The 137,751-nt window shown below is 56.8% G+C and overlaps 4 protein-coding genes and 2 long non-coding RNA genes across 11 annotated transcripts; 4 read left to right on the top strand and 2 right to left on the bottom strand.

Annotated features, from left to right (window-relative positions):
* The first annotated feature begins 8,970 nt into the window (after window positions 1–8,970).
* Window positions 8,971–21,094, top strand: LOC110350152 (uncharacterized). Of its 2 annotated transcripts, XR_002396529.2 has the most exons (3): window positions 8,971–11,383; window positions 12,586–12,989; window positions 18,023–21,094. It is a non-coding gene; the product is annotated as an uncharacterized LOC110350152 (long non-coding RNA). The 2 variants fall into 2 exon arrangements; XR_015439824.1 differs by having other exon boundaries at window positions 12,586–21,094.
* A 36,165-nt stretch (window positions 21,095–57,259) lies between these two features.
* Window positions 57,260–64,342, top strand: LOC101705025 (uncharacterized). Its single transcript, XR_002396528.2, has 2 exons — window positions 57,260–58,034; window positions 58,554–64,342. It is a non-coding gene; the product is annotated as an uncharacterized LOC101705025 (long non-coding RNA).
* Window positions 64,343–68,862: 4,520 nt separating this feature from the next.
* Window positions 68,863–88,976, top strand: Ntmt1 (N-terminal Xaa-Pro-Lys N-methyltransferase 1). 4 transcript variants are annotated; one of them, XM_087183067.1, is made up of 4 exons: window positions 68,863–68,887; window positions 86,431–86,624; window positions 87,187–87,439; window positions 88,290–88,976. In XM_087183067.1, exons 2-4 carry the CDS (start codon window positions 86,475–86,477, stop codon window positions 88,544–88,546), a joined length of 660 nt encoding a protein of 219 aa, XP_087039193.1. In that variant the 5' UTR covers window positions 68,863–68,887; window positions 86,431–86,474; the 3' UTR covers window positions 88,547–88,976. The 4 variants fall into 4 exon arrangements, with proteins under 4 accessions (XP_087039193.1, XP_087039194.1, XP_004849195.1 ...); XM_087183068.1 differs by lacking the exon at window positions 68,863–68,887 and adding an exon at window positions 75,963–75,987; XM_004849138.3 differs by lacking the exon at window positions 68,863–68,887 and adding an exon at window positions 80,256–80,790.
* Window positions 71,329–77,496, bottom strand: CUNH9orf50 (chromosome unknown C9orf50 homolog). Its single transcript, XM_087183380.1, is given in 7 exon segments — window positions 71,329–72,136; window positions 72,430–72,637; window positions 72,722–73,098; window positions 74,302–74,692; window positions 76,340–76,456; window positions 76,550–77,255; window positions 77,436–77,496. Coding segments are annotated over 7 exon segments (1,992 nt in total). The 3' UTR covers window positions 71,329–72,004.
* Window positions 88,977–89,143: 167 nt separating the features above from the next.
* On the bottom strand, window positions 89,144–93,790 carry Asb6 (ankyrin repeat and SOCS box containing 6). 2 transcript variants are annotated; one of them, XM_004849134.3, is made up of 6 exons: window positions 93,527–93,787; window positions 91,877–92,058; window positions 91,046–91,152; window positions 90,854–90,962; window positions 90,418–90,504; window positions 89,144–90,305 (listed from the first exon to the last, which is right to left on the bottom strand). In XM_004849134.3, the coding sequence occupies exons 1-6, from the start codon at window positions 93,637–93,639 to the stop codon at window positions 89,638–89,640; spliced, it is 1,266 nt and encodes a 421-aa protein (XP_004849191.1). In that variant the 5' UTR covers window positions 93,640–93,787; the 3' UTR covers window positions 89,144–89,637. The 2 variants fall into 2 exon arrangements, with proteins under 2 accessions (XP_004849191.1, XP_004849194.1); XM_004849137.4 differs by lacking the exon at window positions 90,854–90,962 and having other exon boundaries at window positions 93,527–93,790.
* A 15,119-nt stretch (window positions 93,791–108,909) lies between these two features.
* Window positions 108,910–136,864, top strand: Prrx2 (paired related homeobox 2). Its single transcript, XM_021261548.2, has 4 exons — window positions 108,910–109,167; window positions 134,525–134,709; window positions 135,267–135,445; window positions 136,440–136,864. Exons 1-4 carry the CDS (start codon window positions 108,960–108,962, stop codon window positions 136,573–136,575), a joined length of 708 nt encoding a protein of 235 aa, XP_021117207.1. The 5' UTR covers window positions 108,910–108,959; the 3' UTR covers window positions 136,576–136,864.
* Window positions 136,865–137,751: the final 887 nt, after the last annotated feature.

The following is a 137,751-nucleotide window of genomic DNA, read 5'->3' as shown; positions in this document are numbered from 1 at the left end:
GCAGACTCTGCGTGGGAAGAAAGGGAAACCAGAGAGGTTGGTCTCTCTGACTGAAGTCACACAGCCAAGCAGGAGGGAGGGGTGGAGCCCCCAGCACCTCGGAGGAAGTGGACTTTCATTCATTCATTGAACAATTCCTCACGGGGCCTGTTGTGGGCCAGGCTGAGCAGAACACGGCTGTCCTTGAGCTCTGGGGAGACAGAAGCCCAGGGCACAGAAGGGTGAATTCATCTTGTGTCGAGGAACCAGACCCCTGAGGTCCCTGTGGCTCAATGTACCCTTTTTCCGGGGTGGGGGGCACAGAAAGGCTCCCCGGGGCTGGGGAGGGTGTCGTGCGCTTGTCACGAAGGACAGGAAAAAATCCCGGGCGCAAGAAGCAAAGGCTCGTGTCCTCGGTGACGCACACACGTGCTGGTTTCCATGGGAGCAGCGCAGCGTAGGCTGGGACGGGTTGCTGGCTGGCGGGAGAGTCGGCTTGTGTCTCACGGCGGCCAGGCCTCCCTGCAGGCTGTGCGGCCGGACATACTTCCGGCCCACGAGGTCTAGCACGCAGGCCTGCTGCAGCCTGGCCCCCAGAACCTGTTTATTGTCTGTAAATGGCCCAGTGTCCTTCACAGCCGCCGAAAGTTGACCCCGAAGAGGCTGAGGGCCACCCAAGCAGGGTGTCCAGGGCTCTATGTAGGAGTCCGCCCGGAGAACCAAGAACCCGGAGAAAGGTCAGGCTGCCGCATCCTCTAGCTTGCTTGGAAAGCACTGGGCGGCTCCAGGGCCTGGGCCCCCCTCAAAGCAGGTGGGAAAGATTAGGGAGGGAAGCTAGGTGTGGTGGTGCACATCTGTAATCCCGGCCCTCAGGGAGGCTGAGGCAGGAGGATTGCAAGTTTGAGCGCAGCCTTGGTAACAGCGATTCAGTGAGACCCTGTTTCAAAATAAAAAATTTAAAAAGCGTTGGGGATGTAGCTCAGTTTGAAGGCCCTGAGTTCAGTTGCCAGTACTGCAAAAACCAGATCAAACCAAACAAACAAGCAGAAGAAAGAGCAGGGAGGGGAGGTGTGCCATCTCTGACCTTGTGGCAGAGGGCACCCTTGTTACCCCATCTCACAGGTAGGGAGCAACCGCAGGACATGCAGCAGGTCTTCTCATTTCTTTTCTTTTGTTTTTTTGGTACCAGGGATCAAACTCGGGACCTTGCACTTTCGAGGCAGGCGCTGGAACCACTGAGCTCAATCCCCGGCCCTCATTTCTTTAATAATGTTTTCACTGGCTGCAGCCCTGTCGTCTCTGCACTCAGGAGGCTGAGGCAGGAGGATCACCATGAGTTCAAGGCCAGCCTGGACTACATAGTGAGACCCAGTCTCAAATAAACAAACAAATTCATTGGAGAGGGATGTGGGGGTTTGGGAGAAGCCCGAGGTGGGACTTGGGTGAGCTGGGGCTGGACTCGGCTGTCACATTCCTTCCCTGACACCCCCTCTGTCCCCTCCCTGAGTCTTGTTGCTCTGAAGTCCTGGGGCCAGGAGAGGCTGGGGACAGGCAGCCCCGGTGACAGCTCACAGATCTCCTTCTGAGATGAGGCAGGAGGCCTCTGGCCAATTCTCGGCGCTCTCCCTGAGGCGGGGCTCTGCCCTCCACCCCGGCCTGTCCCGCTGCACGGGGTGCTTGCTACTTTAGAGGCTGCAGTAACGTTGGTGGTTCCCCCACTCTGCCTCCAGGGTCCCTGCAGAACAAGCCACACCCCAGCCCCAGGCAGCTTTTCCCGGCCTAGGAGCACAGCCTGAGAGTCAGTTTCTCCAGGATCAGAAACGTCCTGCTCCTTCACCAGACCCGAAGGCAGAGGAGAGGTAGAGATTTGCTTGTGGCAAACACACGGAATCCTTGGGCAAACACACTTTCCCCGTGGGACTGCAGCGTTGGGGAGGGGCGACGTGCGAGGAGGCTTCCTGTGGCCTGGCCCCGGGTGGCTCTGAAGCTGGCGCCCCAGTTCCCAAGGATGCCCTTCCAGGGCCCTTGCCAGCTTCACGCCCAGGGTCTGTGGCCCAGGCCTGCTGCCCGGCATGGGCCGTGGAAGGGGTAGAGAGTGTGTGTTCCATGCCCGTCTCCTCCTCCCTGGCGCTGTGTCCCTCTGAGTCTTTTTCTTTATTTACTTATCAACTGTTTTGCTGGTTTTTTGGTTGGGGGGAACAAGCTCTTGCTATGTAGCTCAGGCTGGGCTCCAACTTGACACCCTCCTGCCTCAGCCTCCTGAGAGGGGATCACAGGTGTGCACCACCACAGCGGGCCTAGTGGGTCTTTCATAACTGAACAGTTCCCTCTCAGCAGGATGAGCTTGGGGCACTGGTGAGATGGGTCAAGGTTGGGGTTGAGGATTCTGGCCGTGTGAGCCAGGCTGCGTCTAGGAACAGCGCTGGGCCCAGGTCAGGGTGTCTCAAGCCTTATTGTACTGTTGTAAAACCCAGGTCCGGTGGGCCAGGGATTTAGCTCAGTGGTTCCGGCGCCCGCCTTGCAAGTGCAAGGTCCCGAGTTCGATCCCTAGTACCACCACCCCCCAACCCCGGTCCAGGCCCCGGGGGGTTCAGTAGTTGGGGAGGCCCAGGGATCCGCAGTTTAACAAGCCCTTGAGCCCGGAAATTGGGAGCAGGTGTCCTTGGGGAAAGCACTCTTGTGCCTGAAGGCCCTGGAGCTCACAGCCTGGCGGGGACTGGAACTGGAACTGGGGCTGGGGCTGGGACTGGGGCTGCCCCTGCCCCTGTCGGGTGAGGAGCTCCTGCCTGCACTGTGAGAACTAGAAGGCTAGGAAGACCCACCCTGGACCCCGTCACCGCTGCCACACACCTGGGGCGTGGAGGAAGCAAAGGCTGTCCCCACCCACCGGGAAGGTGAGATGAGTTTCGAGCTAGGCAGGTGACCAGGAAGGTGGAAGGTGTGTGTGAGGCAGAACAGTGGGTTTGAGTCCTGGCTTCCTCCTTCCCGCCTAAATGACCTTGGGCCAGGGACCTCTGTTCCTAGCTCTGTTTCCATCTGCAGAAGTACAGCTGTGTCAGCTACAGAGGTCATTCACCAGGAAGCTGATGACACTGGAGCTCCGGGGACCTCATCTCCTCCTTCTTCACTGTACTGGGGATCGAACCCAGGGTCTTCACAGAGTTCCATCCCCAGCCCTTTTTGTTTTGAGACAGGGTTTCGCTAAGTCTCTAAATCCTCCTGCCTCAGCCTCCCAGCGTGCTGGGATTACAGCCATGCACCACTACACCCGGCAGGCATTCTTCTCCAAGTGGGTCCCCAAGACTGTAAAAGCTTCAGGCCCCACAAAATCTGGCTCTGTTTCCAGTTACCTAACAGTGTCGCTCCAAGATTTTTTATCGAGACAAGCAACCGAGGGGCCTGCTCAGGCAGCTTGGTCAGTGTCCAGGGCCAGCTGAGAACCCTGTCCTGACTGCCTGTCACCCCCAGACCTCAGGGCCCCAAACATCTCTAGCCAGACAGGAAGCAGGGAGGAGGATGGAGGAGGTGGGGATGGGCAAAGAAGATGAGTGGGGTAAGGGAAGGAGGAAAGGAGGAGCCAGAGGGTGAGGGGTCCCCGCGGAGCCCCTGGCTGCCTCATGCACAGCCAGGGCGTTAAGGAGCCAGCTGGAGGTGTGGTGCTGAGCCCCACAGGTAGGGTGGCTGTGCCCAAGCGCCCGACCCCCACCTCCTGATATTCGCAAAACCACACAGCAGGGGAAAACAGGATCCAAACACGATCTGGACGCAGTTCGCCTCTAATCGCTGCTCCCAAAGCCTCCCTCCTACGCCCTCTGCCCTGGGCACGTAGTGGGCTTGCAGGAGGAGCCAGAGAGGCCGGGCAAGGCCGTTCCCGCGCCCCGCCGCCTCCATTACCCCTCCCGAGGCCTTGGGAAGTCTCAGCCCCGGGTCCTCCTGCAGCTTCCCCCGCGCTGCTCCCGGAACGCACCCCAAGGCAGCTTTCTCGAAACAGGACGGGCGTGGGCGCCCGCGCGGGGGTGGGGTGGGGTCTGCGCTGCCCCCCTCCCCTCCCCGCTCGTCCGCGCTGAACCCCAATGCGCCTTGGATAAAGGGTCGGGGGCGGTTCCCGCCGGGCTATGGGCTGTGCGTGCGGGGCCCCTCGTTTCGCTGCCTCGCTCGCCTGCGCCTGCTTTTCCCTTTTTCTCATTCCTTTTTTTTTTTTTCTTTCCTGGAGCGGAGCCCGGCGCCAGGAGTCTGGAACCGGCCTGACAAGCTTCTGAGTTATGGAGGGGGGAGGGGAAGGGAGGGGCGGGGCAGCTCGGGCCGGGGGCGGGGCGGAGCGCCCCCACTTCGGGCCGGGAGAGGCTCTGATCCCGGGCTCGATCGCCTGCAAGACCGCAGCTCCGGACTCGCGGGGGCGGAGGGTGTGCGCTGCCTCGGCCTCCCCCCGAGCGCCGCATTCCTTTCCGCTGAACCGGGCGCCGCGCCCTGCCCTGCGGAGGGGGACTGGCTTGGTCCCCTCGGCCCCCAGGCTTCTTAACCGGGTGCTCCCCGAGCTCCCACGCCCCAGCCGGGAAGGGATCGCTAGATCCATTTCCAGGGAGGGCCTCGCCCGCCCGGGCCTGGGGTCCCGTCGCTCCTCTTTGCGTTTGGCCCTGGGTGCATAATGGGGCGCTTAGTCCTGGCTGAATCTGGCCGGGCGCCCCCAGCCCCGGGGTCAGGGAGAGGTCGGGGAGAGGGTCCTACCCCAGTCCTTGGGGTCCCCGGTATCCCGGGAGGGCCGCCTCCCCCTCTGCTGCCCAAAGTGCTGGCCAAGCCGCCCAGGGCTGAACCTCTGTTTTCTTTGGGCCCCCACCCCAGCGCTGCCTCCCTTCCAGCCCAGCCTGCTCCCCAACACATAGCTGGATCTGTGGGTGTCATGCACACTGTGGCCTGGTGATAGGGCTGAGTTCCCTGGACACTGGAAGGTTCTTCAGGCTGTTTTGTTACCATGTTTGGTTTTGCCATACTGAAGACTGAACCCAGAGCCTCTTTAAAAATTATTAGTTTTTATTTTGAGACAGGGTCTTGCTAAGTGGCTGAATTGACTGTGCTGGGGCAGAACTTGCAACCCTCCTGCCTCAGCCTCCCAGGGTGCCTGGGGGACCACTGTGGGGGCTTTGTTACTGTTATTTCTGAGGGACTCACATAGGCCTAGTGAAGACCCCTCCCAGTGCCCGGAATCGGAGCCTCAGGAATGCAGAGCCTGTCTGGCGGCCCACCCGCTCCCCCATCCCCCGCTGAGTGGTGTCGAAATCCACCCCAACCGGGCTGCTGAGCAGAAATTTCCAGTCTCCCTGGCAGAGCCGGGAGGCCTCTGGGTGTGGCTCAGAGGCGCAGCTGGGCAGGCTCTGCGGGCCAGGACTGGGGGGCCCAGATGTTCCACGAGACCGCAGAGCACTCGGAGCCTATCAGGCGGGCGGTCGGGGTGACGTCCTGCAGCTGTGGCCCTGGGAGTGGGGTCACTGTGAGGAGGGAGGTGGGCTCAGGGCCAGGAGCAGCCTTCCACTCAGTGCTGGTCAACCCTGGCCAAGCAGCTCGGCCTCTCTGGGCTGTGGGCCGTGACTCCTTCAGCAGGGAGCACTGCGGTGGGAAGAGACAGCAGCCGGGTCTCAGCACTGTGCTCAGACAGGTGGCCTTGGACAAGTTTGAAGGAGCCTGAATGACACTCAGGATTCCAGCCTCCTGCCTACACTGCTGCCGACGTGGTCACGCTGAGGCCGGGGGAGATTTGTCATTAACTGTTTTCCTAATGAAATAACCGAGGCTCCGAGAGGTGGGTGGATCTTTCCAAGAACACACAGCCAGGAGATGATAGGTTAGAACTGAAATATCCTTGTTTAGCACCTGAGTCTCTAAAGAAAAATCAGTTTATGGCCAGGGATTTGGCTCAGTGGTTCTGCCATCTGCCTCACAAGCACAAGGTCCCGAGTTGGATCCCTGGTACCAAAAAATAAAGGGGGGGGGGATGCCCAGAACTGAAAATAGGGAGCATTCAAGGCCTTTGGGCAGACATGGACATTGTTCTAAGGTGAGTGTACATGCCTGTAATCCCAGCCCTCAGGAGGCTGAGGCAGGAGGATCACTAAAAGTCTGAGGCCAGCCTGGGCTACATAATGAGACCCTGTCTCAAGAAACAAGCAAAAGGGGGCAAATAAAGGAAAAGGGAAGCCAGGAAAAAGAGGGGCAAAGGAGGCTGAGGCAGGAGGGTGCTGCAGGTGAAGGTACCAGGCTGCGTCTGCTCTGGGGGTCTGGCTGTCCCAGTGATGGGCCACCTGGCTACACCACCTCCTCCATTTACACCAGCTGGGCAGGCGGGCTGCGGGGGCTTCAAGACCCCCTTACCTGGCAGCCTGCCATACTGGAGCCTGTCCCAGCACCTCCTCCCATCCTCCCCAGCATGGGCCCCGTCAGATCCACCGGGCTGAGTGGGGAGAGCGGCTGCAGGCCCTGCCCACCCTTGAGGACAGGCTGTCCCAGGAGAATCGTCAGGCTGGCGCTGGAGGCTTCAGGGGCTGTGTCTCAATCCCAGTCTCACCCGGCAGCACCAATGCCACCGCCGTCCCCATTGTGCAGCTCAGGGAAAGGGGGTCCTGGGTCCCTCGGGCCTCCCAGCCCTTGTCCTTGGTCTCCTCAGGTTCCTGAGATGGAGGCTGCGGTCGCCGCTCTGCCTAGGATGCCTCAACTCTTCTCGGAAGAACACTCTGTCAAACCCTTATTCACCCTGCGAAGCCCAACGTGACTATCACTTCCTCTGCAGGCAAGCCCTAACTTCACCCTGCCCTCTACCCCTGTTCCCCAAGGAGGTCTCCAAGGGAGGGACCAGAGGCTTGGGGGACATGGCTGGGACATGAGGACGCACCTGACCCTGCATGCTGGAGAGATGGGAACACCGTTACCTGGACACTCAGAGGCCAGGGTGGCCATGAGAGGGGGGACCCTGGCACCCCAGGAAAGATGGGCTGAGCAGCCCCTAGGATTATTACTGGGTTGGAGGCTGGAGGACAGGTTCCAGGAGTGAGCGAGAACTGGAGATTGAGCAGCAGGCGGTGTGGCCGCCTTCCTGCCTGCCCAACTGTGACCACAGCCCCTCTCTGATCCCCAGACCTCTCAGGCAAGCGCTGGAAGGAGCCAGGCACTGGCACTCGTGCCCAGGACCCCCACCCAGGGAACACCCCTCCAGTGGAGGTGATCAACACCTGGAGCGGAGAATCTGGATGCTGGGCTCCTGGGAGGCACGGAGGAGTGATGGGGGAGAGGTGGAGGGAGGGGGGAGGGTTGGGGGGAGGGGGGAGGGGCGAGGGGAGGGATGGGTGGGTGGAGGGAAGGACAGGCACATGGACGGACAAATTCTTGACTCAAGGCCCAGGAAAGGTGCCTGGAAATCTGGACACCTGCTCCCTACACTGTGTGGCCCCTGTGACAGAGGGGTCATCACGGCGGGGTATAAAGCCAGGGGCTCTGGACTCGGACACTTCTGGGCTCCAGCTCTTCTCCTCACTAGCTGGACCAGCTGCCTCAGTTTCCCCAACTGCTACAGCCACAGACGGTCGCGGCTGCTGCCCGGGTTGCGGCGGTTGCACAGCACAGGCTCCGCCACTTGACAAACAGCTCAGAAGGGTGGGCGGCGGAGCTTTGCGCCGGGCCCCGGTCCCACGGGACAGACACGTCTCAGGCCTCAGTTTCCCCACCTGGACAGTCAAGACCTGCTGGCCCGGCCCACACTCGGCCCCGCCCCACACGTCGGCACACCCAGGCCTGGGCCGGCGGCGGCGGCGCGCGGTGCACGGAGCCCCCAGATCTGCCGGGCGCCGCCTGTCGGCGCGGGCGCGCGGGCGCGCGTGCGGGGGTGGGAGCGGGAGGGAAAAAGCCCACGACTCAGCCGGGAAGAGGGGTGCGGGGGGTGCGGGCGAGGGAAATGACAGCTCGCGGTCCCCGAGTCCCGGCTCATGAATATTAATGCCGCAGTAATTAAAATGCAGGGGCGCAGCGGGATGGATGCGGCGGCCTCCGAGCGCGGCTGCGGCGGGGTGGGGGCTTCCCGGTGCTTCCAAACCCCGCCCCGCGCCTCCAGGCCCCGCCTCCGCTGACGTCACCCGCAGAACTTTCCGCTTCCCGCCCGCGGTCTCGGGGCGCTGAGTCACCGCCGCCCCCGCTTGGCCCTGGCCCGGTGGCGTCTGTCTCTGCAGCGCGAGGCCTCTGGTCGCCCCGTCCGGCACTTAGCAGATGTTCAGTAAAGCTGCACATGCACCGGGCGCCTTGTACAGCCGGGTAAAGGAGGCCCGGAGACGGAGGCCCACCCCGGGGTCGCCACAGAGCTGGATTTCTGCCCCTGGAGTTACAGTTCTTTTGCGGGGTTACTTACCAGACCCCTCCAGGGTGGGCGCTCAGAACTGCACCCCTAAGCAGGTCGTGGCGGCCCCAGCCAATCATCCAGCTACTTGTTAGGCTGAGGCTGGAGGGTTGCAAGCGCGAGCTCAGCCTGGGCAATTTATGGTACCGGGGATCGAACTCGGGACTTTGTGCTTGTGAGGCAGGCTGCAGAACCACTGAGCTACATCCCCGGCCCTAGCCCTTGCAATTTAGCAAGCCCCTGTCTCAAAAAAAGAGGGGCGAGGGCTGAGGATTTAGCTCAGTGGTTCTGCAGCCTGCCTCGCAAGCGCAAGTTCCTGAGTTTGATCCCCGGTACCAAAAAGGGGGGGGGGGTGCTGGCGATGGAGCCTAGGGTGAAGGCCTGGGTTCGACCCCCAGTACCACAAGGGAAAAAATAAGTGCCCGTGTCCCACGAGGTGACAGGGACTGGGGAGGAACAAGGCAGGCAGGGAGAGTCCTGCCGGGCCCTGATCGTTAAAAGTGGGCCGAGCAGAGCACAGCAACAGAGGCATCTGCGGGGTGGAGGCCAGTGAGAAAGGTCCCCTTTGGGCCCACCAGGCCTGCTGCAGGGGATGGGGGGGAGGGGGGCGAGGGGGTTGGGGTCCCTGCTGGACTCATCACCTGGGCTCAAGTCCTAAACACGCACACAGTGTTCTCCTGGCTCCCTGAATTTGCTAGCAGCTCTCAGTGTCTTTCTGTTTTTGTTTATTTGACACAGAATCTCACTATGTAGTTCAGGCTGGCCTTGAACTGTTACCCAGGCTGGCTTTGAACTCATGGCGATCCTCCTGCCTCAGCCTCCCAAGGGCTGGGACTGCAGGCTTCAGGTTCTTTCTGGGCCCTTTGGCACATGATCTTGGACTGGATTTTCAGATGAAAACTAAGACCATTTTGGTTGCACGACAGGCTGAGCAGGGATGAGGATCTCAGCCAGGCGGCCTTCCCCACTCTATCCAGCCTGTTGCCTGGCCGACTGACCCTACCTGGGCAGAGGCTGGGCCTGCCCAGGCCCCACTGTCCCAGCCAAGTCCACCTCCATCTCTCCGGAGCTCTTCCCCTGGGGAGTGTCCCAGTTAGGGCTGTACGCGCATACACACACACACCAAGACGCAGGTCACAGAACCACGTGAACGCACACGGGCACACACAGGCTCGAGCCATGTGCTCTGACTCCCGAGTCACAGACCACACATGCGCACCTTGGACGGGAGTGGGGGCGTCCCCTCCTCTGGCCCCTAGTGTTGCCCCCTGTGGGTGGCATGGGTCCCCAGTGAAGGCAGGGACCCCACCCCCCTCAGATCACCCACCCAGGCCTCCTCAAGCCCACCCACTCAGCTGTACAGTGACCCCCGTCCCACTGAAGCCCTCACCAGGGCTTCGATGGGCCCCACCGCCACCCCAGCTTGGGCAGTGCCAGCCCCTGGAGGTCACTTCCGTCAAGGCCTCAACTTCTCATCTGGAAAATGGGCGAACTCTGCAAAGGACATGGCGGGAACTCTGAGATGTCCTGGTAGAAACGATTAAGGTGGCCTGTGGGTCCCTTCAGGGCTGGGGCTGCTGGGGAACTGGCCCCTGGGTCCCAGAGGTGAGGGTTCCAGCCCCACTCTAGTGTCGGGGTCCCACACTTCCTGTGACCCTGTGGGAGGTGCTTCCTGCCAGCTCCAGGGGAGGGGCAGGGCTCAAGAGCAGGCAGAGCTGCTGGAGTCCAGGGTGGTACTCTTTTTCTGTTGTGTGGTACTGGAGATTGAATCCAGGGCCCGAGCCCTTTTGTTACTGTTTATTTTGAGACAGGATCTCACTAAATCCCTGGAGTCTGGGCTGGCATTCGGGATCCTCCTGCCTCAGCCTCCCAGAGGGCTGGAATCACAGGCGCACACATGGCACCTGACCCTCGAAGGTTTTCTTCAAATTCCAAAAGTCTCTCATGGTTCCTTCTCCCAGTGATGAAGGTGTGGAAGGAACACTTTTGCCAGAGACAGGTGGCAGCAGAGGGGCTAAGGGCAAAATCTTGGCTCCTCCTTCTTGCTGTGTGGCCTCAGCTGAGTCTCAGTCCCCTTCTGAGCCCCCACGTCCTGCCCTCCTCTGGGAAGTGTTCCTCGTCCCACAGGGCGGTGGCAGGGCCCTTAATGTGTGTGGAGCTCTTGTCGGGGGGACCCCGGCTTGACTACCACCGTGTTCCCATCACTCCACCCACAAGGGCCAGGCTCGGGGAGTGTGGCAGATGGGGAAACGGAGGCTGGTGGTGCAGGTGGGGTCCCAGACCACACAGCTGCTCCATGTGGGAGGCCCCAGCTCCTCCCCTCAGGCTCCCCCTGCCTTTGTCTCCCCAGCAGGGAAGCGAGGGGCCTGCCCTGCCTGCAGGAGCTCAGCTGGCTGTGCCCACCCCAGGCTGGTCAGCTGTGCGCCTGCCCTGAGCTGGTGCCTGAAGCTGTAGGGTCTCAGTGTCCTGAGACCACAAATGGAGATGATGGGTCCCTTTCCAAAGGTGGCTGCGAACTGGGCGTGGTGGTGCTCGCCTGTCATCCCAGCACTCTGCAAGGCTGTGGCAGGGAGATCACGAGTTTGAGCCCAGCCTGGGCAGCTTACCAAGACCCTGTCTCAAAATAAAAAACAAAAAATGGCAGGGGGTGTAGCTCAGTGTGAAGGCCCCAGGTTCAGTTCCCGGTAGAAGAACAAAAGGAAAAATTGGTGTGAAGAATATGTGAGTTCAAACATAGGACACACTTAGCAGTAAGGCCTGGCCCTGGGGTAAGCTTGCAGCAGGCACGGGCTGCCATTCTGTCCCCTGATTTCTGGTCCAGCGCAGGCTCAACCCCCCATCAGCATTTAGTGACCCCTTGGGGACGCCTCCCCTGCGGATGCCTGGGGTATGAGTGGCCTCCGACTGCTCACGCCTGTCCTGGCTCAGATACCCGAGGTCCACTGCGGATTGCACGGATAATCAGGTCATTACCACGTGGTTTCTGCCAGACTGGGGGTCAGGAAGGCTCCCCGGAGGCGACCGAGAGCCGAGGTAGGCAAGGTGAAGAAGATGCCCCGGGTTCCAGGCAGCGGGAGTAGCAGACAGGAAGGACAGGGCTGTCCGGGCTGGAGACGAGGTCCACACAGCTAAGCTCCGCTGCGGAGAGCCAGCCATCAGGGCTGGGATGACGCACGCCCCAGGGGCCTGGAGCCAGGCCTGGCGGGGAGGGGAGGAAGTGGTCGGCCGTGTTCTGGAAAGGTCTATCTGGCTGACGTAGGGGCAGGCTGGGTACCGGAGTGGCTAGGGAATGGGGCTGGGACCCCGGGGAGGGGAGGGAGAGGAGCAGGCGGGGCAGCAGGGAGCGTGGGGAGAGAGCCCGGCCCACCTGGGCTGGGGGCAGGAGGGAGGGGGAGGGCTCTTGGGATCCGGCCAGGGTGGTCTCTGAGGCTGGTTGAGGGTCAGGAACACGACCAGGAAGGAAGGAGGCCCCTATGTCCAGCGTGGGTCACCCCAAGGACTCGGCAGGAGGGGCCACCATGCGAATCCCATGGGATCACGCAGCACCTGCAACCCTGAGGCCCTTAAACTAGGACCCTGGAGTCCCCGCCGCTTCCGAGCCTGTCCTCCCAAGGCCCATGTGAGATGCTCGTGGGGCCACCCAAGGCTTAGGGTGGCGGCTAGGGGGTGTCTGTACCCAGGCACACGCAGCCCTGCCCCGGAGCAGAAAGGGAAGAGGGGCTGGGTGGGAACTCTGGCTGAGACTTCTAAATTCGAACCCAGGCTCCCAGGTCTCGGTGTCCTTATGGCGACAGCGTATTTGTCAAGGAAGGAGGACAGAGCGTGTTTTATTCAGCAGTTTGTTAGCTGAGCCCCAGCCAGAAGGTGAATCACAGGGGGCCCTGCTGCTTCCCGCCCCATTTTGCACCCCCAGGGCGCCACCGTCCCCGCCTTTGTCTGAGGGACCTCTGCCTCCCTCAAAGCCGGACCGAAGCCTCTCTGGAGGCCCTGGGTGGCTCTCAGCTTGGCACTGGTTTTATGTGATTACAGCAGCCTGTGCCGTGGTCTGGCCGGCCAGGCATCGATCGTGTCCCTGCAGCAGGAAGTGGGCCCCTCCGTGGGCGCTGTGGGCTTGCTCGGGCTCGGGGTCCCAGCTCTGGGACTCTCGCTGTGCGTCCTTGGGAAGCCGCTCTGCAGCTCTGAGCTGGTTTTCTCCCCCCCCCGCAATCTCATAATAATAACCGCACCTCTTGCAGCGCGGAGGCAAAATGTGCAGCGCGGAGCCCACGTGCACCCGACGCTTGGCAGGCGCCGAGGAATCAGGGAGGCCACGAGTGACATCATCCGCTGCTGTTTACAGCTGAGCAAACACGCCGGGCTCAGCGAGGTGGCACGGTTGCCCAAGGTCACACAGCCCGGAGGAGCAGGGGGCCCACACCGGGGCGATGCGACCTAGGGGCTAACCGGTGGAGGCTCCGACCGCCTGCCTGCCCCGCCCCGCGCACCCCGCCCACCCCCGTGGGCCTCGGGCGCCCGAAGCCACGTGAAGGCAGCCGAGGCTGCAGGAGCAGCGCAGGGCTCGTCACGGAAGGGGTTAACGCTCCCGCCGCATTGGGCCGGCCTCCGTGGGAAGCAGCCAATGGGCGCGTGGGGCGAAGAGGTAAGCAGCCAATGGGCGCGCGCAGCGATGAGGTAATGTCGGGGCGCGCCGAGTGAGCGGGGCCGCTGCGCCAGCCGAGTTCAGCCGTTCACCTTTGACTTCGGCGCTCCCCGCTCCGCCCCCATTGCGGCCGGGCCGAACCCCCAACCCGAGCCGAGGATGCCCCGCGTGTCTGTGGCGGGAGCCCGGAGCCGTCCTGGCCTGAATCACCTCACCCAGCCCTCAGTTTCCCTCCGCGGACATACGGACGGCCCTACCTGCGGGGAGGGAGGCGTCCGGGGACCCCAGGGCCTTGTGCAGCCCTCCCTGCCCGGACCGCCTCTTAGCCCCAGTCGGGGTTCTGCCCCTCCGGGTGGTACCCGGACCCAGGACCAGAAGTCCTCCGGGCCACATGGCCCCCACGTGTCCCTGGGACGTCCGCACTGCCCCTGTCCCGTGTCCCCTCGCTGCCACCCGGCCAGATGTAGCCTCGGCAGACAGAGGTCAAAGTGCATCCTGCCGCCAGCCCCGCCGCGTCTTGTCCGCCGTCCCCGGGCATGAAGCGGTTAAGGTGCCGGCCCAGGCTGATTAGTCAGCGCGCAGGGAGGAGGAAGAAGGGGGCGCCGAGCTATTCTCAGGGGCGCCCGGGCGCGGGAGGGCTGCTCGGCGGGAGCTGCTGCTTCCCAGAAAGTTGATTATTTTTAACCCTGGAAGAAGAAAGGAAGGAGGCGAGGGAGAAGGGCTCAGAGGAAAGAGAAGAAAAAGAGAGGAGCGGGGGTTGGGGGGCACAGGACGGGCAGAGTGGGGGTGGGGAGGGGCAGTGGGGGCAGAGGCAGCCCGGCTGGAGTGGGAGACCCAGCTACAGGGCTCTGGGCAGGGGTATGGTGAGGGCACCTCCACCCTCCTGCACCCCACCCCACGCCCCAGCGGAGAGCAGCCCAGGCCAGACCTGAGCAGAGGCTTGGGGGTCACCAGACAGCCCCCATCCCATCCTGGGGTGCCCCCCACCAGCATGTCCTGCGCTCGCCCTTGGGCACTGGAGCCCTGGGGAAGGGGACAGGAGGGCTGCCCACGAGTCTTAGTCGGGGAGGCCCAGGACACTGGGGCTCTGGGCTCCTTTCCCCACCTCTGCATCCCAGGAGGGCGGCCGAGAGGGTGCTGGGGAAACAGGAACGGGTTAGAGGACACAGCAGCCTGCAGGCTGTCGTGAATAAAGAGCCGCTCGGAGGACTCGTCTGTAGCAGGGTCACAGGAGTCTGTCTGGGGACGGCAACCAGGGACCAGGGCGGCTCGGTAGCTGGTTGGTGGGGGCAGGAGCCCCCCGGCCTCACAGCTGACAGTCCTGGGGGTTGGTGTGGCCAGAAGCCTTGCAGGGGGTTTGAGAGGGATGGTGGCTGGAGAGAGTGGTGCCAGGGTCCAGGCGAATGGGAAGGGCAGAGGACAGGACTGGGGGTGACAGGTATGGGGGTGAGGGAGGCCACCAAGCTGTCAGGGTTCACCAGGGCCCCAGCTTGTGCCGTGATGGAGGCTGTCGCTGTCCCTTGATGGGGTGCAAGGGACAGCTAAGGGAGCAGGTTCCCGGGAGGCCGGCGTCAGCTCAAGGACCCAGTGGCGCGGCTGGAAGGGCATGCTGGTGGAGAGACAGCCGGGGCTGCAGGAGCCGGCATGGGGTCCTGCCATGTGTGGGATCAGGGGCTGAGTCTGTGCCCTACAAGCAGGCAGAGCGGGGCCGGTGAGGGGCTCTGGCCACAGGGCAGAGGCTGGGAAGATCTGCTCATATGAGATGGACAAGGTGGGACCCAGACCACCCGCCAGGGTCACTGGAACCCCGCCCCCGCAGCAGTGCTGGGATGGTGGCCCCGGCAGGGTCTCCCCATGGGCAGTCACCCGCCATCCTTCACACTAGGCAGAGTCTGATCCTGGATGGAGGCTGGCACTGCAGCCTGTCCCAGCTCAGCCATCAGTGGGGGACAGTCTAGATGTCACCAAGGTCCAGAGAGCAGCAGCCATGGGGGAACCCAGAACCTCAGAAGCTCCAAAGCCAGCCCTGAGCCCTGGGACCTCGTGCCTCAGTTTCTCCATCTGGGCTCTGCTGAGCTTGGCCAAGGGAGTCAGCTAAGTTTGCAGCCACCAAAACCCAGTGCCTTGGGGACCTGTCCCCCTCTCCCCATGGCGACTGTCCCTGGAGCGGCCACAGAGCAGGGGCAGGTCCTGTCCACACAGTGGGGAAGGTGTTCTCAGCCCCTACAGCTCTGACCCTGCCCACCACCCCTCGGGCCACATACAGTGACCTCGTTCCCCCCGGCCCTGCCACCCACCACCAGCCCCTGGCCCAGCCGCCTGTACAAAGTCACAGTGAGCATGAGGGGACAAACCCGAGTTCCAGCCCATCCCTTCGGAGCTCTGGCAAGAGAGCTCATTCCGCCTCTGCCTTCCTGTTTCTTCGAAATATTTCTCAAAAAAAGCAATCAGGGCCCGGGGTTTAGCTCAGTGGTTCCGCCGCCTGCCTCCCAACCGCAAGGTCCAGAGTTCGATTCCTGGTACCAAAAAAAAAAAAAAAAGCAACCACAGTGCTGAGTGTGGTAGCGCACACACTTGTAATCCCAGTTGTTCAGGAGGCTGAGGCAGGAGGATTGCAAGCTCAAGGCCAGCCTTGTACCCGCAAAATAGGGATCCTAATGGCCTCTCTATGCTTGGGGTCAGGGAGAGGACATAGCTGAGGGCCTCCAATTCCCCCCAGTTTGCAGATGAGAAGACTGAGGCACAGCGTTGTGGCTCAGAGCTGCACAGGGGAATGGCGCTTGGTTGTCACTGTCCCTGAACTCCAAGCGAGGGAATGTGTGTGCGAGCTGCCTCCCTGGACAGGACCCCCTCTGCTCGCTCTCCCCAGCCACACGCAGCGGCCAGGCTGGCCCTTGGGGCCCAGGCTTTCACATGGGGTCCCCAGGGCTGCAGGCACAAAGCGGGAGGCCGAGGCAGAGAAAGAGCCGCCGGCGGCACACATGCTTTGCTGGCCTCTTTCTTCCTCCCTCGCCCTTTGTTAAGCTCCCTTTCAGCTGAACCGGCAGAGCCTGGGTGTTCGCTCACATAATTGCCGCGTCTAGACAGTGTCTGGTACCAGGCCCCACTCCGCCCGCCTGAGCTGCTGCCAGCTCCCGGCTCCCAGGCCCGGCCGCAGCCCTGCCTGCCCTGTGTTCCCACACCCCAACCTCCCCAGCCGCCAGCCCAGGGGCCCGGCCCGGCCTCCCACCGACCTCAGCTCACGCTCACCCCTCTCCTTCCCCTGCTCCATGGCCTGAGATTTGGGGAACAAAGGGGTTCGCACTGGCACAGGCTGCAGCTTGTGGAGAAGGGATCCATCAGACCCACACCCTGCGCTTGCGGCAGTCTGGCTGAGCGTGGAGGTTCTGCGCTCCATCCTTTCGTTGTTTATTTTTCAAGACAGGGTCTTGCTATGTAGTCCACACTGGCCTCAAACTCACTTTGTAGCCAAGCTGGCCTGGAGCCACAGTAATCGTCCTGCCTCAGCCTCCCAAGTGCTGGGATTAGAGCCATGTGCCACCAAGGCCAGCTCTGCACTCGGTCCTTGAAACAACCCTCTAGCCCTCCCAGCACCCTCCCACCCTGGCCCTGACAGGACCCCAGAGGAGCAAGCGGAAGGAGACCCGGGAGGGAGAATTTCCAGTGGCTCTGTGGACAGGTGGACTGGATGGGGCGGTTTCAACAAGTGTGGGGGTAATAAATAAATAACCCAAATCAGAGAGCCATGGGGATGGGAAGCCACTGTCCCCTCCTGTTCTCCTGGCCCGGCCCAGTGAGTGATGGCAGAGCGGGAATCAGGAACGATGGGACCATGACGTTACCCACCGATAGCTGCTCTGACATTCAGAGTTCACAGCCCAGTAAAGGAGAGACACAGTAAAGACAGGCACATGACAGGAGGTGGCTGTGAGGTCTCAGACACAGGCCCATGTCCTGCCCCAGGGCCTTTGCACTTGCTGCTCCTGCAGCTGGATGATTCTTCCCAGATGTCTGTTGGGACAGCTCCCTCTCTTCCTTCAGGGATCTGCTCAAATGTGACCTCTTTTTTTTTTTTTTTTGTACCTGGGATCGAACTCAGTTCCTTGCACTTGCAAGGCAGGCGGCAGAACCACTGAGCTAAATCCCCGGCCCAAATGTGACCTCTTCTGAGAGGCATTGCCTGGTCCTCCGGGCTCAGCTTTCCCTAGTGTCTTTCATAGGACAGATTGTTGTTTCTTGGGGGTTTTGATTGTTTGGAGACAGCATGTAGTTCAGGCTGGCCATGAACTCGAAGCAATGCTCCTTCCTCAGCCTCCCAAGTACTGGGATTAGAGGCGCGCTCGCTCTGCTGGTAAGACTCCTTATTTAACCAGTTGCCTCTGTGGGATCAGAACCTCAGGAGGTTGGGCGCTGGGCCCAGCACGGCACCTTCGGGGCAGGCACGAAGTCAGGCTGGAGGAAGGGGTCTTTGTTACCCGAGTCTGGCAGGTGGAGGAGGCTCAAGGTGCCCAGCTGGTGCCCCAGGAAGTGGGCGTCGTGGGCCCGAGGCCCCGCGGCCAGGAGCTGGTGGGGACCTGGGGCCGAGACAAAGAGCCGCCGCCCCCAGCCCACGCCCCTCAGCGGCGACAGCAGCCCGCCCAGCCCCGCCGCCAGAAGGCCATACATAATTCATCGCCGGATGGGCCGCGGGCGCCTCGCTCTGGGCTCCGCGCCTGCCGCTGCGCTCCATGCTCCGGTGTCGCCTCGCTGCTCCCCCGAACCCGCAGGGCGCGAGCCCCACCCGCGTGCGCCCAGGGGAGCCTGCGCCCGCTCAGGAGGGGACTCTGGCCGCCGCTTTGCCCCACCAGCGCTGGGAAGCCAGTAGCCTGGAGGGCTGGGCGGGACTCAGGAGGCCTCGAGGGAGGGGCCCTAGGTCTCCGGCCTGGGCCTTCCCTCTCCCCACAGTGGCCACCGAGAGCTCTGACGTGGTGTTTAAGTCTGGCCTCGCTTTGCTGGGAGGTAAAATGACTTTATTTGTTTGTTTGTTGAGGCAGGGTCTCGCACTGGAGCCTGGGTTGGCCTTGAACTTGTGGCGATCCTCCTGCCTCAGCCCCCCCAAGTGCAGGATGACTGGCATGTGCCACCTCGCCTGGCTTCAAGCTCAGCTGTTAAATGGGAAGAACAGAAGCTGCCCCTGGGCTGCGACATCAGGCCGACCAGGTGCTTTTGGGGAGAGTGCCATCTGGGGCACCCCAGGGAACAGCGGGTGCCACAAGGCACCTGCCCAGGGCTCCATTTAGTGTTTTGGAGACGGATTCCAGGTGTCCCGTTTGGGTGGGGGTGGGGATGGAGCGCCTCGGGTATAACACGCACAGGAGGGACCCTCCTGGTGACAGAAGTGGTCTGGACTTTGGCTGGGGTGAGGGTTGCCCTGGCCAGGATCCCCTACAGGAAGCCACATCCAGGCAGAAGTAAAGCAGAGGAGTCAGAGAGGTGGGGGTGGGTCAGTGCCACATCCTGGAGTTGAGGGTGGCACTGCACTGCCATGCACTGCATCATTTCTGACAGCCACATGTGCATCTACAGTGGTCTCCGGAAAACTTTCAGGCCAGGTGTGCTGATGCACACTTGTAATCCAAGCACTCAGGAGGCTGAGGCAGGAGGATCATTGTGAGTTCCAGCTGGAGCTACATAGCAAGACCCTGTCTACAAAAATAACAAAAATATGTACAAACATAAGGTATGACATAAACTCCACATAGCTCTTTTTTTTTTTTTCTGGAACCAGGGCTCGAACTCAGGTCCTTGTGGTTGCAAGGCAGGCGGCGGAACCACTGAACTAAATCCCTGGCCCCACATAGCTCTTACACAACCATAAACCAAGGCAAATTGATCAGTCAAATGCAAAATCAAGCTGGGGATGTAGCTCAGTGGTGCCGTGCCTGCCTGGCAAGCACACAGTTCTGAGTTCGATCCCTAGTACCGAAAAAAAAAGCGAACTCAATTCAAATCAGAGTAATCACATGTGACATGTTACTTCTTTTGTTTGAAACCCTGTCACTGCCCACAGTGTAGATATGGCCCAGCTGCCAGGGTGCTCTGAGTTGGTGAGAGAGTGGCTGGCCTTACACACACACACACGTGCACACACATACACACACACAGAGCAGGTGATTTTTCCTCAGAATACATAAAGAATTCCTACCAATTAATAAGAAAAAGGCAGACTTCTCGAGAAAAATAGGGGGGAAACTTGAATTAGTAAGTCTGGTGATGCACCCCTGTCATCCCAGCACTCAGGAGGCTGAGGCAGGAGGATTGTAGTGAGTTTGAGGCCAGCCTGGGCTACAAAGTGAGACCCTGTCTCAAAACCAAACAGTTCTCCACAAGCAGGATATCCACATGGTGCACCCCTGTGACCCCAGCACTCAGGAGGCTGAGGCAGGAGGATCACAAGTGCAAGTTCAGCCTGGTAACTTAGTGACTTGGTGAGACTCTGTCTCAAAATAAAAAAAAGGAATGGGGATGGGCCTCAGGGTGGGGGCCCACAGAAACCAAACAAGAAACCAGAAGTGAGCGGGGACAGTCACATTGGCACTATTCAGGGGAGTCCTACATGAGAAGGAATCAATCCCAGTCCCTCTCCATGGGACAGGCGATAAACAAAGGTGGCTGGTCAGCTTTGAGAACAAATCTCACAGTCATAATCCAAAGGATTTCATTTACCCGAGGGACAAAAGGAGCCAAGACAGTCGGGGTGTGAGAGATCAGGGAGGGGTCGCCTGCCACCAGGCAGGAGGGGTGGTGCTCCAGGGCCCAAACGCCTGAGGTCAGGAGTCCCTGGAAACAGCTCTGTCCACAAGGCTCTGGGCCCCACTTCGAGCAGATGTGGAGTGTGCCCTGGGGGCCCAGGTGTGGGGTGAGGGGAGCAGAAGGGAGGGCCAGGTCCCCGGTGCTCTTTCCCTGCCCAGCACTTGTAATGTGGGCCTGACCCAGGCTTTTTCTGCCGCAGCCCCTGGGCCCGGCCTCTTCCCACACCAGAGCCTGCTGCCCACACTCAGGGTTCTCAGGGGAGCTGGAGGAAAGGCCTCATCCACATCCTGAGGCCAGGGCGGTAGGTGCCCAGCGAGAGTGGCTCTGGGGAACACAGGGTGCCTGGTGCCTTAGGCACCTTCCCTCCCTGGACTCAGTACCTGACGCCACAGTGTAAAGGAGAGATTTATAGGGGCCGGGGATTTAGCTCAGTGGTTTTGCTGCCTGCTGCGCAAGCGCAAGGACCGGAGTTCAGTCCCCCGTACCAAAAAAAAAAAAAAAAAAAAAAAGAAGAGGTTTATTTTCGCTTGAGGTTTATTTTCGCTTATAGTTTCAGTCTGTGGGTGGCCAGTTCCAAGGCAGAGCAGCAGGGCAGAAGGGCCTGGTGGAGGACACATGCTCACTTCCTGGCGGCCAGGAAGCAGGGAGAGAAGGGAGGAGCAGGGAGAACAGCCTCTTCCAGGCCACTCCCCCAGTGGCCACCTCCGCGGAGGCCCCACCTCCTTCACAGTATACTCGGCTATGACCTCAGGCATGCAGGAATCCATCGATGAGTCCAGCTCCATTGATCCCATCCGCTTGCACCTTACACACACAGGAGAATTCTGGGGGACACTTCAGATCCAAATGTAACACCCAATTGGCCCCTGCTGCTGACCCCAGACAACCTCAGGAAAGTTCAGCTCAAGCCACGGTTTGGAGACCTGACTGTAGGTGTTGGACCCCCTACCCCTGCTGTGGGACATGCGAAGGTGGGTGGGTCACTTCCTGCTCCTAAAAAGTGGCCACAACCCCAGGCAGCTGGCAGGGACCAACATGTCACTGGCATCCGGCACAGGCCGACTGGATGGATGCTGAGTTCTGGAGGGGATGCTGTGTGGGCGGCCAGCTCAGTTACAAGCTTTAGAGAAAACAGGACTCATACTAGAAATAAGCTCAAATACCTGGGTGTGGAAGGACATGCCTATAATCCTAGCACTCAGGAGGCTGAGGCAGGAGAGTCGGTGTGAGTTCAAGACCAGCCAGGCTCCACAGCGAGGCCTTGTCTCAGAAAAAGAAAACGCTAAGAAAAATAAAAATGGCATTTGTATGTATTCGCATTTTACTATTCCTTGTATGTTTTGTCTATAAACCTGAAATTTTTCCTTTAACCTAATGACCTTTATTTAGTATTTATGCTTCAGTTCTGTTAACAAATTATCTATTTCATTTGTCCAAAAAAGTAATTTCTATTTTGAAAGATATTTTCACAGATACCATTCTAAGATGACAATTTTTTCTTTTATTACTTATTAGATGCAGTTCCATTGTCTTCTGACTTGCATTGTTTTAGTAGAAGTTTGTAGTCTTCTGCTTTTTTTTTGGTTTTCTTATTTCTAATTGTCTTTTTAAATTTTCCTCAGCTGCTTTTCAGAGTTTTTCTTTATTTTTCTTTATTTTCTTTATTTTTGGTTCTCTGGAATCCAACCATGATGTGCCTAAATGATTTTCTTTGTATTCACCCTAGTTAGGGTTCGCTGAACTTCCTCAATATGTAGGTTGGTTGTTTTTTTTTTTGGTACCGGGGATCGAACTCAAGTCCTTGTGCTTGCGCAGCAGTTGGCAAAACCACTGAGCTAAATCCCCAGCCCAAAAGTGTAGCTACTATTTTATCTTTTTTTTTTTTTTGGTATCAGGAATCGAACTCGGGACCTTATGCTTGCGAGGCAGGAGCCGGAACCATTGAGCTAAATCCCCACCCCTGTAGGTTGGGATTTTTTGCAATCAAACTTGAAATATTCTCTGCCAATATTTCATCAAATATTTTTTCAAATATTTTTTCTGACTCATTCTTCCACTTTCCTCCTCTGAGACTCTAATTGTATGGGGGGTCTTTTTGTTGTTTTTTTTTTGGTACTGGGGATCTAACTCGGGTCCTTGTGCTTGCAAAGCAGGCAGTGGAACCACTGAGCTAAATCCCCAGCCCTCGAATTGTATGTATATCAGATGCTTATTGAGGCTTTATTCATTTTATGTATGTGCATGCACAAACTTTGGTATAATTTGTATTAACTTGTTACCCTCTTTAAATTGAGTCTAATATGCTTTTTTTGTTGTTTTGTTTTGCGACAGTGTTTTCTAGGTAGCCCAGGCTAGCCTCAAGTTCATGGCTATTCTTGCCTCAGCCTCCTGAATGCTGGTATTACAGCCGTGTGCTACCATACCTGGCAAGTCTAATATGCTTTTAATCTTACCCAAAGAATGTTCAACTTCACATATTGAATTTTTCAGTTTAAAATTTGACTTAATTTTTTTTTAAAGTTTATTTTTTTGGTACTGGGGATTGAACTAGGGTCCTTGCGCTTGAGCGGCAGGCAGCAAAACCACTGAGCTAAATCCCTGGCCCTGGAGTTATGCATTTCTATTGCTTTTAGCAATTCAGATTGTGGAACTTTGTTCTGAGTGTCCAAGAATACTACTACTCTCCTGCATTTTCCCTTGTTTTATCCATTATAGTTGTCTTTTCCTGCAGCTTCTGAAACAATTTTATTGTAATGATATACAATGTACCTACTAATTTCAATACACGAACCTGTTTCTATTTTTAGAAAAATATTAACAGTGTGTCATATTTTCCCACTTCTTTACAGGGTCTAGTAATTTTTTACTTTATGTGGAACATTCTCATCAATACAGAGCAGAGATTCTGGGTTGTGTTATCTTCCTCTGAAGATGTCTGTGTATTGTTCTGTTTAGATGCTGACCACTCACCGTGCTTGGGGGGTCTTGCATCCAGACTTTGAGGGCAAATTTGTTTCAGTTCTCACCTCTAACTCCTGGCCTCCCAAGATCTCAGTGAGAAGTCTCATGTGTTTACTGAACCCCTGTAACCCACTGAGATCTGACCTAGGAAATCTGTCTCCTCAATACCAAGCAGCTACAGGAACTTACTGCTCATCTGTTTCCCAGCTATGGTTTCCCTTGGAGCTACTTTCCATGCCAGAGTCAGCTATGGATTCAGGAGTTTCTCCCCCTGTGTCTCTTTCCTGAGCTTTTTCCCTCCCAATTGGCAGCTGCCACGAGGCCCTGAATTCCAGTTCCCTTCCCTTGAGCCAGTAGTGCTTCTGCCTTCTGCTCGACCTCTGTCCCCTCACCATGTACACTAGGACTGTCCTGGGGGAAGCCAGATAAACTTATCTTTCTCTGTATGGTTCCCTTCTTCAAGAGCCACATTCCCTCCAGTTCCAGCCTAGTTTGGGTCACTTTTCAGTAATTTCAAACAAATCTGTTTTATATGTCTCTCTCCCAGATTTTATCATTGTTCCCTGTAGAAAGTTATCTGATATGGGCGGGGGATTTAGCTCAGTGGTTCCGGCGCCTGTCTTGAAAGCACAAGGTCTCGAGTTTGATCCCGGTACCAAAAAAAAAAAAAAAAGTTGTCTGATAGAAGCTCCTACCAGCAAGCCTGTATTTCCTAAATTGCTACTTTATGCTGCTTAAGACTTGTCATTTAAAGGGCTGGGGATTTAGCTCAGTGGTGCCGCTGCCTGCCTTGCAAGCACAAGGTCCTGAGTTTGATCCCTAGTACCAAAGAAAAAAAAGGCTAGTTATTTAGTACTCGTGTTAGGCCTAGTTTTGGATTTGAGTGGAGGTGGTATGGCTTATGTGTGTCCCACGTATGGCCTAACTTTCTTTTCCTCACTTTTTAAAATGTTATCATAAAAATATCTTTCAAATGTGTGTATGTATGTGTGTGTGAGAGAGAGAGAGAGAGAGATCAGGGATGAACCCAAAATCTTCACATTGAGTTATATCCCAAATTCTGGCCCAAAAATGTCTTATTTTGAGATAGGGTCTTGCTAAGTCACCAAGTTTCCCAACCTGAGCGCAAACTCATGATTCTCCTCCCTCAGCCTCCCACAGTCGGAGTGCTGGGATTAGACATGTGCCACCACATCTGGCTACTAGAATATTTATTTTATATGCAGCCCAAGACAATTCCTCTTCACTCAAGACAAACAAGAGTGCCAAAAAGGAGGGGCTGCAGGTTAGACAGTGGTGGTTGAGGAAAGTGCTGGGCCTTTTGCCGGCGTCTGGAGGGAGCCTGCCCTGATGCTCAGCCCCAACCTGGACACTTCACAGTGTGGCGGAGCCTTGGTGGCCTCCTCCGCTTGGCAGGAATGCATGAGGACAAGGACTGGAAATGACTGAGTGGGTGCTCGGCACCGAGGCTGCTCCAGCCAAGCACTCAGGACGTGGGCGCTGTCGTTCCAGGGGGTCGCATCTCGTGGATAATGTCCCCAGTGACATGACAGCTGGCTGGACTGCTGGCTTCCAGGAGGTCCCGGCCGCTCTGGTGACACGTTTACACGGGAGGTGACATCTGCGAGCTGGGTGTCCTCTGCCACGTCGGGGCCTGGTGCGGTACCCTCGGGATGCGTAGCAGAAAGCCACCAGCTCGGATCTGGGCCGCTTCCAGTCACAGTGGAGTGGGGTGGGTTGTGCTAAGTGGTCCTGGTCCAGCAACCTAGACAGGAAGAAAGCCCCGCATGGGCTCCCCCTGGGCAGAGCCCCCTTGGCAGGGCTTCGGGCCCCGGGCTGCACCCTAGCCTGGCTGTGCGGCTTTGGCTGAGAACCTGACCCTCTCTGGGGCTCTTCTCACCATGCACTCCAGAGCTGGCCTCTCAGGACCTCCCTAACACGGGATCAGAAATTGGAGGCCTGGCCTCTGACTCAGGTCCTGCCCGCAGCTCGGTAAGTGAGGCTGCACATCTCACACTCGTTCCCTGCCTCAGTTTCCCCATCTGTAGCACAAGGCACACATGCCCGACACTCCCTCTGTATCCAGGGGTTAAGACTCCCTTAACAATAATAGGGGGCTCTGAAAACCAGAATAACAAACTTGTCCTGCGCCCCGAGATCCACAGCCCTGCTCGGTGCTGAGCAAGCCTGCCAGTGCCCCGTGTTAGAAGGGCAGGCAGGGGGAATGGAGCCAACTCCCCGTGGGGGAAAAATGAGCGCTTTCACGGAGAGACAAATGACTTGCAATTTAAATGCATAAAAGACCATGCAGTGCCACCACATATGCAGATAGATGCAAATGATATGCAAATGGGCCAATGTAAACTGGGTTTGCCAGTGGCCTTTGCCAAGCAGTCACTTAGGGGGTTCATCCAGGTCTGGCCTGCGCCAGAAGCTCACATCTGGGGCCCAGTGGCCTTGGGGTGGATGTGCAATTGTACCTCCTCCAGGAAGCTCTCCAGGACCCCTTAGGTCACAACTCAACCTCCGTTTTATCCATGGGGGTTGGGGATGGGTCCTTCTCTGCATCTAAACTGTTAGTCCCCAGGGCACGGGTCCCCTCTTGCTCACCACTGCTGTCCCCCAGAGCTGCCAGGGGCTGGCAGCAAATCTGGAACTCTGTGCTTCAGGCTGAGTGTGTGGGAAGAGGGGATGGGCCAAGGCACCCTCTCTGTGACCTGGACTTTGACCATTCGTCTCCAAGACCTTTCCCTTGACCCAGGCCAGCAGCTGCGCCGTTCCAGGTCCTCATGGTTGTGCTGTCACCCAACAAGGGTACCCCTGAGTATTAATCAAGTTTTCGATTGCTGTGACAAAATACCTGAGACAGTCAAAAGTCACAAGAGGAGAGGTTTATGTTGCTCATGGTTTTGGAGGTTTCTGGCTGGGACTGATCAGCCAGCTCCATTGCTTCTAGGCCTGTGCTGAGGCAGGAACATCACGGTGGAGAGGGGGCGGCTGAGCAAAGCTGCTCACCTTGGTAGCCAGGAAGCAGAGAGACGGGAAAGATCCGGTGGAGGAGGAGCTGGGCACAACATAGGCTTTTCAAAGCCACGCCCCCAGTGACGTCATCCAGCGGGACCCCACCTCCTAACAAGCCTTCCCCCAGCGAGCGCTTCAGTGGCTTGATCCACGGGGGAGCGAAGCGCCCTGTGACCCGGTCACCTACGTCACTGGACATGGTGCTCCAGGGGCCAAGCACGTCTCGGGAGACATTTTCTATGTAAACCTTAACACTCGGTTACCAGTGAAGGTGAACAGCATTGGCACCTTAGACAAGACCACAGGACTGAGGTTGGTGAGTGACATCCCCAGCTGGTGAATTACCAAGGGCTCTGCGTGGTTGATGTCATGAAATTCTCACGCTTTCTGCCCCGGAGCCTCTGCCCATTCTTTGTTTCTTCCATAGCCACATGGGTCAGTTTGTTCTGCTGTCTTAGGGCTGTGTCACCTTTGAGCTGAGTTTCTTTGCTTCTTCTTTGATCGTTTTCTGCAGCTCAGAATGTCTGCTGCTTGATTTCCTCTCCATCAGCACCCTTTGGGTCTGCCTTGGGACGCTTGGGAGACTTGGGAGGCGTTTAGTTGCCGTGCTTTTTCATGTTCCTAGTTGTTTCATTTTGTTGTGCTAAGGGTTGAGGTTAAACTGAGTGAAGAGAAGCTGTTGCTGGTACCACAGCCCCGCCCCTTTTCCTTCCTCCCCTCCTCTCCCCTCCCTCTCCTCCTCTTCCTTTTTTGCAGCGCTAGGGATGGAATCATTGACCTCACAGATGCCAGGCAAATCCCCTATCACTGAGCTGTGCCCCCAAGCCCAAATTGGAGCCCCTTCTTTCTGTCCCAAAGCCCTCAAGTTCCACTCTGGATCTTCATCTATTTGCCATAGCAACTGTGACTTGCTTTTGGTGTCAAGGGATTTTTTTTTTTTTGGTACCAGGGATTGAACTCCAGTCCTTGTGCTTGCGCAGCAGGCAGCGAAACCACTGAGCTAAATCCCCGGCCCTTTGTGTCTAGGGATTTTAGGAAGTGTTGCAGACACTTTCAGCACCCCGTGGCAGTCCCTCGACCACCTTGGATTCCAGCCGCAGGACGGCGGGCCCATCTCCTGCTGTCAAGGGTTCTACTGTGAGCAGGTGCTTCTGCCTCAGGGCTTTCACCAAGGCCTCCTGGAGCCAGAGTGCAACCCCAAAATGAGGGCAAGCAGAGGCCACAGGGTACACTTCCGCATGGAGGACAGGAGCAGGTGGATGAAAGCTCCTGCTGCCAGTCTTGCAGGAGCCAACCCGGGGTGATCTGTCTGCTTCCTGAGCTGCCCCGGGAGCCACAGCCCCCACCTCAGTAACTGCATCCCCGCCCCCCACCCTACATCCATGACTCAGAGACCCCAGTGAGGACAGCAGCTCTCAAAGTCTGGCTGTGCCCCTGGCTTGGCAGCTTATTGCAATGATGCATATGCAGAGGTGGAAAGCAGACGCTTTTACAGCCAAAAGAGAAGGAAGCCAGTGCCGTTGCCACTACTCTCATTCACTCGACATGAAGGTCTTGGCGTCTGCTCTGAGCCAGGCGCTGGGGAGGAAGCAGCCCCTCCATGCGTGGTGGAGGAGACAGAGACAGGCAAGGAGTCACTCAGGTAAACTCGAATTATGGCTTCAGCAAGGAAGGGGCTGGGATTGGGAAGGAGGGCTAAGCCTCTTCGTGTTCTGTTTGTTTGAGATGGGGTCTCGCTGTGTAGTCCAGGCTGGCCTTGAGGTCGAAGTGACCCTCCTGCCTCTGCCTCCCCAGCGCTGGGATTACATGCATGTTTGGGGGGGGGGGGTTGTATCAGGGATCGAACTCAGGACCTGGCAATTGCAAGGGAGGCAAAGTACCACTGAGCTAAATCCCTGGCCCATATGTGCATGTTTGTTATTTTTCAAAGCATCAAACCACCCAGTTCCCCCGGGGTCACAAATGTGCCCATTTACAGAAGAGAAAACTGAGGCCCAGGGTGTCAGTGCAGGAGAGGTGGGCAGCTCCTAAGTGGCAGAGCTGCCACCTAAACCCACAGCAGGCGACCTGGAGCCCACAGGCACTGGCTGCTGGGCATTGTCCTACCTCCCTCGAGGTGGCCATGGGCAGTCAGGGGACGCCACTCTGCTGAGGACCCACAGGCCCTCATACAGACCAAGCCCAACTAAGAGAGCCGGCAAGGAGACCATCGTGCCTCAGCCTTTGGGCCAAGATCAAGAGAAATGGGGACCATGAGAGCCACAAATGCAAGCCACCAACGTCACCTTCAATTTTCTGGTGGCCACATTAGAACGAGTTAAAAAGAAGCTGGTGGGATTCTTTCTGAGGGTACTTACATTTAACCTAATACATCCAAAATATTATCATTTTGATAGTAATAAATATTTTTAGTTATGAGGTTTGGGGTTTTTTTGTTTTTGCCATGCTACATCTTTGAAATCCAGTGTAAACCGGGCACAGTGGCACATGCCTATAATCCCAGTACTCGGGAGGCTGAGGCGGGAGGATCGCCATGAATTCAAGGCCAGCTTGGGCTGCATAGTGAGTTCAAGGCCAGCCTGAGCAGTTTTAGGCTCACAGCACAATTCAGAGGCAAATGCAGAGATTCCGGGACAGCTCCCCAACCCACCCCCACTGTGGTCCATTTCATCCATGCACAGCGCGTGTGCACACTGTTACCACCCGGGCCTCCCTACCGATTTCATCAGAGCCAGGGGGCTCTCGCCTTGTCAGAAGCCTGCTCCCTCTCCCTCTCCCAGGCTGAGCTCCAGGAGGGCTAATTCCAGGCCCTTTTAACCCAAGTGACCTCTGCTGTCCTGAGCAGCTGGAGCGGGGAGCAGAGGGAGCGAAGATTGTGTTTGAAGATTCTGTTTACGAAGCTGAGCCGCCTAAACAACTCCTTCAATTTCCTTCGCTCTGAACCAGGCGCTGGAGCTGCTTCCCTTTGAATGTGGGCTGTGTTTCCTGCATTGAACCCACGTTTATGCAGCGCCTCGGATCCTGGGGGCAGCGGGCTGGCCTTGGCTCCAGGGAGCATGAGGCAAGGGGACAAGAAGGTGACAGAGAGCCAACAGCAGGGGACATGCGGGTGTGCAGGTGTCAAGCCAACATGGGTGGGAACAGCAGATTCCAAGAAGATGCAGCTGGGGCCAGGGGAGGCTGCAGGCCTGGGTGGGTCTGGAGGACCAGCGTCAAGAGCACAGAAGGTGGCAGACCATGTGCTTGGCATGAATGAGGCCCTGGGCTCCATCCCCAGTACCCCCCAGAGACAACGCAGCCAGCCTCTCCAGAGGGCAGGGCTGCTTGGCTGCGTCCCCAGATAGATAGAAACGTGGCGATTCAGTTCCTTTCCCTAATATTCCCGGCTCTCTGCTTGCTGTGTTGTGGGGAGGTGCAGAAAATATTTCTAAAACAACAGCAACTCAACCACAAGGCTTCCATTTGCAGCAATACTGCAGAAACTCCTTTCTGCTACAGAAAACACTACTTGGAAATGGTAAAGAAAATGTAACAAACATCCTTTTAAATGCATGGCTGAGCTTGCAAGAGAAGCCGGAAACTCCCCAGGGACAGAGACGGAGTGCACCAGAACCAGGGGGCTGGGACGGGCTGCAGGGCGAGGCATTTGGTCTCAGCAGCTGGGGACTGGAGTCCTGAGCGAGCAGAAGGAAAAGAAATGAGGCTTCAGGGTCCACAGGGTGGGGTGAAAAACCAGGCACAAACAGCTCCCGGCTCAGGCAGGTCACCGGGAAGCTCCTCTCCCACAGCCTGGCTGCTTGGGGACTTTGTCACCAAAGACAGACCCTCAAGAGAGGTGAGGTTTAAATTTAGACTCCTCTGCTCCCCACAGGCTCTGGTTGGAAAGACACAAACACTCGTGAGAAGGGGGGTGACCTCAGGCCATGGGCCGAGCCTGAAGATGATGCTCCTTGTCTGTTCCCTGTCCGGGTTCTTCTCCATAGATTAGAGACCCTGGATATTGTAGACCCCTACCAGCGGCACAGCCCCAGGGGACAGCTGTATCCTTCCGTGTTCCCTTCGGCCATCACAAACCATCACAAACAATCAGGCTACATTCTGCCTAGCCCAAATAGGCCCCTTAGGCAAGGTATCAGCTGTTAGCCTCTCCTTCTCTTCCTGTTTGCCTTCGCCTTCCACTATATAGAGCTGAGGTGCTCAGAGGGCCATGAGCTCCTGACAAGCTATGGTTCCACCTGGTCCCAGCTCTGAAGAGTAATCTTGGTCTTGTCGTCTTTTCTTCATCTCCCACTGCTCTCCTCAGCTTCAGACTCTACGCTATGCAGGTCCTGGCAACCTCATGCCCAGGGTTCCCACAACTACCACTCCTGCCAGTGAGCTCACAAAGGGAAAATTACAAAACAAGGAGAGCCACGGTGAAACCAACAGGAAGATGGGCTGCCGGAGCCAGAACTGCGGATGACAGAGCTAGGAGATGGGGACCTTGGAGGCCCTGGGGCGGGGGCTGGGCAGGTAGAGGTGAAGCAGACCTCTTGCCAACCCTATGGGAGGCTCTGGGCTCAATCCCCAGCACAGCAACAAACAAAGCTGTGACTAGCTGGGCATGGTGGCCCACACCTGTAATCCCAGTGCCTGGAGGCTGAGGCAGGAGGGTCACTGTGAGTTCGAGGCCTGCCCTGGGTACGTAATGTGTTCAAGACCAGTCTGAACTAGGTAGCAAGACCATCTCAAACAAACAGAAAAGCTAACTAAATAAAGCTCTTATGAAAATGACTAAAGACAAAATGAAGTTTTGGGAAATATCAAAAAGAAGAGTTTCTGGGCCAGGGATTTAGCTCAGTGGTTCCGGCGCCTGCCTCGAAAGCGCAAGGTCCCAAGTTCGATCCCTGGTACCAAAAAAACACAAAACAACAAAAAGAAGAGTTTCTGTTTAAAGAAAGCAGATTAGGGGCCAGGAACTTAGTTCAGTGGCACCATGCCCGCCTTGCAGGTGCAAGGTCTTGAGTTCAATCCCCAGTACCCAAAAAAAGAAAGATAACAAAGCAGATTAAACACAGACAGGTATTTGCCTCTCCCACCACCACCAAACTTGTTTAAAATGTCAGAGTAGGAATTTTCCAAGTAACACAATGACAAAGAAAATGTTGAGACTGGGAAGCAGACAGATGAGGGGGAGCTGGCTTAGCTAGTGGGCAGGAGGGAACTGGGGAGACAAAGGCAGCCCCAAGGCAAAGCTGGCAGCTGGAGGGAGGATCAGGGGAGGCCCAGGGATGTGTGGAGGGAGTTTAAAGAGCTGTCAGCATCCAAGGTCCCTTCCCTTCCTAGGGCAACAGTCTCCACCGCTCACCTGCAGAAGGCAAGGCCTCACTCTGTGGAGGGGGAAAAGCCAGGCCGGGGACTGCAGGGCAGCAGGTGCAGCCCGGGCAGGGACTTATTGCTGCAAACAGAGGAGGTGAGTCTGAAGGTCTCTGCACTGAAGATCAAGGCTCCCAGTGGCAGGTAGGAGAGACAGAGAAAACCCGAAAGTCTGAGAAGCCCAACAGGAATGACCTGGAGGTGTTGACGTGGGGACCCTGGCCTCTCACCCAACCATGGAGCTCCTGAGGGCAGCAGCTTAGAGTCCAGAGCTTCCCACCAGCCTCGTGCGCAGAAGCCAAGGGTTGCCAGGCACCCAGGGGAAGCTTCTAACAGAGAGGAACAGGAAGGAATAGGTAAACGGAAACTTGGAGGAAAATGCCAAGTGAAGAAAATGCCAAAAACCCTAATGGAGCTACAGCACACATTAAACATGAACACAATGTTATTAAAAAGGAACACTTTGAGAACAAAATCATCTCCTTTTTAGCATAAATTAAAAGTCTACTGGGCTGGGATTTAGCTCAGTGGTTGCGCCACCTGCCTCATAAGCATAAGATTCGGAGTTCTATCCCCGGTAGCAAAAAAAAGAGTTTACTGGTGGGGTTGGAAAATAAGAGAGAAGATGACGAATATTCCAGAAGGCGAAGCAAAACAAGACCTCGAAAAGAAAAGACATGCAACTTGGAAAATGAAGGCTGGGACTGTAGCTCAGTGGTAGAGCATGTGTTTAGCATGGCGAGGCCTTGGGTTCAAGCCGCAGCATTAGAAAAAGAGGATCAAAAAAAAAAAAAGAAAAAGAGGATCAGAGGGACCAAGGATGTAGCTCAGTGGCGCCACCCCTGCCTGGCATGCGCAAGGTCCTGAGTTTGATCCCTGGTACTGGGGAGAAAAAAAGAATTAGAAAATCATTCTCGGAGATCTAACATCCAAATATGAGCAGTCCTAGAGAGAACAGAAAAAAAAAAGAAAGAAAGAAAAGAGAAAAGGGGGAATGATCACCAAATGAGTTATTCCAATCAATTTCTTTGAATTAAATGATAGAAAATTGAAAATGTCTACCAGGTCTCTAGCAAAATAGATGACTTTGTTTTTCCACTAAAACACTTCACGTGAAATTCTAAATTGTGGCAGGGGGTGGTGGTAGTGAAAGATCATACAAACTTCCAGAGAGGCATAAATTGAGCTTCAGAAAAAAGTCACAACAGCATCAGACCCCTGGATGACACCAGTGAAGCTAAACCATGGTGGAGCAAATCCCTATCCCTCAATGGATTTTTTTTTTTTTTGAGATAGAGTCTTGCTATGTGTCCAGGTTGGGCTCAAACTCATGGTGATCCTCCTGCCTCAGCCTCTCAAGTGTTAGGCTTACAGGTGTGCACATCACACCCGGCTTTCAATGGGATTCTTGATTTCACTTTTGATGCTGGAGTCTGAACCCAGGGCCTCTTGCACGCTAACCACTTTCTCGACTACTGAGCTACAACCCCAGCATGGGGCAAACTTAAAATTCTATACCCAGCTAAATCATCAAATAATAGCGTGGACAGAATAAAGACAATTTCAGAAATAGACTAAAAAGCCTGGAGATTTAGCTCAGTGGTGCCACGCCTGCCTCACAAGTGCAAGTTTGATCCTGAGTTTGATCCCCAGTACAGGAAAAAAAAAAAAAAAAAAGAAGAAGAAGAAATAGACTAAACATTTTTAGCTTTCATGAATTCTTTCTGGGGAATTTATTAGCAGACAGGCTCCACCAAAATAAGGGAATAAGCCAAGAAAGAAGTAAGGATGAGAAACAAATACAGAGGACACAAGAGGGATTTGCAGATTGGTGGTGAAGGGAGGTCCCAACAGGACTGGAAATCACCCAGAAGAGTTTGGAACCAGTTAGAAGGATCTGGAGGGAAAAAAAGTCGAAGAAAATGCAGTTGAGATTAAATGATGTGCTTAGAAGTAGTGAGAAGCCATTCGTGTGGTGGGGAAGAGTTTTGGATGAATTCATGGAAATCACACAAGACTAAGATAACAAATAATGAGGTACTGTTACTGCAAGGAAAACAAAAGGCTGTGAGAGAAAAGAAAGATGACAATCATAGTCTATGTTGCAGGGGGCAAAGAGGATTTATTGAGTCATAACACTCTAAACTTTAAATATTTAGCCCAGGAGCCAGGGACAGGTCTCAGTGGAACAGTGCCTGCCTGGCAAGGATGAGGCCCTGAGTTCAATTCCTGGTACAAAAAAAAATACTTATCCCACATTATGATTTAAGTACACTGGAAGCCATTGGAAGAACAGTGGGTCAGGAAGGGAGGTTAGTGGGTGGAAGAGCTGGTGCTGGTGCTGCTGGTGAAAGTCAGGTAATTCCTCATCTTCTATTGTGGCAAGCTGACAGACCATGCCTGAAATGGAAATGCGCGTGTCTTTGTGTGTGTGTGTGTGTGTGTGTGTGTGTGTGTGTGTGTGTGAAGTTAGGAGTTGAAGATGCTTTCGTCTAAGAACGGAAAGTTGAGGAATTGGGAGTAAGGACAGAAGTCTTCAGTTTCTCATAATGAATCTCATGAACCTACTTGATGTTTTAAACTACATGCATAAAGCCAGACATGGTGGCACACGTCTGTCATCCTAGCACTCTGGAGGCCGAGGCAGGAGGATTGTCCCAAGTTCAAGGCCAGCCTGCATGACAAAATGAGACCTTGTCTCAAAATAAAAACCCAAAACCTATGTGCATAGATGAAAATGAAGATTTAACAAACAGATGAAGCATATGTGAGTGTTAAATTTAGTATATCCTCTTATGTGCCATCTTGAATCCTCTTGGCTCTAGCAATTAATGAGGTTCTTGGCTTCTTGTGTCCCAACCACCAACTCCGTGTGGGCACAACCTGGGCAGCCTTCCCACCTCCTCCCCCATGGCCTTCCCTGTGGTTCACGGTGCTGGAAAAGCCAGGAGACTCATTCAGTCCCCACCAAGCAGTCAGCTGGGATGAGCGTCAAGCGTCAAGCCCAGTACTCTTCAATGCTTCTCCCTCCTTCCTGTTCTGTCATCCTAGCTTTGCCAGGATTTCACTCCGTGCTACACAGGTGACACTTCACTTTTACCTCCATTCTGCTTTCTAAAGCCCTGGAAAGCAGCCCCTTGGCTCGGGGTTTGGCATCAGATCGCTAACATCATACTTAATAGTGAAAGACTAAATGTCTTCCCCTTAAGGTCAGAACCAGAGCACGGAGGTGTGCTCTGTCTCCTCCTAGTCAATAGCATAAAGGAATCCCTTGCTGCTACAATAAGGCAAGACAGAAAGGCACACAGCGTGGAAGGAAAGAAAGAGCTCTGCCTCTATTCCCACACAAGATGACTGTCTACATTTAAAAATCCCACAGAACTAATAAAGTTAACATGATCATCGAAACCAAATTGACATCCAAAAAACCAAAAGTACAGAACCCAGGTGTGGTGGTGCACACCTGTAAACCCAGCACTTGGGAGGCCGAGGCAGAAGGATTGCCAAGAGTTTGAGGCCAGCCTGGGCTACACAGTGAGTTCAGAGCCAACCTGAACTACAAAAGGAGACCCTGCCTCAAAAAACCAATAGATAAATAAATATATAAAATACAAATTGTGTTCCTGTATAGTCACAATGAATAACGGGAAACTGAAACCAAGAAATAGCACTGAGAAATTAAATACTTGGGTATAAATATATGCTGAAGACTACAAAATACTAAGGATATAAGCTGAGAACTGAATAAGTAGAGAGATATACCATGTTCATGGACTGGAAGACCCATTATTGTTAAGCTGTTAGTTATCCTCAAACTGATGTGTAGATTTGGTCCCATCCTAAAGAAAATCCAAGAAGATTTTTTTTTTGGTACCAGGGATCAAACTCAGGTCCTTGTGGTTGCAAGGCAGGTGGTGGAACCACTGAGCTAAATCCCTGGCCAGAAGATTTTTTTTTAATAAATCAATAAGTTGATTCTAAAATTTATATGGGGATGACAATTTGAAATAGGAAAAGGTCCAAAGGGGTAGGGATGGCAGGAGGGGAAGGGCAAAGGGAAGAAAGGAAAGGAAAAATTATGAGAAAGAAAAAAAAAATGGAAACAAAGTCTATGGAACTAGGGAAGGGTGGTGGGGGTGAAGGGCACATAGGTAATGGGGAAAAAAATAAGAACTAAGATACATCACGTTCAGGTACAAACACCTAATGATAAATGTAAATGTATTGTATATGTAAAATGAACCAATTAATATATAAATTTAAAAAATAAAAAAAATTTATATGGGGAGGTAAAGGGATTGGAATAACAAAAAATATTTTTAAAAAGCTGAATAAAGTTGGAGGACTCACACCATCTGATTCCAAGACTTATGAACTATGAAGTTGCAGTAATCAGAAAAGGCAGAATTCACTAGAAAAGAGATCAAGAAACAGTCCATAAATAGAACTGCACAAAGAAAAAACCAGGCATGGTAGCACCCGCCTGTCATCCCAGCACTCAGGAGGCTGAGGCAGGAGGATTGCCAAGAATTTATGGCTGGTCTGGGCTACATACTGAGTTCAAGGCCAACCTGAACTACATAGCCAGACTCAAAAAACAAAACAAAACAAAAGAATAGCTTTTTCTCTTTTTTCAAACCAACAAATAGGGTGAGAAAAATTGGATATCCATGTGCAAAAAAAAAGTTGAGATTTATCTCATATGTTATACAAAAAGTAATTCAACATGGGCCGGGGATTTAGCTCAGTGGTTCTGGCACCTGCCTCGCAAGTGCAAGGTCCCAAGTTCGATCCTGATACCCCCCCCAAAAAAAGTAACTCAACATTAATTATGGACCTAAATATAAAATGTAAAACAACAAAACTTATAGAAAAAAAGTGGAAGAGTCATGTATCCTTGGAATAAGAAAGTGTTCTTAAATATGAAACAAAATGTATTTCCATAAAATTAAAATTGATAAATTCGAATTCATTCAAAATTTAAAATTTTGCTTCTCTTAATTTTTTAAAGAGACTGTCAGGACTGTGGCCTCCCCTACATCGGCCCATCTCAGCTCAAAGCAGTAAGATGGAAACTACAGCCCTTCTCCACTAACCAAAGTGAGGGTGGCTCTTCAGAGCAGGGAATGACATAGATGGCTAAGCAGGTAGAAATATTACAGGCAGCCAGACAGGGCTGGGCCCTGGAAGTCAGTGCAGAGGATGAGGTCACACTGAAGCTGTGGCTGGAGGCCATCTGAAGAAGGTTAAAGTCACAATGCCAGATCTGCATAGTTCCCTAGGATGGAAGCTTGGGATTACTGGTAGCACCATGTTGGGCTTTCTAGTGTAGATAGACCATTATCTCACTGGGGGTGGCCATCCTCCTCCACCCGCTAAGACTAAGAAGAGAAAACTACAGATTATCAACCAAGGTTAATGACCACATCATCCATATACCTTTTATACTACGGAGTCACTATCACCTAAGCGACTACAGTTGTCATCTCATTGGTTGATTATAGTTTTATAAAACTTCCTTTGAGAAGTGGGCTCCTTGGCAACCCATTCAGGACTGCTCTTATCTCTTAGGAGCTATTCTTATTCCACATTCCTATTCCCAAATAAATTTTCCTACTCTTTTATTTTTTTGGTACCTGGGATTGAACTTGGGACCTTGCGCTTGTGAGCCAAGCGCCGGGGAACCAATGAGCTAAATCCCCGGCCCATAAATTTTCCTACTCTTAAAATTGTGTGTGTGTGTGTGTGTGTGTGTGTGTGTGTAGAGAGTGAAAATGCACAGGTTGGGAGAAACCATTTGCTACTCATACATCCAACCAAAGACTTGTTTCCTGAATGTATGAGGAAGTGACAGATTTTTTTAAATGAGCAAAAGATTTGAAGATACATCAAAGAAGACACATAAATGAGAAATAAGTGGGTGAGATGTCAGTTTCATCACCTTGTCACTAGGGAAATTCAGATCAAACACAACAGTCTACAGTCATGCACTTCTGAAAATGGCTAAAGTCTTAGAAACAAAAAATGTCAAATGTTGTCCATAACGTACCCTGACCAAGTGAGGTTTATTCCAGGAAGCAAGCACAACTTGAGAATTTTTAAAGATTTTAAAAAGTCAGCCAGTGTAATTCACAACACTAACAAAATGAAGGAACGAAATCATGTTATCATCTTAGTAAATCACACAAAAGTTAACATTCATCCAGAACAAAAATTCCGAACAACTAGAAACAGGACATTTCCCTCATCTGATAAAGATTATTCACCAAAATGTACAGAAAACATCATCTTTAAAGGCAAAATACTAAACATTTTCTTCCAAAGTTTAGAAGGATGATAAGACTGTCCACTATCTCTACTTACAGTCAACATTGTATGGTAGAACTCGGGATGGAGCTCAGTGGTGTCCTGCCTCCCTACTGAGTGCAAGGTCCTGAGTTCCATCCCCGGTACCAAAACAAAATGTTTTATGGTACACTCTTTCAGTGGAATAAAACAAGAAAAGGAATTTTTTTTTTTGAAACAGGGTCTTGCGATTTAGTTCAAGCTGGCCTCAAACTCGTGCCAGTCCTGCCCCAGCCTCTGGAGGGCTGGGAATACAGGCATGCACCACCACGCCCGGCCTAGGAAATTTAAAGTATAAGAAATGAAGAGAAGGAGCTGGACATGTCGCTGTTCACAGACGACACAGTTGATACACAGGCCGAAGCTGGGATGTGAATGTTCTGCTAGGTTCACGCTGGAGGCCTGGTCCCAGTGTGGCTACCTTTTGAGGTGGGTGGGAGTGGGACATCCTTAGATCACGGGGTTCACTGCCCCTCGAGGGACTGAGGCCTTCCTAGCACGACTCTGGTTAGTTCTCTTGAGGAGTGTATTGGTCACTTTCCAGTGGCTGGAACAAAATACTCAACACCCATACCTTATTCTGGCTCAGGGTTCAGGGTTTGGGGGATGCAGTTCATGGTTGGCTGGCTCCAAGGCAGAGGCAGCATGGTGGCACATGGACATGGTGGATGGGTGTGGCAGAGAGCTGCTCACCTCGTGGTGGGAGGACACACACATAACAGGACGGGAGGAGTGGGGAAGGGAGACACACCCCCTAAAGGCAGCCACCAGCAACCCATGTCTCCAACCGGCACCCCGTGACCCATCACCCTTCCAACACTTTCTGCCTCTGAGCACATAAGGCTTCATGGGGGCTGCTCTAGACCTGCACCACGACCAGGGGTTGCTGTTCAAGAGCAACACTGGCCCCTCCTCATCCTCCCTGGCTTCCTGTCTCACCAGGCGACCTCTCCCTCTTATGCCTCTCCCTGCCGTCCTGTTTGGACATCCAGCCTCCTCAGAGGAGAGTGAAATTCACCTCTTTCCTTTTCAAATGGCTCAGCCTCTGTACTTTGTTATAGCAACAGAAAACAAATAGATACGATGCCCTAGTACCTTATTTGCACCATTGTTCTAGCACCTCGGGGTTACACAGGCCAAGCACGGTGACAGGGTGACAATAGACCTGAAAACCTCGATAGAAGTAAGTGAGCCGCAGCATATGCAGCGTGGACACGTGGGACAAAGGGACAGGTCACAGCCTAGGGAGGACAGAGCAGGACTGGTCAGATGTCCTCGTGGCACTTGTAATGTGGGCAATTTAAAAACCTAGAATTTTGTTTTGTTTTTTGTTTTTTGAGACAAGGTCTCGCTATGAGCCCAGGCTGGCCTCAAACTCACTATGTAGCCCAGGTTGGCCTCAAATTCATGGTAATCGTCCTGCTTCAGCCTCTCGAGTGCTGAGATTACAGGTGTGTGCCACCAGGCCGGGTGAATTTTTATTTCTGGAACTTTCCATGTAATATCTGGCCACCATGTTTAGCCATGGGTAACGAAGAGTACAGAGAGCAATACTTGGGCTGGGGATTTAGCTCAGTGGTTTCAACGCCTGCTATGCAAGCGCAAGGACCCGAGTTCAATCCCCGGTACCAAAAAAAAAAAAAAAAAAAAAGAGAGCAAAACTGTGGACAAGGGAGAACAGATGAATAGCTTAGTTGTAGGATGGTCACACAATGGAATTTCAGACAAAACTAAGAATGACTGAACTATTATTACACAGAATAACATCGATTAACTGTGCAGACATGATAGTGAATAAGAGTCACACAGGAACAGTTCAGTTCATAGGAACAATTACATCGAGCGATTTCATTTATAAAAAATCCAGCTGGGCGTAGTGATGCACATCTGAGATCTCAGTACTCAGGAGGCTGAGACAGGAGGATTGCTTCAAGGTTGGGGCCAACCTGGGCTGCATAGCAAGACCTTGTCTCAAAAAAAGAAAAAAAGTAAAAGCCCATATTCTCCCTTTGCTGCTTACACTTTATTTTTGGTTTTGGTTTTAGTACAGAGTGTGGCAGTTTATTGTCAAGCAAAGAGCAAGCAGCTCAGGCGCCAAGAGGGCATCGCCAGAACTCCAGCTCAGGCTGTGTTCTTGTGGCTAAACACAGCCTAACGGAGTAGCATTCCCCCCACTGAGGGCACTGTTCCTTCTTCAGTTTTTATTTTATCAGTCCATGTCTGTGGTCAGTATACATGGATCACATCCTCGTGGGGAGCTGGCGCAGGCGTACAACAACCTTAATGCTTTTTTGGTCTCCTGCCCCTCTCCCTTCCCCCTCCCTCTGTCTCTGGGTCCCTTTCCCATTTGCAAAAGATCTGTCTCCCTGTTTCCTATCATCTATCTTTTGTGTGTGTGTGTGTCGTACCAGGGATCAAACTCAGGACCTTGTATCTATCATTTATTTTCCTTTTTGATTTATTTATACTTTGAGTTTCTCATATAAGAAAAAAACCACATAATTTTTTTTTTTTTTTTTTTTTTGAGACAGGGACTCACTATGTAGTCCAGGCTGGCTTTGAACTCACTGTGTAGCCCAGGCTGGCCTCAACCTCATGGCGATCCTCCTGCCTCAGCTTCCTGAATGCCCGGACTACAAATGTGCATAAATTCTGAGAGCCTCACTCTTGCAAAGACAGAGTTGATGAGCTCCAGATTAAACATGAAGGCTGGGAGCTGTGGGGAGCTCAGTGGTAGAGCACTTGGCCAGTGCAGAGGAGGCCCCAGCTTCTCCCTCAAACACCTCACAAAAGAGAAAGAAAAGTTAAGGGGAGAGGAACATCTATAATTAGTTCTCTAGTTCTCAAACAAATCACCACAAATATGGTGGGTTAAAACAACACGAGGTTTGGGTTGGCTTTCGTGTTTATGAGACAGGTCTCACTGTGTTCCAGGCTGGTCTCAACCTCAATTCTCCTGTCTCCCTCGGAAAGTGCTGGGATTGCAGACATGACCCATGCATTTATTATCTCACAGGGCTTTTTGTCGGGGTGCGGGGGGAGGTCCAAAGACCAGGCAGAGTTGAGCTGGACCTTCAGCTTGGAGGGTCCCACAACTGTAGTTGCAGCCAGGCTGTGATCTCACCTGGAGGCCCAACTGGGAAGCCACCCACCTCTAAGGTTGCTGGGATTGCTGGGAGTGCTCGATTCCTTCCCACAGTGGGACTGGGCGCCCTGGTTTGTGCTGACTGACCACCGCCTGGAGGCCCCTACAGGCTGCCTATGATTCCCTCTTAGTTACTTTCTAATTGCTGAGACAAAATACCTGACCCTTAAAGTTTACAAGGAAAAGGTTTATTCACCTCACAGTCTGTAAAGGCTTCAGTTCGTAGTTGGCTGGGTCCAAGGCAGTGGGTACACTGCAGAGGAGAAAGAGTCCATGGTAGAGCAGGCAGGAGACAGCAAAGCAGCAAGCACTAGCAGGCAGCAGCTTAGCAGCAGCCCCCTTTCTGTCCCTTCTATTCCACCCAGACCACCACCCTTAGGGCAGGGATTGCTCACACCCAGGGTGGGCACCTTAATCCTAGAATCACACCCTAATCCCCCCTCACATACCCTAGATCCAGCCACCACTGCAAAGCCCTACCAATCACCCCATGAGGCTTTGGGGGGACGTCTAGACACAGCAGTAACAACCTGCTATAGGGCTTTCCCACCAGGACCACTGGTTTCATTGGCCCTCAGGGAAAGTGTAGCACAAGTCTGCTACCAAGACAGTCATGTTTAATAGCACCACAAGGTGACACTTACCATGTTCGCCACATTCTGTTGACCAGAGCAAGTCCCCAGTGCTGCCCGTACTCAGAGACAGGGGATGACGGAGAAGGCTGGATGGGGACCGTGGCATCTACTCACTCAGCAGTTAGCAAAGTCAACAGTCACAAGGTGACTTCAGTACTGTGGCAACTTGAACACTGGAACTCTCTGTGAAATGTATCTAAGACAGTATGCTTAAAATCTTCAAACTGATTAGGAAAAGAAACAGCAAAAAATGCGACACAAAACAAGCAGGTATTCCACCGCCTGCCTCGCAAGCGCAAGGACCCTAGTTCGATCCCTGTTACCAAAAAAACCACAAAAAACCAAAAAAACAAGCAGGTATGAATTTTTAAAAATTAGGGTCGGAGGGCCAGGGATTTAGCTCAGTGGTTCTGCTGCCTGCCCCACAAGCAGAAGGACTGAGTTCAATCCCTGGTACAAAAAAAAAAAAAAAAAAAATTAGGGCCAAGGATTTAGCTCAGTGGTTCCACTGCCTGCCTTGCAAGCACAAGGTCCCAAGTTCAATCCCCTGGTACCAAAAATAAATAAATTTAAAAAAATACTAAACTGTATCTGCATGTCCCCCCCAAAGCCTCATGCTGTCCCAGGTGGGGCTTTTCAGAGGTGGTTGGGGTCACCCGTGTGTGATTACTAAATCAGTCCACTGACTGGTTTGGCATAGTTCTGGGTAGGATTAAGGGTGCCCCACCCTGAGTGTGTGCTACCCACCCTAAGACCGGGTAGCCTAGATAGAATATAAGGGACAGAAAGAGGGCTAGTGTGGTTGCTGGTCACTTGCTGCTTGCTTCTTCACTGCTGGCTCCCTTCCTGCTTGCTCTGGCATGAACCATTTCTCCTCTCCAATGACCCTCTGCCACACCTCCCTGTCTTGGAGTCAGCCGACTATGGACTGAAACCTCTGCAAACTGTTAGTTGAAATAAACCTTTCCTCCTTTAACTTTGGGTGTTGGGCATTTTGTCTCAGCAAGGAGAACAGTAGCTAAGACACTAAGTGTGACTGAAAGATACAGTGAATGTTTAAATTAAAAAATATATTACAGTAAAAGACACATTGCCATGAATACCACTCAAAATCCCCCCCAAAAAGCACACTCATCCCATCATCCTTACCACTTTCTGTAGCAGCTCTGGAGTCCTCTTTCCTGAGTGTCTTTAGTTGCACTGTTGTAGTTTCCTCAGTGTCTTGAATCAACTCAAAACTTCCTTTTCTTGGTCATTGTGACTTTGGGGGAGAGATAGAAGTCATAGGATGCTGGATCTGGTGAATAAAGTGGCTGAGGACACAGCATCATGATTTCATGAGCTGCCTTTCCATTGGGTGGTGCTCGCCAGCAGCATTCACTATATTTTTTATTACATCTCATAAAGACACTTAGAAAAGAGCACTCCAGAGCTGCTTCAGAAAGTAGTAAGAATGATGGGGTGAGTGTGTTTGAGACCAGGGACAGGATTCTGAGGGCATTCATGGGAATGTGTCTTTTACTCTAATAATTTTTTTTGGAGGGTCTCTCTATGTAGTTCAGACTGGCCTTGAACTTACTATATAGCCCAGGCTGACCTTGAACTCACAGCGATCCTCCTGCCTCAGCCTCCTGAGTGCTGAGATTACAGGCATGCACCACCATGCTTGAGGTTACTCTAATTCATTTTTTAAAATGTAAACATTTACTGTATTTGTCCCTGTATGTATCAATCTGCATGGAATGCCTAGGCCAACTGAGGCTGGGGGTCTGGTCTGTAGCAGCCCACCACGCAGCAGTGAACATTTCTATGGCTTTGGAAGGGAGAAAACTGGGGGCTACCAGCAACTCTGCCACAACACTGACTGTAAGGACTATGGAACCCTGTCTCATTTTCCACACTAAAGAATATGATTATTCATTATAGTATTTGCAGATGACATGATACTCTGCATACAAGACCACAAAAACACCACCAAAAGACTTCTAGATTTCATAACCAAATTCAGTGGTGTGGCTGATACAAAGTCAATACTCAAAAATCAACAGCATTCCTGTACACAAATAACAAACTCAAGGAGAGAGAAATTAGGGAAACAATCCCTTCCACAATAGCATCCAAAAAAAATGAAATACCTAGTAATCACTCTAACAAAGAAGTAAGAGACTTTTACATGGACAACTATGAAAACTTTTTTCCTCTGAAAAAGGAGATTGAAGAGGATAGCAGAAAATGGAAAGATATCCCTTGTTCTTGGGTAGGAAGAACCAATATGGTGAAAATGTCCATACTTCCAAAATTATTATACAGACTCAATGCAATCCCAATCAAAATTCCAGTAGCATATCTCACAGAATTAGAGAAAACAAGCCATTTGGAACCAGAAGGGACCTAGAATAGCAAAGGCAATTCTGGCAACATGGGCAAGGCTGTGGGCATCACAATCCCTGAGTTGAAATTATGCTACAAAGCTACTGTGATAAAAACAGCATGGAAGTGGCAAAGAAACAGGCCCAAGGGTCAGGGGAACAGATTAGAAGATGCAGAAACAACTCCAAACACACTCAGCCAACTATCTTTGACAAAGGAGCTAAGCAACTTCACTGGAAGAAAGATAGCCTCTTTAATAAATGGTGCTGCAGGGCCGGGGATTTAGCGCAGTGTTGCCACCACCTGCCTCACAAGCGCAAGGTCCTGAGTTCGATCCTTGGTATTGGAAAAAAAAAAATGGAGCTGGAAAAACTGGCTTTCCACATACCAAAGATTAAAACCAAATCCCTATTTTTCATGATCCACTAAACTAAAATGGAAGTGGATCAAAAATGTAGGGCCAGGGACTTGGCTCAGTGGTTCCACCACCTGCCTCGAAAGCATAAGGTCCTGAGTTTGATCTCTAGTACCAAAAAAAAAAAGTAAATATTAAGGGCTGGGGATTTAGCTCAGTGGTGCTACGCCTGCCTCACAAGCAGAAGGTGCTGAGTTCAATCCCCAGCCTGGGGTGGGGGGGTCTAAATATTAAAATAGAAACACTAAATCTGCTGGAATATAGAATAAGTAGAACTCTTGAAGACACTGATGAACAAAACCCCAATCACACAGGAAATATCACATAGAATCAACAACTGGGACCTCATCTTATTAAAAAGCTTTTGCACAGCAAAAGAAACCACCGACAGAGTGAAGAGACAACCCACAAGAAAAATATTTTGCCAACCGTTCCTCAGACAAAGGAATAATATTTAGAATATATAAAGAATTCAAAAAACTCCACCCCCCCATTTAAAGACCCAATCCAAATATGGCCATCTGAAATAAAGACACTCCTCAGATAAAGAAGTAGAAATGGCAAATAAATATATGAAAAAATGCTCAACATCACTGGTCATTCAAGAGATGCAAATTAGGGCTGGGGATTTAGTTCAGTGGTTCCACCCCTGCCTCGAAAGTGCAAGGACCTGAGTTCGATTTCTGGTACAAAAAAAAAAAGAGATGTAAATTAAAACAACACTGAGTCTGGGGATTTAGCTCAGTGGTTCTGGCGCCTGCCTTGCAAGCGCAAGGTTCCGAGTTCAATCCCCAGTACCAAAAAAATAAAATAAATAAAAAAATAAATAAAACAACACTGAGATTCCATCTCACTCCAGGAAAAAAAGGTTATTGTCAAGAAATCAGGGGGCCGGGGATTTATCTCAGTGGTTTCACTGCCTGCCTCACAAGCAGAAGGACCCAAGTTCAATCCCCGGTACCAAAAAAAAAAACAACAAAAAACCCCCCAAGAAATCGGGTACCAGGGATTTAGCTCAGTGGTTCCACCGCCTGCCACCTGTCCCTCAAGCGCAAGGTCCCGCCCCAGTACAGAAAGAAAGAAAGAAAGAAAGAAAGAAAGAAAGAAAGAAAGAAAGAAAGAATCAACCAACAACAAATGCTGGCGGGGCTATGGGGGAAAAGGAACCCTTCTCCACTGTCAGCAGGAGTCCAGACTGGTGCAACCACTGTGGAAATCAGTATGGAGATACCTCAAAGAACTAGGGCTAGAGGTCCCATTTGACCCAGCTATTCCCCTACTGGGTATCTTCCCAAAAGAATTAAAAGCATCATACCTCAGCAGTATATGCACACCCATGTGTATAACAGGACACTTTGTAATAGTTTGTAAATCCTGGAAACAGCTCAAATGCTCATCAACCACCACTGATGAATGGATAAAGAAGATGTGGGGTTTTTTACTTGTTTTTTTGCTTTTTTGGTATGGGGGATTGAACTCGGAACCTTACGCTTGAGAGGCAGGTGGCGGAACCACTGAGCTAAATCTCCGGGGTGATGTGGGGTTTTTTTGTTTTGTTTTGTTTTTTTGGTACCAGGGATCGAACTCAGGTCCTTGCGTTTGCATAGCAGGCGTGGAAACCACTGAGCTAAATCCCCGGCCCAGATGTGGGTTTTTTTAATACAATGGAGTACTACTCTACCATAAAGAAGGATGAGCTTGAGACATTTCTAGCTAAATGAATGCACCTTGAGACCATACTCTTTTTTTTTTTTTGGTACCGGGGATTGAGCGCAGGTCCTTGAGCTTTCACAGCAGGTGGCGAAACCACTGAGCTAAATCCCTGGCCTGAGACCATACTCTTAAGTGAAATAAATCGGGCACACATGTTTAAATACCACATTGTTAGGGCCAGGGACTTAGCTCAGTGGTTCCACCACCTGCCTCGCAAGAGCAAGGCCCCGAGTTCGATCTCTGGTACCAAAAAAAATTAGTGATAAATACCACTTTGTCTCTCTGGTGTGAGAAATCGAAAGTGGAAATAAGGACTAAAATGTACAATAGATATTGGGAAAAGGAAAGAAAATGTTCAATGGGAATGGGAACAAGGGAGGAGGAGGGAGAAATGAAAGAAGGGACCAAAAAAAAAGTGAAAATGGAAAAAACAAAGCTTCCGTACATGGGGGGGCGGGGCCGGAAGTACCATGTACAGGAACAAATTTCCTATGATGAGTGTTATCATGATGTATGCCTAAAATGTGCCAGTAAATATTCTGTTATAAAAAATTTTTTTAGAGCTGGGAATTTAGCTCAGTGGTTTTGCCGCCTGTTACACAAGCGCAAGGACCCGAGTTTGATCCCCGGTACAAAAAAAAAAAAATTTTTTTAAGAATATGACTACTGCCACGTGAGGGGGGCACACGCCTGTATTGCAGCTATTGGAGAGGCTGTGGCAGGAAGATCACAAGTTTGAGGCCCATTTGGGCAGCATCGTGAGATCCTGTCTCGAAATCAGATTTTTTAAACAGCTGAGGCTAAGGGTCAACGGTAGAGTGCTCCCTAGCATGCGTGAGGCCCCAGGTTCAATCCCCGCAGTGAAGAAAAAGATTAAACCAAGAAGGAAATAGGTCTAGGCGAAAAAACAAAACAAGCAAACAACGGCCCGGGAGAGGGCGAGGCACCGGGGGCCTTATGTTCAGTCTGCAAAATGACAAACGCTCAGTGCGAGTTTCTGCAGAAGTGTGAAACTGCACCTAAAATCAAGGGGTTTCATCCAGAGCCCAGGAAGGAAGCCAAGACTTCCACAGAAGGGGAGGCGGTTCCGGGGCCGCGGGGGGAATCGGCCCATCGCTGGGCTGTGGGCCTGCGCAGTAGCTGCCTGTTAAAAACAAAGAGGCGGGTGGCCGGCGATTTAGCTCAGTGGTTTCAAAGCCTGCTGCTCAAGCTCAAGGACCCGAGTTGATCCCCGGTACCAAAAAAACCCAAACAAAAAATAAAGAGGCGGGGTCGGGGATGTAGCTCCGCCCACCGCACCAGCCTTTCAAGAGCAAGGTCCTGAGTTCGACCCTGGGATCTTGCAGGGCTCCCCCAGGTGGGAGCAGGGAGAGTGAGGCTTGGGGACCAAGGTCACCGCACTCACACTTTGTCCTGGGCGCTCTGGTTTCCTCGCCCTCCGAGCGTCGCGGGGCACAGAGAAGGGGGGCTGCCCTGGCCCACGGAGCGCCCCTTGATAACCAGGACAGAAGCTTCTGGACCCCGCTCCCCTCCACTCCACACCCCCAACCCTGAAAGCAGGGGAGCCCCAGCTCCTCAGTTTCGCACCGAAAAACCTGGGCTGGGTAGCTGTCCTGGGCCTTCGGTCCACGGCGGGGGTCCGGCCTTCACGCACTCATTCCGCCCAGGCTGGGGGCCCTTGCACCCCGCACTAGGGGTTGGGCCACAGCGTGGAGAGAGCCCCCCTGGAGCCAGTTTCGGGCCGGGGTCTACAGGGCCGTTCTTTGAGGCCCCTTCCAAAAGGCGAAAGGGGAAAGCAGGGCTTGGAGAGAGGCGACGTGCCCCAGAGGCCCTCATTTTACTGTTTATTTTTGGTGAATTTAATCCTCCGGCCTCTCTCACAACTACATTTCCAAAATGTCTTGAATAGCACCGCGGATGGAAACCCAGCGCCACTTTTCCGGGCTGTCACTCGCGCAGCTGCAAAGCTCTGGAAACCTTCATTCATTAAGCTCCGATTAAACAGTTCCTAGTGACCAAAATATATTTTCCAAAGTGCATTCACCCGGCGCCTGCCGTCGCGGCAGCAGATAGACAGGCGGAGGCGTAAGAAAGTGGGGTCCCTCTGGGAGGCCGCAGGGATGCAGGCTTGAGGACCCGCAAGCTCCGGTTGGTCTCCCAGGCTTTGGCCCTGATGCCTCCCTCCTGGGAGGCCCTTTAGAAAGCCGAACTTCCATGGCCTCGGGGCTCTGGCAGGGGTCTGGGGTGCCCCGCCCCAGGAAGCGCCCCCAGGCCAGGCTCTGTGGCTCCCGCTTGGGAACTAAGGTGACCAACAAGCATCCAGGGCCCGAAGGCCAGGTGAGGTGGAGAAGCGCTCAGGCCCTTCCATCTGTGTTGACGCCCGTGGCCCCGCATTTCCCATGGTGCTGGGGGACGAGGTGGGGGTGCTGGGTGGCGGAACAGAGGGTTCCCACCAGGCTGCCGGATGTCACAGACCGGAAGAGGTAAGGAGGGGCGGCCAGGGGCCAGGGACCCGGGCATCTGAGTGGCAGGGACAGAGGGAGTTTGTTGTCAGCAGCGGCCACTTGATGGAATTGGTGGAGAGGGGTGATTTTCTTTGTTTTGAGACAGGGTGTTGCTATGGAGCCCAGGCTGGCCTTGAACTCATGGTGATCCTCCTGCCTCAGCCTCCTGAGTGCTGGGATCATAGGAGTGCTCCCCCATGCCCAGCCAAGAGGGGTGATTTTTAAAATACTGGTTTATTTTCTTCAATAGTCATTGACTTAGTTTTTTTCTTCTTTGTCAGTAAACTGATCATTTGTATTTTTCTACAAATTCTCCTTTTCATTTATGATTCTTAAAACTAGCTTTGTGCTGGGCATGGGGGCGCACACCTATAATCCCAGCACTTGGGAGGCTGAATCAGAAGGATTATTGTGAGTTCAAGGCCAGCCAGGGCTACATAGTGAGTTCAAGATAAGCCTGAACTACATGGTGAGACCCTGTCTCAAGAAACCAAAAGACTGTAGCTTCATCCTTTCATTCTTTTTCTTTCTTTCAGCCATACTAGGGATTGAACCCAGGAACACTAAGGTACACCCCTACCTTTTTTATTTTGAGACAGAGTTGTTAAGTTGCTCAGGTTCGCTTCAAAGTTGAGATCTGCCTGCCTCAGCCTCCTGGGTAGCTGTGATTACCAGTATGTGCCCCAGTGCCTGGCTCTTTTTTCTTTCTTATTATTAATATTTGTGCCTTTCTTTTTCATTGCCTTGATTAACTTGCTTGTTTGTGTGTTTTATTTGTCTTTTCAAAGAACCAACTTTCGGCTTTGTTGCTCATTCCGTAATTGTTGATTTCCTTTCCGTTCATATTCTTATCTTTATTGTTTACTTCCTCCCACTATTTTTAAACTTTCTTCTGTTGAAAGCTTTGCTTATGTATGTTTAAGTCATTCCTGTTTGAGAGCAAATGCGTTTAAGGCTCCGTGTTTCTCCATAAATGTCATTTTAGTTGTGTTCTACACATTTTGTTTTGCATTTGTTTCTTTCTCATACCATCAGATATTTCATAATTTCCATTGTGATTTCAGTTCATGTCTTTGGAGGGGCTCAGTAACTAACTTTCCTTTCCCTTCCTGGATTCTGACCTGAGATGAGACAAAGATTCATCAGCAGCCAGGACCAGAAAAGAAAATAACTGTCTTTCAAAAAAAAACTGATACAAAGTTGGAGGATGAGGGTCATTGCGACAGCCAGTGAACTCTTTCTTCTTTTCTTTCTCCTTTCTCCCCCACCCCTCTCCTTTCCTTCCTTCCTTCCCTCCTTCCTTCCTTCCTTCCTTCCTTTCTGAGTCAGGGTCTCCATATGTAGCACAGCCTGGCCTCGAACTCATGATGATCCTCTTGCCTCAGGCTCTGAGTGCTGGGATTACAGGCGTGTGGCCAGTGGGTTTCTTCATTCTGAAAAGAGCATTTGGCAGCCTTAACCCCTCCGAAGTGCTGCAGGTGTTGGGGTGGAAGGACCCTGCTGTGGGCAGCTCACTCCCAAGAGAGAAAGGGGGCATAAACCATGCATACCAACCAGGTTAAGTCAGCCTTTGCCTCCTGGGTAAGGGCAAAATGGGGAGAGGCTGAGTGTGTTGCAGGAATTCAGCTCCCTTGACATGCAAGGATACACCAGGAGCAGGAAAGAAACGTTCCCACAACAGTTTCCTCTTGAACCTCTGGGGGAGACAGGAGTACTCTTGCTAGTTGTCAAAGGTATATTTGTTTTATTCCACCTTTATATATACATACAAGGGTCTATTTCTGGATTCCTTATCCTGTCCTATTGATTTATTGTTTGTCCTTAGGCCAACATCTCACATCCTGATTACTGTAGCATTTTATTAAGTCTGGAAAAATAATCCTTGAAAAGTAAGCCCTGTCATTTTTATTATTTATAAATTAAAAGGTAGGGTCCTGAGGCCCGAGGTGTTGGGGAAGAACTTCTGGGTGGGGGCAGGTCCCGCGCTTTCCCCATCCTCAGTTTCCCTGTGGATTATAGGATCTGAGCCCCCTCCGACGCCCATCCCTGAGACCTTTTCATGGACTCCACTCCTGAGCAGTGTGGCCGGGAAAATCACCAGAGGAAGTCTGGGAAATGGGTGCATCCCCCAGGATGGCGGAACAGGGCCTCTGGGATGCCTAGCACCTGATCCCCTCCTTGGTCCCCAGGGAGGTGGCTCTGAGCTCCCCACCCCTGGTGCGCATCCCGAAGGAGTAGATGTGTCCCCATCCCAGGACTGCAGGAGACCCCGTCTCCGGGGTCACGGCAAATGGTGAGGACTCAGATGGTGCCAGCTGTCACACTGTGATTCTCTGCGGGCTCTGGGGTTTAGGACATCTTGATGCTCAGAGACAGAACCTCCTCAGGCTCCCACCCCGACCTCAAGGCCCAGATGCCACACAAGAAACCCACCCCCAGCCAGTCACACAGAGGGCGGCGAGTTCCAGGCTCCAGAGCCAAGGGTCAGCATGGTGTGAACTTTCCCACTGAGCAGGTGCTGGGTGCACTGGCCAAGGGCTACTGGCCTCAGCTCCTTCCATCCTCTGCGCAGAGCCCCGAGCTGAGCCCAGGAGGCCACACCTGCTACTCTGACAGCTGGGCCCAATGAGCTTCAGACACACACCTGCAGCCAATTGTGGTGGTGCACACCTATAATCCCAGCATCCTGGGAGGCTGAGGCAGGAGGATCACAAGTTGTATCTCAAACTGCCGGGCACCTGGGAAATTTAGTGAAATCCTATATCAAAATGAAAGATTTTTATAAAGGGTTGGGACCAGGTGTGGTGGCCCACAACTGTAATCCAGCACTCAGGAGGCTGAGGCAGGAGGATCACCACGAGTTCCAGTCAGCTTGGGCTACACAGTGAGTTCAAGGCCAGCCTGGACTACATAAGCAAGACCTTGTCTCAAAAAACAAAACAAAAAAACCCAAAAAACCAAACAAAAAAAGAAAGAAAAAGGGTTGAAGATATAGTTCAGGGCAAAAGCCCTGGGTTCAATCCCCAGTACAATAAAAACCAAGACCACACATTCCCAAGTTCCCCATACCCCCCAAAAATTAAATAAATAAATCAAACAAGACCACACAACACACTTGCCCAAGGACACACTCAGCCAGGTTGCACAAGCGCAGAATTCAAGCTCAATCACGGTTCTAATCTCCTCACTGGCAGCCTCCAGTCTACCCACCCAGCCTGAGCTGCTTCTGGTCAGCCCAGCCTCCTTCCTGGCCCAGGGTTCAGTGAGAGACAGACAGAGATGGAGGGCAGGAAAACAGGGGAGGCAGGCTGAGATCCCCAGGGCCAGAGTTTGACCCTTCCCTATCCCAGGGCCTAGACAGACGCAAGGGTGGTGGAGAAGGCAATAGGGAGCCATAGATGGTCCAGCGGCAGTGGGAGTGACACACTGCAGAGGGGCGAAGGGACGCTGCTTGCAACTGGGTGCCGGGCAGGCGGGGCGGCCCAGGAGGGGAGGTGGGGTGGAGGCCAGTGGAACCCCCCACCCCCTACCCCAGCTGGAGCAACGCGACCCGCCACAGGCAGCCACTGGCCTTCTTGGGGACAAGGGGTAGGGCCTGCGGGATGGCCGGACACTAGGGTCTGGGGAGAGGGACTCTCCCTCGAGCTGGGAAGGCGAGCAGCTGCCCGGCCTCCAAGGCCGAGCCCCGCATCTGTCCCCGAGGGCCCGCCCCGCCCACCCCTCCCCACAGCCCCGCCCACCCCTCCCCACAGCCCCGCCCACCCCTCCCCACAGCCCCGCCTATCTCCGACAGCCCCTCCCCTTCCTCGCCTAGCCTCACCCTGTTCATCCCCCCGCCTACTCCCGCCCAGGCCCCGCCCCTTCCCTCGCCCCGCCCCGCCCACCACCCGCAGCCCCCGCCCCTGCCGGGGAGGTGCCTACCCATCTGCACCGCCCCTCACTCCACCCACCCCCACGTCCATGTCGCCCCTGCTGTCGGGTGTGTGTGTGTGTCCGGGTGTCCGTACCCCCACCCACACCCCGCTTCCCTCCGTCCTCCCGGGGAGCAAGAATAGAAGACGAGGGCCGCGCACCCCTGGTCGCCCTGCCCCACAGTTCCCAGGGGTCTCAGGGGCGCCCGCCAAGCAGATCTGAAGCTGGGCTCCATGGGTGACTTTCGGGCAGGGGTCCCCGAAATCCTAGGAGGGATCCAAAGGTTTCCAGGTTTTTTCCGAGAGCGCCGTGGTGGAGAAAGGCTGAAGCCTGGCCTGGCCCGCCTGATGCCTTCGGAAGTCACCTGCAGCCCGTGTGCCGAGGCTTGTTGGGGCAACCAGCGACCTGCGAGGGATGAGCGGATCCTTACAGGAGCCGGGAAGGGCCAGGGAGCGAGGGAGCCGGGAAGGGCCAGGGAGCGAGGGTCCCACAGGGGCCGCAGTGTCCGGACCCATGGGGCACTGGCACCTACCAGCCCTGCACACCCAATTCCACAACTTGCCTTTCAGGTGGGAACCTTCCCCTCCTGTCCCCAGCAAACAGTGCTCAAAACACGGCTCAGGAGGAGGGGGTCCCCCACTGCACCCTACCTTTCACTAAAGCAGCAGAGCTCAGAGGCACCCAAAGATAGTTTATGAGAGTTTTGAGCCTATGATTGCCCTGTGGATGAACAGTAGCAAGTGTTTATTGGGCATTTACTGTGTGGCAGCAGTGTGCCGGGCCATTTCTGTCCGTTCTCTTCCTGCCTTTGTTAATCATCACTTGTCCAAGCCCAGCTCTTTCGAAACACTATGCCAGTCTCGGGAACAGGAGACAGAGAGGCCCTGATCCTCAGGGAGCTCTCAGTTGGAGGAAAAGAGGACACATGAATTAAGACTAAATGCAGAGGGGCAGAAGATTTAGCTCAGTGGTTGTTGCTGCCTGCCCCGAAAGCCCAAGGTCCTGAGTTTGATCCCCGGTTCAAAAAAAAAAAAAAAAAAAAAGACTAAATGCAGAGCCAGGGGTGGTGGCACACGCCTGTGATCCCAGCACTCAGGAGGCTGAGGCAGGACGATCACCAGGAGTTCAAAGCCAGCCTGGACTACATAGTGAGATCCTGTCTCAAAAAACAAACAAACAAAAAAACCTGGTTGGGTGGATACCAATAGTGTGCCCACTTTACGGATTAGGAAACTGAGGCTCAGGAAAGTGAAACTCCTTGCTTGGCATCACTCCTGTAAGTCAGGGCAGAGCAAGCTCCAAACTCAGACCTCCTTCTCCTTTGCCTTCCTGCTCCATCCTGGGTTCACAGGCCCTCCATGGGGACAGGAGTTGTACCACCACACTCCACTAAATTGGGGGCCTTAAAATGGGGAGATGATCCTGGATTATCCGAGTGAGTCCCAGGTGTCATCACTGGGGTCCTTGTAAGAGGATTGAAGAGAGATGAGGAAAGGCTGATGGGGAGAGGGATGGGGCCATGAGCCCAGAACTGCTGGCAGCCCGTGGAAGCCGGAAGTGGCAGGCAATGAATGGACCCGGGAGCCTCAGAGGGAACTGCAGGGCACCCCACAAGTCAGCGCAGGACAGAACAGTGACCTAGTGCATTCCTGGGCCTTGAAGTGCCCCGCCCTTTTTATTTTTTTACTTTGAGAAAGGGTCTAAGTTGCCTAGGCTGGGCTCCAACTCACCATCCTCCTGCCTTAGCATCCTGAGCAGCTGGATAACAGGTGTGCGCTACCTACATCTTAAACACCCTCATCTCATGCACTCCCCATGCTAGAATTTGAAGCACACATGGATATGGGAGGAGCTCCATACTGGAGCGGGAAGGGGACATGATGGGAATTGGCCAGTTGGTTCCCTTCTAGTCCTGGAAGCCTCTTTGTGCCCTGAGGGAGGAACCAGCCCCGTGGAACTCACCTGTGTTCTGCTCCCCCCTACCCCAGGGCCTTGGCACAAGCTGTCACCCCTCCTCACCCTCTCCCAGTCTTTCTCCCTTTCTCCCTTCCTCCCCCATCTTTGTCCTCATACATGGCCCCTTGACTTGGGTTTCTTTCCCAACTTTGGTAGCATCTGCTGTCATTTGCTACCCTGGGCTTTTTCCTTGTGGAGGCCCCAGCAGAGCTTCCTGTGCATGGAAGGCTGATTCTTTTGTTGCAGGTTTCCCAGTGCCCAGCCCTGGGTGACAGGTGGTCAAGCAGACCTTTGTGGGTGCTCTGTAGCTGTTGGGCAGTGGGAACCCTGCTGGGCTGAGCAGTGCAACTCCCCCGGTGGGGGCTGCTCCTCTGGTGAGCCTGACTAGAGAGGCTACGCCGTGAGTTCAAGGCCAGCCTCATCCTGGACTACAGAGTGAAACCCCATCTCAGAAAACAGAGAGAGGGATCACAGCCATTTACCAACTGTCAAATACACCCAGACAAAGTATTAGCGACCAGGCCAGGCACAGGGTGGCCCCCGATCCCCCACAGCCTGGCCAGGGTCCCCGGTGGCTTTGGTGCAGCCAGGCCCAGAGCAGCACACCAGCCCGCGCCCTTCTGAGAAAATAACATCTCCCTGAGGCCTGCACCACTGGGGTCGTCCCTGTGCCCTTCCTCCCAGCTCCTGCCCTCCCAGGTAGGGCCAGGTGGGCAGGGCCTGCCCGAGGGAAGTCACAGTGGCCAGTGGCTCAGCACCAGGCTGTAACGGGAGCCTGGGCAGTGGCTTTGGCTTCCTCCGGGCAGGCAGGCGGGCTCCTTGGGTGTGGAATGCAGCCTGGGGGCAGGGAGTGTAACAAAAGGCGAAACCCGCTTTGGAATCAGTTTCCTGCCTCCCTGGTGCCCAGCAGCAGTCCGTGGGGCAAGGTGAGGACCGGGCTGTCCTGAGAACCCCCTGGGGCTCCGCAGCCAGAAGCTGTGGGAGCCCGGAGCCCAGCACAGGACCCTAGTCCTCCGTCCCTCGCCACCACCATGCCACCCCCAGGCCACCTACACTGCACACCAGGCTTCCCGCCCCAACCCCGGAGGCAGGCCAGCGGCTGTGGACTAGCTGCGGGTGGGGTGGTGACTCCAGGATGGACAGGAAGGAGGCCAGGCCAGGCCAGGCTGCTGAGCCTCTGAGCCGGACAACAAGGCGGGGACATTAGGGCCCCTTCCACCTTCAGACTCCTCCCTGGGTGATGGGAAGTGCAGGCTAGGTCCCCCTTTCTTGTGACACTGGGAGTTGAACCCAGGGCCTTTCCACTTAGCCACATCCCCAGCCCTTTTTATTTTGAGACAAGATCTCCCTAAATCGATCAATTGCCCCTGCTGGGTTTGAATTTGGTATCCTCCTGTCTCAGCCTCCCAGAGTGCTGGGATGACAGGCGTGCACAGTTTCGGGACCCTTTTAAGGAGACCCAGGGACAGTGTTTCTCCCTTTGTGTGAATATGGTCACTCACACACAGTAGCACACATGTGACATGTGATACAATTTTTTTGGTTTTTTGGCGGTACCGGAGATCAAACTCAGGACCTTGCGCTTGGGAGGCAGCCATTGAGCCTAAATCCCCAGGGCTAGATAGAAATATTATGGGCAGTCAGACAGGGCTGGGCCCTCGAAGAAGTCAGTGCAGAAGAACGGGTCACACGGGTCACACCTGCGGCTGGAGGTGGAGGCGCATTCCTGGAAGGCCAGGCCAGGCCAGAAGATAAAAATGAAATCACCACACCCACACACTCCCCCAAAGGCTGAATGAAAATGACTGATATTCTAAACAGGCATCGCTCACCTTGGGTGGGGATGGCCCGGAAAGGGCCTTATTCTCCCTGTGCACACTTCCTGCTTCCCCATGGATCACTTACCCAAGCCACTGTACCTGGAGTCTCACTGGCTGACCAGAGTTTTGTCCCACCTTGAGCCCACCTCCTAATTTTTCTCTATACAATTTCTTTGAGAAGTGGGGTCTCCTGGGGAATTCACTTTTGAGGTCCCCTCCTGTCCCTCTCAGGCAGGAGGTGTCTAACCCTCAATAAATACTTCCTACTCTTAACTCCGCCGTTCCTAGCATTCATTCTTGGATTTTAGGAGGAACTCAAGGTATCCACCCCTAGATCCCTAACGGGTTGGGTGGTACATCTCTCTCCCCTACCTCATCCCTAGATCAGCCCCATCCACCCCTCCTCCCCCTCCCAGCCCCAGTCCCCACCTGCACCCTGATCCTAGCGCACAAGACCCCCCAACCCAGAGTGTCCCTCGCAGTGCAGGACCCCGCAGTCCCTGTGTCTCGGGGATATGTGGGTGCCCTCGCCCCTCACCCCTGGGCCCTGTCCTGTCCGCCCCATTCCTGCACTTCAGACTGGGAGTCACAATACAGTGACGGTGGGTGCAAACCCCCTTTGTAGAAGCCCTGGGCAGGGACAGGGACAGCTCCATGTCACTCACAGATCCCCCCAAGCAGGCTGGCAGGGCCTCAGGTGCCTGTGTCACCCCCCCACCCGCCGTCCCTGCCCCTCTCCCCTGGCCAGCCCTCCCCATCCTTCAGCCCCTCCAAGAGCCAGTTCTGGGGTCCAGGGGACCTCTGCTTGCTGTGTGACCCTGGGCAAGGCGCCTCCCTCTCTGAGCTTTGTTTCCTCGTCTATCAGCCAGAGATGTGATATCTGGAGCTGCTGGGAAGATTGGTGGTAATAAACACAACAAAAAGCCTGAACACTTAGCTAAGACTGTAAATCCAGCAGTCTAGGAGGCTGAGGCAGGAGGATCACCCGTTCCAGTCCAGCGTGGGCAATTTAGAGACTGAGAAAAACTCTACCTCAAAATTACTTTTTTTGTGTCCTTGGTTTTTTTTTTTTTTTGAGACAGGGTCTCCCTGTGCAGTCCAGGCTGGCCTTGAAATCACTGTGTGACCCACCGTGGCCTCGAACTCCCAGCGATCCTCCTGCCTCAGCCTCTCCAGTGCTGGGATTACAAGTATGTGCCATCACGCCCGGCTTCAAGATTAAAAACTGGAAAAAATAAAAATGAAAAAGGGCTGGGGCTGTAGGTCAGTGTAAAGGGCGGGGCGCGCTCTCTCCCAGGCCCCAGGGCCGCGCTGGTGCCCGGGCCAAGGGGCGCGGCCAGGTCGATGGATGGGGGCGGGGCCTCCTGCCCTCGCCCGGGTCCGCAGCCGCCTGCCCGCCCGCCCGCGAGGATCGATAACTCATTTCGCCGCCACGGCCGCCCCAGCTTCTCCCTGATAATTGAGCGGCGGCTGCGGCGCTGAGCGAAGCCCCTGCACGCGATCGATGGAGCCGCCCCGGGCGAGGGGAAGTGCGGTTCTCCCTCTCCGGCTCCCGCGGCTCCCTGAGCTCGGCCTCGGGCTTCCAAGGCACCGAGGGGGGCGGGGCGTGCACGGACGTCACTGCTGCCAGCTTTCTTGTTTTTTTGTTTTTGTTTTTTAAGACAAGGTCTCCCATACAGCTCAGGCCAGCCCTGAACTCTCAGCGATTCTCCTGCCTCAGCCTCCTGGATGCTGGAATTACAGGCGTGCACCACCAAGCGTGCCCAGCTTCCTCTCCGGGCTTTTCCAGATGCACTGGCTACCCCTGTTCTGACTTGGGGGAGCAAGGACCAAGATGTGACCAGGACCCCTGGGTTCCAATCTAGACTCCACCACGTCCCAGTGTGCCTCAGTTTCCCCATCTCCCCAAAGGGGTCTGGCATGGCCCCAGGCCCACAGAAGTGTTGCTGAGAACCAGTGAGGTGGCGTCTGAAGAAAGGCTCCGTGCACGTGGCTGTCCACGCACACCTCCTGTGCTCTGGGCACCGGGTCACCTAGGCCGGCGGGAGAGACAGGCGACAAACACTGTGAAGTCAACGCTGCGCACGGAGAGAACAGCAAGGTCAGTGGAGGAAGGGTGCAGCACTGCAGCCCCGGGCCCTGGGCCGGCGGCAGGGCGTCCGGAACTAACCTCGAGCCCTGCAGTGCTCTGTGAAGACACGCGTCCAAGGTCATCGGAAGCTGCCCAGTTGGCACGCTGAGGGGCAGAGAGAGCGAGCGGGGTGTGCGGGTGGGGGACTCCTAGGGGCTCCGAGGGGTGTGTCCTGATCCCTGCCTGGTGGGGCCTTGCCTCAGTTTCTCCATCTGCGCCGTGCAGCTGGCGGGGAGAGCGAGAGGAGGCGCTGCCAGCTTTCCTCCTGCACTTTCGGGTCCCAGCCCCGGAGGAGGAGGGGAGGGGAGGGGAGGGGAAGGGGAGGGGGAGGGGGAGGGGGAGGGGAGGGGGAGGGGGGGGAGCTCCTGATTCTGCAGGGGAGGAAAAGACCAAGTGGAGCTGGGGCTCCACCACCCAAAGGCGGCCTCAGTGAGGGCCATGGGGGGCTCACCCCAAAATTCCCGAACCCCCACCTTCCTTCTCTTTCAGGTACCGTCCAGCAAGCACTGGGTCCTGACTCAGGACTGGACTTGCCCGCTGTGTGACGCAGGCGGTCCCGGCCTTCTGTGTCCCTTGGCTGACCGAGGACGGTGTGTGGAGTCCCGTACTGCCCGGGAGAGGGTGGGCCTGGACTCAGCAGGGATGGGCTGAGGCCATCTCAGGACTCCCTCTGCCCCCCATAGAGGAGGGGGACAAGGAGGTGGCCGGGTGAGCCCCGGCAGGCCAACCCGAGTCCTGGCACCTGTCCTGAGGGAGGAGGGACTGTCAGGGGACCTTAGCATCCTGGGGTTGAGGGGCTCCGAGTCCCCCTATCCTGCCCTGTGGGTGGTCCCGCTCCCGCCATCTGCAGGGGGCTCCGGTGTAGCAGCTGCCCTGAGGTCATGGGGAGGGGGCTCCACCGGGCACAGGATGGGTCCCCAGACTCCAGGCCATGACCATGGGGCAGCCTTCTGGCCAGGGCCCAGCCCTGGGGCGTGGTGGTGCACACCTGTAACTCCAGTACTCGGGAGGCTGAGGCAGGAGAATCACCGAAAGTTCCAGGCCAGTCTGAGTTACATAGTGAGTTCAAGGCCAGCCTGGACTACATAGGGAGACCCTGTCTCAAAAAAAAGCAAAGTGGGGCCAGGGATTCAGTTGAGTGGTTCTGTGCCTGCCTCGAAAGCACAAAGGCCTAAGTTCGACCAAGGAAGGAAGGAAGGTACTCCAGCGTCCACGCTGGTGCAGTCAACACTGCCCACCTGTCCTGGCTTCTTTTCCTGCCTGCCCGACCCCTCGCTTGTGTGCCAGGAATGCACCCCCAAACCCCTTTCTTCCATACCTCCCTTCAGGGAACCCAGGCCGAAGCAGGTGTTCTGGGAGAAACTGTGTTCCCTGAATTCACACCCTGAAGCCCTGACCCCGGCCTTGGAACGGGGCAGTGTTTGGAGATTCAGCACTGCAGCCTGAGAGCGAGGTCCGCTCTCCCCGTCAGACTTGGGACCTCACCCCCAGTGGGTGTCATTAAGCAGTAAGGGGTGAGGCTCGGTCTTGGCCCCTCTGTGGGCTTGGCCTTCGGAGTGTGTTGGCCGTGCCTGGAATGGGAGGGAGAAGCAGCAGCCAGGAGCCAGGGGGAGGCACTGAGCCCACCCACACCTCGACCCCGGGGTCCTGAGAACATTGGCCCTGGCTGCAAAGAAACCACTGGGTCTATGGGGTCCTTGGTAGTTACTGCAGCAGCTCAGATACGGGGTCTTTGCTTGCTTTTTTTTTTTTTTGGTACCAGGGATTGAACTCAGGTCCTTGCGCTTGCGCAGCAGGTGGTGAAACCACTGAGCTAAATCCCCAGCCCCTGCTTGGTTTGTTTTTGAGACAGGGTCTCACTATGCAGTGTGGACTGACCTCGAACTCACTGTGTAGCCCAGACTGGCCTCGAACTCACAGGGATCCTCCTGCCTCAGCCTCCCAGAGGGCTGGGATCACAGGCGTGCGCCACCACGCCCAGCAACCCTGAGGCTTTTGAGAGGCCAAAGATGGACCCAGGGTCAGCAGCAGTCGGTAGCTGGGCTGGGCTGGAGCAGGAGTCTCGGACAGCGGAGTGTGGGCTGTGGACCTGGTGATCTCGGGGTCCCCTTGTCTGGCCCTCGGCCTCCTCCTCCTCCTCCTCTGGCCTTGTCTGCCTCTGTGGCCCCTCGCTTCCCCTTGGGCCTCTGCTGCTGCTGCTGCGCTGAGGTTTCCGGCTCATTCCTTCCCCTCCTGCCTTTGAAGGCTCCTCTGCTGCCAGCTACACACGCGCACACAGTCGGCTTTCTCGCCCATCCTCCCTGCTCCCTGCTGCACAGCAGCCTCCTGAGGCTTTCGGGGCTCCCCTGCAGCCCCCGTGCTCACACCCTAACACCCCCCCATGCTCCCTGGCAGCTCTGCCGGTGCAGGGGGCAGGGGGCCGGGCCAGCCGCCTCCCACTGGGGACCAGGAGCCAGGCTCAGCACCCTTCCTGGGAGCCACCAGGGCCAAGGGCTGGGGAGCGGGAGGTCCCTGACCCCACTGCCCCCACCCAGGAGCAGGCCCAGCCCCTCCATGCCTGTCCTGTGCACCCCCCCTGCTCAGCAGGGACCCTCAAAGACTGGTGGGGGGTGCAGGAAAGAGGGAAGGATCCAAGGAAAGGAGCCAGGGAAGGCGGGAGGGAGGAAGCGATGCTGCTGACACAGGCTCACTCACTCAGAGCAGTTGTGCTGCCTCACAGGGTCAGAGAGGCAGAGTAAGGTGCTCAGCGCAGCACAGCCCCAGCCTGGCTCTGACCGCCTGGGCCAGGCAGGGGGAGGGGGCAGGGGAGGAGCCGCCCCGAGACCCTGGTGACCCTGGCCAGGCTCGTCCCCTTCGGGCAGCCCGGGCTGAGGGGAAGGAAGTCGCCACTGTGCACCTGCTGGGCCGAAGAACCCACTGCTCAGCAGTCTGTGCCTCTACCCTCAGCCCCTCCAACCATGAGCTCCGCAGGTCCCTGTGTCTCTGTTGCCAGCCGCAGGGACACTGGCCTCTGGACACCGCCCTGCATGGAGCAGCCACCAGCCAGATCTGTCTCTCATTCATCACGGGAGCAAGTGGCCTGGGGTCAGGATGAGGGACAGCCACCCAGAGTGGCAGTCGGGCAAGGCTGCCTGGAGGAAACAAGGAGGGAAGAGAGCAGCTGGGGGTGAGGCCTGGACACCCAGGACCGGGCCCCAAAGGACCCCAGGGGCTGGCAGGGCCTTCTGCAGAGCCCTGCCCTGGGCTGGGGTCTGTGAGCGGGCAGGCATGGGAGTCACAGTGCACGCCACACACACAAAGCCTGTGCACACACCAGGGCGCAGCAGCGTGCACAGATAGATCTGCACACACACCTTCGGTGCACACCTGTGCCCACACCTGTGTCCTGTGCTGTTGCTCCCTGTGTTTGCAGGGGGGGAAGACTGAGGCTGGAGGGAGTTTAACAGCAGGGCTGGAGTCACCACCCAGGGCTCTGGGACCCTGGCTGCGAAGGACATTTTCAGGTTTCTGGAATCAACAGCCTCCTGCTCCCGCTCCCGGGCTGGCCTGGCTGGTGGGGCGGGGCTCCCTGGGGGCTAGGGGATGGAAAGTCCCAGGCAGGGCTCCTGAGGGGCCTGGTGGCCTTGTCACCACACACACTGCCTCCTCTTCCCGGATCACAGAGCTGGCTGAGAACTGGGAGAAGGGCTGATGAAGCCCCCTGCCTCAGTTTCCTGTGGCTGCTGTAAGTGGTGAACCCAAAGTGGCTTAAACAACACAAATGTGTTTCCTTACAACCTGGGGCTCAGGAGCCCAAGCTCAAGGTGTCCACAGGATGCACAGCTTCCAGGCCTCAGGGAAGGGGTCTCACGTCTGTTCTGGCCTCTCCAGCCCGCCTGCAGTCCTGGGCTTGTGGCCTCCTCCTCCTCCTCAAAGCCAATGGCCACCAGCACCTAGCTCAGGGCTGGGGCCTGAATGAGGCCAGCTTCTGTTGGAGGCTGGGTGCTTCTCAAAGAAAAGAGCTTTTCTAGCTCATGGTTTTGGAGGCTGAAAGCCCAAGATCAGATGGCACCTCCTGGGGCAGCACATGCGGAAGGGGTCGACAGAACAGTGGTGAAACAGGGACCCAGAAAGACGCAAGACTCGTGGCCGGGCTCTCAGGGAAAGTAGCCCTCCTGGGGAGGACACAAAGGAAGTCTTTGACCAGGCCCAAAGACACTTCCAGGAGCTGCATGCGGGGAGCCCTTCTGCCAGTCCCAATGACGGCCTCCTGCCCCCTTCCCAGGGGACGGCCATGGATTCCATGCAGTTGTTGAGCCCTCAGGGCAGGTTAGGAAGAGCTCAGGGTGCAGAGTACAGACCTGTGCCATGGGTCTTCATGGGGTCTCCCCTCTACCTAAAGACAGCCACATCCCTCCTGGATCCTGCAGAACTCACTGTGTGGCTCAGACTGGCCTTGAACTCAAACCAATCCCCCTGCCTCAGCCTCCTGAGTGCTGGGATTGCAGGCAAGCACCACCACACCCAGCCAATTTGCACATTTCATGGCCTGCCTGGGCTCCTCCCCAGCTGACCCCATTCTCCCCTGCCTTCCCTGCCCAGGGGCACGATGTCCACACTTTGATTATTGGAATAGAGCAGAGCCCTTAACCCAGGTATGCTGTGGACAGAATTCAGTGCAACCGGAAACACAGGAGGGAAGAACGTTCCTTCTCCTCCTCCACCAAGCTTTGACCACAGCAGAGCGTTTCATTCAGGGACCGACACACCCAGCGAGTCCAGTGGCCCATGGTCCCTGGGCCCCAATCCCAGGAGGAATCATCGCCACCTCGGGGTCACACCCTTTATTTCAGACCTTGGCTGGATCTCAGTGAAGCTTAATTAACAGACGCCTTCGTGTTATGTCGCAAGTGTGGGTTTTTACACCGCCTTGACAGCTGTACTTCCCATACTTGGCTTCCTGGGAACCCTATGTATTCGCCCTGCATTTCCACCCAGGACAGCTACACAGGTGTCACCAGATTCCCCAGAGATCCGTAGCAAAGACCCTATGAGCCTGCTGCAGAGAAGCCTGGGAGCATGGCTATGTGGGTAAGAAGTGGCCGTCAGGCTTCCCAGAGACACTGCGGGCTGGGCAGCGTCTGGCAGGGTGACAGGTTCCCCGCCAGGGGTGGGCAGGGAAGACAGCGGGGCCACCGGCTAGAGCCCAGGTCTTAAACCCAGACAGACCAGGGAAACATCTCAAAGCGCCCCAGGCAGAGCCACCCCTGGGGAGTGGGAAGTCGCTGGCCAGGAGACATCCTCCAGCTCCTGGGGGACCAGGCAAGAGCCTGCTCCTCCCACGGCAAGATCCCGGCCCCCAGGACCCTTGGGGGCCACCCTGGCTCTGCACTGCCTCAGTCCCAGTCCCTGACCCCCACCCCGGTTCCCTTGTGGGCACACGGACACACGAGCAAGCCCAGCTGGGACTGACCTTCATTCTACAGCCATGACACAGGGACAGAAAACACCTGCTCTGGGTCCTAGGATCAAAGCCCTCCTGCTGTGTACCAGCAGGATACTTTGGGCAGGCAATTTTTTTGTTTGTTTCTCTTTTGGCATTTTGAGGTAGGGTCTCCCTATGTAGTCCAGGCTGGCCTTGAACTTACAATGTAGCCCAAGCTGGCCTCAAACTCACAGTGATCCTCCTGCCTCAGCTCCCCTGGCTCGGCAAGTGATTTAATCCACTCTTCCTCACTCTCCCCTTGAGGGTAACTGGGAGGATTAAATACATAATTATGAAGTATTAGGCCCTGGGATTTAGCTCAGTGGCACCGAACCGCACCTGCCCAGCAAGCACAAGGCCATGAGTTCAATCCCCAGTACCAGAAAAAAAAAGAATTAAATACATGTCAAATATCATCTCGAGCTAAGAGTGGGCCCTGTGATACAGGATAGGTCTCCCCTAAGAATGGATCCCTAATTTTAAAAGGGCATATGGCTGCCAGGTCTAAAGACTACAATTCCCAGGATCCCTTGCAGCAAGGTGTGTGCACATGACCAAGTTCTGACCAGTGGTATGACAGCAGAAGTGGTTTGGCCCATTTCCTGGTAGTTTTCTTTAAATGACAGGGGTTGAAATCTCCCTTTTTTCTCCTTTGAACTGGCTAGAATGTGAGTAGAGAGGCTGGAGCTGGAGCAGCCATTTATGCACTGTGAAGCTGCAGCCCTGTGTGTCGAGTGGTGAAAAATTAGGTCCCCTATTAGACCTGGATTGCCTGTACTTCCTTGAGCAAGAAATAAATTTTTTCTTGTTTAAATCACTGTTATTTGAAGTCTGCCCTTTCTAAAGCATAACCCAGTGCTCTTTTTTTCTTTTTTCACGCTGGGGATGGAACCTAGGGCCTGCCACATGCCAGGTGTGTGCTGTCTACAACTGAGCTAACACCCCAGCCCCTGAATCTACCTTTTTTTTTTGGACAGGGTCTCACTATGTAGTTCAGGCTGGCCTCAAACTCAAAGAGATCCTCCTCCCTCAGCCTCCCTAGTGCTGGGATTACAGGTGTGCACCACGCCCAGCTTGAATCTGTTTTAACCGGGGCACAGTGATAAGGTACCTTTCAGGGACCTGTCTAGCTAGTGAGAGACAGTAACCATGTGAACAAAGCAGGGAATAACTGGTTGTGGGAAGTGCTGTAAAGAAAGTGAAAGGCTGGGGTGGAAACACTTCGTGGGGGTGGGAGGAGACTGCTGGGACCTCCCTCAATTTAGGGATCCTGTGGGTCAGTCAGAGCCCTGTCCTGCTCCTCCAAGCTCCCCCAAGTTCCCCCAGTCCCCTCCTGGCCATGGCTTTCAGCCCGAGCCACCTTCTGCAGAAAACCCTCCCTGGCGCTGTGGCTGTGCTGGGCCTTTGGCCTGGCTGACTGCGGTCCCACCTTCAAGGGGCAGTTTGGGGGGTGGGCTTTCTGGGGGCACCAGCTGGGAGCCCATGGGCAGAGACAGCAGCAGTGATAGAGATGCCCGGATAGAGATGGGGAGAAGGGCACCCCACTTTGTAACCTGGGGCCAGGAGGAGGCAGAGGACCTCTGCGGGGGATGGGCCAGGGCCATGCGGCTCCCTCCCCAGCTGCCCCTAGACTGGCCTGTCCCCCCCACCCCCTGGGGCTTATCAGCATCCCTTCCTGGGGCTCCCAAGTGCCACCTGAAGCTGTCCAACCTGGGACATGGCAGGATGCCCTCCAGGGCCAAGGAGGAGGCCACAAGCAAAGATGATGCCCCGACCTCCCAAGGGGAGCCAAGGGTGAGGCCAGGGAAAAAAAGAGGGAAGGGAGTTTCTGGCAGAAGGAACGACATGCATGGGAGGGCTGGAGAAGATGGCAGGGGATGGGGACCCCAAGGATTCTGTGCCCACCCAGCCTGGAAGGCCAAGATCACTGGTCTCCAGCCGGCTGGGGTGAGGCTCTGGCTGTGCCCAGAAGTTGCCACCCTCTCAAACTGTCCCCACCCTGTGTCTCCCCTCTGCCCCTCCTTCCTGAGCTGCAGGGCAGACATCAAAGCCACTGCCACAGCAGAAGAGCGGAAAGGCAGGTCTGGGCCAGGCTCCCTTTTCATCCTGGACCCCAGAGGCCCCTGGGCGAGTCCCCGCAGGCCGGGCAGCCCAGAGCAGGGATATGGGATCCTGAGCCCCACGGGCTGCGCGTCGTTGGGCTCAGCTTACCTGCTTTCTGCCGCTCTGCCCCGGGCCTTATTGGGCAGGGGCCTTTGGACCCTCAGACACCTGCAGGGGGCTGAGCAGGGCGCCTGGGACTCTTGGGTGTCACAGCCCCCACACCATACATCATCACCTGCCCCGCTGGGTGGCCTGTGACCCTGCTTTGCCTGGGCCTCAGCTTCCCTCGATGCTGAGGGCCTGGCCTGGCCGCCCTCCTTCCCTCCCTCCCTGCTGAGCTGCAACCTCGTAGACTCGGGGTGCAGGGAGGTGGCTCCCCTTTCCTGAGCAAAGGCCACCGTGATTACAGGACAATGGCTGTGCCACTCTTGGCCATCGGACACTGCTCCCTGCCCCCACTGTCCCTGTCACCTCGAAGGTTCAGGACATCCTTTCTCATGAGGAGCCTGGAGCCCAGAGAGGGCAGGTGAATTGTTACAGGTCACACAGCCAGCTGAGGACAGGTGTCAGAGCCAGGGAGGGACCCATTGGGGTTCTATCTGGGTGTTCTCTGTCCCATGCCTGCGAAGAGACTGAAGCACATGGGGCGGGGTGGGGTGGGGAGGTCGGGCTCACCAGAAGTGACGGAGCCAGAATTTGAACCCAGTGTCTGCTTCCGCCACACCTCCCCACTCCCGCTAGGTGTCACAGCTCCGGTCCGGGACTGCAGCACTGCCACCCTGTCGTCATCCCTCGGCCAGACACCGGGCTCCAGAGAGGGGCCGCCTCCATGGGGCTCCCCCAGGGCACCAGGTACAGCCAGGCTGGTGGCACAGGACGGGTGCCCAGGTAGCCAGCAGACACCAGCTCAGCCCAGGGTTGAAAATTCCTCCCTGGAAAGCCAGATAATCAAGGAAGTGAAATACTGTGAAATCCTGGCCAGGAGCCCACAGGGACCACTGGAGGGCACCATGTGGAAGGCACAGGTGGCCAGCTCACCCTGGCCTTACAGTCAGGGAAACCAAGCCACAGTGGAAGAGGCGGGTGCCCACAGGTGCTGACACAGGTCCTCTGTGCTCCGGGGTCAGCTGCCATCGACCAGCTATGACTGCCATGAGTCTGAGGATGACAGAAGAGCCATAGCCATCTGGCTCCCCTGGGGCTGTGACACCTGAGTCCTGATGTTAAGGAGTCGGCAGGGCTGGCAGGAAGGACCTTCTGGGTGGGGGTGGGATGTGCAAAGGGCCTGGGGCACCCAGAGGTCGGCTCAGGAGCAGGAAAGAGAAAGCACCAGCTGCCTGCTGCAGAAAAGGAGGAGAAGCAGCCGGGGAGGGCGAGGAGGCAGAGGGGCTGGGAGGAGCAGGCAGCCAGGAATCGAGCCTGCAGTGCCCAGCCTGTCCATCGGGGGCACGCCCAAGACTCTGAGCCTCTGGAGCACCTCAGGAGCAGCCCGGCTGGGAGCAGCAGGCAGCAGCAATCTCCAGACTCAGCTCTGTTGAAGGAGGGAGATCAAAAGGGAAAATTTGCAAGTTAGATTTACCCTCAATTCTATTAAAACACCAAAAGCTATGAGAAAATAGTATTAGGGTCTTAACTCCAGGAAGCCGGAGACCCCAGCCTGGGAGGCCCTCCCCACTCTCCCTGCCTTCCCATGGGCAGCAGGGAGCCCCAGAGGACGAAAAGGGGTGGGCAGGGCCAGAGGGGGACAGCTGGTCACCAGGAAGAGGGACACGGAGAGAAGGAGGAGGGGAGGGTGGAGCGGAAAGGCTGGGGTCACTGGTGAGGGGTCCTCCCCTCACAGAACAGCCCGTCTCCCTCTCCCGGATCTCACCAAGGATTGGTGCTCGCCTATGCTTAGGGGTGCAGACCTGGGCCACACCGGCTGGGCTTGGATCCTGGCTTAGTTGCTTCCCAGCTGTGTGACCTTGGGTGAACGACCCGACCTCTCTGTGCTTCAACGGTGAGAGGCAGGTGAGTTAACCCCAAAGATCGCAGAGCACCCTCCATTGGAGGACACTGACTACTGTCCCCAAAAGTGGACTGAGGGGCTCCTTCAGAAAAGGGCTCAGGACTGGCAGGAGGAGTCTCAAAGGCCCTGGATGTTTTTCTGGACAAAAATGGTCCTCATCTGTCAGCTCCGCCTCACGGCCCTGGAGATGACCCCTTTCCGGGCATCCCAGCCTCCATCGCAACATCTGCACCCAGCTTTTGAGGGGGTCCCCTGCCAACCCACCACAGGCGCCCACACAACCGAGCCCCAGAGCCCCAGCGGGGAGGGGAAGGGGCCTGGGACCCGAGCTCTGCCATGAGCCCCACCCAGCCCCAGGGAATTCCCCCCTGGTCCTGGGGAGGGAACCCAGGCCCTTCACACAACCTGCATCCCAGCCCTTTTTATTTTTTTATTTCGAGGCATGATCTTAACTAAATTGCCCAGGCTGAGCTCAAACTTCTGACCTTCCTGCCTCAGCCTCCCAGGGTGCTGGAATGACAGGCGTGCACCCCAGGCCTGGCTCCTGGGGTGATGGTTTTTAAGGCTGAGACAACCCTGGGTACTGTATCCAAAGCCAGCTTCCTGCTCAGGGATGGGCAGAGGTGTGAGAGCCGGGCTCTGGGGGAACAAGGCGCAGTAGATATAAGGGTGTGACCCCAAATGCCCGCTCGGGGACCTGCGGGCACTCTGGGAGCCTCGGGCAAGGGGGCACCCACGCCTCCCCCAGCCCCCTCCAGGCCTGGCTGGCTCGGTCTCCAGTCTCACTGCTGAGGACAGGAGCCTCGAACACGGCCCTCGCCTGAGTCGCCCCGGGCCCAGTCCCTCCAGCTACACAATTGAGTGACCTTGAACGGGCCTTTTATGATGGTTCGATTGTGGACAGAGAAGCAAGCGCAGGAGAGCGTGCACAATGCAGAACTGGTGTAAAAGCAGCACGAAGATGAAGATATAAAATCCACACGGGCAGGCACTTCCCCTTCCCGGGGTGAAGGTCCTGGGGAGGCGCCTCTGGGAACCTGGGCCACGGCCGGGTGGGCGTGGCATGGGTGGGGCTTGGAGCGGTGGGCGGGGTTTCTGTTCTTCCCCACCCAGCTGGTGTAGTGGGCATGCGCAATGCGGTCACCCAGTAGAGGTAAGGTGTGGTCAAAGCCTCTGGGGGCTCTGCTGGCCCTGACCTCCAGTCTGATGCTGGCCACGTCGGTCCCCTGAGCAATCTGGGGACCCATGGTAAGGTTTTGGTTGAGGCAGGACAAAGGCCACTCCTGCCGGCCCTGCGTGGGGCCCCCGCTGGACAGGTTAGCCCAGCTACATAGTTTGCGGGGCTCAGGGTGAAGGATGTCCTGCGAATGTTAAGATAGCAAAGCGTGAGCCAGCGGGGGCCCGGGGGGACTGCAGGGGTCACAGCCTGTGCAGCCGGCCCCCCAGGTGGGAACCCAGCTGCCCGGAGCACAGGGTCCAGCACAGAGCCAGACAAGACAGCTGGCACTCAACAAATGTGTTCTGAAGCCAGGTGCCTGTAATCCCAGCGCTTTGGGAGGCTGAGGCAGAAGGACCACAAGTTCCAGCCCAGCCTGGGCAATTTAGCGACTTAGCAAGGCCTTGTCTCAAAATAAAAGGTGGGGAGGGGACTGGAGAGGGCGCTGGGAATATAGCTCAGTGTAAAGGCCCTGGTTTCAATCCCCAGCAGCACAAAAGAATACTTGTGGAAGGAACCGGGAATGGTGAAGGAAGGGAGGAGTGGGTGGAGCTTGCAGGACAGCCCAGCCCCTGCTCTCTGAGCCAGAGGAAACCTGGACCGCCTCACTGGAGGAGGAACCCCGGGTCTCTGAGCTGCCAGCGTCCCCCACACAGCTCCTACCATGGCTTCCCAGCTGGGGCTCAGCTGTGCAACCCTGGCCAGGTTACTTCACCTCTCTCTGCCCGGGTTTCTTCATCTGCAGGGGCAGTGTCTGTCTTCCAGGGCATGCACACCCTGCCTTCCTGGTGGCATCGGTCCTGGCTTCTGGGTGCTTTCCCTTTGCCCTCTGAGCTCCAGAGGGCAGGGCCCAGGTCCCTCTCGCCCTCACTGTGGGGACAGCTGTGGGTGGTGCTAGAAGTCACAGCCCACCCTGCTGGTTGGCCTCAAAGGCCACAGTGAACTTTGTCTCCCTATTGCTTGGAGCTGTTTCTAGGGCACCAGGAGACTTGTGGGGCTGCCGGGAGTGCCAACCTCCTGTCACGGCGTACCTGGGGGCCATGACAGAAGGCGGACAGGCCAAAATGAGGGGAAGGGGCAGCCTTTCCCCTGCACTCTGAGCCTCTCTGTCCCCTGGTCCTCCCGGAGACTACAATGCCAATTTGGCCGAGGAATAACCGCAGTCACCTCCCTTCCCTCTCCATTTGCTGTGTCCTTGCTCGGCCGAAAGAGATCTTGCTTGCTCTCTGGACTGCTGAGAGGCCACTAATGCCACTCAGGAGGGGCCCACCCTCACGACGCAATCAGCCCCGAAGACCCCACCCTCTGCTATCCTACTGAGGTTAGGGCTCCGACCTGTGAATGGGGGAGGGAGCTCGGTCGGGCTCTCCCACCCAGGGCTGGCTTCCCTGGGGTTCCACATCTTCAGGGGCTCCCCATTGCCCCTGCCCCTCCTCTCCCACCATAACATGACTCCCTCACTTCCGGACAAGGTCTCTCCGGCCCGCTCCACTTCCGGTCAGGATCAACCCGCATGCCCGCCCTACTTTCCGTCAAGGTCCTCCAGGGAAACCTGCAGACTTCCTGCCCCCTACCCCTTCTGCTATTGCTCTACTTGCCCTGCTGCTCTCTCCTTGGCTCTTCCAGCTCCAAATAAGTCCTCCTTTTCCGCTGACCACGCCCCCATTCTCTCTGCCTTGGCAGCGCCCCCCCCCCCCCCCCCGTGCTGCAGAAAGGGTCCCCCAACCCACCGAGTCACTCTGGGGGAGGGAGCCCATGGCACTGGCTTTAGGGTAAGAAGTGCTGGGTTTGATGCCGATGCCAACGCTTCGTAACTCTGACCTTCAGAAAGGGCCGAGTGTCCCCGGGCCTTGTTCACCCCCTGGAGGAGCAAGAGGCTGGGGAACCCGGACAGCAGGAAAGGGGCCACCCTCTGGAGCACTTCCTCCTCCTCCCTCCACACCCTCCTCCCGGTCACCCCAAGATCCAGCTCTGCTTGCAGTGGGGGTCACCTTGGTGGATGGACAGGCACCTTTGAGGGCCAGAAGGGACGCACGCGAGGCCTCAGGGCGAGTGGAGATCCCAGCGTGGGCTGGGGTCCCCGACTGAGGGTGGGGTGGCAGGGCTGGGGTGCGTGTGGAGGCTGGGCACTTTGGGGTTCGCCCTGCGACCAATAAAAGCTCACCCAGGTCTCCCAGGTGCGGCCTCGGGCCGCGCAGATGCAGGAGCCTGAGTCCGGGGTGGTAGGAAAAGTTTCAGACCTGGCGCAGGAGGCAGAGAAGTTTCAGTGGTGCCAAAGCCAGGTCAACACTGCCCCCCCGTGGGGGCGGTGCGGCGCTGCAGCCGGCGGGCGAGCGGGTGGGGGAAACTGAGGCACGCGGAGGGTGAGGTCCCCAGGAGTTGGTGTGGTACCATCTGGCCTCCTCGGTGACCCCCAAACGCCCCAGGAAATAGCCTGGGCTGGAGTGGGGCGCGGGGCGTAGAAGTCCGGAGACAGACGGGGGAGATGCCAAGGGGCGGGGTGGAGGTGGCGGGGGACCGATCCCGCTCCGGGCCCCGTGCGCGCCTGCCAGGGCGGCTGCAGCGCCGTTCCCAACCCTCTCCAAGCTGGCTTTGCCCGAACCGTTTCTAATCTACCCACTGCCTTTCTTCTGGAGCCAGGGCGCCCCTCCAAAAAAAGCCTCCGTCCTCCACGGCCCAAGGTCACCACCAACCTCTGTCCAGCCCCAGCCGCCCAGCGACCCACTGAGCCAGGTTCCCACTGAGCCAGGTGCCCGCGGTGGATTCCCTGGCTGTGTCCTCCCTGGCCAGGAGGTGGCGACAAAGAGCTGGATCAGCAGCCGGGGACTACGCCATGGACAGCGGGGAGGGGGCCAGTGGCAGGGGTGGGGGCTCCCTGCATTTCAGGTGCCTCCTTCAGGTATGGGCTGAACTGGGTGGACAGAGGCCGGGTGCCAGGTCTGGGGTTGTCCAGGGTCTCAAACCCGAGGGGCGGTCCTGGCCCTCACCCTGGTCCCAGCTATAATTCTACCTTGTTCCTCCTCCAGCTCAGGAACCCGAGAGACTCCCAAAGCAGGCACGAAACAGGCTTGTACAGTACCGTGAGACCTAACAGCACATCCTAGCCATCAGGGATGTGCCTTTATTTGCAGGCTGAGGCAGGACACTCCTCATGCCCCGGCCTGCACGCAGCCCTCAGCTGGGGCTCCCACAGGCATTTGGGAAGGCAGGAGGAGCTAGTAGCCCTTAGGGCAGCTGTGCTTCAGGATGGACTGGAGCACCAGGCTGGGCAGAAAGGGTTCCTAGGGAGGGGAGGAAGCTGGTCACTGCTGGGGACCTTGGAAGAGACAGAGCACTGCCCATACCCGTGCTTCTGCTCCAGTCTAGTGGGTGGTACAGCTGCAGGCCCATTCTGTTTGTTTTTTTATTTTGAGATAGGGCCTCCCTATGCAGTTCTGGCTGGTCTTGAACTATAGCCCAGGCTGGTCATGAACTCGTGGAGATCCTCCTGCCTCAGCCCCCAGCGTGCTGAGATCACAGGTATGCACCACCACACCAGACTTGGAGGTCTGGCCCCTGCAGCCCCCCAGCCCACCCCCTGCCAGGCCCATGACCGGCTGCGTGGGGTGCTCACTGGCTTCTGGCTCCAGGAGCAACTACCCAACTGCTCCAGGAAGCTGCAGGTGTCCGGGAGCCCCTGCAGGTTCCTCCATGGCCACCGGGCAGTGGCCCTGGGGATGAAGGGCAGGCTGCCCTTTAGAGAGGCGCCCTTGGAGAGGTAGCCCAGCGGCTCCCGGGAAGGCCTGGGGAGACAGGAGCCTGTGAACTTCAAGAACCCTGGGTCCCATGCCCGGGGTCAGGGAGGCACACAGGGCTTGGGGCCTCACAGGCCAGGTTGGGCCCAGCGCGAGGAGCTGGCCATGGCGTCCTCCTTGGCCCGGAGGTACCCAGACCTGGGCAAACTGTCCAGCCACCTCCCGAGGCTCCTGAGGCCCGGCTTGGACACCGACTCCGCTGGCAGGGGGGACATCCTGCTCTGCTGGACTGCAGAGGAGAGAGCAGGCGAGTTCCCTACTCTGCCCCCCCACCCCCCTCCTCCCACCGGCTGGCCGAGCCCTGTCTCCATGGCAACCGCAGGCTTCCCCAAGCCTCTGGCTGCCTCTAGACATGGCCTGGGTTTTGAAACTGGCATGACTGTTTCTGCCGTTGCTCCCCAAGCTGTGCCCCCAGGACCCTCGCCCCTGCTCCAGCCCCAAATGGGCCCCTGTCAGGCAGCGCGCAGCCAAGTCGAACACCCCCCCCACCCCGCGGTGAAAATCCCAGAGGGCGCCCATTCCCGGGGGATGGAGGGAGGGGTGTCTGGGCCCGGGAACCTTTCCTGCCCCCAGGGCTGTCCTCCGGCACGGCCGGCCTGCCCCGAATTCCCCGTGGGTGACTGGGGAAGGGAAGGGTTGGGCAGCGTAGGCTGGGTTCCCTGTGCCCTGGGTACCGTCACAGCCAGTGACAGGACAGAAGAATCACCCTGCTGCCACAGCATGAGAGTCTCTCCCAGGCTGGCCCTGTCCTTCTGGTGGGGGGTCACCTGGCTTCTTTTTGTTCCTGGCTTCATGTCACCTGCATAAGACCCCTTTGCATGGGCGGGAATGTAGCTCAGCAGCACAGCACCTGCCTGGCAAGTGTGAGGCCCTGAGTTCGATTCCCAGTGTAAAAAAATACAAAAAACCAAGTTCCAGGCCGGGGATTGAGCTCAGTGGTTCCGCCGCCTGCCTGGCAAGTGCAAGGTCCTGAGTTCAATCTCTGGTACCAAAAGAAAAAAAACCCAAGTCCCTTCTGCCTTGGTTTCCCTGTGGAAAAAAACAGGGGTTTGGGCAAAACCACAGATTCACTCTGCAATCCTGTGAGTCTGGGGGGCTGAGGAGGGTCCCTCCGGAATCAGCGGAGGTCCTGGCCTTGCAGGGCTTTTTCCACAGCAGCGCTTTGGGGAAGGCAGGTCCCGGAATTGCGCAGAGTGGGTGCTCAGTGAATCGCTGCAGGGCATCAACTCTGGGAGGCCAGGGGTGGCTGGACACAGAGGAGAAGAGGCAAGGACTCTGGTTCTCCTTGCTTCCTTTTTTTGCTTTTTTGTACTGGGGATCGAACTCGGGACCTTGCACTGGCGAGGCAGGCTCTTTTTTTTTTCTTTTGATACCTGGTATTGAACTCAGGGCCTCCCACTTGCCAGGCAGGTGGCTGAGCCACATCCCTGCTGTCTCCTTGCCTCCTGCAACCCAGTTTGGGCAACCCTGCCAAATGGACGCCCTTGAGTCTGTCCCCAGAGGGCTGAGAGCAGATGCCTGCCTGGGGCCTGGGCCTGACTGGGCCTCGTGTCCGTGCAGACACTGGTACTCACCACCCCAGGACAGAGCAGTTTCCCTTCTCCAGCTTCCTGGACACCTCCTCTGCCAGCCCAAGGTCAGGCGTCAGGGACACAGGCAGCAGAGGCTGGGCAGACCCAGCAGCGGGAAGCCCCTTGGTGGCAATCAGGCCTGGGCAGCTGCCACTTCCGCCAGCTCTCAGCCCTGCCTGGTCCTCGACAGTCACCTGACACCCTCCAGAGAGGTGGGGCAGGTGCACCCCCTGGGGGGCCAGTGCGCAGCCTGCTGCCCTCCACACCCCAGGCTGCGATTCTATTGAGTCCCTGGGGCTCCCAGCCCAGATGTCTACCTGCACAGCTGTGTTCCCAGTAGCAGAGAGCGCTGTCCGTGAGCATCTCATCAGCAAGCCGTACCTGGAAAGGGCAGCTGTGCCTGCGGGGCCCCAAGCCTTCCCCGGAGGGGGTAGGGGTGGGCATGGCCTCGGGGGCTGGTGTGCCACAGAACCTGCAGAGAGGCCGCGTGGGGTGGGCTTAGCCCGAAAGCCCTGCTGCACCCCGACACTGGGGTAACCCGAGTCTCACCTGTGGGCAGGTATCACACATCTTCCCACCAAACCCACAGTACTACCACCGAACATTAATATTCCTTTTTTTTTTTGTATGGGGATCGAACTCGGTTCCTTGCACTTGTGCAGCAGGCGGTGAAACCACTGAGCTAAATCCCCGGCCCTGTTTGTTTGTTTTGAGAGGGGCTGGCCTTGACATGGGCCAGGCTGGCCTCTAACTCTCGGCAATCTTCCTGCCTCAGTCTCCTGAGTGCTGGAATTAGAGCCACTACACCCAGCTGTTATTCCCACCCTACAGATGAGAAAACTGAGGCACAGTGACTTTGCAACATGGCGAAGGTCACAAAGCTGTTAAGGCTGGTAAAGGCTGCAGCCAATCTGCACAGGGTTGGGCCTCTTAGGCATCCAACAAGTGAGCAGATGACAAGGAGTCAGGCAGTCCTGGGTTTCAGTCTTGACTCTTGAGCCTCAGTTTCCTTATCTGTAACATGGGGATAATCAAGGTGCCCCCCCCCCATACGGGGCTGCAGAGAGATGAAATCCAAAGGCGTCCTGCACAGGGTAAACATCTCCAAGTGAAAGCCGTTCTTAGGGTTGTTGGTGCTCCCCGGCCCTGCCTGCCAGGTGAGCATGTCCTCGCCTTTTGAGAGCCACAGGTGCTGTCCCAGTGCCCCGCAGTGTCCCCCAGGCCCCCCACCAGGGAATCTCATAGGGGCAGGTGCTCAAGTATTTCTTCTCTGGTATGAGAGTCTGTGATTCATCTGCCTCTGCTCTGCTAAGTCCCTGCCTTTATAGTGGTTATAGCTTGGGAAAGGAGTATGCTGCTTTGGCCTGACTGGTTTGGAGTTCCTGGGTTGGTAAAGTGTTTCATCTGTGATGCATTAGTGGCATCTGCCTGAAGAAGGTTCTCAGACTCAGAGGAGAGATGTGCTGTGATCCATTAGTATTGTCTGCCATGGGTACAGCATGAGGAGGAATGGTATATATGCTACGTGTTCATGGTTCTCGGTCTTTAAACTCATGAGCAATACTTTGCATCCTTCGTCTCTGCCTAAGTCTTTTAAAGCTGGAGGCATTTCTTCCTGGTTTCTTTCCCATCTCCATTACAGCTCTGGCATCTAATACCTGGACTCTTCTGTTAAATTCCTCTCTTATTTTATTTCTCCCAGATTTTTGACACATACTAAAACCTAATGAAAGTTGGAAGAAGTGGGAAGAGATGGAAGATAAGTGGGTAGGTCGATGGATACCTGGGCTGGTAGATGAGTTAGTAACAAGGTCTGAATGGAAGGACTGTCTCGTGGGTGGGTGGATGGATGGATGGATGGTGGAAAGATTCATGAATAGGTTGTAGAAAACCTAGTTCATGGATAAGATGTATGCAAGGAAGGAGGGGTGAGAAGGATGACATACATATGAATGGACTCATGGATGAATTATGAATGTGTTGGTAGAAGACCTGGTTAATGGATGGATGGGTGATGGATGGAGGATGGGTGGATGGATACACACATGGGTGAAAGACAGGGAACGTAAGGGAAGGGAAGAAAAGCCCTCCGCCCACCCATACCTGTCCCATAACTCACGAGCTGGCCTTTCTGACTGTGGGGAATTGTGAGTGGTCACCACTCAGTTGTCCCAGGGAAGATGTCCGCTGGTGCAAAATCTTCTCCAGTCTCTCCTGGAAGCCGGACAACTGGTCCCTTAAAGACAGGCCACACCTGGCATGAACAGGCAGGTCCCACCTTGGAAGTATCCCAGCAGCCCTGCCCACCATGCAGGTCCCCCACACTTACTGCAGGTCTGGGAGGAACTGGCAGCTGGGACACCCCGGAGAACGCCGCCAGGGCTCGGACGCCCCACTTTGATGTCGAGATGCTGAGGGCGCTGGGGGCCAGGAGGAGGAGGAGCTGGGGGCTGGGGGCGCCCTCACTCCGGCGCCTCTACCGACCTGCAAGGGCAGGGCAGAGCAGCCCCAGGAGGGACGGCCTCCCCACCCCGCTTCTGCTCTTCGGTGAGCTTCACCCTGTGCCTGCGGCTCCGGCTCCGGCTCCTCCTCCGCACACTTGGCCCGCAGTTGGGACAGAAACTTGCGGAACTTGCAGGGGAGCAGCTCTCCCAGGAGCGCGCCCACGGGGTCCCGAGTCTCCCTGCCCAGGCCCCGGCGGGCGGCCTCGGGCTCCCCGTGCCGGGGGCGTCGTGGGGCGGACCCCCAGGGCGCAGGCGGTGAGAGCAGGGGCGGCAGTACGGGGGGCTGCCCGCGCCGGGTGCCCGTGGGCGGGACGGGCGGTGAGGGGCTCCTGACGCCCACCCCGGGCCAGCCGTCCCCGTCCTGCCACCAGGAGGAGCCGCCCCCCGCGCCCCGGGCCGCCCGGAGCTCGGGCCGTGCCAGCTGGGGCAGCTGAGGGGCTCGGCGTCGGAGGTAGCCGGCGGCGCGGGGACCCCCGTCGAGCGCCACCTCCCGGGCGCCCGGGCGCGGGGGGGGCGCAGGAAGATGACCCGCTGGGCGCTCGGCTCAGCGCATCCTCCCGCCGGGGCGCACCCGGGGCGCGGGCGCAGATCCGTCCCCGGCCATCCTGCCCTGTGTGGCGCCCAGGGCTCGGGTCAGTGCACCGGCTTGCTCCGTGGAGAGGGGCTGGCTTCATTAGACAGCCCGCCGGGAAAGGGTGACGGCAAGAATACCTCCACCTTTAGGGGGCGCTGTGACGTTGATTTGAGCCAATAAGTGTCGGGGTCCGGACATTGCCAGGCACGTGGTACATGCTCAACAAAGACGACCTGCCGTCACACTTACTATTTAAAAAAAATTATAGCCTGGCGTGGTGATGCACACCTGTCATCGCAGCACTCGGGAGGCTGAGACAGGAGGATCGCTGGGAATTCCTGGACAGCCTGGACTACATGGTAAGTTCAAGGCCAGCCTAAACTACATAGCAAGACCCTGCCTCGAAAATAAATAAAGGGCCAGGAATTTAGCTCAGTGGTTGCGCCGCCTGCCTCGCAAGAGCAAGGTCCCGAGTTCGATCCCGGGTACCAAATAAATAAATAAATTAATTAATTAAATAAAATATACAGAAAGGGCTGAAGATGTAGCTCAGCATGAAGGCCCTGGGTTCAATCCCCAGCATCACAGAACAGGTAATTATTTAGGGATCCAGCTGGGCTCCACTCCTTACTAGCTTTGCAACCTTGGGCAAGGCCGTGAACTTCTGGCTGCCTGTGCTCAGCTGCAGAACCGGGGCAGTGCCCACACGTGGACGCTAAATGGTGCCCACACGTGGACGCTAAATGGTGCCATGTGGCACAGGCCAATGAGCCACCCCCGGAGCGTGGGCATCACGGGAGCTATTGTTGCTGGCACCCCACCGGATTGGGGAGCCCAGATCTGGGCAAGGAGAGACCCTACTCCTGGGGACCGCCTAGATCCCGTCCCACCCAGATTCAGACTGAGTGGCCTGGGCCGTGTGCCAAGATGGTTTTTGGCCTGTGCTGGGGATGGAAGCCAGGGTTTTGCCCATGCTGGGCATGCGCTCCATCCTCAGCGACACCCCAGCCTAAACACATTCTTTTTTAAATGTATAACTTTATTATCATTCACTAAACACACACATATACAAAAATCAAAATTATTCAAAGGAAAGCAATGTAAGGGAAAAAACTATAATAATTTCAAATATACTAGAACTCAACCAAAGCAAAACTGAAAAGTACTTCAACATTTTTCCATATAATTTAAAAAAAAAATCTCGAGCATTAACAAGACATCAAAAGATGTGATTTGTTTTAGAAAGATTTTCAAAACTAATATTGAACAGGGCCGGGGATTTAGCTCAGTGGTTTCGCCGCCTGCCTTGCAAGCACAAGGACCTGAGTTTGATCCCCGGTACCAAAAACAACAAAAAACAAAAAAACTAATATTGAACAAATAGTGGTCTGGAAAAAAAAATCTAATTAGCTAGTAGATTCCACATAGGCCAAATTTTTAAAATTTAAATTTCAATACAGTCATGTGACATGTGATAGAAATATAATCTGAGAAATATGTTATTAGGTAATTTCATCTGTGTGTACTGCAAAGTACCACACAGAGTGCCAACTTCTAAGTGCAAACTGAGAAGTATATGTCAGTCATCTGTGATGGCCCCTTGATATTATCCAAACATGCAGTTAAACACGAGATACATGAGGCTACCACTGGCATAGCTGCACACTGTTTCACAGAAAACTTTTATATAAGTAGGATTATTCTCTAAAGGATGAAAAACACAGCATGTTATGATAAGTACCTAAAACGGTAACAGTCATTTATCATTATCAAGTACTGTGTACTGTACATAGTTGTATGTGCTTCTTCTGGAAACACACCCTTCTCTCCTTTGACCTCAGTGACTCTTCTTCCCAACCCACTGATGAGCTCCAGCCTAGTCTCTACATCTCTTCCTATAGTTTTAAACACAATCTATATATGGATTCTTTCCAGACTCCAGCCTGTAACTGATCTCTCCCCTCCCCCTCCTGCGACCCCTACCCCTTTGAACCTTTTCTTCCTATTTCAAATTATCAATTATTCATTTTAATCCTTAATTACACTTTCAGTTTCTTTTTTTATACTTTCAGTTTCTCACACTAGAGAAACTATTCGGTATTTACACATGTGTATATGTGTTGTGTTGTGGGGTTTTTTTGATACTGGGGATCGAACTCTGGACCTTGTGCTTGCAAGGCAGGCGCCAGAAGCACTGAGCTAAATCCCCGGTCCAACACGTGTGTAAATAAACACATTGTTAACAAACTCCCCCCTAGGCAGGCAGGGCCCCAGTTCTCCCGGAACTCTGACCCTGGGGGTCTCTGACCTGCTTCCTTCCCCACCACGGCCCCTCCCGGCTCCGGAGTGGTGTCGGGGCTTCTGGCCAGGACCCATGAGGGGTCCGGAGAGTCTAGAGACCCCCTCAGGTGGACTAGCCTTCGGGGGCCGTCCTCTCTCTGGTGGTTCTCTCACCAGCCCCTCCTTGCTCGCTGGCCTTGGGGTCTCTGCAGGGCCAGGGTGCTCCGCCCCACACCGGGCCACCTGTACCCCAGACACCAAGGCTCGGCGCCAGGCGGCCTTGGGGCAGCCAGGTCTAAGCCGGGGAGGGAGGCCCAGGTCTCGCAGTCCTTTCCTGATCCAGGGGCCAAGTTCCCCCCACCGGCTGGGGCAGGGACACAGCAGGCCTGAAAATGCAGGAAACCAGTGTCACCTCCAGGGTCTGCCTGTCCCTGTTCCATGACGGTGGACAAGTTTCTCTCACCCCCAAGGACATAGAGGGTGGGGGACTCAGCAGCAGGCCGGGCTTTTCACACTCACCCCCCATAGCTTTCATTACATTAAACACTTAAGTGCCCCCCAAAGCAAGACATGGGGAATCGAACACCCGGATGTGAGTTAGGGGACATGAACCTAGAAGGTGAATATTGTCATTTATTTATTTATGATACAGGGTCTTGCTATGTAATTCAGGCTGGCTTTGAACTCACTATGCAACCCTGGCTGGCCTTGGACTCGCGGCGATCCTCCTGCCTCAGCCTCCCCAGTGCTGGGATCACAGGCATGGGGCCCCAACGCCCGGTTGAATACCGTCATTTTCACAGTTCCTGAAAGCCCACTGCAGGCAGTAGGCTGAAGGCTATAAGGTGGTGTCCCATAGATCTAACCATCGAAGCATCGGAAACCGAGTAATTATTACACCCATCTGGCAGGAGAGGCCACACGCGTAGCCTCCAAGTGGAGCAGTGTTTGTGCCTGAGGCGAGGAGAGAGCCCCGCGCACGGACAAACCCGGAGAGCTCCAGAGGCCGCGGGCATCGGATCTGGATCCGGATCCGGATGCGGGGCGGGGCTGCCGATGGCCACGCCCCGGAGTCCGGAAGTGACGTGCACGGACAAAGGCAGCGCGCGCCAGGTGGTGTGGAGTCTGGTCTTGGGTTAGCGGAGCCGAAGCCGCCGTTGCCCCGTCCACCTCCGCGTCCTCTCATCCCGGTCCTGGGAGGCCCCGCCTGGGGTGAGTAGCGCGAGGAGGACGGAGGGGAGGCGGCTGTCGGGGCGCCCCGGGCACCTCCGGGCTCCGGCCCACGTGCGCTCCTGGGAGGGCGGGCCGGCCTGGGCCGGGACAGACGGGAGCGGGGCGCGGGTGGCCGAGGACCACGCGTCTCCCTCCGAGACCCTCGCGGGGAGCGTGGATGCGAGGGCTCCTTCGGTGTGCGGCAGATGCTGTCATTTAACCCCAGGCACCGGTGCAGCACGGTGGGTAGCTGTCGCCCCCAGGCCTTGCCACCCGCCAGCGGTTCGAGCTCTGCTCTCTGTGGTTTCCCTGTACAGGAAGGGGCTGAAACGGCCCGGGTCCAGGCCCTGACGTGGGCTGGGCAGGGAGCTAGAGAAGGGCTGAGTCCCTGGGGGAGACCAGGGCTGTGATCGAGGCCTGATTTCGACCTTAAGTCGATCCCTGGTTTCCTGCATGTTTTAAGGAATATCACTTTTTTAGCGTGTTGGGTTTTCTCCCAGTATACTGAGGAGTGTAGGAGAGTTGCGGGTGCATGTAGAATGTTCTAGTGGAGGCCAGAAGCCATACAGTCTCCAGGACAACGTCTTAGTTTTTGTTTTGTTTGTGGAGATATGGTCTCACTAAGTCAGTAAGTACTTAAGGCTGGAGATCCTCCTGTCTCAGCCTCCGGAGTGCTGGGATCACAAAGCTGTGCCACCATGCCGGGCTTCCAGAAGGTCTTAATCTGCAGGTGCCCTGGGTTTACATGGGGGAAGCTCACCTGCACTTCTGCCAATTTGAGGCGCTGTTTGAGGCCACCAGAAAACTGTCCAGCAGTGATCCTGCAGGTGTGTCACTGCGTGCCAGTGTATACAGTCAGTACTCAGGGCGTGTTCCTCATCACTGTCCTCACCAGCAGGGCTGATGACCTCATTTGAGATCTCAGCTGGACAAAGAACATGTACCTGGTGCGTGCTGCATGGAGCACCTCGGACTTCCCCTGCAGACAAATCATCACCTGCTTTCCATACAGCGTCTTTGTTCCTGTTGTGGGTGGGAAACTGAGGAAAGCGAGGCCAGGTCTTCTCCGAGCTCGCACATCGAGTGAACGAGGCTGGTTCAGACCTGGTTCATCTGACTCTACTGGGCCTTTTTAAAACACCTTCAGCCTTTTTATTTTGCTTTGTTTTTGCAGTACTGGGGATTGAACCCAGGCCTTTCAAATTGAGCTACATCCTGAGCCCAGTTTTAGTTTTTATTTTGAGACTGAGTCTTGCTAAATTTCCCAGGCTGGGCTCAAACTTGGCAATCCTCCCAGAGTGCTGGGATTACAGGTGCACATCACCACAACCTAGTTTGTTGTTGTTGTTGTTTGGAGTTTTTTGTTTTGTTTTGTTTGTCTCACTGTGTGGCCCAGGCTGGCCTTCCTCCTGCTTCAGCCTCTGGAGTGCTGGAATCACAGGCATGCGCCACCACTCCTGGATTTTTTTGCTTTTTTCAAGGCAGGGCTTTACTGTATACAGTGGACCCTTGATTTCTGAACTCAATTTGTTTGTCAGGACTGGTTGTAAATCAAGTTGATTGTAAGTCAGGACTATTTTTCCTGTAAGAAATAATGGAAACACCTATAATGCGTTCCAAACCTCCCAAAGCTCCCCTTAACTAACCTTTTCATAATAAAAAAGGTTGTATAATGTGTGTAATTTACCAGAAACACCAATAATTTTCTTAGTGTATTCACCAAGAAGTTATAAAACGTGCCTCGTTTACCAGAAACAATTTCGTACTGTATGCACCATTTGAGTTGGCATCTCTGGCTGGCAGGAAGGGAGGATGAATGGAAGGTGGTTATCATTTGGAAGGAGAGTCCCCTTCCATGAGAACATCAGGAATCTGGCTCTCTGTGTCCTTTCTCTCCTTGGGAGAGTCTGCGGCCCACTAGACCTGGTTCTGGCTCACTAGGTCTCAACCTTTTCAGAACTAAAAACTGGTCTAAGGTTGTCCGTTTCTGCCTTTTCTTTAACACTGTTCTGTAGTGTGACATGACATTGTCATTAGGAAGTGAATGCAGTGATTGGCCTTTTCTCTGTCTGACTGGGTCTTCTCTCCTCTACAGATGTGTGTAGCTCTGTCCATTTTGGGGGGTTTCCTTTATTTCAGAAGAACTTTACGCCGGGCATGGTAACGCACACCTGTAATCCCAGCACTTGAAGGCTGAGGCAGGAGGATCACTGTGAGTTTGAGGCCAGCCTGGGCTACATAGTGGGACTTTGTCTCAAAAAAAAAGGAATCTTGTTTCCTTGTGAGTCAGTGTTGGAGCCAGCGTCAGCATGGGGCTTGCCTTTTCCCGGCTGAGCTGAGCCTCCCCTGGCACGTTCCTAGAATCTGCGTGCAAGTGGAATTCTTGTAAATTAGATTATGCAGGGGACTTTGACATTTAAAGCAAGTACATCATAGAACTTTTGGTAAAGCAGAAAGTCACAGTGGCGGGAACAGCTTTCAGCTTCATCGGGTCAGAGTGGCTGGACTTTTGTTCATGGGATTTTCTTAAGGTGGAAAATGGTGGCAGCTGTATAAAACCCTTGTTCTGTTCGTCAGCCAGCAGCCAGTTAGCAGACGCCAGCCTTTAGCTGGCCACTGAGCTGGAAGCACAGGGTCCTGTCCTTCCCGTGTGCCCCAGGAAGGGTCTGCCCCAAGCTATTTGCTCCCAGGTGAGCTTTCGCAGCTGGATACTCCAGTGCCCCAGGAGGAGACAGAAGAGAAATGCAGTAAAAAACCTCAGGGTCTCTGGCCGTGGCCCTGGCCCTCCCAGGGCCTCAGGTCTGGGGGGAGGCAGAGCTGAATGTGACTGAAGCAGAAGTCCCCAGGCTGCTGCTGGGTGGCAGCGAGTGGGGACAGGGCTGGTGGCGCACGGCCCCTCGGGTGATCTCTGTAGGTGCCTGCTGGCAGGGAGCAGGCAGCCCACCTGGCCGTCAGAACCCGCTCTCGGTGGGCTCCAGCACGCCCACCACCACAGCTGGCGTCTTGGGGTTGGCAGCCTCCACGTTCTGGTCACCAGTCCCTCAGAGTGCGCGAGTGGCATTATGAGTCATGAGCCCTCTGACCCAGGCTGGGGCTCCTGACTTGGGTGCGGGCCCTGTGGTGAGCCCGGAGACAGCGTGGAGATCCAGGTCCCAGGTCCCAGGCCCCGGGCCTAACGCTCACAGGCTCCTCAGTTGCTGCAGTGATGGCCGCGGTCCCTGTCGCAGCCCAAGGGCCTGCAGAGGGCAAGCGGGCTTCTGTGGGCGCAGTGAAGGTTCCAGGAAGGACAGCCTGGAGGGCTAGGCGGACGTGGGCAGCTCCAGACAGGCCACCCTGTGACCGGTCCTTGAAGCCTGTGGGCCGCAGCAGGAGTGGGCTGGGTGGGGAGGCCGGGCCCCTCCATCTGCTTCTGCAGCCCAGGCCGCCCTGTTCGCGCTGGCTGCCCGGGGGCAACCCACTCTCCGGTCCCCCTTCTTTCTGTTTCTCTTAGGGCGAAGCTTTCTTTCTCCCAATAAATTTTTCCCACTCCTAAAAGTAAATTAAAAGAAAAAAAAAGAACTAGGTCTGCTGGGAGCTGTGGGCCCTTGGGCGAGGCCAGTGAGCTGCTTCTGGAAGGTGCCTCAGGATGCGCTTGGAGCAGCAACCGGGTCCGGGTCCGCCTCTCTCCTCCCGCTCCAGTCACTCCCTTCCTCTCCAAGCTGGGTAGCAGCGGCCGGCTGGCCAGGAGCCGATCCTGAGCCCTTTCCTCTTTCCTGACTTCTTTTGAGGCCCGCCCATGAAGCATCCCAAACTTAGGGTCTCTCTTTTTTTTCCTCTTTTTGCTCTTTTCTTTTTTTTTGGTACCGGGGATCAAACTCAGGACCTTGTGCTTGTGAGGCAGGCACCAGAACCACTGAGCTAAATCCCCGGCCCCTGCTCCTTTCTTTTTTCCTTTCCTTTCCTTTTTTTTTTTTTCTTTCCCAGACTGGGAAATGGAGACTGAACCCAGGGCCTTTGCACTGAGTTACACCCCCTGGCCTGCTTTGTCTTTTGAGATGGTCTCACTAAGTTGCCTGGGCTGGGCTCAGACTTGGGATCTTCCTGGCTCAGCCTCCCAGAGCAGTGGGATTTCAGGCGTGCACCGACAGGCCCCGCTGGCTTTTCCTTTTAGTTGTTCTGAGGTGTGTGCCAGAGTTGCATGTGGTGCTTCTGTGTGGGCCTTGTAGGCCTAGGGGTCGAGCAAAGGTGACAGGAAAACCAGGCTTCCGCTCTTGCCTGGGCCTCCCACCTTCCTCCTGGCCTCCCTGCGGGACACTGGTGAATGGAGGAGGCGCAGGCCACAGGAAGGGACTGGACTGCAGGTAGATGTGAGTGCGCATGGCAAGGACGCACCCAGGGCATCGGGAGGCCTTCTGCAGGTGACACCTGAGCTGAGACCCTGGCAGGGAGGGTGAGCTGCCTGTGCCAGTGCAGTGGGGCCCAGGCCCTGCCCCTCGCTGATTGCTCGCCCTTCACCCTGGGGAGGCCCTGGTCTTCCGGGTGCATGGGAAGGGTCCTTGGTGCTCAGTGGGCAACGTGCAAACTCACAGGGTGGGGGTCCCGTGGTCAGGAGCATCCTTAGCAAGTGCCAGGCAGTGTCTGAGCTGGCATAGCTGCTGCCCCTGCCCTGCGAGAACTGCCACGGCCGCCTGCCACCCTCGGGTTGGTCCTCTGGCCTTGGAGACTCAGGTGCTCGGTTTCCCGCGGTGACAGCCTAGGTCCAGGGCACAGCACGTGTCCTCGGGGCCCTCAGAGCAGGCCCGGTGTTCCCTGCCTCTCCCTGCTTCCCACACCAGCCCACACTGTCACACTGCCTCTGCCCTGCGCTCCCACTGCAGAGCACGCTCATGTTGGGGTGGGGTCTGGCGGGCGCCCCAGCACCTGGGGAGAGCCTGACAGATCTGCGAGAGCCTGGCTCAAGCTTGCACCCCGGGCAGGAGGCCTGGTCCCTGTGGAGGGCGGCACTCCTCAGCCGCCAAGCATCTGCCCCTGGGAAGTGTCCTCTGTCTTTGGTTTCTCCGTGTGTCTGGCTGCTCTTCTTCACTGGAAGTGCTGTGGGGTCAGGGGTGATCTCCCAGGCTGGGGGGCCCTCTGTCCTTGGGACCCATGAGGTTGGGCTGTTTGGGGCTGCCAAACCCGTCCCGTCTCCTGAGGACGCGGTGGACGGTGCCCCATCGTCAGGGCCCAGTGGTGGCTTTGTGGCCCCCTCTCCGTGGGCCGCTGCCCCTGTCCTCAGGCTGCATGGCGGCCAGCATGGTTCAGGCTTTTTGGGGTGAAATCTAACCACTGGATGCTGCCCGGCTGCTCTGTGCTCTTTCCCTCTGCCGGCCGAGCCGCTGTCTCCCATCTGCCACCTGCGGGTTGTGACCTCCCGGGGATGCTGTCCCTGCCCCCGACCTGGTACGCGGTCTTCTGCCCTCCCGGCCCTCCCCACATCAGGGCTTCCGGCCTGGCGGGCTCCGTGCACAGCTCTGCACAATGACTGCAGCAGGGCAGAGGTGCTGTTGTCCACAGGGTGGGATGCGGGTCTCGGACCCTGGACGCCCCGGCACCAGGCAGGCACATGGCCGCGATATCTGGGTGACGCTGCCCCGGCTGGCTGACTCCTCTCTTCTGTGGCAGGAGAGGTGCCTGCTTGCAGCCGTGGGGGCGGTATCACCAGTGAGATGATCGAGGATGAGCAGCAGTTCTACTCGAAGGCCGAGACGTACTGGAAGCAGATCCCGCCCACGGTGGACGGCATGCTGGGCGGGTACGGCCACATCTCCAGCATCGACCTCAGCAGCTCCCGGAAGTTCCTGCAGAGGTTCCTGCGGGTAGGCAGGGCCCCGCCCTCTCAGCAGAGGCTGCGGCTCTGGGGGCTCCGTGCAGCTGGCACAGGGAGAGGTGGGGCACTGGGCCAGAGTCGGGGTGATGCTGGGGGCTCGTGACTGTCCACGTCAGCCGGGCCTGGCTGTCCTGCTGGGGTGTGAGGAGGGAGAAGAGATCAGTGCACCTGTTTGATTTATTACCTTTCAATAGGATTGACTTTCATTCTGGAAATGTGTGGCCCAGCCAGGTGCAGTGACGCACAACTGTGATCCCAGCTGCTTGGGAGGCTGAGGCAGGAGGATTGCAAGTTTGAGTCCAGCTTAAGCAACTTAGTGAGGCCGTCTCCAACTTGAATTTAAAAATGCCTGGGGCATCACTGAGTGGGACAGTGCTCGCCTGGCATTCTCAAGGCTTTGGGTTCCATCCCCAGGGGCAGGAAGAACGTGGGGCCCAGAGGATGGTCCTCTGTGCTCACCCAGCCCGCCCGTGCCGAGCCCTTACCCGCGTCTCGGGCTGGGCTCGTGCGTGGCAGGGTCCTGTGTGTCTCATGTTTGCTCTGCTTCCTAGGAAGGGCCGGACAAGCCAGGGACTTCCTGCGCCCTGGACTGCGGTGCTGGCATCGGGAGGATCACCAAGCAGCTGCTGCTGCCACTCTTTGAGGTGGTAGACATGGTGGACGTCACGGAGGACTTTCTGGCCAAGGCCAGGACCTACCTGGGGGAGGAGGGCAAGAGGGTGAGGAACTACTTCTGCTGCGGCTTGCAGGACTTCAGCCCTGAGCCCGGCTCGTACGACGTCATCTGGATCCAGTGGGTGATAGGTGAGGCCGCCCGCCCGCCTCTGGCTCCCGCACTGCTCAAGGACCTGCAGCCGCTCCCTCAGAGGCCCGCTCCTCCTCCCAGCAGGGCTGTTTTGCTGTACCCTTGAGTCTTGCTGTACCCTTGTGCTTGTTCAAGGCTGGCCTTGAACTGGTGACAGTCCTCCTGCCTCAGCCTCCTGAGTGCTGGGATTACAGCCATGCAGCCCCGTGCTTGGCCAGGCACAGGTTTCTGTTGAAACACTGTAAGTGGCCCATGACTTGCTGCACTCCAAGTGGAGCCGAGCTGTGCGAGGGTTTGGTATTAGAGATGAGACATCTAAGCCCTGGCCCAGCTTTGTGCAGGCCCAGCTCTGCTGTCCTGTCTGGCACCCACTCAGCCTCTGCTCACCTGGCATGCTGTCTTGGTGCCGGGCAGAAGGCACTGTGTCCATGGCTAGACCAGGTCAGTGCCCGGCCAGGCCAAGAGGAACCCCAGCTTCAGGCTTAGCGCGTGCTTTGTGTAGCTGATTTTTTTTTAGTACTGAGTTGAACCCAGTGCCTTTGCATTGAGCTTCATCCCCAGCCTCTGTTTTTAGACAGGGTCTTGCTCTGTAGTTCAGGCTATCCTTGAGCTCACTAGCCCAGGCTGCCTTGAACTCGTGGCAATCCTCCTGCCTCAGCCTCCCGTAGTGCTGGGATGACAGGCGTGCCCACCATCCCCTGCCCTAAGGTGACTTGTAGGTGATTCCCAAGCTTGTTCCCTTATGGAATGGGGCTCAGGATTGTGAGGTGGCACAGGGGAAGGGCTGAGCCCCGCAGCAGCCTGCAGACCCACACGTCACCCCAGTAACTGAGCCCCTGCCCTCCCCAGGCCACCTGACTGACCAGCACCTGGCCGAGTTCCTAAGGCGCTGCAAGCACGCCCTGCGCCCCAACGGCCTCATTGTCATCAAGGACAACATGGCCCAGGAAGGCGTGATCCTGGATGATGTGGACAGCAGCGTGTGCCGCGAGCTGGAGGTGGTCCGAAGGATTGTCCACATGGCGGGCCTTAGCCTCCTGGCTGAGGAGCGGCAGGAGAACCTCCCGGAGGAGATCTACCCTGTGTACAGCCTGGCGCTGCGATGAGCTGCGGCCGGCCAGGGGTGGAGAGCCCTCAGTACACCGCCTGGCCACCTGCCCGCGCTGGACTCTGCTTCCTGGCAGCGGGTTGGGAGGGTTCGGGCTTCGAGGCCAGGGCTGTGTCCAGTGCACCCAGCACTGCCTGTGCTGGATGAGGCCTCAGGCCTGCTGCAGGGCGGGGACTGGACTAGGAGCAGGGGAGGCGTGGTCCCTGGGAGGGAGGAGCTGGGCCAGGTGCCTGCACGTGGTACCTCACGGGAATGCTTGAGGCCCACGTCCTTTTGGTGATGGGATCCTGGTGTCCCTAAAGCTTGGGCGCAGCAGCCTGTGGCCAGGGCAGATGTGTGGCTTCCTCTTCACTGTACTCAGGGCTCCCGTTTTGCGGGAACTTTCAGTCAGGAATAAAGGGGTGCAGCCCTGTACCGTGGTGGCCTGAGCCAGTCTGCTGTGCTCTGTGGGGATGAGTGCTGTGGTCTCAGGAAGCTGTGCCCCGATCTTCGTGTCTCCCAAACCCTGCCGCACCCCCGCCGCAACCCTGCTCAGGGCATGCTGGGTCCCTCCCGCACAGGCAGGGACGGGCTAGTGTCACACAAGGACCCCAGAGCCAAGAGAATCCATTTAATCTGTGATGTGAATACATCGTACGGCAGCCTCAGCTCCTTCCCAGAGGCCTTTACATAGTTCCCCCTGACTGCAGCCTGGAAGTGGCTTGAGGGCCACAGGGCGATGCCACAGCTAATGGGCCTGACCCCCAGCTCCCAGAGCCCTTGGGAAGGCCTATCCTGCCACGCAGCATGACCACCCTCCAGCACAAGAAGTGGCCCCTGGACCTGCAGTGGTGGCAGGGACAGGGTCCCAGGAAGGCCGGCCTGGAGTGGCCCTGGGTATCTTCTCCCCACTCACCAAAAGCACTTCTGTGAGTGACGGTCAAGTGGAGGGTTGGGGACAGGGCCTGCTGGCAGGATGATACAGGCTCATCCCATGCGGGACCCAGGACCCCAGACTCCATGCCGCCCACTTCCACCAACGCGTAGGCGCTCCACAGCCCAGGGGAGGGCAGGTCCTGGGGACATAGGAGCCTCCTGGCCACCGCCCTGTCAGCTGTCGTCCTCGTCCGCGCCGCTGTGCTCACTGAGGAGGTACCACTTGAGCCTGTCGGGCAGGGGCAGAGCCTTGACCTTCGTGTCCACTGGCCACGGCTGCAGGTAGAGCCGGATGTACACACGGCACAGGTGCTTGAGGGATGGGGGGCGGAGCTCTAGCTGCCGCAGGGAGTGGTGCAGGGCCCGGATCTTGTCCGCCAGGCTGCCCACCGGGTGGATGTCAAAGTTGGAGGGCAGTTGGAGCTGCCGGGAGTTGGTCACCATGAGGTCCAGCACAGTCTCAGCCTTGCGCAGCAGGTCTGCGTGGCTCTCATCCTCAGTGCAGCCCGGGTGCGAGCAGAGCCTCTCGAAGATGATGTGGAAGCCGGACCAGCAGGATGCACCGTGCAGGGAGCAGTTGTAGGCAGCCCCCGACTCCAGCAGGAAGCGCAGGAGCCGGAAGTGCAGCTTGAAGCTTTTGAGGCAGATGTGCGTGAGGGACTCATGGGCCGGGCACTCGCTAGGGTCAGCCCCGTGTGCCAGCAGCAGCTGCGTGACTTGGAAGCAGAAGCGGTTGATCATCTGGGCCTCCTCCTTGTCCCCGCCCACGGTCTCCCCAAGCAGGAAGATGATGCAGGTAAACACAGTGTCCCCGTCTTTGGTGGTGGCCTTGACGTCTGCTCCTGGAAGAGCCATCGGAAAAACAGAAGATGGAGGCGGCAATGCCAGAGGGGTGGGGGCAGAGCCACTGCTGGGTGCAAGCGGACGGGGACTGGGGACGTGGCCGAGCCTCACCTCCCTCCAGCAAGAGCCGGATGTTGTCCGTGTTGTGCACTTGGACCCCATCGCTGCTGGCCAGCGCATGCAGCAGAGCCGTCTTCCCTGAGGAGAGGGGGAGGGACAGGGACAGTTGTCTTCCCTGGGGCAGGAGGCTGGGCAACCCTCGGAGGGGGAGGAAACAGGAAGGGGCTTGCCAGGGATGGGGCAAAAGAGGTGGGAGTTCTGTGCAGCCCGGGTTGCTACCTGAGACCTAGGCTGGGTCTCCCAGTAGGAAGCCACTGCTCCTCCCAGGGGGCCCTCGGGGACAGTGACTGCACAGCCTCTCCAAGGCCACCAGACTCCCTGTGCGCCAGCCACACCAGGCTTGCCAGGGACTGGCATCCTGCTGTTCACCTAGTGCCCCCTGGGCTGGCCCGGTCCCCAAGCCACCTATTGCCCACAGACCACGCACCGTGCTTGTCAGCTGCATTGACATCGGCTCCCAGCTCCAGCAGGCGCTCCAGACATGACAGCCTCTCGGGCTCCTCGCTGGCCAGGTCCAGGGGGCTGCTCTCATGGATCTGAGCCCAGAAACACCAGCCAGGTTGGCCCAGGGGCTGCCAGGGTGCCCGGAACTGCCACCCAGCAGGGGACACCCACTCACCCGGTCCCGCCGGTTGATGTCAGCCCCGTGGCGCACCAGCAGCTCCACCATGTCTGGCTGGTTTCGCAGGACGGCGATGTGCAGAGCCGTGTAGTAGGTGACGGGGTCTATAGGTGGCAATGCTCCATCAGCTCAGCTCAGCCCAGCCCCAGCACCAACCCTGCAGCAAGCGGCAGGACACAGCCGTCCCCACAGCTGCTAGGAGCCTGAGGCGTCCTGGCGACCGCTCCTGGCCCTGTCTGGGCCTCAGCTTCCTCTCCCGTCTACCGGGGCCACGAAACAGGCCCTCCCCTCCCAGAACCGCTGGGAGAAGCCCGAAGTGTGGCAGGCTGTCAAGGCCAGGCACCCAATGAGAAGGACCTCAGAGTGCCCACCCTGGTACACAAGGTCCCCAGCCTCTGCTGGGGAGGGGAGCTGCTGCTGCCCTGGGTCAGCAGAGCCCAACACCCAGGGGAGCCTTACCTGTGACCGACCCCTGCCCCAGCTGAGTCCAGGGAGGACAGGTCGGCCTGTCACCTGTCACCTTCCCTGGCACCATCAGCCGGAAGGAAGCCTACGCACTCCTGCCTCCCCAACAGGTATGAGCAAAGTCACAGGAGAGCTCAAGGGAGTGGGTGCCGAAAACTGCCTTCCCTTGGAACCGTGCACAGTGCCAGCAGCGGCATAGCCCTCCTCATGGGAGCAGGCAGTTGGCTCAATCCAGCATGAGGCCAAGGCAGAGCACACTGGCTCCGGGGACAGGTCCAGAGAGCCACTGGGGAGCCCCGGGACAGCCCAGGAACCGAGTGTGGCCAGCACTCCTGAAAGAACAAAGAGGCTCGGCCCACTGACCTTCGAAGTTGAGGTTGGCCCCGCTGCGCAGGAGGATGGCGGCTGCCTGCGTGAGCCCCAGCTCGGCCATCTTGAGCAGCGCGTTGCTCACGCCCTCCTGGTAGAACGGGGAGTGAGCCTTCTTCTCCAGCAGCTCTCGGAGGACATGCAACCGGCTCTCCTCGCTGGCCACGTAACTGGGCCTGGGCGGCGAGAGGGGACCAGCTGAGGGATGGATGTGCCATGGGGCCAGCTGCCTCCAGCACCCTGGGTCAGGTGGTCTTTAGTACCCCTGGGACAGAGGGACAGAAAGTCTTCCCAAGGAGAAGGGTGAGACAGAAACAGCACACCTGAACTGTCCGTCCATCCACTGTTCAGGCCCACTGGGAACTGAACTTAGGGCCTCACATGACAGGAAGTGTCCTAACACTGAGCCACATGCCCAGCCTCTTCAAAAACTGTCATTTGAGGCCAGGGATTTAGCTCAGTGGTTTTGTCACCTGCTGCGCAAGCACAAGGACCCGAGTTCGATCCCCGATATCGAAAAAAAAAAATTGTCATTAGGAGGCAAGGTCTCCCTGAGTTGCCCAAGCTGGCCCTCAGCCTCCCAGGTAAATGGTACTACAGGTGTGTGCCTTCATCTGGCCAAGCTACACCTCTTAAACTGCAGCAGGTTGCCCCCTTGGCCTTCTTGCCGAAGGACTGGGTCTGTTCAGTTGTCTTCTGAGCGCCCCAGCAAATGTGGCCTCACACCAGGGCATCAGGACTGAGGGGAGCTGAGGGTCACGACCCGCAGCCGCACACACGACAATACCCTCCTGGAGCTGCAGGATGCCAGGCCGGCCCTGCAGCAGAGCCGCCTCCAGTAAGGCCTTCACACCCCCGCTCCGCCCCCAGCCCTCCCTAACCGCTGCGAGCAGCTGTGGTCACCCCTAAAAACCTCCGCCAGGGACAGCTCCCACGCTTGCAGGCCGCTCCCACAGCGTCCCCCCGGTGAGGCTTCCCTTTCCCCGCCGCGCCCCCCTCTCGCCCTCCCCTAACCTCAGCCATCTGCACCCCTCCAGCTGGCTGGTTCAAGGCTTCCCTCGGGGCCCGGGCAGGAGTCAAGCTCATTGCTCTGCAGCGCGACACAGGCATGTGTACAGAGTTCCTGCCCGACGCCTGCAGTTCCCCCGAGCGACCTTCAGCTCAGGAAACACTTCGCCCTGCATTTTGCTCCCTCAAAGTGGGCAGAGCCGGTGGTGAAGAAAGCCTCAGTTGGCACCAAGTCCCCGTGGGATTGCTAATCATCCCTTGGAATTTTAGGGACACCCCGCCCCCAGGCTTCTGCTCGTCTCCACCGCGCCCGTGCACAGGCAATTAGTTACCCTGGCGCGCACGGCGAGTGCCCAGCGCCGCGGTCGTGCCCGGGGACCGCCCTCCACGCCTTCCCCGCTCTGCACCGAGGGCTAGGCTGTCCGCACAAAGCGCAAATTCGGCCTCAAAACACTCATCGTCGCCCTGCTCTGGGCTGAGAACTGCGGCGCTCGAGGCCTCCACCCCCTCCCTTGCGCAGGGCGAGACCGGCGACGCCTCATCCTCCGCCCTGCGGCCCTCGCGGCACCCGCCTGGGTCACCCGCGCCCCGCGGCGTCTCCGGGCCAGCTCCGGGGACTTGGCCGCCTCGGCTCACCTGTCCAGGGGCTCCTGCCGCTCGGGGTCCTGGATCCCCAGGGCCCCCAGGATGGCATCCACCAGCGGCTGGTACTCGAAGATGATCCTCCGGAAGCCGTGCAGAAACGGCATCGCGGCGGCTCGGGCGCCGAGGTGTAGCCCCGCCTTCTGCCCAGCCTGAGACGCCAGCGGGGAGCTCCCAGCTCCCCCAGTGACAGCCCCGCGCCCTGCCGGGTCCACCTCCCAAGCCTCCGCAGCGCGCCGGAAATGGTCCTCACTCGCACTTCCGGCCCTCACAGACCCAGAAGCGTGCGCGTGCCCACAGCGTCCCCTGCAGGCTCGGAGGACCACGGCGCGGAGCGTCCCCGGGGCAGACCTGCTGGGTGTCCCCAGGGGTGGCTCAGGGCAGCGTGGGCGCGGGCACGATCCCAGCCGGATCCCAGACCCGGGTGGGCCCGGCTTCCTGCCCGGCCCAGCGGCCCTGCCCCGCCATGCGATCCCGCGCTCTGCCGCTGGGCGCCGTCGGAGCTCCTCCCACGGAATGGGTAACAATGCCCACCTCCCCGGGTTGACGCCAGCCGGAGCCCCACGCGGGATACCGCTCCCGACCCGGGGCAGGAGTGGGCACCTCGGTCCCCATGCAGCACGCTGTGGGGTGATGAGCGCCCCTCCACACACACAAACACACACTGGCGTGGGGACACTTCCTTGGTGGGGCCAGCGAACTGTCTGAGAAATGGGAACGGTCCCGCCCGCCTGAGACCCTGGGTCCAGAGCCGGGTGGGTGTCGCGCAGGGGAGCCCAGCAGCAAGGACCCCGTGTGGGACCGGGGCATCTTCCCTCGAGCCACCCGCTTGGGCCTCGGGGACCCCCAGCCACACAGCCAAGGCCTGACTTCTGGATTTACCCTGATTTGTCTCAATACAAACATTCAATAATGGGCAGAGCAGGCACGAGCCAAACTACTTCCCAAGAAAAGGCCATCAAAGCGTACCCAGGGCCAGCCAGCCCTGGGGTCCCACAGCCAGAGTCAGAGTACACAGCTGGGGCTGGATAATTGGAACCTATTGTTTGTTTGTTTGTTCATTTGTTTGTTTTTTGAGGCAGAGTCTCCCTTTGTAGTTTAACTGGCCCTGATCTCACTATGTAGCCCAGGCTGGCCTCGAACTCACAGAGATCTTCCTGCCTCAGCCTCCCAAGTGCTGGGATTTCAGGCTTGTGCCACCATGCTGAGCTCTGTTGGACCCTATTGTTATGGTTAACAAAGTTGTTCCATCAGGTGACAAGTTGTCACAGCCTACTGGGCGGTCAAAGCCTCTAAAAGGGCAGATGGGGAGCATCCTGGTTAAGTCCCTTTAGGGCTGGGCTGTCTTAGGTTTCCCAGCCGCAAGTTCTGGACACACACGTTCAAATTCAAGGCCCACGGCCCATACAAAGACTCGCTCCTGCGCTGCCAGCTTCCAGAGACCCTGGGCTGGGGCAGCATTGGTCCAGCAACCCTCCCCCACCGCCCGTGACCACATTTCTATGTCTGGGTCTCTGTCAGAATCGAATCTTCCTCACTGAGTGACACCAGTCCCTGGACCTGGAGTCCACAGACCCAGTGTGACCTTGTCTTAACTTGGTCGTATTTGCAAGAGTTCTCTTCCAAATAAGGTCACTTTCCAGGTGTCCAGGCTCAGAACTGAAATTGTTTTTGGAGAACAGGACACACTTAATGCCATTATAATGCTGACACCAGGCCCAGGCCTTGTAGTCTGACAGCGTTGGATGCAGTGGAGAGCTCCCCAGGTCGCTCAAGGGCCCTGCCAGCAGAGGGCTGGGCAGTGACAGTTCCCCTGAGGACATTCAGTTCGCTGTGCGTACAGTGCTGTGATAGCCAGGCCCTCTGCTCAAGGCAGGACACTCAGATCCCAATCCAGGAAAGCCTGTTAAGTAGGTGACGTTACACCCCATTTCAGGAGCAAGGAAACAGGCTCAGAGAGGTTTGGGCACTTCCAAAACGTCGCACAGTGCAGAGGAGACTTTAGCCTCATGTGTGCAACCTTTTGGTACATCTGGCCTCTGGGGCTTCAGGGCCCTCACCGGTCCTCTGGGTTGGAAGGGAACTGGACACGTGGTGGGGGAGCTGACTCTGCACTCCCACAGAGCTGGGGCACCACGCTGGGGTGCAGACCCACTGCCCGCTGTCCCCAGGCCCCTGTTGCGAGAGCATCCCTGCCCCTCGATCTCCCACTGACCACATGAGCAGGGGTGACCTGATTTCCTTCATCTGCCTCCCGCTAAAGCTCTGTCACTCCAAGCCCGTTTCAGCCCTGACCTTCTCTCTTCCCTTGCCAGTGCCTGGTCTAGACCTCCATCCCACCCAAGTCCAGGGCTCCTCAGTAGAGTAGGGCTCCTGGGAACAAACACCCAGTGCCTAGGCCCCGGGGGGATGGCTCTGTCCTAGTCCACGTTCAGGGTGGACACAGCCCTCGTGCATAAACAGAAAGCCAAAGCCCCATTACAACATGGGCAAAGGATAGGCACAGGAGGGTCACAAAGGACAAAAAACTCCAAAAAACAAAAACAAAAAAACTCCAAAAAAAGAGAGACTGACAGTGATAACAGCTAACAGATAAGACTTGCTGTATTCGAGACCCTAGTCATTGGACAAAGTAAATCACCGAAGAATGGACATAGTACAGTTGCATTTGGGGTGTGCGTGTGTGTGTGTGTGTGTGTGTGTGTGTGTGTGTGAACGGTTGGTTCCATTCTTGAAAGCCCCAGGCTGAGATGCTGTGGGCTGTTATCTCCAAGACCCAGGACCTTCCATCTTTCTGTTTCCATGTATCTTCTACCTTTTCTCCAGTATTTTTAGGGCTTCAAGATGAAGGATCGCCCAAAGACTCATGGAATGAAGGCTTGAGCCCCAGTGCTGCATGTTCTGGGGCCTGGAAAGGTGGTTGATCATGAACCCATGCATTTGTGGGCTCAGAGCTGAAGGGGGATTAGGGGGTGGGGCACAGTTGAAGCAGGTCCCTGGGGAGGTGGCCTGGGGGTCGCACATCCTGGCCCCTCCCCTTCCTTCTGGCTCCTCCCTCTCTCTTTGATTCCTGTTCACCGTCAGCTGAGCAGGTCTCCTCCACCAGGTCCTTCTGCCAAGCTGTTCCTGCCTTACAGCCAGGTGACCTTGGACTGAAGCCTCCGAAACTATGAGCCACAATGAACCTCTCCTTAAAGCTGTGTGTGTCAGGTGTTTTGTGCCGACAATGGAAAGGTAACCACTACAAGTGCATCTTACCTGAGACTTGAAATCCTGCATCAGCCCTGGCACTCCTCCTACCCCTGAGCTGCAGGGCGTGAACATGAGTAGAGTCCACAGCCCTGTTTGCCCTCCCTCTCCAACCACTGATGCCATTCCCCCAGCAGGTGACTTTGCAGAGGTCTCCTGCACCTGCCTTGGCCCGTCGGTCTGGGGTTCATTGGGTTAGATAGGAGCTCAACACACATCAGTCTTAATTCTTCATGATAACCCAGGCATTAGTCATACCAGGACCTCCGTGTCGTAGCTAGCAGAGCCTTAGAGAGGGGTTCACATGGGAGCTCCTGCTCCAAGGCAACACCATGCCCCATCCCAGCCCTCCCTCCCTCCGCCTCACTGTCACTCTCTTGCACACACAGATACACTCACTTTCACACACACACACCCTGGCTCTCACACACTTTCTCACTGATCTGTAAACCCACACACGGCCACATGCCCCCCAGGATCATGGCCACGCAGTCCTACGCGCGCGCCACACACACACACACACACACACACAGGTACTCACTCACTCATGCCTGTGCCTGCCGGGCAGCACTAGGGAGCTCCATTCCCTCTTGGTGTCCATGTCCCCCACCCGGACAGTCTGCAGCCAGGGCACATGCCGTCATCCCAGCTACTGGGGAGGCTGAGGTGGGATCAGAAGTTCAAGCTCAGAGAGCCGGGATTTACCTCAGTGGTGCCACGCCTGCCTCACAAGCACAAGGTCCCAGGTTCGATCCCCGGTCCCGAAAAAGTAAAAAAAAAAAAAAAAGACTGAAATTGAACTGAGCATGGTGGCACACGCCTGTAATCCCAGCACTGAGGAGGCTGAGGCAGGAGAATCACCCTGAGTTCAAGGCCAGCCTGGGCTACATAGTCAGTTCAGGGCCAGCCTGAGCTACAAAGGGAAACCTTGCCTCACAAAACCAAAAAACAAACAAACAAACAAACAAAAAAACACTCCAAGCTCAGCCTAGGCAACTTAGAGGGAACTTTTCTCAAACGTTTTAAATTATTTTTTAAATGGCCACAGATGTAGCCCAGTAGCAAGGCCCTGGGTTCAATCCCCAGAACTGGATAGAGGAGGGCCCTCAAGCCCTCCTTCATTTCTTTTTTCCTTTATCCTTTTCCTTTTTTTTCTTTCTTTTGGTTTGGCAGCTTCTCATGTGCAATGTTTGGAAAGCATGGACCATTTCTGTCTTTTCACGGTGGCAGCCTTCAGGGTCACTCTGGGCTGGTCTGGGGGCTCCCGGGCACAGAGTGGGGGGCTGGCATCCTCCGAAGTGCAGTCCCAGGACCACCCCCTCCCACACTCCCGGCTGGACTGCTGTGGCCCCGCCCCTTCCTCCCCCTCCCTTCTCCTCACACCCCAACCCCGCCCTGACCCCTGACCCTCAGGACCTAGGGGTCACTGTTTGCAAGGCCAGCTTGCTTGGCCCTATTTGGCTACAAGCTGCAGGGACGATGTCCCAATTTGTGGCTTCCCAGAGGCCTAACCTTCTGTGGATTCAAAATGGAAACTGAGGCACTAGGAACTGCAGCAGGAGCTGGTAGTGGGCCATCGGCCAGGCCTGCAAGGACTTTCCTGTCCCCATTCGGTTTGGCCTGCTCGGAAGCGCCAGGAGGAATTCGGGCAGCCTGATGTCTGGAGGTGACAACCCGGGACTCTGCTCCCAGGGGCTGTCCTGCCTCTGCCTCCCCACCCGCCTTCTGGCCATAACCCTTCGCCCCATCCCAGCTGCCTGGTGCTGGGTCCCAGCAGGGCTCTGAGAGCCTCTTAGGGGCTGAGCCGGGGACCCTCATCCCGTGCCACCCCCAACCCCACTGTTCACATGGAAGGCTTCCCTTGGACCCCTGGACCCCTCACCCTGAGACAGGAGTGAGTGTGGGCCTTCACTCAGCCCAAGAAGGGGTTCAGGGGAGTCTAGCAGGTGAGGATGTGGCCCAGGAGCCCAGGAAACAGGGGGAGCCTTTCACCTTCCAATGCTGGCCCCCTGCTTCTGCCTCAAGCCCAGCCCTGTCCCCGGGAGCCAGGGTTGTTCTGCCAGGGGTTGGGGGTGCCAGGAAGGTCCAAGCCCCCCCACAATGGCTGGGAAAAGACTCACCCGTCCTAGAGGGCCCCCTGGCCTCTATCCCCGCAGGCCAGCTCAGGGAGGGAGCTCAGGGAGGGGACCACTGAGCGCCCTCCAGCCCAGCCCAAGGGGCTCCATGCCCTTTGGGGGTGGGGGTGGGGGGGGGTCCCCTGTGCTGCCTGGCACACCCCCCCCCCCCCCGCTGCCGCCGCTTGGCTTGCTGTGCCGGGCAGGAATGACCCAAAGGCCATCTGTCAGGGAGACAGCGGCCAGCGCTGCCCTAGGAGGGAGCCGGGAAACTCGATCATTAAGAACCCTCCTGGCTGTCTGGGAGAATTTAATTAAGTTGCTGGGGAGGCTGCAAGCGAGCGGGGCCACATCTGGAACCAATATGCAGGCTTCCATTCCTCCCCAGCCCTCCTCTTTCCAGCTCTCTGCTGTGAAAGGGAATCCGGGGCCTGGGAGAGCTGCGTCCGGCCGGGACAGGGCTCCTGGCCATCGGATGGGAAGGGGGAGGCAAGGAGGCAGCAGAGACCAGAGTGCCACGAAGAGGAGCCGAGGGAGAGATGGGAGATGCGGGGAGGGAGGGACAGCGTGGCCCTCTGCAAGGCGGGCGGTGGCCATAGACGAGGGGCACACGTGCATTTCACAGGTGGGGACAGGAAGCCCCAGACCTCACGCCCTGCCTGACGCATGGGGCGAGTCCCCAGCGTGGGTGCCGACACTCTGTCCTCCCGATTAGGGCGAGGGAGGTGACTTGCCCGAGTCCCCCGGGCTCGAGCGTGGCAGCGCCAGCACGGTGGTGGTGCCGGAGATTTTGGTGGTAGGAATTGAACCCAGGGCCTTATCAGTGAGCTACATGCCCAGCCCTTCCTTTGTCTTTTTCACTTTGGGACAGGGTCTCCCCTCAGCCCTGGGCTTCCCAGGTTGATAATTGGCATAGGTCCTGGTGACAGGGAGCCTGTGCCGGCCGCTGCCCACCCCGCACAGGCTGCCCTCGCCCCACATCATCGGAGGTCGGAGCGGGTCGAAGGGGTCAGGAGTTGACACGGGTGGGAGCAGAGTGGGTGCGTCTCTGTCCTGTGAGCGTGGGGTCAGCTCTGGGCATGAGAACGGGTGGGGGGTCCCCAGCTCCCCAAGCCAGAGCCCTCCGACCCTGGCCCAGCCTCTCTTTCAGCCGCTTTTTGCCCCTGCTCCCCACACTTCTGTTCCTCCTTGGCCTGAGCTGCTCCCAGCTGCTGCCAGCCAGGGGTCTAGGGACACAGTCTAGGGGTGACACAGACTCGGGGTGCCTGCGGAGGCCACCTCTGCACCCTTGCTTCCTCCCTAAACCCAACACTGGCTCCTAAAAGCCAGCTCCAGCCCAAACGATTCCAGGTGGCTTTGACCTCTGTCCAGGGGCACACTTACCCTGGACAGCTGGGCCCTGGGGTCCAGCCAGGGCAGGCAGAGGAAGGGGCTCGGCACAGATGTGTGTGACAGATGTCCCAGCTCCTCGGGGCCTGCACAACAGTTTAAAAGATCTGACTCAAGCTCCATGGCACGGAGGGGAAACTGAGGCACAGTGCCTGCCCAGTGTGGCTCCCCCTTCCCTAGAGGAGCCCTCCCCCCCCCCTTTGCCCCCTGTGGGGCCCTGATCTTCTCACTCTTTGTTTTGTTTTATTGTTTGAGACAGTCTCACTGTGACCCAGGCTGGCCTTGAACCTGCAATCCTCCTGCCTCAGCCTCTCAAATGCTAGGATTACAGGTGTGCACCATGAGCCACTGCATCTGGCTTCTCATTCCCTCCCTCTCTCAGTCTCAGTGTAATGACTTCCAGGGGTCAGCTTGCCGCTCCACCACTGTACCCCGGCCCTGTGAAGGCACCCAGTAAAACCGCGGGTAGCAGGGCTCAGCCCCAGGTTTTGGTGCAGCCTGGGTGGGAGCAGAGCAGGTCCTGTACCCCAGCCCTGCTACAGCTCCTGGAGCAGGGAGGGTGGTGACCGGGCTGTCACTGGGGAAGTGGCCATGCATTATGGGGCTGGGTCAGGCAGATGGAGGCCCTGACACGCCCCGCACAGCCTTGCTCTGCTTACGCCCATTTGACACAAAAGACTGGTAAGGGCTGGAAGGCTGTGCCTGGTGTAGTGTCCCACACCTGTCATCCCAACACGGGGAGGCTGAGGCAGGAGGATCACCCTAAGTTGGAGGCCAGCCTGGGCTGCATAGTGAGTTCAAGGCCAGCCTGAACTACACAGTGAGACCCTGTCTCAAAAAAACAAAAACAACTCCAAATAAAAAGGCTGGACGCCTGAGGGAATCTGAATAGCGGCCCAGAGTCACCAGGCAGCGAGGAGCACACACTGGACTGGAACTCAGCTCTGTGTCGGGGGAGTCATGGCCATAACTCCTGAAGGGGCCCCCAGGAAGGTGGGGAGCAGGCTGGGCAGCAGGATGGGGATGGGATGAAGGATCAGGTCTGAAAGAGGAAGAGCCGGGCAGTCAGAGCGGGTGGGGGCAGATGGGGGACAGCCAGACCCAAAATCCGGGCACCAGTCTGCGCCCAGGTCCCCGGGAGGGAGAGGGGAGACCTGGGCTGGGGGGGGGGTGTCCATGCGGCCCACTAATCCGAAACACGCGGACAGGGTGAGCCTGGGTCCTGTCGGAGGCCTGGACGAGGTGATGATGTACAGATTCTTAAATAAATCTGGCTCATTAGGGACCCGCTGTCTAGAGGGAGAAAAATGATGCCCTTCCCCTCTCGGCCTCCCGCTTCCAAAAAGAGGTGGGGCGAATCCAGTGCTGCAGCTAAAGAGGAAATTGCATTAATACAGATTGTTTTATTTAAAAAACCTTGACCTCGACTTCAAAAAAAGTCATTAGGCATTCTGCTTGTTGGGGCCGCCCGGCGATTCCGGGGGAGGCCGCTCATTTCTCAATGACTCGGTGTCCTGCGTGCGGCTCGGACCCGGAGGGCTGCGAGTGATTTAGGGCTCCCTGCAGGAAGGCGTGTAAATCTCCTCGTGTCCGGAGAAACTTCAGCAGGCCGCGAAGGCCGAGGGAAGGAAAACTGGAAGTGGCCCTCTCCTCTTTTTGCCTTTTTTATTTTTCCCCCTTTGGAGCTCTGATCTCTTTGGTCATAAAAATGGTCATATTTCACCCCCAAAATATCAGCAATCAGCAAACTGAGGAAGTGACGCCCACAGGGAGCTGGGCCGCCTGATTAGACCCTTGGTTTAATTATTTAACGCCTGCCTGCACGGGGCAGGCTGCGAACACGCCCTCCTGGCCGGGGTTCAAGAGCACGTTATAAATAATAATAACTATTATATCCCCAATTAAGCCGGCAGCTGAGAGCCCTGAGCCCCGCCCTGTCCCCCGCTCCTGGGTCCCCCCCCCTTCTGGGAGCCCAGCGTGGCTAGGCTCAGCCGCAGAGTAATGACAGCAAGATGTTGCCGGCCCGGAGGGCACAGGCAGGACCTTCGGGCAGCAGAAGGCTTTGCCAAGGCCCTGGGCTCCCCCAGCAGCTGGGCCCCCACATCCGGGGGAGGGAGGGGGCATCCTTAATCAGGGGTTCTTTCTCCTCCAAGCCTGAGTGTTCTACCTGCGACTGGAGAGTTCTCCGCCAAAGGGCGCCCCGGGCAAGGTGTCTGTCCTGCACAGCCGGACACACCCTATACTATCAAAATATATGGTGAGGGCTGGGGATTTAGCTCAGTGGTTTCGCCGCCTGCTGCACAAGCAAGAGCAAGGATCTGAGTTCAATCCCTGGTACCCAAAAAAAGAGCAAAAAAGCCACACAAAAAACCCCCAAAATATATGGTGAACATTTACATTCAAAAATGTGTTACAGTGAAAGACACACAGCCATGAATCCCCTCAAAATCCTCCCCCTCGCTTCAAAAACCCTCATCCCATTGTCCCTGTCGCTTCCTGCAGCAGCTCTGCAGTCCTCGTTCCTGAGTGTCTTTAGTTCCACTGTCCTGGCTGCCTTGATGTCCTGAATCCATTGAAAATATTTCTCTTTCGTGGTCATTTTGACTTTAGGGAGGAGCCGGATGTCACACGGTGCCAGATCTGGCGAATAAGGTGGATGAGGACTCATCATCGTGTTTTTATTTGACAGGAATTGCCATAAACATTCTGAATCAATTTAGCACATTGAAGTGACTGGGAAAAAACCCTCAGGAAAGAGGATTTGCAGAACTGCTTCCAGAAGCAGCAAGAACCATGGGATAAGTGTGCTCGAAGCAAGGAGGATTGGGGGGATTCATGGCAATGAGTCTTTTACTATAATGATTTAAATTTTTAAAATTTTCATTAGTACTCCTTTGCAGTATGCAGTGACCAGACTCCTCATGGGAGTTGGCATATGCAGCTTAATTCTTTTCCCCTCCCGCCACCTCTCCATGCCCTTCCCTTTGGCAAGAGTCCTGTCTCCTGTTTCCACTTTTGATTTAAACACTCACCATGTAGTATTTGCGGGAACACACAGCTGAGCCCACCCGATTTCAGTCGTCCACGCATGGCTGCCATGGCCCAGTCTCAGTGTAGCCTGGGTGCACTGCCAGGGCTGAGGGCCCTGAGCTCTGTGGCAGCCTCGATATGCAGTAGGTGCTCAATAAATCCCGGTGGGAGAGTCCTTCAGGCTGGTGTGTACTGGCCTGTCTCGCTGGGGTGCCTGCTGCCCCTGAGGCCCCTGAGGGGCACCTGCCAGGAACCCAGCACTCCACCCTGCCCACCGGGGTGTGCACTCGGGTGGCCTTCACCAGCAGCTTGTCTTTTGTCCCCAGCCCTCGAGCCAGGGCCTGACCCAGGCCTGCTGGTTCCGCAGGAGCCCAGACCCCCCTGGAGGCCACCTTGGCATTGGTGGCCCACCATGTGCCACACAACGAAGAAAAGGGCAGATCGTGCCCCTCGACTCAGGGCTGCAGTGTCAGGAGGCCACAGTAGGCCTCTTCCGGGAAGAAGCTGCGTTCAGAGAGGGCAGCAAGTGGCCCAACATTACACTGACTGGCCATCTGGACAGAGTGTTACTGTGATCATGTCTTCATATTGGCTTTGGGTTTCCTGGTAGCAAGGGCAAAAAAGGGAAACACAAGGGGTTTCATTATTTGCTTCTTCTATTTTAAAAAGGGATAACTCCTCCAGAGGAAAAGGCTAACTTCCCAGCCCTAATTCCCATGGAACAACCTGGCCTGGTGATCAGGAGCCCGGCAAGCTTGCCAGGTCTCAGAAGTTGCACCCCCTGAGCTGTCTCCCTTCTTGCCTTGAGCGGTACAGGAGGCTGTGGTTGCCCTACTTGCAGGAAGCTCGTTTCATGGGAGGTGGGCGACCCCAGAGACACCTTGGTCTGAATCTGCTGGGAGGGCAGGCGCATTCCCCAAAGGGTACCATTGTTCCTCGTTACCTCGGGGACGGCGCCAGGACCCTCATGGGTACCAAATCCTGCTCCCTTCCGGTCCCTGAGGTAAGTGGCACAGTGTCTGTGAATCATCCCTGCACCTTCCGTGTCCTTTAAATGACACCTATCGATCCCCAGTACCAAAAAAAACCACCCCAAAACAAATAAATGACATCTAGATTCCTCCCAATCCTAATATAATGTGCATGCTATGAATAGTTCTTATGAGATACTGTTTGGGGAATAAGGACAAGAAAAATACCTGTAACGCATTTAGTACAGATATATTTTTGTTGTTGTTGCTTTGGTTTTTTGAGATGGGGTCAGTCTCCCTATGTAGTCCAGGCTGGCCTCGAACTCACGACGATCCTCCTGCCTCAGCCTCCCAAGTGCTAGGATTGCAGGTGTGCACCACCACGCCTGGCTTTTTTATATTTTTGATCCTAGGTGTACGGCACTCAGGGATTCGGGTACTGTGGGCTGCACAATATTTCAGCCTCACCAAGGGCTGAGGTTGTCACTTCCGCAGGGGTCGCAGTCGGGAGGTCCCCAGGAAGGGGCCCGAGGCTCGGGGAGGTCTGGACACCGAGCAGAGGGACAGCCGGATGTCCCGACAGGAAAGGTACAGGGCGCTGCGGCCGGTTGCAGTCTCGCCCGGCCACGTCTGAGTCACAGCAGCCTGTGGTGTCCATGGCTCCCCGGAATGTCGCAGTGGACAGGGTTCCGCCTGGGGCCGCGTGTGCCACCTGGGCTCGGCCACCGCTTTGAAACAGGCTCTGTATGTGAGCTGGTGAGCAACAGCCTTGGGAGTCCTTGTCCTCAGCCTCTGTTTCCCCATCTGAAAAATGGGCCTGGTCCTGCGGTGACTGACAGCCAGTCCTGTGGTGACTGACAGCCAGTCCTGTGAAGGTCGCCATGGCTACAGGAGGACCCTAGAGTAACTCAGTATAAGAGAGAGAGAGCCGTTTCAGGCCGGTGACGCTAAACAGACATTTTGCCAATAAGACTTGAAGTGCTGGCTGGGCACAGGGGCGCATGCCTATAATGCCAGCGCTGGGAGGCTGAGGCAGGAGGATGGCAAGTTTGAGGCTGCCTGGGGAGAATAGCAAGACCTCGTTTCAATAAAGAAAAGCAAAATCCCAGCACTCTGGAAGGCTGAGGCGGAATGATCGTAAGTTGGACCCCAGACTGTGCAATGTAGTGACAGTGAGACTCTGTCTCAAAAGCTTGAAAAAGTAAACATGTCCTGGGGATGTAGCTCAGTGCAAAGGCCCTGGGTTCAGTGCCCAGTACCAATACATAGATAAATAGATAGAAAGATAGATAGACAGATAAATAAAAAGGAAGGAAGAGGTCATTAACTACCAAAGGTATTTACCCCCAGCGATAGCTCACGATCTGCAGACTGAAAGATCTGCCTCGTGAAGGGTAGAGAAGATCATTAAAGCTCACGCTAACAGAGACCCCTCGAGGAGTACAAACGGGCGAGTCTTTCCGGGGCGACGCAGCAATAGCATCAAAAGCCCCAGGTTGCACAGACTCGGAGACCCGGGGTGCGGATCTTCTGTCTGCCCGTGACCGCGCGCGCTGCTCGCTCACAGTCCGGGGCTCGGCGTGGGCGCTGGGGAGGCGCCTGCTCCGGGTGAGGACCCTCTGGAGCGCGGGCGTCTTTCTCTGGGGTCCCGAGCCCGTCCCCTTCCTCCATCTGCAAGGCCAGCGGGGCCCAGTGGCTCCGTCTCCCACCGCGCCCGGCTCTTCCTGCTCCGAGGGCCCCGGGGTTACACCGGGTCCGCCGCGCAATCTGCTACTTGGATTCCCGGGTGGTGCATTCCCAGGCTCCGAATTCGGACGTCAACACTGCGGGAGGCCTCTGTGTGTTTACCGCAGCAGAAACCCCACTTCTGGACATTTCTTCTTAAGCATATAACTGAGGATGTATAGCAATAGGGAGTAACGTGGCACCAGGCTTTCATTAAACATAGTAGTGGACACCACTATTCAAAGACAGAAAGCAGGGGCGGGGCGGGGTGGCCCATGCCTGTGGTCCCGCCTCTCTCGGGAGGCTGAAGCAGGAGGATCACGGAGAGTTTGACGCCAGTCTGGGGTGCACAGTGAGTTCTGGGGGTGTCTGTGGGTGACTGACATGCAGGCCAGCAAACCGAAAGGGGAAGACCCACCCCAGTTGTGGGTGCCACTAACTAACGGGGTTGTAGCCCGGATGGAATCAAAAGGGAAAGCAGAAGACAGGGAAACTGTTTTGAAGAGCTCGGATCTTCCTGGGAGGACTTGACAGGGTCTCGCTGTACAGTCCAGGCTGGCCCCGAACTCATGGAGATCCTCCTGCCTCAGCCTCCCAAGTGCTGGGATTACAGGCGTGCCCACCATGCTTTTTTTTGGGCACAGTTTCAGGCAGAATCTCCCTTGGGGTGGTTGAGTTTCTTCCCCTCTGCCTTCCTGCCTCCCCAGCCGCATCCGAGGGCCCTAGGGTAGCGGCCACCACTCTCCGAACCATGTGGGTGGTTCCTCGCCATCCCAGTGCTGCAGACGCAGGAGGACGAGCCACAGACCTATCCTGGCAGGTCAGGGCAGTGAGCGCTTCCAACTCATGTCCCCACTCTGCCCTGGTCAGATCCACGTAACAAAAATAATAATTGTGCCGGGCATGGTGGCCCACGCCTGCGATCCCAGCACTTGGGAGGCTGAGGCAGGAAGATCACCATGAGTTCAAAGCCAGTCTGGGCTGCATGGTGAGTTCGAGGCTGGTCTGAACTACGTGGCAAGATCCTGGCTAAAAAATAAAATAAAAGATAAAACTGATACTTTTTTTTTTTTTAAAGAAAAGCAAAAACAATAATAATAGTTGTTGAAGTGGGGGTTGCAGCTCAGTGGCAGAGCACCTGACTAGCATGTGCAAGGCCCTGGGTTTGATTCCCAGCACCACAAAAATAAATAAGTAAATAAATAAATAACAAAGAGCAGAAGATGAAATTTGTTGATGCTGAGCACTCACTACATGTACAACTCGTTCAGCCCCGACAGCACATTTGCAGTGCTGTAGTAACAAAGAGGCTACACGAAACCTGTCAGGCCCACAGCAAGGTCTTGATTTGCATCCAGGAGGCTGAGTCAGGCCAGCTTCTTCAACAGGGATGCAGAGATCACCTATGTGCAGGACCACGAAGGCACAAAGCCACTGTCCCTGCCATCCCCACCAGACTCAACATGGCACTTCTTAGCTCCATCTATTTTTATTTATTTATTTATTTATTTACTTGGGGTGTTTTTGTTTGTTTTTTGAGACACGGTCCCTCTATGTATCCCAGGCTGGTCTCAAACTCCCCGAGATCCTCCTGCCTTAGCCTCATGAGTGCTGGGATTACAGGAGTGAGCCACCAAGCCCAGCTTCATTTTATCTCTCTGTCCAACAGAAGGACATAGACCAAACCATGCCAGCGCTTCTCCCAACTCAGAGGAGCTTTTGCCTTTGCTGCCTCACTCTCCCCATCTGTCACCCCACACCTGACCTGTATTGTAGGCCAAGGACCCAGGATGTCACACCCTTGCATGGATCCCTGCAGGGCCCAGACTGCATTCGGCCGATGCACTCAGGGGAGTGGGGCCCAGGGGGGCAACACCCGGCCTAGTGCGGCTGGAGGTTGGTGTAGGCAGGGCACCCCAACAGCTGTGCAGCCACGCACCCCTGGGTAGTGCTGTGGACTCCCTGTCCTCGGAGAAGGGAGGCCACTGTGCTTGTCCCCTGGACACTGCTCTTGGAGGATCCCCAAGAAAGGAGTCGGTTCCTCTCCAGGCCCTCGACCTGTCCCCTGTCATCTCAAAGGCTTGCTGTGGCTCAAGCACTCAGGGGGACACCCAGCAGCATTTTGGGGGTGACTCCTGACTCAAACTGATGCCTCCTCCTGCTTCTGGACTCAGATGCCCAGGGCAGCCGGCGGTTTCCTTAGGGCGCCCCTGCCCTCTGAAGGCCTCTTGGGGTGTCTTGTGACATGGCTCATGCCTCTCTGGTGGTGGCGGGGGGCAGGGGGACACGGCAGGAAGCAGCGTCCTGGGGTGAGTCCCGACATCTGGAGCCCCAGAGTCCCTGCTCCCGGCGTCTTTTCTCAGCCTTCCTCGGAAAAGAAAAACAAGGGCAGAAACAGGGCTCTGCCCTCGCTCCCTGAACCCATCTGTCAGTCAGTCTGTCCCCCGGGTGTGACGAGGGGTGGCCCAGGGAGACTCTTTCCTCCTGGCTCGGGAGGGCCTGGGGCTGGCTGCGGGTGGCCACCCAGGTGTCACCCGCGGGGGACAGGAAAGACAAATGGTCACCGCGTTTCCCAGGGCCGCGGAAGAGAACCGGGTGGAAGACGCGCATGAGGGGTGCAGGTGGACCTCGGCCTCTGGGAGTGTGCCCATCACAGGTCGAGGGGTTGGGGACAGAAGGGACTTGCCGTGGTCCCCTCCAGGGAGCCTCGTGTGGGGGCTCGAAGGAGCCCACGCGCGGACCTCCCCGACCTGCAGCGTGGGTGGGGAGGGGGCGGTGCCGTCCCCGCCCCGCCCCCGGCCCTCCCCTCCCCTCCCCCAGGGGCGCGCGCCCGGCGGCTGGGAGGGAGGAAAGTTTCTCCCCGACGTGCGTCAGCGCTGGGCGGGCGGGAGGCGCGGGCGCGGGCGCGGGCGGTCTGGGACACGCGTGGGACCGCCCGGCGCCGCGGGCATGGACGGCGCCACCTTCGCGCTGGACAAGCCGGGGCCGGGGGACTGCGGCCCGGCGCGCACCAACTTCTCGGTGAGCCACCTCCTGGACCTGGAGGACGCGGCGGCCGGGCGGCTGGAGGCGCGGCCCGGGGCCGGGGCCGGGGCCGGGGCCGAAGGGCGGGAGCCGTCTGGGGGCAGCAGCGGCAGTGAGGCGGCGCCGCAGGACGGTGAGTGTGCGGGGACCCGGGGTGGGCCAGGGTCGGGACCCTGGGAGACCCAGCGCCAGAGCCCCGGGCGCCGGGCGCACCCCAGGGCGCTGGGCACCGCCGTGGCTCCGACCTGCCGGAGCCGGGGCGTGGGGGACCCGGCGGCCGGGCTAGGAGAGGCGACGGTGACTGCGGGTGCAGCGCTCCGCCCACATAGCCTGGAAGGCGGGTGCGGTTGGGTTACCGCGTGGGACAGCTGGGACTTCGGGGGGCAAAGCCAAAGCTCATGGAGCTGGGTTTCCAGCTCTGCCCCATCCTGACGCCCAGCTGCTCCTGGGTCTTACGTGGGTTTTGGGGATGCGCAGGCCGGTGCCTCGGAGGGTCCCCGTGGGGAATGGCCCGCCTCTAAGGAGCCAGCCAGGCCTCTCTTCCCCTGCAGGGGTTAAAGGTCATCAGGAAGGGGCTCTAAAAACAAACAATCCACCCAAGTGGCTTTTTTCAAAAAGTCACAGAGCCCTGAGGCCTTGGGAAGACGGGATGGGGGCAGGGAGAGAGCGGGGTGGGGGTGGGGTGGGGATAAGAGGGTCCCGGGCGGGGGGTTTCAGCGGGACCAGAGCAGGGGGCAGGAGGTCCCCACAGTGCGACCCCTCCTGAAGAGGAGGTGGGGTGGGTGGCCTGAGGCCATCGCCCCTGCCCCTGAGCTCTGGAGAGCAGACTGGCCTGCTGGAGGCCCTGGGCCCCCTAAGTTTGAGTCCCCAGAAGTACCTGGGGAGATGATGGAGGAGGGATTGGCTGTCCCCCACCTTTCCACCCACCCGGCACCCTGCTTCCTACACCAGCCTCCAGGTCCAGGGCGCCCAGGCTGGCTGTGAATTGGCATCTGACAGATGGGAGGTGCAGGGAAAAGAGGGGAACTGCACTACACTGAACCAAGGTGGGGAGCCCTTGGGTCCCCTCTGTCCCCACCCCACTGGCCTCTGTGGCCTCTGTCTCCATCCTCAGGGGCCCCACAGACAGCCCCTGGAAGCTGGGGTTCAGAGCCCTGCTGGAAAGGGGAGAGGCGTAGAGTGGGGTGCCCTTGGCTTGTGGGCTTGGGGGCAGACCCGGTGGGCTCTGGGCCAGCTCACTGCAGGGTGGAGGGAACAGACGTCCCGTTGTACCAGGCGATGGGAGAAAAAGAGGACCAAATGAAAGATGAAGGGAAAAAGGAGAGGGATGGCGGAAAGGAGGAGACAGAGGCAGTGACAAAGAGGGAAGAGGCAGGTCCTGGCCCTGCTGTGGGGACAGATGAGAAGCCTGGGCTTCTCCCCAAATCAAGAGCATGCAAGAACTCCAAACGGGGCCCATGTGGACCCCAGAACGGCTAGCGTCTGTGGGGGGTGAGGGCACCGGGACTGCAGCGGGGTGGGCAGTGTCCTGGGCCGGTCACCCTCCCAGAGAGCCACGAGGCCCTACACCAGTGCAGCCAGGTGCTGCCATGTGCAGGGCCAGAGGACACACTGGGTGTGGCCCAGGTGGGACAGAGTCCCAGCGCTCTCTGGCTGGCCCCTGTCTGGAAGCTTCACCCAGAGGTGCCCTGGGGACCTGGCGCCCGGTGGCAGAGTCCCCAGCCTGCTCAGTGGGTCGGGTTTTCGGGGAGGGAGTGGAAGGAGGAGGATGGGGTGGTTTCCTGTTTGTCGTCTGGTCAGGTGTCCCTTCCCACTGCCACTTAGGGTGGGGCAAAGGGACCTCTCTGTCCTCATGGTGAGCCCAGTGGCATCCTCCGAGCCTTTGGAAAGCAGCCTGGGTGTGGCTCGGGCAGAGCGTGAGGCCCTGGGCTCCATCCCCAGCACAGAGAGAGAGAGGGAGGGAGAGAGAGAGAGAGAGAGAGAGAGGGAGAGAGAGAGAGGCTGAAGTTGCTTGCTAAGACTTGACCCAGGATGCACATGTGGGTCCTGAGCTGTGACACTGACCATGTCCCCCTGCCCTGCCCTGGGCCTTGGGGAGCCCTGGCACCCCACAGAGGGTTCTGATGTGCTTGGAAGTGAGGTTTCCCATCTTCTAGGGCTTTTCCAGGACCAAAGAAAGAAGCTCCACAAGAGAGATGAGATGCCTCCCATTGGAAAAATAAGGGTCAGCAGGGGAACTAACTAATGAATTAGAAAATAGAGAGTGTCCAACCTGCCAGGTTAGCAGGCTCAGAATTTTGAAAGAGAAAGCAGTGTTTAAAAATCGGTTGCTTCCCACAGCCACCAGTAGATGTGGCCTGTTCCTGCCAGTGACTCTCCAAGCCCGGACTCCCCCAGAACTGGCCTGCCAAGCTGTGGCTTTGCTGGTGACTCAGAATAAACCGGGGTCTCGGGTTCCTCCCAAATCAAACGCTGAGGCTGCGCTGGGCCGCTGAGCTATGCCAAGCACGTTAGGAAAATAAACCGTCCATCGCTGCCGTCGCGATGACTTACAACAAAAGAAACCACATTAATAACGGAGAGTTTCTTTAAAGCATTCCCTCCTGTGGGCAGGGCGGAAACCGGAACGTAGACTCACTATGAAAATAAACACAGCCCCTGGAGCCGGGCGGGGGAGGCCCCAGTCCCCTGGAGGCTGGGCCACCGATGGCCACTGGTACCTGGCTGGAAAGAGCCCGGGCCCTGCTGCAGGAGGGACAGGGCGGGTCCCCAGTGAGCCACTTATCAGACGTGAAAAGAATGAGGCACTTGGGGTTGGGGCCCTGGGCTGAGCTGGGGCCCTCGGGTTGCCCTTGGGCAACCAAGTGGAGGGCTGGGGGACCCCTCACTTGAGAGCCTGGAAGCCTCGCTCTGTTTTCTGACTGCAGTAAAGATATGCCTGGCGTAGGATGTCCCATGCTAACGCCCTGCCTAGCACTGGGGAGGACATTCACACAGCTGGGCATCGTCACCGCCTCATCTCCGCAACCCGAAACCGAACACCCAACAGCAAACAGTCCCTTCTGAGGCTGGCTGTGGTGACACACGCCTGTCTTCCCAGCACTCCGGAGGCTGAGGCAGGAGGATCGCCCTGAGTTCGAGGCCAGCCTGGGCTACATAGCAAGACCATGTCTGAGAAAAGAAAACAACAACAAACCAAAAAAACAAAAACAATGACTTTCCACTCCTCTCTCCCCCCAATGCCTGCGGCTCCTAGAACTTCTGTCTCTAGGATCTCCATGTCTCTCGGTCCTAGACAAGTGGAACCCACAGTCTCGGTCCTTTTCTGTCCAGTGTGTGTGTTGAGGTTCATCCGTGTGGCACACGTGTGGATTTCTTTCCTTTTTTTTCTTTCGGTTGTTGTTGTTTTTGTTTTGAGTCAGGGTCTCGCTATGTAGTTCAGCTGTCCTTGAACTCACTGTGTCACCCAGGGTGGCCTCAAACTCTCGGCAATCCTCCTGCCTCAGCCTCCCAAGGCAGCGTGTGCCACCAGGCCTGGCAGTTTCTTTCCTTCTAAAGCCTGCTCCAGGCTTTACTTATCCATTCACTCCTCAGTGGATGCTGGGGTTGTACCATAAGCAGTGCTTGTGTGCTTTGGGCACTGAGGACTTGTCCACATCCCTGCTTTAAATTCTTTGGGGTGTGTTCCCCAAATGGAAGAACTCGGTCATTCCATAATTCTATGTTTAATTTTTTTTGTACCAGGGGTTGAGCCCAGAGCCTTTGTGCTGAGCTCCATTCCCAGCCGCTGCTCCCCTCTTGTCTTTTGAGACAGAATCTCTCTATGTCGTTATGTTGCTCAGACTGGGCTCAAATGTGTGATCCTCCTGCCTCAGTCTCCCAGAGTGCTGGGTTTATAGGTTTGTACCACCACACTCAGACCTGTTTTTTATTTTTTATTTTTAAAATTTTATTTATTTATTTATTTTTGTGGTACTGGGTATCGAACTCAGGACCTTGTGCTTACCAGGCAGGAGGGATATGTTTAATTTTTTTAAGGAACCGTTTTCCGCAGCTGACTGCACATTTAGACTGGCCTCATTGTAACCGATTTGGAAACATGGCCTGGGCCTAAGGCAGCCTGGGACACAGGGGCTGCAGCGCCCACCTTGGAAAGATGAGCTCACATCTGCCTTCCCTTTCTCCACTTCTCACGGGGGACAGGGTCTTGGCACCTGGTAACCAGCGGCCAGGCATCAGGGACCTGTGCTCAGGTCCCTGTGTTTGCTGCCCTTTCCATGTGGGGCTTTGGGGAAGCCACGCATACCCTCTCTGGGTCCCCACCCGACCGGGACACGTCTCACACGCACAGCTGCTGCGGTCACCGTGCCACTGGGCTCGCTGCCCCTCTCCTGGGGACGGGGCGTTGCCAAGCCTGGGTCCTCAAGTGTGTGTGGCACTCACTGCCCAGGGCGCAGCCATTGGGAGACAGTGAGGGGGGACCAGGCTGGTGGGGACAGCACCGCTGTGCAGCGTGGCCTGTGGCTTCCGGACCTGCCAGTCTGGCCATCCTGAGACCCTCTGGGGACCTTGGGACCTTGCACGGGGTGGGGGTTGGGGTGGCTGGGACCAAGTCCGGGCCTGCAAGGAGCCTCCCAAGGTGCGGCTGCACGCCAGCTCAAGCTGCCCCTCTCCCATCCCTGGGAGACTCTGGAACGTCTCCCTATGTAGCCCAGGGTGGCCTTGAACTTGTGGTGATCCTCCTGCCTCAGCCTCCCAAGTGCTGGGATGACAGGTGTGCGCCACCATGCCCGGCTATGTGACAGCTCCTAAGATGCTCACAGTGACCCCGAGAACCTGTTGTCCCTCGTGTTTGGAGGACCAGGCAGCCTGCACAGCTCAGCACTTGGCTGCTGGGACACTGCTGGGGCCGGGGCGTGAGGGCTGATGTGGAGGGGGCTGCTGTGGGTCTCTGGGTGGCAGAGGCAGAAGGAAGGGCAGAGAGTGGCTCGTCCTGGGCAGGGCCGTGAGCTCAGGCTGGACCAGGCAGGACTGGGATGGCATCGTGGAGTCCCACGCTGATGGGACAGTGGCCCTAGGTGCTGTCCTCCTGGCAGCCCTTGCAGCTGGCCCTTCCATTGTCCCCATTCAACGGAGCCACAACCTGAGACCACTGCATTCCTGCTCTGGGGGACCCGGCCCAGGCCTGCCCTGATCCAAAGTCCCTGCCATCCCCACCGTCAAAGCCACCTGGAGCCCGGGATGCCGAGGGTGTGAACAGCGAGGCCATCAGGAAGTGTGGGCTGTGCTCGGGGCCATGGGGTCCCCCACATCGAGCAGCTGGGTCTGGGGTGCAGGTGTGGGAGGCGGGTGCACCTGCCCCGGGGAGGGAGCTGGCGAGGGGTGGGCGGTGTGGAGCTTCTCCGGGACGCAGGACTCGACTGTGTCGTTGGTGGCATCGGGAGAGACGTGAGTGGGTTGTCACCCCGGCCACTACAGTCAGCTTAACAAAAACCCTCGGGCGTCCCTGCCGTCCTCATTCAGCGGTAGGTCGGTGACAGCTGTCGGGGCTGGCGTTTGGGAACCACATGGCCAGCTGTCCCAGACTCACAGACGCACGTGCGCACGCACGCACGCTCACTCATCAAAGGCTCCACCCCAGCCCTCCTGACCCTCCTGTCAGGCTCTCGGTGGCTGGAGTCCCTGGTGGGATCCAGCAGGTACAGCTGGTGACACAGCAGCCCAGCCGCCCAGGAAGAGGCTGTGCCCCCCCGCCCCGTGGGTTCCTGGGCCCGCAACCCAGCCAGCCAGCTCTCCCGGGAGTAACGCTGCACCGGTTCCTGGAGTCCCTTCCGCGTCAGGGAAGGTGTTTGTCCCCATCCTGGTTCCCGGGGACCACTGTGATGAAGGGGACATGATCCCCGTGGAGCCCTTTGCCTTAGTGATATCTATTTTTTTGGTACCGGGGATCGAACTGGGGTCCTTGGGCTTGAGAGGCAGGTGGCGGAACCACTGAGCTAAATCCCCCGGCCCCCTTAGTGATATCTTTTATTGTGTCCTAAACATGAAGCAGGCTCTGAGCATATTATTGTTTTCAGTCTCCAAGGTGGAGCGGCCTTGGGGTGGGCGAGGGGCGGCGGATGCTTCCGGTTTGGGGGCAGTGGGAAGGGGGGCCGGGGTGTCCAGCAGGCCAGAGGGGCTGCACGGAGAGCAGGAGACCAGGGATTGTGGGGGACCCTCCACCCTGGGGAGGCTCAGATGGGTGGGTGGGGCAGATCCCCTCCAGTGTCACTGCTGCCCCCGAAGGCCCGGAATAGGAGTCATTGACCTGGGTCCCACCTGGCCACCCACCCTCCAGCTCAGTGCCTGTGCACAAGTGGGCTGGGCCGTGTGGTTGGGCCTCGTCTGAGCTTCCAGCTTTGGCTGCATTGAGGCCCCTGGGACCTGGTGTCGCTGGGCCCTGGGGAATCAGAAGCTGGGGCTGGGCCTGGGGTCTGCATGTATCACCTCCCCTCTGGCGATTTATTTCCCTTTGGGGCTGGGTATCCAGTCCTGGCCATCACACTGAGCATCATCCTTTTTATTTTGAAACGAAGTTGCTGAGGATGGTTTCATCCCCTCAGCCCTCCAGGGTGCTGGGTCCAGGTGTGCGCCCGGCGCCCGGCTCCCTCACCCGTTTTTATACCTGCTCAAGTCTTCCAGAGCCACTTCGGCACCTCCCCAGGCTTCCTCGGTTTACTCCTGGGAGGCACAGCCCTGGTGGGGGAACAGAGAGGTGGCGCAGGCCGGAACGAGGCGGGCACGGGTCTGGAAGCCACCCTTGCTGTCTGGCACGCACCGGGAGGGCGCCAGGATAGGAGGCTCCGGCTGTGCCCCTCAGCTCCCCGACTCCTTCAGCTGCACAGTCACTATCACCAGTGTCCTGGAAGAGCCCCTCCCTGCCGGTCGCGCCCCCCCAGGGCTCCTCTGGGGGCTCCCCTGGGGCCAGGCATCCTCGGTCCCCCAGGGGTGTCCTCCAGCCCCCTTGCCCTCTGTCCTCACCGCTGCCGAGCCCCTCGACAGCCTCCCCTTCCGGCCGTGGGCGCAGATGTTGACACGCCCGCCATGGCGTTATTAAAAATGACATTTAACCAGGGCTGGAATTACCGCGCGGATGGCCGCAGACCTCGGAATCAAAGCGCAGCCGCCGACCGGGCGCGCCTGGCTGGGGCCTCGAGGCGTCCTGTCCGCCAGGCTCCGCGTGGCCTCCCGTATAAACCCCGCTGCGCGCCGAGGTCTTGAAAGCCGCACACCTCCTTTCATTAGACTAACAAATACCGAGTAACAGAAAACATCTGGGAGCCGCAGCCCTAACGCACTCAAGATGGGCTGCGGGCGGCTAGTCCAACCGGTGGGCAGCCAGGCCGGGCAGGCGCAGGGAATGGGAACGAAGAAAGATTGTAGGGTGTGGGAGGTGCCGAGGCAGGTAGTGGACACCAGCCAGGCTCAGGAGCACCTCTGCCTGGCGGCCACGGAGCCAGAAACCTGTTGGGAGGGTTTGGTGAGCAGCCCAAGCTCACGGGTGCAGGTGGAGAAGCCAAGTTGGACCCAGAGCCCTGGCCGCACTTCTCGGGGGACTGAGGCACAGGATGGGGGCCAGTGCTGAGCTGGGGTGCCTTGCATTTGGGGCTGAGTCCTCTGCCCTGGGGGCTTCCGGCCTGCAGGGGTGCAGGGCTCGGTGGCAGGCAACAGGCCCTGGCCAACCCTCCGCGCACCTGGCACCTGGGAACCCTCAGCTCAGAGCTGGGCCCAGGCGCTGTGGGGTCCCCTGGTCCCTGCTGGAATGGATCCCCATCTGCCCGCCCCGCCTGCTGGGAGAACATGGGGAGCCTGGGTGGGAGCTGGCAAGGGCCTGGGGTCACGCTGCCGGCGGGGGCCTTGCAGAGACGCGGTGTTACCTGTGCTGGCTGCCCCCGCAGCTTTCCCTCCGGGGTGGAGAGTGAAGGCTGCATCTGCAGAACCCTAATTTCCTTCCACAAGTGTTTGTTGAGTGACTACTCGGTGTTGGGCCTGGGCTGGCCATGGGGATGTGGGCTGTGGTGTGAAGGAGCTGGCCTGGCTGCTATGGGGACAGGTAATGGGGTCCCCTCCCATTTCTGGGGGTTCAGAGAGGGGGCAGGATGCAGAAGGGACCCTGAGGATGAGTGGAATTAGCTGGAAGAGGAGGGCAGGGATGGTGCTTGGGTGGAGGGGACAGCAGAAGCCAAGGCCCTGGGGTGGGGCGGAGCTAGCGGAGGGGGAGCATCGGGGAGGGGGCATCTAGCCGATCTCCTCTAGTTTCAGGGGCTCAGTAGCAGGGTACGTGCTAAGTATGCACAAGTCCTTGGGTTCGATCCCCAGTACTGCAACTGAGTCATGTCCCCAGTCCTTTTTTTTTTTTTTTCCGGAACCGGGGATCTAACTCGGGTCCTTGTGCTTTTGCAGCAGGTGGCGAAACCACTGAGCTAAATCCCCGGCCCCCCCAGCCCTTTTTTATTTTTATTTTTTATGGTACTGGGGATCGAACTCGGGACCTTGCGCTTTCAAAGCAGGCAGTGGAACCACTGAGCTAAATCCCTGGCCCTCCTTTTTTATTTTTAAGAGAAAGTCTCTCAGGTCACTGAGTGGCCAAGCTGGGCTCAAACTTGAGATCCTCCTGCCTCAGCCTCCCAGAGTACAGTTTTCGTTTTAAGAACACTGGGAATGCTTTTTCTGCTTCTGCAGAAACACTGGTGGGCTCTCAGAGTGAACAGGGGCAGAAGCCATCGGCCGACATGGGGACTGAAGTTGGGTCCTGGTTGCTGAGGCCTCCTGGGCCGGTCCCATCTCTGGAGGAGCTGACCCCAAGCCCTTAGCTGGCTGGCCCGGATGTGGGTGGGGCAGGGTCTGCCCATCAGGGAGGGCGGGAGGGTGGGAGGAGAGGCGCCAGTCACGGTGACCTAAGTCAGGGCCCACATCACTGAGCATGAGGGGCCAGGGGGACCTGCGGTGAGATGAGTTGAGAAAGTTCCAGGCTGTCCCTGAGAGGAATCGGGGTGTGGGGTGCTCGGGGCAAGGTCAGGAGAGCGCAGCAGGGGATGGGTGGCGGTGTCACCTTGTGTTCATCTTTACCACCACCACCACCACCACCACCACCGCTGTCAGCACCGTGGTCCTGACGGGCCCATTCGTTCATTGGATTCTTTCAGACAAGGTCTGGCCATGTAGTCCAGGCTGCCCTCAAACACAGAAATCCTCCTGCCTCAGCCTCCTGAGTGTGGGGTTACAGGTGTATACCACCATGCCCGGTGTGACAGCCCCATTTATTGTGCACCTACTGTGTGCCTCACCCTTCTAACTCCCGGAGGTGGGAAGTCTCCTGGCCCCATTTTCTTGACCTGGAAGCAGAGGCCCAGAAAGAAAAAGCTCACACAGGGAGGCCCTGGGGCCTCCAGGTCTTGGGGCTCTTCTGTAGCATGTTCCCCACTCCTACCCAGGGCCCCAGGGTGGGCTCCCCCGACCTCCCCAGTCCCCGGGGATTGTGTCTCTGGGCCTCAGCTCTCCCATCCATCTGGGCAGTGGGTGTTGCCATGGTACCCATGGCTCCGTGCCCATCAGGTATTCAGTGCTCTGTGAACACAGGAAGTGAGCGGTGCTGGGCCCGAGGGAGGAAGAGCTGGGACTGGGACTGAGTGACTGCCCCAGAGCTGCGCCCAGGTTCCCAAATCAGGGCCCCGCCCACTCCACCCTGCCCTGTGGGCCTGTGACCCAGGGTCCCCCATGCACGGGGAGGAGGCGTGCTTTATTTTCACGGCATCGATCACACTGTGTCTAATTTCACAAAGAACGTGAAACAAAACACAACTATTTTTATAACATGGTGCTGAGGTTAAAAAATGCAAATTAGAGAATAATTGCAACTTGTACATGTGAGGATGAGATGCTTGGAGGGAGGCTGAGGCATTCGGTGGATGTCCTGGATCTGTACATGGGTCCTGGCCGCGTGTGTACAGTTGCATGCACACACATGCGCATGTTCGCGCTGGGCTCTGACAGATCTGGTGTAGACGAGGTTTGCACTCAGGTCCCCAGCAGCTGTGGGAAGCGGCTTCCCCGAGATCCTGAAGTCCAGTGTCCTGGGGGAGGGGCGGGGACAGCAGGGCTGGGGGCACTGAGCAGGCCCCTGAAGGATCCATCTGCCAGTGCCAGCTCTGCCTGCCGGGAGCGCCTGCCTCCTTCCCCCAAACCAGAACCAGATGGGGATCCAGGCGCAGGCCGGCTGGGGGCAGGGCAGACATGTGGGCCGGGAGCCTGGGCAGCCAGGGCCACCCGCCAGGCGCCCCATTCCTGAGGGTTGGAGGGCAGGCTGTGTCCCCTGTGGCACAAGGGGGCCGGCGCAGGCCGGGAGACACTCAGGGCTTGGGAGAACTGGCTGCCCCAGTCTGGACTTCCTGGGGATTGTGGGTGATTGGTATTTATTTATTTGGTACGGAAGATTGAACTCAGGACCTTGTGCTTGCGAGGCAGGCGGTGGAACCACTGAGCTAAATCCCCGCCCCTATTTATTGTTTTTTTGAGACAGGGTCTCACTATGTAGCCTGGCTGGCCTTGAACTCCTGGCATCCTCCTGCCTCAGCCTACCTCTCCAGTGCTAGGGTTACGGGTGTGCACCACCACGCCCGGTTATGGATGAGTGCTTGATGCCTTCTTCAAAACGGGGGACTTGGCAGTGAGGTTGGGTGAGCCTGCCTCTAGCACCTCGAACTTTTGCTACATTCCCATGGGTTTGTGGTCTCCAAGAGGAGGGCTTGGGCTCTTGGGAGGACGACAGTTCCAGGGCCCTGGCTAAACATCCAGCTGGTGGCCTCCTTGTGTGGCCTGGGGTGCCCCTCGAGAGGAATCAGACTGGCCCCCTTTACCCCCACACTCAGGGGTGTCCTCTCCCTAAGCCTCAGCCTCTCTATATGGCATGGGGGAGGTGACAGCCATCCAGGGCACTGGCTGTTCGGGTACAGGCGCTGGGAGCCTGGGACAGTGGCTTCCTGCCACTTCTGTGACGACTCCTGAGGGCCCCGGCCACACCCCTGGCAGCTGCTGGTCCCCAGGGGCCCTCATCTTCCCAGCATAGGCTTGAGGAAGTGTCTCGACCCAAACCAGCTCCATATTAAGTCAAAACTCTGTCCCTCCACCCCCATCCCCACCCAGCGGGCCAGGCAGACGGGGCCTTGTTCCCATTGTCTGTTGGCACCAAACAGTGTCTCCACCTCTCAGCAGTGGCTGTGCCCCTTCCTGGGGGACCGCTCAGGTGTCCCCAATTCTCAGCCTCTGGGACAGCAGCGAGATGGCAGCCCCAGCCCAGGCACTGGATCTGGACCGGCCCAGGAGAGGGCTCTGCCTAATTTCCCTCAGCGCTGGTCACGCCATCGTGAGAGTGACTTCTAACCTGTCATCCCAGCACTCTGGAGGCTGAGGCAGGAGGACCCCAAGTTCAAGCCCAGCCTGGACAACTCAGTGATTTAGCAAACTGTCTCAAAAAAAAAAAAAAAAAAAAGCCTGGGCTCCATCCCCGGTACTACAAAAACAAATATGTAAAATAAATGATAAAGTGACTTTGGTGGGTGAAGTAACTGCCTGCGGGGAGCACCCAACAGGCTTCCAAGCTTCACACCGGAAGTAGGTGGGAGAGGGACCAGACTCCAGCACAGAGGAGATCCGAGGCTGGGCGAGAGTGGGCTAGAGAGGCTGAGTGCTGATTGGCTGGAGCCTGAGTAGGGTGGGGCTGTGTGGAAGGGCTGGGAACAGCATTCCAGCCAGAAGGAACAGCTTGTTGCAGGGACAGGAAGTGGAGGCAACTGAGCTTCAAACCCACCTTCCCTTTGAAAACCTCCAGGGCCCTGACCAGGAATCTTGGTCCTGGGGGGCTCGAGGCCTGGGTGAGGCATTAATGCAATCTGAGCCCGCATCCCACAGGCTCTTTTCTGTGTTTGATTGGCGGTGGCCGGGGACAGCCACCCGCAGAGGGGACAGGTCCACTTCTGCCCCTTGAAGCCTGTGTGGTGTGGGCTGCGTGTGGCAGTCGGGGCTGATGTGCTTAGGGTGACACAGAACGTGCATGCTCAGGGGTTCTGGCACCAGGGGACAGCTTGCCCAGTGGGATCTTAGTCCTTTGCAAATGAGTTTCCTCCAGGGCCACTCTGCAGCCCCTGGGGGTTAAAGTGAGATGTTGCCCTCAGCCCTGCTGAAGATGACAACCCTATGTATTTATATCATCATCGTTATTGTGCTAGTGAGGAGTGAACCCAGGGGCGAGCTACCACTGAGTGACATCCAGTCCTTTTTAGTTTTGATTTCAAGACAGCGTCTCACTAAGTTGCCCAGGCTGGGCTGGAACTTGTGATCCTCCTGCCTCAGCCTCCCAGACTGCTGGGGTGACAGGTGTGGCCACCATGCCAGGCTTCGTTTGTTCACCAGGGGTGGGTGGGATGTGTAGGGACCCTCGAGGGACAGCCTGGGGCCATGGGCACCCATTAAGACCTCACAGTGGGGATCACCTCACTTTGGGGACTCCCCCAACTCATAGCAGGAGGTGCAGGCTGATCAAACCCAGTGCTATTTGTTCTTTTGTTTTTGTTTTTGTTTGTTTGAGACAAGGGTTTTGTGTAGTTTTAGGCTGGCTTTGAACTCATTATGTACCCCAGCCTGGCCTCAAACTCACAGTGATCCTCCTGCCTCAGCCTCCCAAGCACTAGGATTACAGGCATGCACCACTTCGCCCAGCAACTTGGTGCTATGAAAACTCAGTTATGTGAGCCTACAGTTATGCTGGTTGTACCTAAAACACAGGCAGTGTACCCTCAAAACCCACCTCTTTCTAATCTTTCTGCATGTCACCTTTTTTCTTCAGTACAGGGAATCCAACCCAGGGGTCTCTACCACCTCAGCGCCTTTTTATTTTTATTTATTTATTTATTTGGTACCGGGGATCGAACTTGGGACCTTGTGCTTTCGAGGCAGGTGGTGGAACCACTGAGCTAAATCCCCGGCCCTAGCTCCTTTTTATTTTGAGACAGGATCTCAATAAGTTCCCCAAGCTGGACTACTTGAACTTGGGGTCCTCCTGCCTCAGCCTCCTGTGCATTTTACTATTTCTTCCTTCTCCTCCTTTTTCTTCCTCCTCGGCTGCATTTTACTCTTATTTATGCTCTGGCTCTTTGCACCTGGCACATCTGAGTGGTGGAAATGGACCACACCGGGGGTTTTGCACCCCAGTTTCACCTTCATTGACGTGCTGAGGATGACCACTCTAGACACAGATTAAAAACTATAAATCCAGGTCTCTCCTCCTGCCGAGACCCAACTGATAAATTTATCTATTATTTTCTTTCTTCCCCCTTTAATTAGGCTGTCTCCAGGCAGCTGGGTTCCCAGCAGAGTCGCCACCAGCCCAGTAGGGCAGAACGTCTGTCACCATCCAGAATCCACTTCAACCCAGTGCAGCCCAGAGCCTGTGGTCGGCACAGTGGGGCGCTCTCGCTGTTGTGTTCTGTGGTTCTGGACAGCTGTCTATGATGTGTGGGGACCAGACACGGTCGTGCAGAGTAGAGTCCCTGCCTTACTACTCTGAGCCGGGCCTGCACACCCTCTCTCCCCCAGCCCTGGCACCGCTAGTCTTTTCACTGTCCCCCTCGGTCCATCTTCTCCAGGGCATCATCAAGTTGGGACCTGAAGTCTGGAGCCTTTTCACACTGGCTTCTTTCCCTTATATACTGAGAAGCTTCTTTTTTTTTGGTACCGGGGATCGAACTCAGGTCCTTGTGCTTGCACAGCAGGGAGCGAAATCGCTGAGCTAAATCCCCGGCCCCTGAAGCTTCTTTTCCTTAGAGATATGTACTTCTGTTTCCTCCATGGCCTCTCACAGTTGACAGCTACTTTTTCAGTGCTGCATAATACCACACTGTTTGGGCATACCACAGTTTACTTGTTTACCTAGAGAAGGGCATCTTGGTTTTACTTCTTTGTTTTTTATTTTTTTGAGACAAGACCTTGCTATGAATTCCAGGCTGGCCTTGAACTGTGTCATCTACATGGCTCTGAATTCATGGCAACCCTCCTGCCTCAGCCTCCTGAGTCCTGGGAACACAGATATGCACCATCATGCCTGGCTGTTGGCAAGTTTGGGCAGTTATGAACAAAGCTGCTATAGGGGCTGGGGATTTACAGTGGCACAGTATTTGCCTGGCAAGCGTGAGGTCCTGGGTTCGATTCCCCCCCCCCTCAAAAAAAAAATTGGGCTGGGGATTTAGCTCAGTGCCACCATGCATCATTGTGTGGGTTTTTGTGGGATAGTAGTTCTTAACTCATTTGAGCCAAAGCTAAAAAGTGATTGCTGAATCCCACGGTCAGGTGTGTTTAGTTTTGTTAGAAAGAAACTGCCAAGCTGCCTTCCAAAGTGGCTGTGTCACTGGGCTCGATGGTGCACCCCTGCAATCCCAGCACAGTGGGAGGCTGAGGCAGGAGGATCACCATGAGTTCGAGCCCCGCATGGGGAGTGAAGTCCACATCCCTCCTCTAGCCCTTCCTCAGCTCCTCCTGAACCGGTGGTAGGCACGGCTGACTGAGCAGAGCTCCTCTGAACCCCGACTCTGCTTCACTGACGCTGTGCCTGGGACAGCAGTGTGGCCTGTGGGGCTCTGGGCAGCACAGCTGAGGGGCCCCTTTCAGCACCAGGACAAGGCTGTGGGGCCTGCCGAGGGCTTGGTCCCCCAGTGGTCCCAGCCCTGCCTGGCCCCCCACTGCAACTGCCAGGCGAAAGCGCCCGCCCTGGAGGAGGAAGGGGGGCACTCAGAGTGCTCCAGGCCGGCCGCACAGTGCCCACTGCTTCATTGTTTGTTTGGTTTTTTATTTCTGAGACAGGGTCTCACTTTGCAGTTCAGGCTGGCCTTGAACTCTCTGTGGAGCCCAGCTGGCCTCAAACCGGCCGTGATACTCCTGCCTCAGCCTCCTGAGTGCTGGGATGTCTGCACCACCACACCGGCTCCCATGGTTAACCTTTTGGGGTCACCCTGCACCCTCCAGGCAGAGCCTTATTCCACCCCAGGCTGCAAATGTGGACGGAGCGCATGGTCACCACCTCCTCCAAAGCTTTCGGGCTGCTGGGCAGAGAGTGGACGTCAGGCAGGGGGACAGAGAGTGACCTGAAATCGCCACGCAGCTCCACAGTCCCGAAGCTCACTGCTGCCCCACACCTGCGGGTCCCCTGCTGTCTGCTGTGACTTCGTGCCCCCAGCTTTTGTCTGGGCCCCTCCTGGGACAGCCTAGCGTTACCAGCCACCAGGGCTCCCCCGCTGCCTCCCTCCAGGCTGCCCATCTTTGGGGGGCAGTGGGTGCGAGGGCCCCACACTTGGAGCCTGTGACTGGGGCTCAGCCCAGGGCGGCTCATTACCTGCAGCCTGGCTTTGTTCCTGTTAACGAGCCCCCCCCCCCGTGAATTCAGGGGGGCTCTAAATGCAACTTCTACTCTGTCCTTTAAGGAGCACAGAAAAAAAGCTGGCCCTCAGGGCTTAAGGGCCTCGGGCGCTTTGCTGTGGACCCACTTCCTTATAAACCTCGCTGGGCCAGGGGTGGCGCTGGAGCCCAACCGCTTTGCAAGCATCGGTCAGCTCTCCGCTCCGGGCCCTGGAGGGATGGTCCCTGTCACCTCCTCTCCCAACCCTTGGCGCCTGCAGGAATCCCTCCCCATCTGCTCCAGCAGGAAGGGTGCTGAAGGTCGTCACCCCTTCAAAGCCCAAAGTAGCAGGGCGGGAGCCGCAAGCCTGTCATCACAGCACTCGGGAGGCAGAGGCAGGAGGATCACCAAGTCTGAGGCCTGCCTGGGCTACACAGCAAGACCCTGTCTCAAAAAACAAAATGAAAAGGCTGGAAATGTAGTTCCGTGACAGAACACTTGCCAAGTATATTTGACGTCCGAGGTTCAATCCCCAGCACCAATAATACATCGATTAATTAATTTGATCATAAATAAATAGCTTAATTAAATCGAGACCCAAAGTAGGCCTGTGCTGGGAGAGCAGCAAGGCACTGGATGGGGTATGAGAGGCCCTGCAGCATCAAGCCCTGCCGGGGGAGGGGTCCCCAGAAGCCTCCGGCGCCCGGGCGCAGGTGTGTGGTCGCCGGTCTGCGAGGCCCACGGGGGCAGGCGCCGCGCGCGGCCGCCCTCGCCAGCCTCGGTCCCCTCCTGCGCCTGGCTTGTGGAGCGATACCTGGGCTGCGGTGCGCGCGGCCAGGGGGCGCCCTCGGTACCGGCCGGGGGCGCCGGCGCGGGCGGGGCGGGCGGCTCAGTCTGGGCCGCGGGTCTGCGGCGAGGCCGGCGCCAGGGCCGCGCCTGGAACCAGATGTGCGGCGGCGCCGCTGTGGCCGTGGCTCGCACGCATGGCTGGCGCGCACGTGGCCCTGCCGGGCGGGACGGGGACCCCGCCCCCAGGACGCGCTCCCCCCCCCCCGCCCCGGCCGCAGGGACTCTGCCCTCACCCAAGTGTGTGTCCTTAGGTTTGTGCCTCAGTTTTCAAAGCTCCGAGCCAGAGCTTCTGCGGGGCAGAAGCGGGGCGGGGGGCGGGGCTTTTAAATGCATGGATTCCGCGGGCGTGGTGGTGCAGGCCTGTTAGTTACCCCAGCACTCGGGAGGCCGAGGCAGGAGGATCGCTGAGAGCTCGGGCCACCCTGGGCTACATAGGGAGACCCTGTCTCAAAGGACCAAATAATAATAATAAACAATCAAATCAGAGGAAGGTCCCCAGCCCTGGCTGTGGGTCCCCACTGCGACCCTGGACCCCCTGCACACCCTTGGGGCCCCCTGCTCTCCGAGAGTACCCTTCAAGTCTCTGGGGAGCTGCAGAGTCAGCGGAGGTCAGAACGGAGTGGGTTGCGCGCAGCAGGGGCTCCCGGCCCTTGTCTGCGCCCCACAGTGGGGAGCCGGAGGGAACCCGGCCCTGCCCCCTCGGTGCTGGGGAACCGCGGTTGGGGGCCGAGGCTTCGGTCTAAGCTCCGCGTTTGTCATGCTGCGGGGACACCCGGTGTCCCTGCCTCCTGCGGGAATCCTCGGAGCCCACTTCCGGCGAAACTGAGGCCCGCACACTAGGGGAGGAGGCGATCTGAAGCCCTGACCTTGAGATCAAACCTTCTTTCCCTCTAGAGACTGGGGGGTGGGGGGGTTCTCCCCGCCCAGGAAGTGGGGGAAGGGCCCAGCTGCCAGTCATGTGCGTCCCGCTGTGTGGCCGAGGTCATGCGGACGGACAGACGGACGGAGGTGTCTTGTGCCCGGCTCGCTGTTGCTTCCTCCAGCAGCCCAAGTCTCCCCCCGCACGTTCAGAAACACTGCAATTCAGAGAGGTCGAGCAGCTTCCACGGAAGCTGCACAGCCGGCAGGTGCGAGTGCGAGGTTCAAATTCCGGCACGTTGGACTCCAAACCCTATGGGCTCCTGAGGTTGGTGCCTAACAAACAAATCGCCATCCCTGCTGGGGAAGTGATCAGCGCTCGGTGGTGGTGAGGAAGAAGACAGGAAACGGGGCAGAGGCACAGGGGGACTCCCAACTCTGCAAGCCAGCAGCAGTGCTGATGTTAACTGGGCACATAGTGGGGCCTGGTGTTGTCAGCGCACTTTAGGTACCGCTGTCCCTATTAATAGTGAGGAATCGGAGGCTCAGGAAGGGGAAGCATTGAATTCACTATGTAACTCGGACTGGCCTTGAGCTCCAGGGAATCCTCCTGCCTCAGCCTCCCAAGCGCTGGGATGGATGACAGGTGTGTGCCACCACACCGAGCCTGTAATAGAGAATTTTCTAGAGTCCTTGTTGCCTGTTGTTCATCAACTATCTCACCACTGGACACAGTACCAGACCCCCACAACTTAAAGGAGCAGGGCTTAATTTGGCTCACGGTTTCAGCGGGTTCAGTCCATGGCTGACTGGCTCCAAGGCAGGAACAGCATGGCAGAAGGGCCTGGTGGAGCAAAGCTGCTCAGTTTATGGGAGCCAGGAAGCAGAACAGGCCCAGGGCCCAGGAGGAAGGGGCCACGGACCAGACAGACCCCACAGCCGCCCCTCCACCACCACCCAGACACACCCAGGAATGTGTGAACAGTCTGTGGGCAGACCCCAAACCAATGGAATTGACAGTGCACCCTGAGAGCCACACCTGTCAAGTGAGGGGACACGTTGAAAGCCATGGGTGCTGGCTCAGTGCGGACCGGGGATGCCGGGTGGAGGCTGAGGTGCAGACGGGTACCCAGGGTACTGACAGCAGGGGCCACAGCCCTGGGGCACCCCACTGTGCACAGGCAGCCGATCCTTGCAGGGCCTGGTGACCTGAACTACATAGCAAGGCCTTGTCGTAATAATAATATTAATAATAGTAATGGGTAAAAACAGAATGGAGGGATGGCTTCCCTGTCCCTGCAGGAGACAGGGACCCCAGAACTTTTGTTTCAAAACCAAGCCCCCAGGGCTGGGGACTTAGCTCAGTGGTTTCGCCACCTGCTGCACAAGCGCAAGGACCCAAGTTCGATCTCCGGTGCCAAAAAAAAAAAACAAGCCCCCTCCCACATCGAGGAAGCCTCGGGCCCAGCCGCACCCCGACCTCCAGGCTGAGATCGAAACTGGGAGCAGGAGACCCGGCTGCACCGGCACTGCCCTGGCCGCTCTGGAATCGCTTCCGGCACCCGACGCAGTGCCAGCCCCTTATTAAAGCTCGGGTTTTACCGTGAATCTGGCACGCGGCCATTGGTCTTAGATTAAAACCAGATGGCTCAGAGCGAACCCCACCTCAGGCTGGAGCCGCAGCTCAGGACGCTCTTCCCCTATGACGCCCTCTCGGGAGCCTCGGTTGGGGTCTCAGGAGTGGGGGACACTGAGCTGAGACCTTGAGTCCCTGCCGCCTGTGCCCTGAGGGAGGCTGTGGCACCCCAGGAGCCACACTGGGGAGCTCTGTGTCCCTGAGGCAGTCACAGCATGGGATCTTTGGGCTTCTGGCCTTTTGTTTTGTTTTGTTTTTGAGAAAGCTCTCAAGATGTAGCCCAGGCTGGCCTCAAACTCACAGCGATCCTCCTGCCTCAGCCTCCCCAGTGGTGGGATGACAGATACATGCCCCCTTACTGCACTGCCTTAATGTCGAGCCAACTCCATGCTGGGCCTGACTGGGGCCAGGCCGAAGGAAGACCTGGGGAGCCCTCGGTCCCTGGCTAACTGGGCTTGTGCTGAGTCCTGGTCTCCAAGTTCAAACCCCAGCTCTGGTCTTTTGCAGCCTTGTGCAGTTGGCGCATCACCTAGCGCGCAGTGCCTCAGTTTCTCATGTGCAAAGTGAGGCAGCTGCCATGGTACCCTTTTTTCAGCTGACTTGGAAGCTGGGAGTGGTTCAAGGTTCTCCTGGGGCCCATTGTACTAGAGTCCCACCTAAGATCTAACTCCAGCTGGCGTGGTGGCCCACACCTGTAATCCCAGCGCTCCGGAGGCTGAGGCAGGAAGATCGCCACAAAAAAGGCCAGCCTGGGCTGCATAACAAGGCCCTGTCTCAAAGCAAACAAACAAACAAAGATCCAAACCCAGAAAGGCCTCTGCTCCTTAACCACACTGCCTCTCACTGTCTGAAGAAGGCTGCACTCCCTCCCTCTGCAGCTCTGGGAAGGAAGTGGCTTCAAGTCCCTTCTCCCCAGGGCCCTTCAAAAGAGCCCAGATCTCTCCAGCCCCGGCCCACACCCCTCAGCCTCAGCGGGCGCCTTTCCCAGCCCTGAAGACCCGGAAGCCGAGCTCCCCCGACAGCGAGGGCCCCGCGTTAATTTGTCAAATCCTCGCTGGGGTCCCGGGCCCCGCTGTTTATTTTCGCGACCCTGTTGGCAGCGTCACGTAGCGGCGGGGGCCGGGCCTGCCGATGGGGCCGGAATCGGTGCTAATTAATAAAGTTATTTATTTGAGTTGGAGCTCGCGGGAGCCCTGGGGGTCAGGCGCAAACTGACTTCTTTGAAGCAAAAACAAACAGAAAACGTCTCTCAACAGCTCCAGAAAGGCTGCCGAAGAGCGGCATTTATTTGTCTTCCGCAGAATTTGCCGTTAATTCCCTGCAGGCTGTTTAGACCCTCAAATTACACGGAATAAGAAAAACCCACCCGGGGCGGGCGGGGCCCGATCATTTGGCTGGAGCGGAGCCTTTAGACGACTGTGGTCCGCAGTCAGGCGAATAAATGCTGCGTGTGAAATAATTTAATGGCAGAAAGCTGCACAAGTCATTTTTTTCTTTGCAATGGAATTGGGGATGGGGTCATTTTGGTTTTAAGGGAGAAACCAGGAGGCTCCCCCTAGCCGTTTCAAAGAAGTGGTTTTGTGCCTTGCTTTGAGTTTTTGTTTTTACTTACTTTTTGAGACAGGGTCTCACTCTGTGGTTCAGGCTCACCTGGAACTCTGGCGATCCTCCTGCCTCAGCCTCCTGAATGTTGGGCATGCCTTGCTTTTCATCTCAGGGGAGAAAAGCAGAAGGTTGACTGAACAAAAGGAAATTGGGGGCCGGGGATTTAGCTCAGTGGTTTTGCTGCCTGCTGCACAAGCGCAAGGACCTGAGTTCGATCCCCGGTACCAAAAAAAGAAAGGAAACTGGTCCAGCCCTTCTTGGACAGAGTGGCCCCAGCTGTCCCTCAGGAAAGGTTGCTGCAAGGGAACAGGGGCGGAATGCCAGTGGCCTGAGGCCCCCCGAGGGTTGGTTTATTTTCTCAATACTCCCGGCTGGGAGGACTCAGGGGGCAAAGCATGCCCACCACAGCCCGTCTCAGGGGCTGGTCAGGAACAGACAATGTCCAGTAGCCCAAGTGTCTCTCTTCTTGGAGGCAGAGGCCTCTGCTTGGAGACCTGGGTGGGGGCCAAGACTGTGGATTCCAGTCTGGGCCCCTAAGAGAAGCTGCCTGAGCCTCAGTGCCTCACAGGGGCTGCCCCCCAGCCTGCCATTGCAGCTGAGGCCCAGGGGACTGAGGGGGAGGGAAAAAGGTTCTAGTCTTTAGCTGTGGCACAGAGCAGTCAGCCAAGGCGGGTACTGAGGTCAGCTCAGCACCTCACAGCAACGTGGAGACCCCAGACGAGCCCAGGGCTGGATATCCTGAAGGACAAAAGGCTGTTCTCTCTCCTCTTCTTCCTGCTCATTCTCCCTTTTGGATGTTCTGGGGGTGGAACCCAGGGTCTGCCCACTGAGCTACATCCCCAGCCCTTTTTATTTTTAATTTTGAGATAAGGTCTCGCTAAATTGTCCAGGCTGAGCTCAAACTTGCAATCCTCCTGTCTCAGCCTCCCAGAGTGCTGGGATGACAGTGTGAGGCACCAGCGCCTGGCTGAAGGGCTGCACCTCTGGCGGGTGTGACAGAGGCTCTGGCATTTCCACACTGATGAGATGACAGAGACTGAGGCCCCCTTGGCCCTTCCCGAGAGCTGACGGACCGTGTCACTGCGGCCAAGAGGGGACCCAGGAGACGGCTCGCAGCGTTCCGGGCTCAGTGCCCGTCTCCCCAGTGTGAAGTGGGGCAGGGACTCAGCTGCAGTTAAGAGAGGCTCTGGCCCCACATTGCCCTGGTGAAGGCTGCAGAATGGTTTCATTTAAACACCCCCAGTTTTGGGTGCTCAGATACGTCCCGAAAATGTCTCCTTTCTTGGCTGGGGCTCTGCTGCATGGGGTGTGGGCCTGGCGTGGCCTGAGGGGGCGAAAATCGGCTCTGGGATGGTGGCCGCCTTCCAGAAGCTTCGAGGCTGCCTTCTGGCTCTTGTCTCTCTACACCCTGGTTTCCAGCACTTCGTTCTGGTTTAGGGTTCAGGGTTCTTCCCGATGGCAGGCTTGGATGGAGAGGCTTTCACAGGCACCCACGTCCTATGCGGTTCAGGCTGGCCTTGAACTCAACTCGTGGAGCCCAGGCTGCCCTCCAACCCTTGGTGATCCTCCTAGAAAGACAACAATTGAATTCACTGTGCAATTCAAGAAGCCAGGGTAAAATAAAAAAAAAACTTGAACTTTTTTTTTTTGGTACTGGGGATCGAACTCAGGTCCTTGTGCTTGCAAGGCAGGTGGCGGAAGCACTGAGCTAAATCCCCAGCCCAAGTTGGGTGAAATAAGACAGCAGAAGAAATGAATGGATACAAACAGAGATGAGAGGAAAACATGGAAACAGTGACAGGCTGGATATATCATTCCAGATCTGCTGGGTACTCAGGCACACACCTCGAATCCCAGCGCCCAGGGAGGCTGAGGCAGGAGGGTCACAAGTTTGAGTCCCACCTGGTCAACTTAGCACCACAATAGACAAACAAACCCTAAAAAGCAGGGACAGGGCAGTCTCCACTTCTGGGCCTGCCCCGTCCAGTTAAGGGGATGAAAACTCAGCATTGGATCAAAACATAGGAAGTTTTTTGATTGGCAGGACAGGAGAGGAAAGAGAACAAAAATACCAGGTAGGGACTAAACCCAAAAGATCAGCGGTACACTCTTGTTGGCTCAGCTGTGGGTGAAATAGGCCCCTGACACCCCTGGTGGGAACTGAGTAAGACAGGCTTTCTGGGGCTTCTGGCCCTGTTCGCTGTTTACTCCACGTTAGCATTAACTCATTGGCCCAGAAATTCCACTTCCAGGAATCTGTCCCAAATTTGCATTGCCAAAAATAGAAGATCCTGATTGCAAGGGTGGATTATCGTGGCATTCTTTAGTTTTAAAAGATTGGAGAGGTGTGAAGTACCCACCAACAGGGCTCGGGGTCAATAAACCACAGCACAGGCACAATGGAGGGCTATGCAGCCATGAAAGGGACACAAGGAGTTTTTGTGCCCTGTAGGAAGGAAACCAGGATAGCTTGTGGGGTAGGGGGACGAATAGTGCATGTGAGACTTTCTTTTGGTGGAGAAAATATTACACATATTTTATTTGACTAGCAAAAGGCAATACCAGAAGGAGAAACAAAAACTAAGAAATGGTTCCTACAGGTGGTGGGAGGGAGCAGGAGGGAAAATGTTTTTTGAGAAAACAATCCTAATAAAGAGAGTTAGGTCTGTGGGACTGAGGGGCAAAAGTACTCAGAATATTGTTAAATAAAAACACACCAGATGTGGTGGTGCACATCTGTAATCCCAGCACTTGGGATGCTGAGACAAGAGAATTGCCTCAAGTTTGAGGCCAGCCTGGACTACAGAGTGAGTTCAAGGAAAGCCTGAACTACATAGGTATAGAGAATGGGAAAGGGGACGTTACCAGAACGCCTGCACTGGCTCCTGGTCTCCTGTGAGCCACTACAACACAAGGCAAATGAAAGACTAAAGACAGGAAACGAGACTTAGAGAGGAAGCTGGGTTCTGGGCCTGATCAGTGCTGCTCTGGGCAGCAAAGACAAAAGCACCCCGAGCTTGCCACTATTTATTGGGTTCATAGGGAGTAACAGATGACTCAGAGAGCTGTGATAATCCTAAATTGACAAGGATCTTATAATTGGAGGAAGTATCAGATGTCTTGGAGGGTGGTGGTAATCTGATGACCATGAGGATCTTACAGTGATGAAGATCTTAGGCTGAAGAGGATTTTATGTTGATTAGGATGGTGAGATGAACAAAAATGTTCTTGCAATGGTTAAGCTGATAAGGAATTTGTCCCTCCCCAGGTGAACCCTTTTTCTTTCTGTATTACTACGCAGTTCCCAAAGACCCAAGATGCCTTCAGCTGATGTAATCTTGCCCTTGAGAGTCACAGAATCATGGGACCACTGAGGCCTTAGACAGCCCTAATCATAATTTAACTGTGAAATGATTGTTTACCTCAAAATTATGTAGAATGGCTCCCGACACATAGGGAGACCCTGTCTCAAAACAACAACAACAAAGAAAGAAAATAGGCATGTTTGCATATCCCTGTAATCCCAGCACTCAGGGAGGTTGAAGCAGGAGGATGGCATATTCTGTAAATCCCAGCCTGGGCAACATATTGGGACCCTGTCTTGAAAGTAAAAAAATAAGGACTGGGCATTTAGCTCAGTGCCACCATGCCTGCCTGGCAAGTTCAAGGTTCTGAGTTCAATTCCTAGTACCAAAAAAATAAAAATAAAAAGTGGGAAGGCTGAGGATGTAGCTTGGTGTGAAGGCTCTGGGTTCAGTCCTCAGTACTGTCCCCCCAAAAGGCAAGGCTGGGTACAGTGGTGCACACTTGTGTCTTAACACCTATGAGGCTGAGGCAGGAGGATCACCAGTTCAAAGCCAATCTGGATTGCATAGTGAGACCTTATCTCAATCCCACCCTCAAATAAAAGGCAAGTTGAATTTTATTTAATTTCATTGTAGTGCTTGGGACTGAAGCCAGGGTTTCATGCTTGCTAGATAAATGTTTTATCACTGAGCTGAACCCCCTACTCAATTTTTAAAATTTCTATTTATAATCTTATAAACTGTGGGGTGTAGGGTTAGAGAAGGGGTGCCCCTTGCTCAACCATTTTCCTTTCTTTGTTGGTTGAATCTGTTATCAAGACAAGCAGCGATACTACTTTGTAATTAAAATACACATTCTTGGGGCGTGCTGGGAATTGAACCCATGGCTACATCCCGGACCTCCTGAATCAGCTCCTTGCTGCCCCCTGGGGCTGAGCATCCCCTGGTGCCCACGCTGGCCCAGCCCTTACCCCATGGCACAGCAATGCAGATTCGGGGTCCCCCTCCCACTGGTCTCCCCAGCACCCAGTGCAGCCCTGTCTTCCAGCACACTGCTCCCACCAACTGCCGCTTTCTGCAGCAGCTCTGGAGTCCTCTTTCATGAGGGTCTTTAGTTGCACTGTCCTGGCTTCCTCCATGTCCTGAGTGGACTCAAAACATTTCCCATTCATGGGAATTTTGACTTTGGGAAGAGCCAGGAGTTGCATGGTGCTGGATCTGGTGAATAAGGTGGATGAGGACATGGTGTCATGATTTTACGAGCTGCCTTTCCGTTGAGGCGTGCTCGGCAGCAGCATTCGCTGTATTTTCGATCACACCTTGTACAGGCGCTCAGGAAAGAGGACTCCAGAGCTGCTGCAGGACGTTGGGAGGCGTGTGTGTGAGCGGAAGGGGTGTATCTTGTGGGCAATGGCACTGTCTTCCACTGTGGTGCGTTGAGATAGTTACACAGTCGCGGTCCGCGCGGCCCAGGTGACAGGAACGCTTTGGTGTCTCCTGTGCCCTTCCTGACCAAGTCTCTAGTGCCTGGTGGAGCCACTCCCGTTTGGGGGGCTGCTGTGGCCTGGCTGCTGTGGTCCACTGTATCCCCGCCTGTGGAAGGGTGAGTGGGTGGGGGGCTGGATCCAAGGAGGCCTGAGAAGCCCCGCAGTGGAAAGGGCCGCCGGCCTGGCCCAGATGCTCCATCTGCAGAGAGCCAAGAAAGCGCGGAGCCAGTGCTGAGCCGCGGCGGGATCGCACCCCGGCGACGGCCCTGGGGCCTGGGGCTGCCGGGCCCTGTGACTAGCGCCGCACCGCTGACCCCGGGTCCCCGCAGGTGAGTGTCCCAGCCCTGGCCGAGGTGGCGCCAAGAGGAAGAAGAAGCAGCGGCGGAACCGCACCACGTTCAACAGCAGCCAGCTGCAGGCGCTGGAGCGAGTGTTCGAGCGCACGCACTACCCCGACGCCTTCGTGCGTGAGGAGCTGGCGCGGCGCGTGAACCTCAGCGAGGCGCGCGTGCAGGTGAGGCGGGGCCGTGGGGGGCGGTGGGGGTGTGCTCGGCAACAGAACGTCTGGCGGGGCGTGGGGCCCACGCCTGTATCCCATCACCCGGGAGGCCGAGGCAGGAGGGTCGCCGGAGTTGGACACCAGCCTGGACTATATTGTGAGGTCCTGTCTCCAAAAGCCAAGAGCACCTGGAACCAGGAGGGCTGAACTAAGTTCACACCCAGGCCACGCGCCCCAACCTGCTGTGATCTTAACCCTGTGCTCAGACTGCCCTCCGCAGTGAGCCCCGGGGGCGTGGGGTCTGTTTCAGTCCCGGAAGTTGAGATTTTTCTGGCGTGCTTAGAATAGTGCCTGGCGCGAAGGGTTTGATCAGTTAAAGAGGTTGGAAAGTTTCAAACTTAAGCGTCCGCTCGGAGCTGTGTTCTCCCGCACGGCTCCTGCGTCCTCTTGCGCCTACTTCCGCGGAGCGGGCGCCACTTCCTGTCCCCGTCACGCGCAGGGGACACCGAGGTCAGCGACAGGCCGGGCGTGGGGACACCAGGTCCGGGACTCAGGCCCGGGCCTCCCCACAGGTCTGGTTCCAGAATCGCCGCGCCAAGTTCCGTCGCAACGAGCGGGCCCTGTTGGCCACGCGCTCGGCCTCGCTGCTCAAGTCCTACAGCCAGGAGGCCGCGGTGGAGCAGCCCGTGGCGCCCCGGCCTACCGCGCTGGGCCCCGACTACCTGTCCTGGCCGGCGGCGTCGCCCTACAGGTGAGGGGGGACCGGGATGGGGCCGGAGCTGCCCGGGCTGCTGAGAGCCGGGGCACCCGGGTGCCCTGGGGTGGGCGTGGGGGTGAACGTGTGTGTGCGCGCGCGTGGGTGTGCATGAGCTCTGTGCACACGTGTGTGTGTGCGGGTGAGTGGCGAGGACCCTGAAGGGGAGGGGCCGGGCCTGTCTGCAGTGGAAGTGATGATCCGGCAGCACCCAAGGGAGCACAACCTGCAGGAAACTCCTAGGCAGGCACAGGAGCCACTGTGTCCACTGCCAGCTGAGAAACAGGCTCGGAGGACAAGGAAGTGGCCATCTGGTCCCGTGGTCTGTCCCAGACCTGAGCTCTGGGCCCCGGCCAGGTGGTTTTGTGTAGATCAAAGCCTGAAAAAGAGTCAGGCACGGTAGCACACGCCTGTCATCCTGGGACTCAGGAGGCTGAGGCAGGAGGATCGCTGTGAGTTCAAGACCAGTCTGGGCTACACAGTGAGTTCAGGGCCAGGCTGAACTATAAAGCCAGACCCTGTCTGGGGAGGGAGGAAGAGAAGGAAGGAAGAGAGGAAGGGAGGGTTGGATGGAGGGAGAGAGAAAATGATAAAGAGAAAAAGAAAAAAGGAGAAAAGGAAGGAAGGAGAGAAGAGAGAGAGAAAGGGTTCCAAGGTGGCCAGGCAGAAAGGAGGGCAGAGAGGCCGGGGGCTTGTCCGCGGTGCGCCAGCTGGAGTCTGTGGGCAGCCCTGTGAGGGGTCCACATTCGTGGGTCCCCTTGTGGGATCCTGGTCTCAGACGTCCCTCAGTTGGGGCAGGAGCCACCGAGTGTCCACGCCGACTTGGAGCACGCAGGCCGGCAGTGCTCAGGGCCAGGTGTGGCCACTGGGGAGGGGGCTCCCCATCCAGCGCCCCCTGGTGGACCTCTGGTTGCTCCCCAAGTCTTGCAGGAGGGAGGCAGGGCCCGAGCCGTCCATGCCACACCCACGTGTCCTGTCTCCTGTCACCCAGCTCCGTGCCCCCCTACAGCCCAGGGGGCTCAGGCCCTGCGACCCCGGGGGTCAACATGGCCAACAGCATTGCCAGCCTCCGCCTCAAGGCCAAGGAGTTCAGCCTGCACCACAGCCAGGTGCCCACAGTGAACTGAGCGGCCGGGACCCCTGCTGCCCGCTCCCACGGTGAGGACCGGAAGGGGCGCGGGAGGAGACCCCGTCCCTGTCCCCGAGAGGCTACTCGACCGTGCCAGCCCCCAGCGCAGCCGGACTCCTGCACCGAAAGGCCGAGGGGACACCCAGGGGCACTCAGCGCCTTGTCCCCAGGGGCCAGGGGAGCTGCCGCCGGGGCTGGCAGACAGCGGGGTGGAGCCGGCCAAGGACTCCCTCACTGTGTATGAAACCAAAAAGCTCTGCCTTTCAGAAATAAAACCATTTTTTAAAAAGCCCCAAACGGCTGTGGGAGGGCGGGCAAGGGCAGCAGATCCCTTTGGCAGCTGAGACCGGCTGGGACCCGCAGGGCCTGGCGACCTTGGGTCCCACTGGGGCCTGCAGCATTCATGGGTCCCACAGAAGGTGGGGCCCTCAGGGGACTTGGCCAGAGGAGCTGGGGTGGGTGCAGACGCCTCATTCCCAGACCCTCACCGGGCATGACAGGACACCGTGCCACCAGCCGGGGACAGCAGTGGGGAGGGCTCTGCCTGGGCATGAGCTCCGTCCCAGCCCTTTTGGGTTTTCAGACAGGGTCTCTACAAGTCACTAAGTTGCTGAGCCGGGCCTGGACTTGGGGCCCTCCTGCCTCAGCCTCCCCGAGGGCTGGGATTACAGGCGCTGCGCATACTCTGCCCTGCCTGCTCCGTATCAGTGTCAGCCCCCAGAGTGCCAGCCCAGGCCCCCATCCCGATGGCTCAAACAGGCTAAGGCCACAGGAATATTGCTCAGGGGACGTCCCCTCCCCTTTTCCTGTGGTTCTGGGGACAGAACCCGGGTCCCACGCACACTAGAGAATGTCCCGAGCTTCGTGCCAGCCCCGATATCCTCATTCTACCCAGAGGGCATTGTCGCCCTGCCTTAGTAGACCCCTAAATTCACTCCTTCTCCATCTGGATTCTACTTGGGGCAAGGGGTGGCCGCCTGGTCACCGTGGGGACCAGGGAGGGGCAGCTGCAGTGTTTCCATGTGACCTGTCCCTGGCAGGGATGCAGAGACAGCCAGAGCTGCCTCTGGTTACACTGCAGAGTAAGGCCCCTGGGGGTGGTCCAGGGCCCCACACCCAGCCTGGGGCATTCTGGGCCAAAGAGGACAGAATAGGGTTTCCAGTCAGGGAGCAG

The sequence above is a fragment of the Heterocephalus glaber genome, unplaced genomic scaffold (genome assembly GCF_053883595.1).
Source record: "Heterocephalus glaber isolate CG9 unplaced genomic scaffold, H.glaber_assembly_v1.0 deba00001479, whole genome shotgun sequence".
In the NCBI taxonomy this organism is placed as follows: Eukaryota; Metazoa; Chordata; class Mammalia; order Rodentia; family Bathyergidae; genus Heterocephalus; species Heterocephalus glaber.
Note: the sequence above shows the minus strand (reverse complement) of the source record. Positions and strands in the feature narration are given on the sequence as shown.

What these genes read in the sequence shown, in the direction of transcription:
- Ntmt1 (XM_004849138.3), top strand. Translation starts at nt 80,616, where the DNA reads ATGCGGGGCGGGGCTGCCGATGGCCACGCCCCGGAGTCCGGAAGTGAC. An exon ending in CCTGGGAGGCCCCGCCTGGG is followed by an intron (nt 80,791 to 86,430) that starts GTGAGTAGCGCG and finishes CTTCTGTGGCAG; the next exon opens with GAGAGGTGCCTGCTTGCAGC. An exon ending in TCCTGCAGAGGTTCCTGCGG is followed by an intron (nt 86,625 to 87,186) that starts GTAGGCAGGGCC and finishes TCTGCTTCCTAG; the next exon opens with GAAGGGCCGGACAAGCCAGG.
- Asb6 (XM_004849134.3), bottom strand. Translation starts at nt 93,639, where the DNA reads ATGCCGTTTCTGCACGGCTTCCGGAGGATCATCTTCGAGTACCAGCCG. An exon ending in GGCCAACCTCAACTTCGAAG is followed by an intron (nt 91,153 to 91,876) that starts GTCAGTGGGCCG and finishes TGCCACCTATAG; the next exon opens with ACCCCGTCACCTACTACACG. An exon ending in CAATGCAGCTGACAAGCACG is followed by an intron (nt 90,505 to 90,853) that starts GTGCGTGGTCTG and finishes CCCTCTCCTCAG; the next exon opens with GGAAGACGGCTCTGCTGCAT.
- Prrx2 (XM_021261548.2), top strand. Translation starts at nt 108,960, where the DNA reads ATGGACGGCGCCACCTTCGCGCTGGACAAGCCGGGGCCGGGGGACTGC. An exon ending in TCAGCGAGGCGCGCGTGCAG is followed by an intron (nt 134,710 to 135,266) that starts GTGAGGCGGGGC and finishes GCCTCCCCACAG; the next exon opens with GTCTGGTTCCAGAATCGCCG. An exon ending in CCGGCGGCGTCGCCCTACAG is followed by an intron (nt 135,446 to 136,439) that starts GTGAGGGGGGAC and finishes CCTGTCACCCAG; the next exon opens with CTCCGTGCCCCCCTACAGCC.